At 41.6% G+C, this 103,387-nt stretch overlaps 1 protein-coding gene across 2 annotated transcripts; it reads left to right on the top strand.

Annotated features, from left to right (window-relative positions):
* The first annotated feature begins 4,254 nt into the window (after positions 1 to 4,254).
* Positions 4,255 to 102,850, top strand: ptprk (protein tyrosine phosphatase receptor type K). 2 transcript variants are annotated; one of them, XM_084030720.1, is made up of 41 exons: positions 4,255 to 4,557; positions 10,700 to 10,723; positions 44,154 to 44,276; positions 51,051 to 51,211; positions 52,633 to 52,684; positions 52,778 to 52,836; positions 56,441 to 56,522; positions 58,091 to 58,206; positions 59,198 to 59,372; positions 66,991 to 67,103; positions 67,891 to 68,071; positions 74,672 to 74,854; positions 75,193 to 75,312; positions 76,352 to 76,461; positions 76,559 to 76,760; positions 76,842 to 76,947; positions 77,410 to 77,482; positions 77,657 to 77,779; positions 78,110 to 78,184; positions 78,474 to 78,510; positions 83,263 to 83,398; positions 86,656 to 86,685; positions 89,187 to 89,347; positions 89,706 to 89,741; positions 91,763 to 91,774; positions 92,133 to 92,320; positions 92,845 to 92,932; positions 93,141 to 93,217; positions 94,583 to 94,600; positions 95,178 to 95,214; positions 95,301 to 95,398; positions 95,810 to 95,926; positions 96,048 to 96,202; positions 96,361 to 96,496; positions 97,298 to 97,447; positions 98,197 to 98,370; positions 100,007 to 100,138; positions 100,303 to 100,428; positions 100,538 to 100,701; positions 101,029 to 101,164; positions 101,306 to 102,850. In XM_084030720.1, exons 1-41 carry the CDS (start codon positions 4,476 to 4,478, stop codon positions 101,357 to 101,359), a joined length of 4,422 nt encoding a protein of 1,473 aa, XP_083886846.1. In that variant the 5' UTR covers positions 4,255 to 4,475; the 3' UTR covers positions 101,360 to 102,850. The 2 variants fall into 2 exon arrangements, with proteins under 2 accessions (XP_083886846.1, XP_083886847.1); XM_084030721.1 differs by lacking the exons at positions 10,700 to 10,723; positions 89,706 to 89,741; positions 91,763 to 91,774; positions 94,583 to 94,600 and having other exon boundaries at positions 4,258 to 4,557.
* The last annotated feature ends 537 nt before the right edge of the window (positions 102,851 to 103,387 follow it).

The raw sequence follows: 103,387 nt of genomic DNA, 5'->3' as shown, positions 1-103,387 counted from the left end.
ATTATGCAGTGGTTCACATATTGAAATATTTTTTTCAACCTCATATTCATCACAACTGAGTGAAGGTTGCACCTTTAAAAAATAAAAAGTAAAAATCAAATTGCCATTCCTATTCAGGCGGTGAATGGATTGAAGCCAAAAATGAAAAGAGACGACCTTGAGTTCTTCCTGGTCCTCCTCTTTTCTTTTCTTTACTGGTCACTTCATAGTAGCCAAGATCAGAGACAACACCACTCTGTCTTTATTTATGTGATCAAATGGCTCTCCTGGCTGTGCCTGCTACCTTGGACTACTACTATAAATATTACTACTAGTAATACTACTACCAACAGCAAATGCAGATGGAACCCAAGAGCCTGGTCTGCTTGAGAGTTCTGTTAAGTCTGATGTTGGGACTTTGAAGATGTATTGACTCATAATCATGTTCTAGTCCTGTTCTATGTATAAAGTGTCCGGAGATAACATTTGTTTTGATATGACACTATAAATAAAATAAAATTGAATTGAAAATTGTTCTCACATTAAAACACATTTACCTTTTTTTTAATATTCAATTAATATCTATGACATATTTTCAAAGATCTCTTGCTTTCCTTTGAACTTCTCTGACTTAAATGTGTCCACATTTACTGTAAAATCACAGAATCAAATGATCTTTTATCATAAACTTGATGTTTTTCTGATAAGTTCGCCTTTTTCAAGTCTGGATATCAGCTTCAAAGCCATTTCATATACAGTACTTTATAGTGATGTGACAATTTGAGGCTTTATCCAAAACAGAAAAGGAGAGCCTGAAGTATGAGGTTCAGCCTGATGGATTTTCCTTTTCCATTTTCTACCTATTATAAAAAAATTCAGCTTTCCAAAAGTACCTGAAGAAAGAGGACAAAGTCAGTATCTTCTGTGTGTCTATCTTCAAATAAAGCACATGGCAGACAGACAGTGGAGGAGGAGAAGTTGTCCTGCCTTAAAAGTTGGACATAAAATAACAGGAGAGGCAGATAGAGCTGTACAATATGTGGTATCACTTTGACCTGATCAAGGGATCTTTAAAAATCCTTGAGGTTCATCATCTGGGAAACACGAATATCAAACATTCAGGCAATCCATTTCACTAATAAACAAAAATATCAATCATGTGGCACCACAGAGGAAAGCTCATGTAAGCATCAGAGCTTTATGGAACAAGGGAACGTAAAAAAGTTAATGGCATCCAGCCGTTAAGATATTTCAGTCTGCATCAAAGTGGTGGACCATCCAACATGTTCTTCCCTCGAGCCACAAGTGTGGCATTTAAATAAAAACAGACACTCTCTCACTGAACATAATATGAGGTTTTTCCACAATCATCCAACATTTACATTCTTGTCCGGTGATAGGCTTTGGTCTAAAAACACAGGAGCTTTCCTTTCAATCCATCATAGACAAGACACTGGAGGGTACATTTAGTCTCAAAATTGCATTGAGCCACTGGTGAGCCCAGTGACCGCTGTGACAGGTTAGATTGCTGGAAATTGCCTGCACAGGGAAAACGTACCTGCATTGGGGTCGAACGGGGTCCTTCACCGGTTTCAAATAAAAGATCCATTTCTGCTTGTTTTCCGTTTCCAGCATGGGGATTGTTTTTCCCCCCGTGAAGACTAACTTTCTGTCTTCGGGATCCGCTATCACGCAGCAGTGACTGCCTGCCGTCCCTTACTCTGCTTTCGCCACCCGACGTCAGATAAGTGTTGCGGCGTGATAGCTTTGTTCGTAGGAGGAAGGAAAAGCAAAGGCGGGAGAGATACAAACATCTTCTAAATCATTGCAAACCAGGATCCACGCTGGGAAAGACAATATTTCATCCAAAGGCTTCTGAAAAAGAATACACCAAATACAGACGACGTTTTCGTGGCGTCCAAGGAACAAAATCAACTTTGAAATTGACTTCAACACATGTCTTTCATAAGTTGTCCTCAATAGAAGATTTGTGCTTACCCCCCCCCCTCAAAAAAGAAGAAAGTTTTATCTTTGAAATGTGTACTTCAGATGCAAACGACAGCTGTTGAACACACTTTGATATTTTTAAGACATTCACAACTACAGATAGAGTTGTATCCACTATATGTAGGCATGCAAAACCATTTCTGAGCTGAAAGTACAGTCAGGTACACTCAGATGATTTCAGCTCACTGTACACAAACCTGCAAACGAAAATAAGCAGCCTGCATCTATGCATACAAAAGTATGGTGTGATAGCAGTGTGTGTGTGTGCGTGTGGGAAAATAACTGCAAATAAGAACCTGAAACCAACAACTTCAGCAAATACGAGAGCCGGGATACACTGCTGTCTATAATGACAGGGCACCAACAGCAAAGTAACAGCATCAGACTGGTATTTGGTGACACCCGGGTTCATTTGAAGGAGACTTAAAATGTCCAGGCCAAAATGTCCAGAATTATAGCAGCACACCAACAATCCAGCAATCCATACCTTTTATGTAGGAAAGGTGGCACTAAGAGAGACAAAACCACGCTAAGAGGATACACGGCAATCCCCCGCATGCACATTTCCATCCACGCCACGTATTTTTAGTGCAGCCTTACCAAATCAAAATTTGTCAAATTGTCTTTTTGGCAGGCGCCTGTCACGGTGACGGTGATGCCATCCAGCCTCGACATGCATGTCTGTCGTCGCTGTAGATGGTGAACCGTTGTCAAAAAGATTTGTCCCTTAATTCTATCAGGAACATGCAGAAGCAAACACAGGCAAGTTAGCTAGCGTACGCTGCAACACACTAGCTGATCGTATACATTCAGAGAATGAATCAGAAATGTGTAAAATGTGCCAAATGCAGTTTGCCAGTGATGCATTTTATGGACTGATAAGAAGAATATTAAGGTCATCCTTCATCCAAATCCTGCAGTAATTTAAATCACTTTTTTTGACAGAAAAGGTTCTGAGCACAAATAAAATATTCAATTATGTTCACAGTCCACCAAGTGTCCACAAGGTCTCCTCTAAATCATAAAGGGCCACATCCTGCTCTATATCTCGATGACGTTGCAGATCCAAGCCCTGCTACTCTGGTTGGTGTCTTTGAAATATGATCGTTGTCTTACACAATTCTTTTATGTCTCTTTCTGTACTGCGAATTAGCTCAATTTACAGGCATTAAACACAAACATTGTCATATGATATAACTTTTAATAAGGTTCTGTTTCGATAGGATACTATGTCCTTTCTGTTCTATTCTATTTGAATAAACAGCAGATATTTCTGTCCACTTGGGGGCACAATTTTGACATTTCATTACCTTTTAAGTTGACATATTAAAATAGGTTTCTTTGCAATCAGATCCTCGGCTAAAGGTGCCAACTTCGAGATCGGGAGCATTTGGATTAACTCAACAACCCTCAAGGCAACGGCTGAGCCGGTGACTCGCAGCTAACGTTGCTGACAGCAAAAACAACAGCAACAGTGTCAGTGTTGACCTGAGGGGGCGCTGCAACCACCACGGCAGTGAGCTAGCCAGTGGGCCATGTTGAAATGCAGAAACATGCACTTAATGCTTGAATGGCCTCTTTCAGAATGTTTTATTGTTGTATAAATGTGATTAGATCATTATTATTGATGTGTTAACATTTTAATTCATTCATTTTTACTGATACAACAAACACATACCATATAAACTGATATGTTATGTATACAAAACCGTTGTCCGGAGAGTAATATAAGTGTAAAATAAATGTGGTGTAGAAAAAGCACAACATGGAGGAATGTGTTAAACGTGTAATGCATGACGTATAAGGGAATGGAATACTTGAAATAGTCAAGTTAAGTGCAAGTTCCTCAAGTTCAAGTACTTATAGGTACATTCCACCACCGAGTCTACATGAAAATAGGAGATATCGATTAGTAATCGAACGTAATGGTGATGTGAGAACAATAGAAAAAATACCTGCAGCATAAAATGTAAATGTACTGTTAAAAGTTAAGTAGTGGCTGCGATGGTTATGAAAGATTTACGACATATAATTAATAATGTGACACTTTGATAAAAAAAAATACTAAAAGCATTAAAACACTATAATAAAACAAGATGTTGCCACATTGTTTCTTTTAATTCGCCCCCCCCCCCCCCCCCCCCCCCCCTTCAATCAACTCCTGCCTCGTGACGTCACGCACTCCGCTGCGCTCGCTCTCCCTCCCTCTCCCTGTCTCTCTCTCTCTCGCGCTCCCTCACTCCGCGTGAAACAAAGTGTGGTGTCCGCGCGAGCCCGTAGGAAGCGAAAAGAGAGAAACCGGAGAAAGGAGAGAATGGGGCGGCTGAATCTTCCGACAACAGCAGGAATAATAACCCACTGAAGAGAGAAAATAAAGAAGACGGAGGAGCGGACGGAGGAAAAGTCGCAGGAGAAACTTTTTTTCCCGGGGAGAGAGAAAGAGGGTCGGAAACTGTTACGGACTCAAAACACGGCCACGTTTTAAAAACATGGATACACTTTTCTCGGGATTCCTGGGACTCCTGTTTGTCTTCTCGGCAGTTGGTAACGTCTCCGGTCAGATACCGACAGGTAAGGACCAACACGGGGAAACGGGTTAAAGAAGTGTTTCTGCTCGGAAAGTTTGGACTATTTCGTGTGTCTTTTCCTCGTTTTCTCCATCCGTGTAAGCGTATGAATCCCAGGCAGGTGTGTTTAGGTGCCGGAGGGAAAAAAAGTTGAAAGGTACCGTCTTGTGGCCGTTTTCTTACACCCTTGGAGGCGAGACTTGCAGGTTTCGTGAAGGAGTGAAGGTGCTTTTATGTTCTTTATTTATTTTATTATTTTTTTTGTGCTAAAAATCTGAAATGTTTCATACGTTGAGACCGAGTCGTCGGCTTTTCAAAAAGCCCGTCGCCTTCTTGTTTTAAATTCGGTCTCGCTTTGCGCAAATGACGGAACACTTGGGTTGTGAACTCTTGTTGTAAAGGTTTTTAAAAACTAAGTTGTGCTGGTGTTGAGTCTGTTCTCGTGTGTGTCAAAGTGTTAAAAAGCAGCTTGTACAGTGCAGGGCAGCGTCGCCTCGCGAGCGTGAATGGAGAGAAAAAAGTTAGTGCGCGCGCGGAGATCACCCCGTAATAACGTAACTTGTCTGTTTGTGACAGTGGACTCGCAGCGATCCTTTCTACCGTATTAACGCGCTGAAGGTGTCGTTCTCTGTAGTCCGTGGTGCGTTTGAAGTCTCCAAAGAGGACAGTGGCTCTCTTGTGCGAGGCGGTGGCAGGTTAGCTCCGCTCTTCGCTCTTTGCAGACCAAACGATCGCAACTTTATTGCAATAAAGCCAAATGTTGGGGGTGAAATACGGTCTGTACGGCGACCGCCTGATTTTGTGTCTGCGCCCCGAAGATTTATGACGTTAGATGTGATGTTACGGGCTGTCTGCAATTGTATGTTCTCTCTCTCTCTGTTTAAAACAGTAAACTGCACTGCAAAGTGCGCCTCTGCAGAAACACGTATGCACTCCCGAGAGGGGGGGGGGGGGGGGGGGCTGTTAGATGAGCTCCGGGACCAAACGCAAAAGTCCTTTTTAAATGAACTCGAGGAGGGAGTTGTTCTGCAGAGAACACCGAAAGTCCGTGTACGTGTTCCGCAGCTCTCAGTGTCCGCGCAGGCGAACTCTCCGTGTGTGTGTGTGCGCGTGTGTGTGTGTGTGTGTGTGTGTGTGTGTGTGAGAGAGACTCACACCGCTGCTAGAAAGCTGACCTCCCAAGTATCACACCGAAAGCACGGGCGGCTGTAATAAAGGACGCATCACGCTCCATTGAAGTGCCGGCAATAACCAGAAATAGTATAAGTCGGTGTTCGCTTAGTCTTGTTAATGCTTTGCATAGAAATCACCCATGAATTACCACTTCGTCTGTGGACGTTTTATTATTGCCCTACTCTCCCCCCTCCCCGTGCCCCCCTATAACTACCCCCCTTCCCTCCCCTGTGGCCATTTGGCCCTCCGGGTAACAAATGTGTGGAATTTCTTTGAGGCCTCTCTGGGAATTTGAGTGCTGTTAATTTGCAAGTAAATACGAGTGACTTGATGCTGCTGAGCGGAGGTGGGCCATCATTAGTGTGGGAAGGGCGCCGAAAAGGAGAAGTTGCAATTGGTTTAATTATACATGCATATTTAAATAAAATCAAACAGCAGGATCAATTGAAGTAAATCAAATGCAGGGGACGTGATTGTTTGTTCGCAATGAAAGGAGCAAATTCCTCGGCGATAAATGCGTCATTGCTATCCCATTCTCTGTATACGCTGTGGGAAAATTAATGAGAAAAAAAAGCGAGTGAAAGAAGACAACTTGCCATTAATCACGACGAAAACTTATGCCAGATTTTTTTAATAGTCGTTTCCCCTCACTGATGGCACTTTTATTTGCTCACTTAAGTAAAATGTTAAAACGGATGAGGCTGCAGTCAGTGGGAGCTGTCTGAGAAAAACAGCGATTATCAGATCCAAGCCAATAATGAAGTAAAGCCACAGTAAAGACGCGTGTTGCAGTGCAGCGTCAGTCGCTCCCCAAATGAACAGGCAATACAAATCAGTGGCAAGCATTTAAAACCGTCCCTCGCATTTTAACGCAGTCACTTTGACTTTGTGTTGAGGATATATAAAATCATCATCTCGTTTCCTCCTCTGTCCCATAGTTTCTCATTTAGAAAGTCAAACTATAAATCATGGCATTTATACAAATCTGTCTCCCCTTATCCGGCTGTTTTGCGGACGTTTTGTTTTGACCTACAAAGTCAGTGCAATAAATGCGAATGAGTGTAACTTGAGTTTATGTTAATTTGACAACTTTCTAAATCTGTCTCCTCTCTGATCGAGCTATGACACAGATTCCAGGCGTCTTTAATCTTAATGAAGTGAAATAATTGTTTTCCATTAGTGTCTCCAGTCGAATTAGGAGGCTGCCTCTGCCACTGAACACCACATCTGAGCTGGTTTAATTATAATTGTAAATTATTTTAGCATTTTCAACATTAGAACCAAGTTGGTTTAATTATAATTACTTTTCGGCTCCATTTGGAAGATGAAATAAAATGTGTGTGATTCCCCCCAGACAGGCGAGAGAGAGAAAGGGAGTGATGGTGAAAAGAGGAGTGGAGAGGAGGAGGGGGAAAAAAAACAAGAAATGCAACCATTGGTTTTTGGCCGTGGGCATCTTCTCCACTCAAGAGACTGTGAAAACGGCAGGAGGGGAGTGTGTGTGTTTGAGTGTTTCTCTGTCATGTCCTGTGTGTGTGTGTGGAGCAAATGCGTGTGTCGACTCATGTGTGTTGCTGTCACTTAAAGAGAAAGAGGGAGGCCGATGCTTTTAAGCCCTCCGGAGTACAGTGGTATAAGGATGAGCATGTGAAATGTTTGCCTCTCATTCAGATTCATGTGGAAAAAGCCTTCTCATTTTACTCACGCCATGTAAAATGGCACCAAATCAAAGGCTGTTTTATTTATTTTCTCTTTAAATGTAATGCTTCAGTCCGCTGTCCTTCAGATCCATCTTAATGTCTTCTTCTTTCGAATCAAATGCCACTTTGCCCAGAGCCAATCTGTTTCTGCGGATTTCAATTTAGTGATAGATTTAGGAAACGCATCTCTTTGAAAGTACTGGCACATATCTTCAGTCGTTTCGGGAAGAAGTCTGTGCGCACACAAGCGTGAGTGTGTGTGTAAATGTAATTAATCTGTTGAGAGAATTCATTAGCTAATCCCTCATTAGGCGTGTGTGTGTCTGCGTGTGTGTGTGTGTGTGTGTGGATGAATGAATTTGAGGGTTTTGTTGAAAAATGGATTAGCGACACATAGCGACGGCGCAGCCTTTAGCTTCTTGTTGTCACCAGAGAGTTCAGAATGAGGGACAGGGAGAGCATGACAGGATTGACACATGATTCAGATTCCACACACCGTGCACATGCACACACGATAAGAGGGCGCCTTTGTAGTAGCAGGAAACATTTACGTTAAAAATGGCGTGTCATCGCTGCTTCCCACCAAAGGATTTAGACCGCAACTAATGATTATTTTCATGATTGTTTACGTGCCTTGGTGGACCTTAATTGATAGCTGACTAGTTCGGTTCGCAGAATATCATCGAACCTTTTTTTGAACCAATTGATTGCATCAGACATTGTTCAAGCAAAAAATGCCAAACATTCACTTGCTCTTCTGTTGCACTTATTTTCTGTTTTACACGATTGTAAACTAAATATTTCAAGGTAATGAACTGTTGGTTGCAAGCAATTTTCAGACTTTTTTTTTTTTCGTTTTGAAATTTTTTGCATTAAAAGATTGCTGCAATGTTTGAGCCAAAGCTGATGATGCCTCACACATAAAAGAATGATCCCAGCCACTGACACATAGCGGGGCATACAGCTCATTAATTAAACACTGGTATCTGATTGGTACCTGCCATCGGTCACCCAAAGTCCAGGCATCACTATCAGTATCGGGACTAAAAAGTGGGATCAGTGCATCCCTGCTTAAAAGCGATAAATCAGAAGAATAGGGAAATAGATTACATTTCTACGGACTGACTAATTGTTTAATCAACAACTTCTTGCAGCACTTTGTCTCTTCTGATCCACATGCAGCCTGTGCTGTTTAGCAGCCACTATGGTGGTAGAAATGAGGCAACAAGGGCCTCCATCTGTACTCGGACCGGGGAAGTTGTGGTCATGTAAAACCACTCTCCCTTTAGTCTCTATTTGTTTGGGCTTTCTGGTGGAGTGGAGGCTTGTCATGGATGATTTGTCTTAAGTGGAAGAAGCAAGTACATCAAGGATGTTCTCGAAAAAACAGTTTCAAATGTTTCAACATGTCGTCATGAGTTGTTTCCATTCAGGCATTTTGTGCACAATTTGAACATGTCCGTTAAAAAAACAGGCAGATGGAAATGTTATGTTCCCCGTTAGCCTTTAGATGCCGTTATGTGATGGGTGTATATCATCAGTCAGTGGGCAGGAAGTGAAAACCAAGAGAGCGTTAAAGTCTCATTGGAAATGAAGGGAGGCAGCACGTCCAAAACAAATCCCAATCCCTGAAATATCACATCCCTGATGAATGGTGGTATTTAGTCCGGTATCATCAATCTCTGCTCTGCCCTGTTTGGCTCTGGTCACAGCTGTCGGTACAAGGGGGCCTAGAAACACCCTGCTGCCTCACACACACACACACACACACACACACACACACACACACACACACACACACACACACACACACACACACATGGCTGGCTAATGACAGATTAAGTAATCAACACTCTCAGTTGATTAATTACATTACAGTGCGCGCACACACACACACACACACACACGCACACACACTCACACAGATGTGAGCAGCCTCAGTACCAGTTGTGTAGTCCAGTGTGGTGTTAATGATGTATAAAAGGTAGCTGTGTGCAAGGGAGAAAGAGATTGAGAGAGAAGTGGCGGCAGGTGATGACAGTCTTGGGAAAATGATTATTTTTAGGGTTGCCATGAGTTGAAGGGTAAAGGTTGACGTTGGGCATCTGTTGGCTAAAGTTTAGAGTTTGCGCAAGTAATTATGTAGAATGCAAAGTTGTGTTTTCATTATGTTTTCTGAAGCTGCGGGTGCATCTGCTTACTGCTGCTGAGCAAAATGTGTACATTAAAGGTATATTATTCATTCTCGACACAATGGGTCCATCCTTATTTTTTAGTCTTTCTTCAAATTCCTTCATGTTGTCTTCACTATCAACAAGCTCAGTTCTTTTGGTCCCTGCATGAGGTCTGTGTAGCCAATGTCATCCTAATCTGTAGTTAGCTACAGTCTTGATAGCTATGAGGTCAGTAAGCTCCATCGCTACACTGTTACACATTTTCAGGCTGGATGTTTTCTACATGCATTGTTACAAGACCTTTTTGCATATTCAATAGACCAAACACAAGCAGCTGGTACGATGCCTGAAAGAAGGTCTATGGTGAAGAGATTTTCAAGTTTTATATGATATAAAATATGGTCGGAATATCCCCCTCTTGTGAACTTTGAGCTTAATACTTGGTGATTGAATTCACATTTCAAATCCTAAAAGTGGTGAAGATTATCTTGCTGAACAAAACAAGATGGTATCAAAATCAGTGTAAAATGCAAGCTTTTGGGGGTTGGCCTACAGAAATACATCATCCCTGCTGCACACTCTCCCTGTATACAAAATTGGCAAATGATGATTCAGATCTAAAATTGTTCAGAATAAGTGTAAGGATAAGAAAGTGCTTGTTGTCAGGTTTCGACACTGAATAGCTTTTGATTCTTGCTGCTGTGGAGACACTAAGGTTGGTAAAAATATTGATGTTCAATAGCCTCCCTATATAAAAGCAAAACAGATGAGCATATTGTTGGAACTGAGTAATCGATAAGTCAGTCAGCAGAAAAATAATTCAATTCATAATATGTCATTTTTCAAGGGAAATGCCAAACCTTCTCCAGCTCCAGCTTCACAATTGTGAGGATTTACCTCCATTGGTCTCTTTCATGTGATTTGAAACTGATTCTTTTTTGGTCTTGATAGAGAAAATGAGGGGGTACAGTCCTTTGTGGATCCACAGATATTTGCTGAATCTCACCGCTTTTCCTCTTGTGTATGTGACTACACACCTGTGCATGCTATCCAATCTAATTCTGTCTTGTTATTCTCTGCTTTGCTTCTGTTGGACCAGCTCACATGGGACGCGCTGAGAAGGGTGAGTTAACGAGTGGCCGGCCGAGAGCTGAGCTTCATCTGTCATAGTCGTCACCGTCGTCTCTGTCATAGTCCTTGGTGTCGCCATCATACGTCCACAGTCTTCACTTTAACCGCCACGTAAAGGCTTCAATGTGTAGACCTCCAGCTGTTTTCTCATCTCGTCTTTTATCTGATTGTCTCCACTAACATCCCATTTGGACCTAATGCTCACAGTGCATGCCTTTTTGGAATATTACTAACCTTATTAATGTGCAGTGATATTTAGACTGGATGAAAATGTTATGTAGACCATGAAGTATTTGATTCTTGCTACAACTATTTCTTTATACGTCGTAATGGTTTCACAGAAGTTTGTCTACAGTTATTTGCTTCCTGGGAATCATTTCTCCAACGACTAGAAGAATATTTGAAGTGCTCTTTTTGTGGGTCTGCAGTCGTCTGTGTTTGCGAGCCTGCCAACCCGTCGCTCTGTTAATCTACATGCCATTTGTCTGTGTCTCCCCTGCTGTGTTTCGTCTGTTTCTGTCTGTCTCTGCGTATGTAGTCAGACAGCTGCCGGGCGGTTTGAAGTTTCCAGGTGCTGTTTGTGTAGTAGAGCCCGGTCTTTAATAAAGGAGCTCTGATTAACTTTGTTCCTGCGGTAGCCGTCACACAACTCCTCCCGTAACCGTCCACTTCAGCGAGAGGCAGGTCCTCTCATTCCGTCTCCCTCGCCGTCTTCCCTTCCCCCCCCCCTCCCAACTCCATCCTTCTCACTTTCACACACAAACACGCACAGCGGATGGTTGTTAATGAGGGAGTCGCTTTTTGTTGTGAAAGTGACAGGTTAGTAAAATACACAGCAGCCACTTCACACTGCAGAGATTTGCAGTTTGGTATCCCACAAGGCTTTGCTGCGACACAATCAAAGGGAATGTGATGTTTGTGTGTTTATTTATAAAACTCAAAGGCAATAAAAATCCACACTTGAGGTCACGTTCTGGTTAATCCTTAAAAAATTGAAAAAGAAGCTTTGATTTCCTTTTTTATATTTTTGTTTGGTATGAATGTGGGAGTCAAACATCGCATTTGGACTTCTGCTACGCTCCAAAAGACAAATTATTTAATAAAAAAATAATAGAGACCTAATGAAAGCCCAGCGAGGCAGAAACGATGTCGGTTCATATTAAGCAGGACAGGTTCTTGAGAGTGTTTTTTTGCAGGTTCTACATGTGCTCTCACTAATCTGAGTAGATCACACTCGACTCAGTCCCTTAGACAGGAGGTCTGGGCCACTGCTCTCACTGCTCTCTGTGTTTTTACCTGATAGTTTGCAGGTAGACATTAATAAAGGTGCAGTGTTTTAAAGAATTGCTATAGTTTATTTCACTGTCATTTCAACGTGATCTGTTTTGCTACATGTTCACTATCAGGTTTATAGGCGCACAATTCAATATGAAGCCAGTTCTGTAATTTTCTTATTCTTCTAAACTGCAAATAGTTAACATACTCCATATCTAATCAAGTTTTAAAGGGATTCTTTGGAAATAGCCAACTTTCTCTGGTCTTTTATGCCATGAAATTCATACACTATAAGGTCAAATCACATTAGTAGTTAGCAGTTATCTATTATAAGCTGCTTGTGTCTAAAACTTAAGGTTAGCAAGATTACATTTGAACACATTGTGATAACATTATAATTTAACTTTGTTTACTGAGAAAGAGCTTGAACGCACCTTAATGCAAGCCGATGCGACCTCCATTAATGTGAGCCTTCAGCTCACTACGATTACTCTGAGCAGTACAGACATGGGAGTGAATCACAATAGAATGTGTGCGATTGAGTTATTTGTCGCAAATGTTTCAAGGTTGTTACTCCATGGCTTATTTTTATACTTGCAGTTGAAGACACGTGTTTTCTATACTTGAGCTGAAGAACATCTACAGCGAGGGCATCTCTTCAAATGAACTATTAATACTGTAATATGGTTACATCGACATACTATAGTGAAGGTTACGCTCAATGAAGTGGTTTCCATTAGTCCAGTAAAGACGACATCTGCTATCAGAGCTGCAAACACATACACACACACATGCACACGCACACACACGTACACACACACACGCACACACGGCCATAAGCAATCTCTGCACATCCTAACATCCTAATATCTAAAAGGACGCTATATTTACGGTTCTTACATTCCTTTCCAATAACTCTCTCCTCCACTCTCTAAGCTGATTTCAGTTCAAGAGCAGAAAGCTTTCGAGATATATAAACCCCCCTCTACTTGTGTGTGTGTGTGTTTGAATCAGGGGCTCAACAGATGACCAGTCCATTAAGATTATCATCTCCATCCCCCGGCCATGTATCTTCACATCACCACGATGCTGGTCTTCTGTCTGTCTGTGTAGGCAGAGATTTAAATCTTCTAGCAGATATTTCAGAGCTATCTTTCCCCCTCTAAATGATGTTACACATTTTTTTTTATCTGCCATCCTATCTGTCGTTTGGTTTGTCTGCCTGCCAGCCAGCCTGTGTGTGTGTGTGTGTGTGTGCACACGTGTGTGTGTGTGTGTGTGCCTCCTGTCTGCAGATGACTGGATGACTGCAGACACATGGTCAGCCTGACAGCATTTGCGAACACGTATACGCACCTACAGTCGATCACTCCAACAGAGTGGCTGTGTGGGAGTTTTGCAGACATTTCAATGTTGAACATCTGTCTGTCAGTCCACTGGTTGGTCCTCCGCAGCCTTGATTTCTGAAACGCTGTCTGTGATTAAGTCACATATCGGTAGTCCTGCATGGATAACGCAGACAAGTAGAGCATCTCAAATGTATAGATTAATGACGTCACCTCCAAAAACAACCCTTATTTGTACGAGTCAAGTATGAGAATATCTGGCTAATATGCAAGGATCATTAATTAACTGATTCATAAACTTGATTTAGACATGTTTAATTTTCCACTTTACTGGTATGGATATTTCAAAGAGAGTTGAACTCAAGGACTCACAAACAAATTCAAATGAAAGTGATGAAACATTTAATTAACCAAGTGATTGAAAAGACAACAAATTTGATTATCAAGTGTTTCAATTATTTTATCAATATAACTTGACGATTAGCCAATCAGGTCATGGTGGGAAAGGACTAGTTTTCTTCAGGTCTGAGTTGACGATTCTGTCTGATATCAGGAATAAGATAAGATAGTCCTTCATTAGTCCCATTAGTAAATAACATTAAATCCATAGTTAAAGCCTTACAAAACAGTGTTACTACCTGGTAGTCCCGAGTGGACCTTTGCAACTGAAGTGCATGCTTCTCAGTATGTTACTGGCTTACATCAAAAGTAAAATATGCAGCACCACCAACAGCTTCAACCGACAGAGGGGAGAGAGCAGCTTCGTACCTTCAAACAGTCAGCGGTTCAGATTTATGCCCATGCTTTCTTGGAATTAAACAATAGATTTTTTCCCCCACGGTTTCCATAGATTTTAGAATCTGGACACCCACTGAGACCGTATTTCCCCAAATCACCTCTGTTTTTAAGAGCACTGAATACATGGTTTTGAACGGTGTGTCCTTTCGTCTGGAAGTGATAAGAAGGCGGTGCAGTGAAATTCCCAACGGACAGTCAGCTGCAGAGCAACACGAGAATGGAGAAAAACACCTAAATAGGACATGTGAGGTTTTTCGTTGGGAGGTAACGGTGAGATTTGTGTTGTAAAAGTATGTCATTTTTTTTTTCTCCAAATGTTGATACACACTAGTTCAACACACACACATAAACACACACTCCCCAGCGATGTTGATACTGTACAGACTCCACCGTGTCTGGTGGAGTCGAGGGAAGTCAGTCAGTTCAGTTAGCTCTCCTCCCTTTTTTCTAAACATATCCAAGTAGGTCTCAACCCTCCAAGCTTCTCCTCACAGTGATTTCACCTCTTCCAGTCCTCCTCCCTCCTGTTTCTTGGAATTTATGGCCCGCTAGCCTAAACAAAGCAACACGTTTATCAAACCCTCCCCCCTTTTCTCATGTTCTCCTTCTTCCCCCCTCTCTCTCCTCTTGTCCTCACCCTTCCACTCCCCCACATCCAGTGCCCCCCCCCCCTCCCTTCATCCCACCTCCTCTCTCCCTCGTTTCTCCTGTTTCAGTGTTTCCCCCTCCAAAGACCCACAACAAAATCAAGGGTGGGATTTCAAATTCCCAAACCAAGACTGGTGTTGTATTACAGGGATTACATGTTTAAGGTGATTGTGTGTGTTGTAAAGTGAATTTCACACAGGACAGCATAGACATGGTAACATGGGAACATAAGAACAATACAGTACTTTGGGAAAAAAAGTTAAGTGAGACACTTATTATGGCTGTACAATAAACATCATTTATTGACTTACAGACATTATGAATAGCTTATTCTGACCTAAATTTACTACTACTATTTCAGTCATTTTCCATAGTGCTGGCAATAGCTCCAAAAACCACTGATAACCACTCAACGAAGTAGCCGACAGCCCAGCGAGCTGGCCTCGTCTGACAAATATTTCAGAAGAAACCAATGTAGAAATGTAGGCCTTCATCTTCTGATAGTTTCCAGCTTTTATAAAGCTTCTATTTTAACCTTTATCATTATAGATAAATCTCCTCGTTATTTTCTTGATGAATCGATACGTTGTTTTAATAAACTGTCACAAAATAGTAAAAAACCCATCCATGACAATTTATGATACAGAAAGGATAAAAGCGGCAGCTCCTAAGAAGCTGGAACCAGTAAATGTTTTGCTTGAAAAACAATATTTATTAATTTATCAAAGTAGATAATTAATTCAGCATGTGCAACACTTAAAGGGAAACTCCTTCAATGATGGGAACAGAAGTTAGTGCAATTTACTTGAACCATTGGGAGTTAGTCAGTTAATAAATCTGCCAAACGACACGATGGTGTTCCTGTAAGTGTTTTTATCTAGTAGCTCAAAAACTGAAAAACAAATTCTTCTCCGCAGTGTCATGCTGGCACACAACATTCTCACCCCTTTAGTCTCTACCTCACCCCCTCCTGTATTACGTCAAGGTCTCTCCCTCGCTCTCTCTCTCCTCCTTCTTCTCTGTCTTGCTTCCTGGAATGCTTTTGTCAGGGTTTTTCTCTCCGCTCTGTTTTCAGTTCAGCCAGATTTACTGAATATAAGTCTTTGGAGAAGAAACTGTCTCTTTGTATTAAGTGGCAAGGTTAACTGTCACTATGTCTATATCGGGCTAAAGGTAAATTAAGTGTGTGTGTGTGTGTGTGTGTGTGTGTGTGTGTGTGTGTGTGTGTGTGTGTGTGTGTGTGTGTGTGTGTGTGTGTGTGTGTGTGTGTGTGTGTGTGTGTGTGTGTGTGTGTGTGTGTGTGTGTGTGTGTGTGTGTGTGTGTGTGTGTGTGTGTGCGCGCGCGCCAAGGGAACTGTCTTGTTGGAGTAACGGTTAGCAGATACAACTCTACCTCCACATGACACAACCTGTCTCTTGCACTCATCCTCACGCACGCAGAGACACACACACAAACACATGCACACCACGCCACCTTAACACACAGCGCCGCTCTGTCTCGGAGGGTTAGGCCCTTACGACAAAGTGAGTATAAGAAGTTAAACCCAGGTCTGAAACAGAACTGCCGCGGTCGACTTGTGCGCGTTGAGCTCTCAAAAGGGGGGATTCTCGAGTTGAAAACCTCCAATGAAATCTATAGAATACATTGGGGCGGTGTGCAGACGTTCCCTTTTTCTCTAATGATGCTGTACCAATGTGATGTGAGTGTAATTATTCTCTCTCTAAATCTTGTCTAGTAGACGAGAACTTCTCGTCACTTTTGAATTTCCATGTGATCACAAGCTGGTGGGTTTCCCCCCCTGAAGTACACCCCCATGCAATGACAGCCAGTCTACTTTTAATCTAGTTCTGCTGCAGTCATGCTACCCAGGGGCCTGTTTCACAAAAGCCATTTGCAAGCCAATTGCAGATGAATTTAAAAGTCCCACGGGGCTCCTGCATGATCGCACGTGGGTCGGCGAACACGGTGGTCATTTTGATCGGTGAAACGTGTCAAAACTAGTGGGAAGCATGAATTTGTTGCGACCTATATTCAGAATGGCAACAATTATGAGAATATAACCAAGGGGTGAAAAATACTGTCTATGTGTCCTACCTGTTCTGATCTCTGGCCATCTCCGTCAGACACAGGTCAGGTTGCAAGGTCAGAAGATGGAAAAACCAATGCATTGTGTTTGAAAACGTCTTTATGTACATCTGAACTGTTAAAAAAGTTTGGGACAATCTGGTCAATACTTGTTAACCACCCACGTCGGAATCTGGATGTCACATCCTCTTTCAGGAAGTGCTGAGCAACTGTTGGTTAAAAATATATAAATATACAACATGTTAATAGTGACAGCCTTTATTTTGTTGGTTGCTGAATCTTAAGGAGGAAACAGAAGACTTTTTTGTAATCATCAGTGATTCTGATGCATGCCGTGGCTTCATTAGGCACTTCTTTGCACTTGTTGTAACTTTGCCCTTGAGCAAAGCACTTAACGTACAACCGACCCAGTGGCGCTGCTGCAGTGGCCGCCAGTAGAAAGCTGTAGTTACAGTGGGACATCCCCCAAGCGCGTAACCTTGTGAGCGGATAGCATCACAGCTACGAACCGCAGGTCTGCTCCGCGCAACAGCTCCCCAGATAAATAAAGGTTAAAGTCAAGCCATGGGCTAGCTCGGCCTCTCCTTCTGCAGTTTGTTATCACACCTCCCTCTCCACACACACACACACACACACACACAAACTAGAGGCTCACATACCTCTGGATGGAGTGAGAGAAAGTCAGCCACATGTGGTTTCGGTTAGCCACACTTTCCCCTCACACTGGCCCCAAACGAACCACCTCTACTTTGCCGTGGTCAAGTACAAGTGTACGTCTCCCATTCAGCGCTCTGCTTATGCTGCTGTTTTTGCTTGTAAATCTGTCTGTACTGGTGTCTGCGCCTGTTCTGTGTGTGTGTGTGTGTGTGTGTGTGTGTGTGTGTGTGTGTGTGTGTGTGTGTGTGTGTGTGTGTGTGTGTGTGTGTGTGCGTGTGCGTGTGCGTCCCAGCCCCGAGGCAGAGTCGAGTAGAACAGTGAATCAGGGTTAGTGGTCCAAAGAGAGCGAGAGAGATTGAAGGAGGCAGAGAGGGGGGGGGGGGGGGGGGGGTGACTTTAATCGAGGCAGCAGAAGTGGGAGCGGGACTGAATGAGGTGAAGGAGAGCGACTGCAGACGATGTTTTGAGTGAATTCCAGCTTTGCGTATGACGAAACATAATTATTTCATCATTACCGGTGATTATGTTGAGCTGGTGATGTTAGAGCTTATCAATGCCGACTTCATAAAACAGGACACTTAACATGGCAGGGATTTTACTTCATGTAGGCTTATAGCGAAGTAATCTGCTGTTACAGGATCTCCAGTTGCTAATAATAGAATATAGTCTACTCTACATAACTTTTTTCCCTTCTCGTATAGATCCAAGTGGATTCTCCTGCGCTTGCATCGGACAACTGCAAGCGGTGGTTAGAAACATTGATACATGTTTAAGTGTTATCATAGTTTACATACCGACACTAAGCCAGCCTTAATGCACTGCTGTCAGCATCCTTTAGATTTACTCCAAATGTACTAGGGGTCCCTGAAATTATTTGTCCTATATAAGTCCATAATATTTAATAAACAAAATATTATGTTGAGAAATTTTGATGTAGAAAAATAGAATTAAAATTTGAATCTATCAACAATTAGAATTGTAACGCCTTAGCATTGTATACATACGTCATTACAAAGTAGTGTTATACATGACACTAGAGGCAGCACTACACATTATTATTGGCCCGGTGTAAAGAACATCATTTTATGTAATAGGGGTCCCTCCATGGGTCACTATAAGCCTTGGGGGTCCTTGGCCTGAAAACGTTGAAGACCTCTGTTCTAGCTAACTTCACAACCTAAAGCTACTTAAGCGAAACAAAATGTAAAGGGTTTAACTGGATCTTCAACTTTTGTCAATGTAAAACCAATACTTCGGTCTATATTTAAGTTTTTGTATGATGAGTTTGTTATGTAGAAAGCTACTCAACATGTAGCTCTCTCTTCTGGGATTCCTCAAGAACATGAGTCATCGTCTGGTTTTTCTTAGAATAAGAGAAAAATCTACAGACTGAGGAGCAAAACCTCCACCTACTCGTGAGAACAAATTAGAAAGCCGTGCTGTGATATCAATTTAGCACGTTATTATTGGAGTTTATAGCATGGTTTAACAAACGTAATGGTGTAAGTGTGTCTTGGGACTGTGATACCATTTTTTCTTTACTGGCTTTTTCAACGAGCTCATTTAAGGTGTTTTTCTGTGTGCTCGATTTGTAAAAAAAACGCTGCATGAAAATTGTTTTAAAGCAGAGTTGTTGCCTATTTTGAATATTGTGTACGATATGAGCGTGACAGGAGAGAAATTGATTTATTCTAGCTTTGGACCGTGACCAGTGGCAGCGTTTTCTAGTCGCCACGTACTGAATCAGATCACCTTAAATTCATGAGCCCTGTAAATGGAAATTGAATCCAGTGATGATGAGGTCTCTGCTGAACCTCATCGCTAACAACCAGGGTGGGATTGCTACCAGTCTGTTTTCATGGCTGTTAGCTTCGCAAAGTTGCAATTTCTTCCCATTTTCTAATTTTTTTTGAGAAGAAACAAAGACTTAAAACATGGCTTTGCTAGCAAATATACGGATAAGCACTTTTGGATTTGGATCTACAAATACGGTCTTCTACTGTTTCCATCCATCTGTGTGTTCTTGGCACCCCGACCCTTACGCGACTTGGACTGTAATCCTTTACAAAAATGGAGGAGAATGAATTGGGAGTAACTTATACGGAATGGAAGCGAGGCAGATAAAAGTCTGTGGGAACAAGACGGAGCGAGATCTGTTTGAAGTGCGATAAGGAACTACGCAAGAAGGGGGCCGACCGGAGCAGACTGACACAACAAACACTTGCAGCTGCACTCACTCATTCCTCACCTCCTCCATGTTTGCTGATAACAACAGAGCAGCGAGACGGACGGAGGGAGGGAGGGAAAGTTGTGCCGGTTCGATGGGATGCAGAGCTTGTCTCGTCTTCTTCCTCCTCAGAAATGTGCGTCCCGTTTTGGGTTAAATGCTCAAACGCACCGCCTCGCTCTCTCGTTTGATGATTTGCAGCTAGGTTACTCTTTGACCAGCTGCAAGAGCACCGATACAAGCTGTTAACCCGTATTCGCAGACAGAGGCAGACTTACGGGATGGACTTTGTTCCTTGTTCCCGTGCATGCTCGTGTGTTGACATTGCTAACTGGCGGTGCAGGGACTGATAGGTTTCTGCAAATCGCTCTGTTTGTCTTTCAGGGGCCTGTTTCTGTTTCACATTCTTCAGCTTTTGGCCGGTACTGTTTGGATTCAAAAACCAGGGAGACGAAGTAGAGGGGACGTCAGTCAGTTGGCCTACTTTTCACATGTGGCACAAATCTTTATTTACTTTATGTGAAGCTGTTCAAGTCTAAAGTATGTCACGCGGGATCGAGATTGGGGTTTGTTTGTAAAGGTAACAACGAGCTAGTTTCACACTTTAGCTAGAAGCAATTTATTTCTCTGTAAATCAGTAGCAAGGAAACGTATGTGGCAGCGTCCAATCAAAAGCATGTAAACAAGAAATTCTCTACCATATGTAGCTATGGTTTTGCATTATGAGCATACATGGAGAAATATATGTTTCGGACAGTGTTTAAAAGCAGAAAAGATAACATCACTCAAATGAACCAATGTTATTCGGTCATTTGTTGTGATGCATCACAATCATTTACTGGACATTAGTGTTACAGGAGTCGTGAAAGTGAAATTTTAGACAGACTGACAACTGCCTGGAAAAACGACTTTCCTTCACAAGCATTCATTCTTTGGTCTGTCCCATCAGACATATCCAGCAGCATGAAAAACAACCGGCAGAGACCCACGCTGGCTTTAGATGTGTAATCAATCGCTGAAGAAGAAGATATTAATACATCCTCTGTACATTTCCTGTCTTTCTTCTTCTCCTGTCTGCTCTCTCTCTCCCTCCATGTTTAGTTGCTCATTACGCCGATCACTCAACTTTCACTGACGCACACTAGTCACACATCATTACTGACTGTCCACACACACACACACACACACACACACACACACACACACACACACACGCACGCATCATTGCTTGATGTGGTTAAGATGGATGTGGATGCTCACTAGTGGTGTGTGCGAGAGAGACAGAGAGCAATTGGCTGAAACACAATTTAATGTTGTATATTAATCACTTGTTTTGAGACGGAGTGAAAGTGACAGACAAACGTAGCAATCTAAAAAAATTAAAATACCCACAGTAATGTTGGAAACTAACTAAGTACTTTATTGTAAATGATTGTAATTGTAAATTCTTTCAACCGTCCAGTTTAAAGCAGCAGTCAGTAAATGTTTGGCTAAAACCTGCCTTCAATAATACTTTTAAAGGGTTCTTACGCACGAATCAGCATCACTAATAATCTAATAGTTATAAGATGTAGCAAGCTATATGAGTACTTTTACTTTGGATACTTAAAGTACATTTTGCTGATAATATTAATGTAACTTTTACTTACATAAGTCACATCTTCAATGCAGATCTTTCACCAGCATGCACATTAACATTGAACTATTGTTACTTTTACTTGAGTAAAATATCTAAATTCTTCTTGCTTCACACTAAAGCATTGTGTTTAACTGTCATGTGTAGAAAAAACTTACATCATACAACTGCCAGTACTTAAGAAGGAAAGAAAATCCACCTAGAATAGGGTTTAAGTTTGTGTGTAAAGTGGATTTGGGTGGGACTAATGACTGGTGAGTAACACTGTTCTGATGCATTCTGGCAGACAAGTATGTGTGTGTGCGTGTGTGTGTGTGTGTTTATGACAGGTAGCTAATTATACGAATGTGTTTGTCCAGTCGTATATTTTTCCACACACGCACACTGACCACAGGCCTGACAGGCAGGTCTTAATTAGTTGCCACGGCTACCGATGATGCGTCCTGACAGAAACTGTGGTGATGACAGAATCCCCTGCCTCGGAGCAGAGAGGCATGCTGGGATTGACACAGGGTCCGCGCAGTCATCATGCTGTGTGTGTGTGTGTGTGTGTGTGTGTGAGACAGAGTGAGTAAAATTTCAAATTGAAGAAAGCGAGTCAGTTTGTCAGTCAACCAGTTACTTCCTTGTTAGTCGGTCAGTGAGTGAGTCAGTGGGGGGGGGTTAATGGAAGCACACACACACACACACACGCACACACACACACACACAAACACACACACACACACGCACACACACACACTTTGTGGTTAACGTAATGAAAAAAGGAAATTGCTGTGTGATTTCTAATCTGTAGGTGTGAAGATGGGACGACTTCAGCCACCACTTTGTTCTTCCATGTCTTCGTCACCTCTATCTGTAACCCTCCCGCCCTCATCCATCTTTTCCTTAATTCACCATCATTCATTTCGGCAGGCAGCAGGAGGGCAGGAAGGGTGAATGTTATGAAACGTGTGGATGGCGTGTGACAACAGATCCACAGAGATGCGGTCAGCTCAGCTGTGTGGAAAAAAAAAAGTGATTTATGCAGGAATTACAAAACATGAAAACGCTCGCCTCTCTCCAGAATCACTGAACAAAACAAGAGCTCCAAGCCAAAAAGGGAGAAGCAACAAAATGGGTAGCTTGTTGTGATCTCAGTTTGTTTTTTTTATTTCTTCTCACCACTGCATTAGTGCTGCAATTACCGCATTCATTATGCATTCAGTGATTTGAATCGGCCTAAATGGCATGCGAGAGACAAACACACAAGGGGAGCGACAATTGGTGACGGAGGCCGCCCTCGTCCCATCCTGCCTGTGTGAGTGGGTGGGTGTTTGGCTGGCTGGTAGTGAACTAAGAGATGAATCTTAATGGCCATCATTTAATCTTTCACCTCGGCTTCTATAACACACACACACACACACACACACACACACACACACACACACACACACACACACACACACACACACACACACACACACACACACAGAAAGAGCTAGTTTACTGGATGAGAAATGGAGTGGCAGGTGGAGTGGTGAGGATATTAAGAGGAGTGTGTTTGTGTGTGGTGGAGCGAGAGTGTGTGTGTGTTTTGTGTGTGTGTGTGTGTGTGTGGAGAGTGAGTGAGAGGTTGATTGGGGTCAATAGACAGAATTTGTCTCTCAGAGCTTTGCAGGATCCACTTCTTAGGCAGGATGATTCTGTTCAGAGCTGACGATTAGAAGAATTGTTTTATATTTCTACTAGAAAGACTCAATTTAGGAAGCTTTTGCATATTGTACAGAGTTGAGCTGCAACAGTTTGGGCGTTTGACCAATTGGTTGAACAACAGAAAATGAACGAGCAACAATTTTGAAAATCCATGAATCATTTAAATCTTTTTCTTAAGCCACAACGTCTAACATTCACCGGTTTCAGTTTTAGGTCTTCTATTAAAGTAAATTGTACTTTAGAGTTTTGGACTGTTGTTTGGACTTTATAAGCAGTATGAAGATGACCTCTTTAGCCAGAAGAAAAGAATCCGTGGTGAATTGTGAGCTAGTGAAGTAGAGAAGTAGAAATGCTTGTTAGATTAGCTGCACGTTGCACATCTGGCCACATCCTAGTCAGTGATAGTAGTCAGGTGTTTCCCTTCTGCAGTTAAAGGAGGGAACACCTGATGTACAGGTAGATGTCTCTTGTAAATTAGTATTGAAATCAGCACCACAGCTGACCCATTTCATTCAAACAACTTTGCTAATTTTTGTATTTTAATTTTGTAGAATTTGGACAGAAAATCTCACCTGGGTTTCCCTTCGCCAAAGCAACTCCTGCTCGTATGTTGCAGCTTCCAAAGTGAGAATCCTGCGTGTAGCATACAATAGGGAGAACTGCTGAATTATGGTCACATGATGCTTGTGGGTGGAATCTGTCATTTGTGTGTGTCCATCTGGTATGACCCCCTGTTCAACTCCTCCAGCACTAATGCACATATGGACCATACACACACACACACATGCACACACACGCACACACAGGCACCCATATGAGGGAACAGCTGAAAGTAACTGCCCCCCCCTTCTACCCTGCTCCCCCCTCCTTAATTTCTCCCCTCCTCCCTGCAGAGCCTCAGGACTCATCCAGGTGTCCACTTTCCTCCTCATCCTCTCTTTTCGTCTTTCTCTCGGCTCCCTCTAGTATCCACGAATAAAGATCATAATCTCACGTCTTCTGTGTGATAACTGGTCAGGGCAGAGACTAGTAACGCAAGGCAAAGCAAAGAATAAAATCACCTTCAACTGTAGTTAACGGAAAGGCATGAAATGTCCAGTGATTACTCTCCTGTGGGATTTGATTATTTAAAGATACTCATCACTGTCATCAACCTCCCGTTGCTGAGTTTGAAGTCTACTATCCATTTAAATATTCAAATACTGTCCATGAATATGAGTTGCTTGTGTATTTAAGGCAAAAAAACAGCAATTAGTGGCATGAAACCTTTTTGAATTGGACCCTACAATCATGCTAGTTTCGTTCGATTATGTTCTGGTGCTTTTTTATTCTGTTTTTCTGATTTAGTGTCCATTTCAACTCAAATTCTCAAGTATGTTGCACATACAAGGAAGTTGACTTCATGATCTGAGCCTTACAATAACCAGCACAGTATTATAAAGACATGTTTCAAAATATATATTATCAATTACATTCTAATATGAAAAGATATCATATGGTTTAAATATTTTTGTAGAAGACACCTAGTGGCTTCAAGTTGCTCTGTTGAATGATGGAGGACAGATTGAGGGTCAAGAAAAGAAATGAATCGGGGAATAAGGAAAGAAAAGAAATAAAAACAGACCTGCGGTTCAAGTAGACAGAATGAACGAAATATTAAAAGAAGGAAGCAGCAAAAGAAAGATGACCGGAATAGGCAGAAGGAAGGGCACGAAGAAAAGAAAAATGAAGAAAAGACCAAAGGAAGGATAGAAAGAAAGAAGTGTAGTTTTGTGCAGGAGTGCAGTTTCAGCTTCTATAAACCCAGGAGCTCTGAATACTGCTTATTAAGCAGGGACTGTGTGTGTGTGTGTGTGTGTATGTGTGTGTGTGTGTGACAGGGTGATATATTGAAACACACCTCTGTGGAACAGCTGCAATGATGAGACAGAGAGTAGGGAGTAAGAGGTGTCGTCTACCTTCCACACACAGACGAACAGAGCTGAGCCAAGTTCTTTATTGTATTACTGTGGCCAGCTTGTCAGAGGCCGGGCGAGAGAGGGAACCAAAGAATGGAGAGAGAGAGAGATGAATTTGTTGTGACTGCTCTGGTGGACTCAGCTTTTTAACACAGAACTTCTTTTTTTCTGTTCTCTTTCCCCCGCTGGTTTCTCTCCACCATCCACTTTTTATTCCTCTACCCTCTTTCCTCCTCACCCCCCCCCCCCCCCCCCCAACTCATCTGTGTGCATACTTATTATGCTTATTATATTACACAGATAACGAGACCAATGACAGAAATCGAAAAAGACAGACAGAGTTAAAAAGAAAAAGAAAAAAGCAAGGCTTTAAAGTGAAAGTCGGAGGGAGGTAGAATTGACAGAAAGAAACACATAGAGAGGACGAAAGCGAGAGGGATGGAAAGAGCGAGATTTAATAGATGAATCTGATTTATCTATAATGAAATCAGCTTCAGTCTATATGGAGGAGTGTGCTCCATTCAGTCATTCTGCTGTTACAGACAGATTCACCCGTTTAATATTCTAAAGATCAGTGCGAGGAGATACGTGTCGAAACATCCGGGTGCTTAGGAGAAGCGGCCCGGCTGGTCCTGCTTTAAATGCAAAGTTAACACCCTGAACCGTTTTAGACTCTGCTGACGGCAGAGAATCAACTACATACGAGTCAGCGCGGACGCCGTAATTATGGCTTACCACAAATGCACAAAACACTTTTTAAGATGTTGTTATCTGTCGGCGTTTTCCCCACACGGTCCCACCTCCCTCCGTCCGTCTGAACAAGGACATGAACACATCCTTCTGGTTCCGGTGGCTCCAAAAGTTACATTGTCCTATAAATTCCCCCCAAACGAGGGGAAAGTCTTAAATCCCTACAGAGAGAGTGGAGAGATGTAATTTAGTGCTGATAATTTTTCATAAAATGTCTGTCCCTCTCCCTCTTTCTTTGTTTAATAGCGCTAAAACAATTAGTCTATTAATCAGCTAGACCATCTACATGCATTAATATATCCTAATCTCTTTAATTGGCTCATTATTTCTTTTTAAAAGCCATCTATCCTGTAAAAAATATGAGACCTTCCTCGGTTCCAATCTTTTAACATGTGAAGATTTCCTGCTTTTCTCTCCTTTTCCATCATTGTAAATTGAATATCTTAGTGTTGTTTGGTCGGACAGAACCAATCTTAACATGTCTCCTTGGGCATTGGGAACGTGTGAACGCCTTGTTATTACATTTTTCTCACATTTTTATAGGCGAAAAGATTCAATTCAAAAATATTCTCCAGATGAATTTATAATAAAATAATCAATAGTTGCAGGCTTTTTTCCAATAATTGGCATCGTTGCTGAATGAATACACAGTGGAGCAATGGGTTAATATCATGAATGAGGGCAAAACACCATCATATAACTTATAATATATATAATATTGCTCATCTTTTGTATCTGACCTCCCTCGACTATTGAAGAACTCTCTGCTCCACTACTCACAATGATCATGTGTGTTTGTGCGTCTGTGTCTTTTGGGCTCATGGTGAAAGGAGATGAGTGCATTCAATTGTCTGTTTGTTCACGCATTCATACATGAGGACGATGGCAATGGGCTTTTCCTGTGTGTGTGTGTGTGTGGGCATGGGCATGCTCTCCCTCTCTTTCCACCTTTCATGTCCATCCAGGCATGAAGCAATCCCCTCCTTACAGACACACGCTGCCTCAGGCCAACACACACACACACACACACACACACACACACACACACAGACACACACACTTTGCCCATGGCTACATATTCGGTCCAAGGAAGCTGTTTTTTACTCTTCAAGTTGTTTGTTTGAGTGGATTTTACACAACGCCCTTGGCATAACATCACAACCAACACACACACACACACACACACACACACACACACACACACACACACACATGTACGCATGCAGAGAGTGTGGAAACGCATGCACATTTTAAGGCACGATTGTACAGACTTCTACTCCTGTGGGCATGGCAATAACACACACATACACACACACACACACACACACACACTCATATACATTTTCTGGTTGCATGTATTCCTTTTGAAGCAGCAGCCACGGTAAGAGGTGGCATCCAAAAATCAGGAGCCAGATCAGTCTAGCTCACCTGCCAGGAACCCCGTGCAGTCCCATTATTATTCTGAACAATGTGTGTTTTCTCAAATTGCATCTATTTTTATGGCAGAAGTTTTCCCTTTTTTTTTCACAGCAGCTTCTGTATGTTTTGCTGATGGATGTAGATTTGTGGTAAATCAAAGGACGGGGCTGCAGCAGACTGCTAGTTGATGCTTTTTGCTGTAATATCCTGCAGTGATTTGGGAAAATGACAGTCCATCTCATGGGCGTTATGGAGTGAATGCTCAGTAATGGTCCACAATGGTCCACAATGGTCCACATTGTGCGTCGCCAGAGGATTTGTGTATTGCTTATGCTTGTTAATTCTGGCAAAGTGGTTTGACGGGTTTGATCTTCTCTTTCATCACGTCTGTGTTTCCTCCCTTTTCTCCGCCTGTGTCTCTTATCAGTTTCTCTCGTCTCCCTTCCTCCCCCCCCCCTCTCCCTCCCCCCCTCGCCTGTAGGACAGGAGGCAGAGAGGACTGGCAAGTTAAAGTAGATGATCCCTCTCTCTCCCCCTCTCTCTCTCTCTCAGCATTACAAAGCCCCTTGTCCACTTTGATTACTTACATTAACGTGAGCAAGAAAAGAGTGCGCTCTGGATGTGCGCTATAGAGAAAGAGAGTGACGGGGTGTGTGTGTGTGTGTGTTCGGCCCAGACACAAGTCAACAACCAAACAGAGCAGTGATTGTTTGGGTTGTTGTATAACAACCAATGGTTTCCTTGTGCGACAAACCAGAGAGGAACCAGCATTTTCTGCCTGGCTGCCGTGAGCGATGGTGCTGACACGGAGGCAGGGAGGCAGGGAGGCAGAAAGGGAGGAGAAGTAAAACGATAGAGTGTGTGTTTTTGTGTCTTGTGTTTAGTGGTCATGGTGGGAGGGATGAGTGATCCAGAGGAGGACGGAAGGATCGAAAGATGGACATTATATAGATGGATGGATGGATGGGATAAATGGAAAATTGGACCAGTCTGTACTTGTTTTCCATTATCAAGGTTCCAAACTGTCACAGAACAAACACAAACAGCGTTAATTACTTGGCACGCATTGTGGCGTACGTGCCGCAAATGGGAGTAAGAGCTTGTGAATGTCCGTGCATTTACATACAACAAAAGGAGAAGGGAGACGGGGATTGAAAGGACAATACTGTGGGAATGTTTGAAGGATGTGGGGCGACGCATGGGTGGTCTTTTTGGGATCATCTATCATTTTGGAGTAATGGTATTTATTTTATAGAAGGAAAAAAAAACATTTAGCAATACAAATATGTTACAGAAAGCACCACAGTGCTGATTTCTCTCCAAGTCATCAGACTTGGATTTGTTTTTCCCATCACTATTCCACCAATGTGGATATGAACATGAATGAAACATGTCAAACAATTGCAGGCATCAAACCAAACATTCAAGCAGGTTGTGACCTGATGTTTGTGATCAAAGCCAATCCATAGCATTTTTTTTTGGGGGGGGGGGGGGTTACAAATCCAACATAACGCCTGTTAGAACACCAACTTTGCAGTTTAAATTGTAATTGTAGTTTACTGCCACCCTTAATGAGCTGCATTCCACTGTTCAACACATCCATGTCCTGTTAGTGTACCAAGTGGACTAGCTTGACCTTAGAAAGAGATTTCTTCATTCAGATATGAAGATACTGTGCAGTGACGTGCAGAAATGTCCTTGTAAAATAGTTATTCTCTCTACCAGCTTCGGGCATCTGGCACTGCATCTGATCTTGACCTCCGATCTCTCCAGTGGGGCGCATGCAAAAGAAGATTTGCCCACAAGGGTCAATAAATAAAGTATCATATTAAATTGCCGTCCAAATATCACAGTTAAAGACCATGTTTACAAGAAAGAAACTCTCCATAGAATTGTATTTTTCCTCTTAGTTTTCTCTAGGAAGAGGATTGTATGTAGCACACAACTGGCAACAGGAGTCTTGTATGAGCACCGTTGACTTCCCGTGCTACATAAATACAAAATCATGGAGCTTAGTGATCTACGCGATTATGAAAAGTACATTGAGAGCTGACTTGCAGGGCTCGCTTTGTGTGGCGTTCGTGTCTGGGTCTTAGGTCAGGGGACGGGTCATGTGTATGCCTCAGCGATGCCCTCGTCCACATCTCCTCCCATGACATTAAAGGCGTCTTAGTGGGAGTCCACGCCTCACAAAACAGGGTCTGATGCCCTCGAGCAATAGGCCACACAGCCCCTCAAAATGTGCACACACCCTCCCCATCGAATGGGCATTTCATGGTCAGCTACATGGCCAACAACCTTGGGGAAATGTTGACTCTTTCTTGCCATTTCTTGCCATTTCAGTATATCTACTAACGGACCTCTGCGGTGACTATCAATGGGACACTTAAATTGGGTTTTGCATTCATGCAGTTCACAAATGCTCAAAGATTGTTACATTACATGTATTGTTGCTGTCAAGGCCAGGCAGAATCCTTGTATTTCTGTGTTTAGTGTTTTTTTTTACTTGCCAAGTAAAAAAAAAAAACCCACTTCAGTCTTTGTATTTGTGACATTTTACATTACCGTTTCCAGAAAGCAGTCAGAGACTCGTCCATGCACTGCTGTCCCCAAATCAATGGTCAGGATTTCTGTCAAGGTCGGGAAACATTTTCTGCTTACAGGAGATAGTGTTTGCTGTCAGTTGGAGTAAAAGCGATGGTGATATCAGTAAAGCACTGACAAGGTACAAGTACATCTACTATCTGTGCAGGACTATCTTCTTTTTGAATACTGTAAATTAGGCTAGAGGTAATTGTAATTCTTTGCCATTTTATTGAAAATTATAAACAGATCAATTGATAATGAGAATAATTAAAACTTCTTAGTTGCTGCCTTTTATTTATTTCAACATCCAATGGTGATTTCTCTCTGCAGCAAGCCTAATAATAAAATAAGATATGGTGGTTCGGTCTAATAACTACTCTCACAAACCTGGAATAGCATATTTGTATTTATTTCCAACGCACTGTTTCATTTTTTGCATTTTTTGCAGTTGCAGGGTGACAAGTTTAATGTTGTCTCCAACAGATGTATTGCAAATTTTCACTTCTGAGCTGGCTTGCGCAAGAATTTTCACTTATGTCAACAAAAAAAGAAAAAGTAAATCCAGTCTGACATCGTCCAAGGTTATATTTCCTCAAGAAAAGCTGACAAGTGACAACACTACGGACAAGTGCTCAGTACTTGAACTGAAAGACAGGCCACTGGTTATTGTCTGGTGCTGAGTGTGTGAGTGTGTGAGTGTGTGAGTGTGTGAGTGTGTGAGTGTGTGAGTGTGTGAGTGTGTGGGTGTGTGGGTGTGTGTGTGCAGGGATTCAAACCAGCAACCCTCCAGTCATCAGACAATTAAGCCTCAAACCAGCCCATGTATTTGTCTATTGACCTCATTATGTGCAGACAGAGATAAAGAAACAAAGAGAAGGGACACATTTAACAATGGTGACTGGTGTCTAATAGTGTGTGCGTGCGTGCGTGCGTGCGTGCGTGCGTGCGTGTGTGTGTGTGTGTGTGTGTGTGTGTGTGTGTGTGTGTGTGTGTGTGTGTGTGTGTGTGTGAGAGAGAGAGTGTGAGCCTCAGGCAGTGCTGTGTAACCTGAATGTGAGTCAGAAACCGGTTCGACTCATTTCCTGCTCAGAGCTTTGTCATGTAACAGTGGACACACACACACACACACACACAGACACACACAGACACACACCTATTAAAAGACCACTCCCCTTACCTCTCCAAGACACACACACACACACACACACACACACACACACACACACACACACACATATAACTAGACTTGGGTGAGTTATTGAATCAATGTAAATCAATAGAATTTGCTTAAACTTGTTTTTCCAAATGAGCTCCATCCAAAAAAAATCCTTATAATTGCACAAGGACACACGCGCCATGTACATGACCATAATGTTACTCTGTAAACTCCGCTCAGCCACACACTTTGTCTCTCTCACATGCACCATTTCCCTGTTGTAAAGTGTAATAACAGCTGTCCTCGGGCCAGTTACAGCTATCGTAAAGAGACGACAACTCCCAAAACTCATTTAGCACACACACACACACACACACACACACACACAAAAACCTGGAGGGAGTTTGCCCTCTCTCTCTCTCTCTCTCTCTCTCTCTCTCTCTCTCCGTTGCTGTCTCCCTCCCTTTTCCTTTCTTGTTTCAGCCCGTAAGTGACGTTTGACCACATTTTGCAGTTGAAGGTGACAACGTACACACTCGCATCCGTGCACACTCTGCAGCATGAGCGCTCTCCCGTGTCTCCAGGCTAGTGTGTCCGACTGTGACAGTGGGAGGGGAAAACAGACCGACGGGAAAGTAGTGGCGCGTTCGCATTCCTTCAGTTTCTCTTTCGTTACCCTTTGAACAAGCTGTTGTAATTAAAAAAAAAATATATATATTGTTAGAACTAGTGGTTAAAGACAAAAAACTTAGGTTAATTACAACTGGGGTGGACTGAGGAAGGCTGGTTTGAACTGCAAAACACAAAAAAGTTAGACACTCATTCCCGTCCGACTCTAAACTTGTAAGATTTTAAAGTGAATAGTGTGTCTTTAATGATTCCACAGTTCACCTTTGTATTCAGAATACGTTTGGCTAATGCCTGCATTTGCTTCAAACCTGTCTGATCACTTCATGTTCCTCTCCCCATCTGACTTCTCTCCGCAATGTTGACATTTCCACAGATGTCCGCTGTTCATTCCCTGATAGGAATGATGGCCAAAATCAGGTTCCGTTAAACAGAATGCGCCCTTTTAATACACAACCGCCTTCGGTAGTAAATGCACCGGCCGCGGTGCAAACAAAGCTGTAAATATGACGTGATGTTGTTTTACATTTGTGTACACGGACTTGGCACCCGTAACATACAGCCAAGGCCTTTATTTATGCCTGTTGTCATTGCAGACATCGTTTTCCCCCCTCGGCACCAGCAGCGCTATGACAGGCCAACAGAAATGTATAATGTATGTTTAGCTGTGCAGGCAGTCTCGGGAGTTGGTGCTTTGGTAGCCGTCTGGCCTGCTAGCATGTTATTCCCACTCGCGTGTTATTCCCTTTGTTTGGTTTCCACCGCTGTGTAAAGTGCTCTTTCTCCGTGCTGGCAGTGAAAAGTAAACTTCCTCCAGGACAGTAAATGCTGTCGTTAGGTATCTTTTGTTGTTCGACAGAACTGTGTCACAACCACAGATAAAAGAGCTCCTTTGACAACTTTTTTTTTTTCATATTTGAGATTTCATATTTGACTTTTATTGGTTTTAGAAGTCCCAGAAACATTTTCCAATTGCTATTTTAGGCATTTTTTCCTCCTCTTTGAAGCAGGATGATTTAGAGATGTTTTTTTTTTTTTTATGTGTGTTTATTTGTTTGTGTTTTTTCTCTCTTCGTCTCTGTCGGCCTTGCCAGGATAAGTGCTGTTTCAGGTTGTTCTTTGTGAGTCGTGTGTGGAGGACCGCTTTTTTGTCCAACCGGCTGAACAACAGAAGTGCTTCTGCTGCACAAACACAGGATAGACTAAATCCAACCCGCCAGTCGGCCAGTCAGTATATCAGCCAGCCAGCCTTTGAACCAGCTTGCTGGACAATTGGAGGAGTCAGCCAGGCAGTTCAGTGTGTCACCAGCCTCTCTGCTGACTTGCTAAGCTAGCTGCTTCAGATTTAACCTTCTTATAGCTCCTGGGCGGGATTTTTTTCCTCTCAGCTGGCACTGAAGTTTCCTCCTTTTCTCACTCTTCTCCCTCTTTGGTGTTTTTTCGCCCCTCCCCTTTTGTTTTCTGTAAATGTTCCTCTCTCCTTTTCCATCTGGCCTTACTTACCGTGTGTGTGCGTATGTGTGTGTGTTTGCGTGCATATATATGGGGGTTGGTGTTTAATGTGTGTTTGTTCTGCTCTTATCTCATCCACACCAGACCTGCTTCTCGGTCCAAAACCTCAGCCGTGCCCCGATTGGCTCGGAAACAAACTGCATCCTGTCTGCTCTGTGATTGGCCCGTTCAAATCCTCTACAGTGGCTAAAAGCGTTGTTTGATCGTATTCTCCCAGTAATTTATCAGTTAGTTATCAGGAGAACATGATGAATGGTTTAATGTCGCAGTGTAAAGAAGCTTGCTGGCTCCGGTGGCATGTGGGTACATACAGGTGTGGGACTCGCCGCTCCGCCCAAATGCAGCCAACCCGCCGCTAGCGATCATTCTGACCCCATTCTGTCCCCTATTGATCCCTTTACAGTCCAGGGCCCTTCTGCATAACTCAACGGGGACTCCATCCAGCCTCGTTCACATTTTGCATGTCTACATCGTCGTACTCCGAAACCTGGATGTGTTTACCGTCTAATGGCTTTCAGATCACTCGCACGGTGTTCAGATGCTTGGCGAGGAGGTTTGTGATAAAAATGTTAACCCCCCCCCCAAACACACACACACACACTTTGAGTCATATGGTTAAAGTTTATACAGGCGGTAGTGAGCAAGCCAATCAGCATTTTTGAGGTCAAGTGTGCGATGAAGGGTGGAGAGAAGCAGCCAGTTGAGACTTGTTGTTTGGGGATTTTTACTTAAAAGAAAAATACCAGCTGTTCTTCTCCGTTCTAAGCCGGGCTGAGTGCCGTCTAAGGGGCTCGATAATTACTCCCCTCTGACTCATTCAGAATGACACGCACTGACACGGGATCTGATCGCGTGGATGGTTTATGGGTTCGTCTTTCGGTGACGTTGTGCGCTACCAATGTCTAGAGTCGTCTTAAGACTTAATTGAGCTATATAACTTTTTCTGTTTGTGTCGTTGGATACGGAAAAGCAAAGGAAAGCTGACCTGCCATGTTTGAAAGGGGAACAAATGAAGTTTGTCAGGAACTGTGTTTTATCGTCAATTGTTTAATGGGGACCTCAGGTACCAGAGTGTAACTCGCACTGAGAGACAGAACGAAAGGGGCGGGCAGGGAGACGGTAAACAGAGAAGTGGGTGTGGGGAGGTGACTGGGTGAACAAACACACAAGAAGAGGAGGGGATGGTTCAGCTTTCCTGAGAACGAGGGAAATCTGACTCCCACCAGGGGGGTTACGGGTGAACTCATTCATAGTTGGAGGGGGGTGGGGGTACAGGCGGGGCGAGAAGGATTTCCCAATTTTCTCTGTGAACGACAAGCTTGCCCCTCCGTCTCTCTATCATCCTCACCTCCCCTCCGGTCCTCCCTCCTCCTAACCTTATCTGCCAGCCAGTCAGTGAGTCGGTCTGCATGTGAAGTCGCTTTTAAATGTCAGCATTTGAATAGTAATAGAGATTAACGATGGAGAGATAGACACGGGAGCGGAAGAGGGGGGAGAAAGCAGAGGAGAGGTGAATGTCATAAAGATAGTGTCTATGAAAGGTTTCGACCCCTGCTGACAGTGCTAACAGCTATCTGTGGACACACACACACACACACACACACATAATAAACTGATTATAGTGGTCAGACAAAGATAGAAATAAAGAAAGATATGGAGAAAAGAGATATTCCCATAAGCTCCTTTGCCTCTGAAGGAACTTTCCCCACTAGGATTAGGGAACTTTCTGAGGAACCCGTTGCAGACAAAACTATTGATATCGTGATGTGAGACTTGATGTTGTCTTAGATTTTGAATATCGTCATGAGGCATGAGAGCTGTCCTTTCCTGGTTTTCAAGGCCTAATTACAGTAAAGTGATTTTGTGAATTTACTAGACTCTTCTAGATGTTCTATTATATGCCTTCACCCACTTAGTCATTATATTCACAGCACTGTTGGTTATTTATTGTATTTGTAAATATTTTGCAATCTAATCTTCACAGGTGACGGTAGAGAAAAATGTGCTGAAAGAAATGTTGATGTTCTTGAAAAGTAGCCCTGGACTAAAATGACCAGGTATTTCTTGGCTGTAGAGGTGAAGTGTATTTAGAGTTTAGGTGTCATATTGACTGTCAACAGGTCATCTAGGTGGTTTTATTATGGCATTGGCATGAGGAATTTAGAGCTATGTACAGTATTCTGATAGCAAAAATACCTGAACATATATCCTGGTTCCAGCTACCTGAAATGCAGCTTTTCTCTATTTTATTACGTGTAAACTGCATATCTTTTGGTTGGTCGGACAAAACAAGCAATAGGAAGTCATCGCATTGGACTTTGTAATGAACATTTTCATTGTTACTGATCTATTAGAATAAAAAAATCAACACACTAACTAGAGATGCACCGATCGATGATCTGCCAGACTAATCTGCTTGTTTTCAGCAAATTTTTTTTGCCGGACACATTCATTTATGATGAAATACTGTTGTAAAAAAGTTAGTGCGGAGCCTTGCTGTCAATTATAGTAAGAAAATCAGCATTGGCAAAAATCAGAGTACATCTGAATCAGCCCAGAAAATTGCAATCGGTGCTTATGTCAGACATAATTAGTTGCCTGACCACTGCTGGATCTTTGAGGTTGAAATTGATATTGACATTACAACATATTTTCCAGACTACAGTTGATGCAGCATCGCTGGAATGAGTGAGAGAGGCTATTTTTCTTCGATAATATTTCCATGTAAGAACCAAATGCTCAGCATAAAAATAAAAAAATGGTTCCTTTCTGCTCGGTTCCCATCCCCGTTGTGTGACGGTGACTCTGCGATGGAAGGTCCTTAGTAAGTAGCTCAGTGCTTCTGTTCCTGGTTGTCCAAGCAGAGATGTGTTTTCAGGTACTACATTTGGTTTTCTTTGTCTTAGAACAAAGCAATGAGAGTCTCATTCAACAGCAAACGTCTACAATTTAATGGAGAAAGCCCTCTAAATAAAGGTGTGCTATTCAAGCTTTATTTGTCGTCCATGAATCAGCCAGTAAGGAACATTTTAATGCAAAAAAACACATCATTTCCAGACTTGTTGGCCAATGAAATGCCAACGTGCAGTGAATGAGGTCATGGGTGCTCTCTTACCAGAGAGCCTGTACGACCAAATCATCAGTTTGTGGGGAAAAATAACGAAAAAACTGCTTGAGTTTGAATTTGAATTGAAAAGCGGCATTAACCCCAAGAGAGGAGCAGGGTGAGGGGGAGAAGATAGTCAGGGATGGAAGGACAGAAAGGCTCCTCACAGGAAGAAAAACACACATTTCTGTTTTAATGTTACTGTCAATGGAAACTCCTGAATCAGCTGAACACACACACACACACACACACACACACACACACACACACACACACACACACACACACACACACACACACACACACACACACACACACGTACGTCTCAGATTCAATTACAGCATTGTGAGATGAAGGAGAAATTCTTCAGCCTTCAGCACTTCCAATTAAACTAACGCTCCGAGTCTGTGTGTGTGTGTGTGTGTGTGTGTGTGTGTTTGCGCAAGCATGAGTGTCACTGTATGTGTGTGTGACAAGTCGTGTGTTTTGGGGTGTGTGATTGCGCGTGCCCGTGTGTATGTTTAACAGGCGAGGTGTGTGTATATGGGTCCTGGCTTTGATGGCGTCGCGCTGCGCTGCAAGGGCCACTGAAGCGTGACGAGTGAGAGTTTGTGTGTGTGTGTGTGTGTGTGTGTGTGTGTGTGTGTGTGTGTGTGTGTGTGTGTGTGTGGGGGGGGGTGTGTGTGCGTCAGCCTCTCTGATGTCACCTTGTATCATTTCAGGCTAATTTCACCTATTCTCAGAGAGGGAGAGAGAGAACAAAAAAGTAGACGACACAGAGGAAGTAAATGATAAGGTACAACTTTATTAGTGTCCTTGAGGTGGTCAGGGCCACTCAGACACACACACACACACACACACATACACACACACACACAGTTTAATAGCAACAAACACAAGCAGCAGAGAGTACATAGTGTAAAACACCACAGTACAGACAATACAGGGCATAATAAAAAGATAGTGTATAATAATACAACACAGATTGAGTAAAGTGATGCTATTCCATCGTCCCTGCATGAATTCATCACCTCCATTTCTTCTGCTTTCCCTTTTTTTATGCCAACTTCATGCGTTTCAGCCCAAAACTAAAACTCTAAGCGAGTCACTGGTATGAAATGCCCAACAAAGCCTCGTATTATTAGAAATCCGGGTCAGCAAATGCAATTATTAACCGGACTCAGACAAATTTTTAATGATTTGGAGGGAAACATTATGACTGGTTGCTGGAATTGGATTTTAATGACGTGAATGTAATTATTGACCTTGAATATTATTTCCGTTTGCAAAAGGGAGCTTCTCTTCTGTACCCTTCATGTGGTAAAATTGTGATGCCACCAAACTAAATAGATTTTTGATCCTCATTGAATGTATTATTAACGCAGGAAAAGATAGACGGGAATAAAAACAAAAGATGACTGAAACAAAAGAAAAACATGTTCCACATGTTTACAGCAGTAGTAGTAGTAGTAGTAGTAGTAGTAGTAGTAGTAGTAGTAGTATAAAGTTAAAGTTAGAGTCAGACTTAGAGTCTGTTTTCCCTTTCCTTCACTCCCTCTGTTTTTGTTTGCACTCTTTGCTTTTGTTCGGGCCTCTTTCACTCATCCTGTCTTATCTGATCTCTGGTGATAATATCTCTGCCTGCAGACTGCAACAGAGCTCTCGTGATAAATTCTAGACACAGTCAGAAATGGGGATAGATAGCAATAGTAAGTACAGTAAGTACATTAGATGTCTGAGCAGGTGAACAGAGCTTGTGATCAGGGCGTGATGATGTCACACTCATGTAATTAGCTATACAGTGTAAAACAGGAATTTAAATGTAAACATATTCAGTTCACCACTTCAGAACATTACAAAGGTGTAAACAGCTATTTGCTGTGTAACAATGTAATGGATGTCTACCTGAGCCGAGAATGAAGTTGCTATCCCTCTGTGTGTGTGGTTATCGGAGCTTCTCCTTGCTTTGTTGACATAGTTGGGCCAGCCACGCATGCTCTTAGCGCATGTTTGTGCATGTTAAGGGTGCACCACTAGTTAGCTCGCAGCGCTGAAATGCTCCAAGTCTCATGTATTGCACCTTCAGCATGAGTTCCTCTAACTTTGTCGCCTGAAGAAAATATATACAATGAAAAGAAGTGTGTCTTTAATACATTAAAAACAGTCATGGTTGTTTCTTTCATGAAAACGGTGTTAATCATGATGTCCGATGGAATACAGTCCCTACCCCATAAACCTTTTTCAAGTTCAGTTGAATCGACTCATGCTGTTTACTCACATTTGTAAAAACGTTTGTTGTCATGAATGTTATGCTGACATGGACTCGATCCCATGACCTTGCATATCTTTTTATACCTCGTATCTGGATATCTTACATGCAACTGTATGACTTTATATCTGGTTTAGCTGTTTTCCTTACATTGACTCATCATCTGATCTCTAAATATACACAGGTTTGTGAAAATTCAAAATAACAACTAACTCCTTGGAGGAAATCACCTGAATTCTCACATTTATGCTACTGAATCTAATGATACTGTAGTCTAATATTCAGTATGTTCAAACAGTGCTATGGAGTAGAAAGCCAGTCACCGACCTCATTCTTACACTTCATAATCATCTTTTAAGCAGAGCTCACGCTGACCTTGTGGTAGATCTGTTGTACTGTTCACAAGACTTGCTGTCTTGTAATCAGGAGTCTTCATCTGGAATCCCTGACGAGTTCTCCAAGAAGGTTTCTGTCAAAAACACACACACAAGAAGCACGTTTTCAAGTAACATCCTGTTTCCACACGTCTTAACCATTTCCATGTAGATCAGTCACCGTGTTAATGGTGGTGTTTATCCATGCAAGCATCCGACGCCCTAGGTGTGACAACAAGTGCAAACACACAGGCGAGGCGACCCCTCCGCCAGTTTTCACCTGAAGCAATCTTGCGCTCTCATTGGCTCACAGATGTACGAGAGCCAAGTGCCATCGTGGATTTGTCTCTGATCTGGGGGCTTTTGTCTGTGAGCTACGAAAAACTGTCGGCGAGCGGAATATCAGGGTTAAAGTTGCGTGGTGTGAACTAGGCATTAGTCAGAAATTGAGTGCAGTTTCTTTGTCATAATGGATTTTCCGGAATTGTCTTGAGAATGAGGGAAGGGGGGGGAAAGCACCTCGGACCTTCATTTGATTTAAATGTGTCCCAGGAACTATTATCTGAGCAGACGATTTAATACTGCCTATTCTGCAGATAGGTTAGTTCACATTGGAGAAAAGGAAAACTAATGAAATTAGCTATTACGCATTCCACGTTGCCAACTCATAATTTTGATCTAAGCTGATAAGAGAGGAATGACCGTGGCGACTCCCCGGGGGTCCGTCTGCATGTTTCCAAACGCTTTGAGTCAATGCACTTTTCTTTGACTCGTCTCCTGGAGGTGGAGGTCAATGCAAATCACCACAAAGATGAGTCTGAGTGACGGTGGCAGATGTTGCGTCTGATGCCATTCGACAATCTTATAGTGAAGACTGTGTGTGTGTGTGTGTGTGTGTGGCGCTCCTCTCTCTGCCCTTGAGCCTTTATCAAGTCCTTCTAATTATTTTATAATGCAAATGAGTCGCCATTATTTCATTAGCGAGGCAGCCAATCACAGGAGCTGATTAGGAAGTGATTAGCATGCAGTCGGTTCCTCTCTCTCCCAGTGTCCTTGTGAATGGAAGGGAGGGGGACAATAATATCCCATCTGGACACATACTCATGCATAGAGTTGGAAAACCGTTTATTAAAGGGATTTGTTATACAATGCAATACAGTTAACACATGCAGACTTAGTACAAATACACACTGTATTTCTGGGACAAAGTGGTTTAATAGATATGTTTAGATTATTCTGTGTAATGTGAAAGAGTTTGGTCTTAATGACAAACCCACAGATGACTACTCCAACCTACCAAACGTTTTAGTCTCTCAGCTTATTGTTTTAGTGTCACAGCCTTTAATGTCACTACTTTGCTTCACTCTGGCCGAGGTCCGAGTGTTGATTTCAGCCAAAAAGCTCTAAAAACCCATAGTATGCCACTGACTCAGCACCGAACAGCTGTGAACATAAAGCTGGTTTCCACTGCATGCTACAGCTCTGCTCAACTCGACTCACATTCGGTACCAGGGCCTTTTTTCCCCACGCTGTGTTTCCACTGCGGATAGCATCCCCTCGGTGTAGGTAGGATTATTAGCTGATCACGATTATTAGCTGATACAGCTGAGCGACGGTGCATGAAACTGCTGCTGTCTGCATACATCATCTTCAACAAAACAATCACTGAAACATTTCAACGGTAAACAGACAGACTAGGCTATGTAACGTGTCCAGTGAACAGACATTTTTTCTAATGACGGTAGCTTGTGCAGGTTGTCCCATGTCATACTGACCAATCAATGGTCTGCAGTGTTTTAAGTCCACCTTCTATCGGCTCAGCACCCTTGTCGACCGAGAATGTAGTGGTTTTATTGGTACCACTACCATCCCAAATGTTGGTGAAAAAATAACAGTTCCAATGTGTAAGTAACTGAACTGACATGAACTGGACTGCTTGGTGGAAATGCGGCTATAATGGATTATCTAACAGCTACAGAGCCAGACTCTTCCCAGGGCTAAAAGAAGATTCCAAATAAATACCAGTTTTGCCTCCAGTTGTTTAAACAGGCAACTGTTGTCATATTAACTAAGAAACTGAATTGTATCAGTGGTGAAATTAATGGTGGTTTCTGCTGCCTATAATAAAAAATATATATATTACAGTTTGTACCAGTAACAGAGTGTACCAATTTCTAAATAGTCACTGATTGTTCAAATTTGATTATTTATTTATTATTAAAACTGTTTGAGAAATTCTTAATCCATCAATAGATAGATGGATATATTTTAACTTCGTACAACATTTGGAAAATACATGGTTTGCATTCTTTTTCCAGCAGAGTTAAATTATAGTTCAAGGTCTACTCTTTTTTTTTATCATTGGCAAGAATGATTAGCTGTCAGTCAGATGCATATATCAGTGTGTGTGTGTGTGTGTGTGTTGGTTTAAGTTGGCAGGACAGTGAGAAAAGGGAGAAGTGTTAACTGAGAACGTGGGCGAGCTAGCATGAGGTTTGTGTGTGTGTGTGTGTGTGTGTGTGTGTGTGTGTGTGTGTGTGTGTGTGTGTGTGTGTGTGTGTGTAAGTGTGTGTGTGTAAGTGTGTGTGTGTAAGTGTGTGTGTGTAAGTGTGTGTGTGTGTGTGTGTGTGTGTGTGTGTGTGTGTGTGTGTGTGTGTGTGTGTGTGTGTGTGTGTGTGTGTGTGTGTGTGTGTGTGGAGGCAGTTTCACACGTATTTGGTTTCTGCAGACATACACATAGCTGAAGGCAGCAAGAACGTCTATCGGAGGTGTGCAGACGACAAAAAGAGGAATGTTTTAGGATTGAGAAATGTTCTTTTAAACCAGGCAGTATAGCAGAAATTTAGAACACGGACATGTTTTCTTAACTGCTAAACCAAGGCAAAATGCCTCGTCTGTATCAGAGCTGAGTGCAACTCAGTGCCCACAGCACGCATTTTAAACACAGTGGGTTTAAATCCAATTTCACCGTACACTGTATACAGCTCTCAGCAGCAGTGAAACTGAATGGAGCTTCTGCATGTATTCTGCAGTTTGGCGCAGTTAAACAGGCCAAACTAATGCTGTAGCATATAAACCAAGGATAAGTGTCTCGACAATACCAACACGATGGCCTCACAGTTTGGCACTTAAAGAAAACACACCAAACTTCTGAGGCTTTAAACGAAACGAACACGCAACGCATCACAGTCGTTAAGCAATAAATAAATAATGAGTCATCTCTTACCTTTTTATTATAAATAACTCACGTGTGACATTATCATGCATTTCCCTTAACTATGGTTATTTTACACCTTCCCTTTCGTGGGTTTATATTTTGATTTGTCTGACAATTTTGCTTTAAACGCTCGCCGCCAATTCAGGAACCAGCTTCACAGTAAAGTGCAGTGTTGAGCTGACAATACATTGTGCCATCGTTCATGTTGGCAATCAAATCTCATATTGGATAGTGATGTATGACAAGACAAATGGCCGCCTTGTCTCATAGATTGCAAGCTAATCACAGATGATATTAATTAAACAAGCATAGCTGGTATTTTAAATATCCCCCCCATGCTAATTAAACCCTAACATCATATTTAGTGAGCCTGTGAATGATCCGGCCTGTTGGGGGTCGTTTGGGAGCAAAGATACGCAGTTTAATTTAAGCAAAGCTAAAGATATTATTTTCCACCATACCTGCATAACATGCACAAGGTGGCTTTTTCTGCATGCAGGCGCAAAACATGCCTACCACATGCAAACGCACACTTTTTATTTATCTTTTGCTACCAACACACGCAGAGAGAGCTGCATCTGACTGCAAGATGTAAACTGACACGCACACTGTGGGAGACAGGAAGTCATGGAGCTTTGCAAACACACACACACAGCAGCAGCATGTTGGACATCAGTTAAATTAGATGAGCTGAGTTTATGGTAGAATAGTTTGGAGTGGAGTTGTCATGCTTTACTTCTTGCCCTCTACATGTCCCAGTATTTCTCCGCATTATGACCGGAGGTAACTTGTGACAAAGACTTAATTGAATTCAATGGGAGTTGCACGGAGCAAGGCTGGTTTAAAGTGTGATGCCTAGAGGACTGTGATCCACTGCATCTCTGAGGCTGTGAGTCACAGCCGACCTGCAGCCGCCAGCCGAAAAACTGTTGCTTAGTTTGATGTCGACTTGTTTCTCCTCCGGCGGGCGGCTGTCACCTCTTGGTATCCCTCCGCAGCGGGTGCTCAGATCAGAGGGGTATCTGAGGGCCTGTCGCTCTGCTCTCCATCACAGCCGCCGCAGCTCGCTCTAGGACACAGGTAGCGAAGCTGCAGCGCAAACTCAACGCAAGGAGATTTATGTTGCTGGCAGCGCTGGTTGCTGATAGTGCTTCATGGTGGTCTGCACTCGTATGCCGATGGTCCTTTAGTGGTTGTGGATAAAGTATAAACATGCCGTCTGTGTATCGTGGCGTATCCAACATGCCTGCAAAACAAAAGAAAAGTAAATATTTAACCCGTCTTTTCCTTTGCAAATGTTATGTGGCCACAAGTTATTTAGTTAAATGTGCTTTCAACTATGCAATCGTATATGTTTGTTTTTAACAAACATAAGATTTTTGATTTTTTAACTTAAAGATACCACCAAGAAACAAAAAGTGGATTATGATTTTACACGTTTTTTTAAATGTGCCATAAAAGTACATATGGAGGATTTGATCTTCTCCTGGCCAAAGTCAAGAAGGGCATGGAGGACACACATACATATGTGACCACTAACTTCCAGTGACTTGAGTCAGATGCCATTGTGGGGTTTTTCTCAGCCGTATCTCTCCGAGCCATTTTATTAACACAAGACACGCGTCACTCGTGGGTCAATGAATCAGATGGCTCGCGGTAGCCGGCATGTTATTTCTATCAGGAACACTGCCAGCACAAGCCGTATATCATTGCAAGTCGATTGTTTCAGCTAGCCGCCAGGGACCGGTGGCGTCTCTCTGTATTAGAGCGACTTCCCTGTTCAGGGCGGGCCGCGGGCGACCAGCTCACACATGGTCGTCCCCAGGCCGTGGTGATGGGCTCAGATGATCCGCTGAAGGCCCTGTTGAGTCAGAGGTGATCCTGACTGGCCTTGAGTGATGACTGTTAGAGCTCAGACTCCTGGTGGTTTGTTAATGAGCGGAGACAGCGACACGCACAGAAATAAAGCAACGCACAGGAACGAATGGAAAAAGTTTTCCAGAAGACAAATCATTTAGCAGATGATTTAGTTCATCCAGTCCACCGATCCAACTGAATCTTGTTGTGTTTCTCTTTGCAGGGAGCTGCACGTTCGATGACGGCTTCACCCAGTGTGATTACCAGCAAGATCCCTATGATGACTTTGACTGGACGCATATCAACACCCAGGAAGTGCCATACGTATCGCCAGACCTGCCACAAGGTGAGACTTGACTCCCTCTCTCCTGTCATCCACTTGTTCAACAGCCTGAAAGTAACTAAAAGTACTGTCCCTATGTACATTTTACATTTTTTATTATTTAATTCACATATCAGTCACGGGTTTATACATTCTGAAAATACATGTATACTTTTACTTTAGTGGGACTGTGAATGCAGGATTTTTACTTAAGTATTTTTTGTATTTCATCCTCCCTCCACTTTCCCTAGACATCTTCTCCTACCCTCTTCTCTTTAATCAGTTGGGTCTTTTTTTCTCCGTGGTGATGATGAAGGGGAAATTAAATCTTTCTGCCTCAGGGCTGAGGGTCTAATTAACAGAATATGAGGTCATTAATCAACGGCAGGGAACAGGGAAGGTTGCCTACTTTACAATCTTAAAAGCAAAATGCTGTAACAATAACCGGCTATGCAACACTGAGATAGAAACCGCCATTACAACAATAACACCCCAGAGTAAGAATGTTGACTGGCGTGTGAACAATGCCGTTGACCACATCGAAGAAACCATGTTAAGATGTAACAACTGCAAACATACTTGAGTTCTGTTCATATCTTTTATCCCGGCCTTCTCTCCTCTCTGTTCCCTTCCTTTCCTCTAGTCTCCTCTTGTCTCCTCTTCTTTCCTTTTCTTTCATCTCCTTCCCTCTTGTCTGCACTTGTCTCATCTTGTCTTCTCTTGTCTCCTCTCCTTTCCTGTCCTCTAGTCTTCTTTTTATCCCCCTCCTCGCCTTTGGTATATTCCCCTTTCCTTTCCTTTCCTTTCCTTTCCTTTCCTTTCCTTTCCTTTCCTTTCCTTTCCTTTCCTTGCCTTGCCTTTCCTTTCCTTTCCTTTCCTTCCCTGTCCTTTCCTGTCCACTTATCTCATCTCCTTTCCTGTCCTCTGGTCTCCTTTTGTCTCCTTTCCTCCCCTATCTCCTCTCTTCTCCTCTGCTCCTCTGTTGTGGGAGATTATGACTCTGTTACCATGACAATGCAATGCCGTTATTTATCTCTCATGCTTATCTTCATGACAACCCAGCCTCGCTGACATTTGGAGAAAGGTTCGGTTCAACACCAGCTCTTTTGCCATTTTCACACAAACCTCCCAAAATGGTGGCGTGCGTACTCCCCTGCTGTCTGGTGCATTTGGGCCACACGATTGTGGTGCCTTGCCCAGTGGTTTAGTGCCAAAGTGTAACATTTAGCGACATTAATACCAAGTGGTGTCACTACGTAGAGAGGGGTGAGTTGGCAGTTTGAAGAGGTTAAATACCTCGCACAAGAGCGCAAAAATAATGCCTGGAATTTGCATAGCATTAACTCCAGTAGAGGCTAGTGGGATGTGCAGGGGCACGAGCATGGGAGGCCAGGTTAATGGTTTGGAGATGTTGGATGTGTGAGGGGCGGGGGTTCAGAGCGTCGCCTAAAGGTACGGGAGCAGGAACTGACATTTGATGTGTTAATAATGCCAGCAGGGTTTGGTACAACGGTGCTGTGGGTGGGAAATGAGGTTGCCGGAGGGGATTACAGATGCAGCACTTGGCTAGGTTTTTGTGTTTGGAAGAAGTAGCAGGGAACGGGTGAGGGGTTGAGTTGGTAGCTTAAATACCTTCCCCAGGGACACATGGGTAATGCCTGTTATTAGAATTGTTGTAGCAGTCCTCGCCACCAGTAATTTAGCAGTACCCTGGTCCGGCTGCAGGCTCCCAGAAGACATAGTGTGATTTAGAGCATAGGCTGTAAACCTTTTTGGCTTTTGACCCTTTAAGACAAAGAGATGCCCCACTCCCTTTATTAAGGGCCGTTAAGAGCCTTTGGCACCTCAAAGACCTTTGGGAGGGAGTTTATTTTGCTGATCAGTAATGCCGGATGTTCTCAAAGGTATTGGCAGAAGAAAAGGAGTCATTTTAGGACTTTTCGTTTTAGAATCATTGGTTAGTTCAGCCAACAATTAGAGTTTTGTTCCTTATAAACCCACATTTGTTTGTCCCAGTTGTTAATCACTGTTTGTGCTTAAGGCGGTATTGAGCACGGAGGGATGGTTTGGCAGTTTTTGTAATAGAGCTAAAACTATTCTGTGTAATCTCTTTGGGGGTTGATGTTGGCACAAGCCACCGCGGCGGGGTCTCGATGCTACGTTGGCAACGTGTCTTGTGCCAGTTGAACATTCATGGGCTGGGGCTCTGTGGCTCAGTGGACTAAAGCAGCTACTCTTGACTCATAATGTTGTCAGCCAGTACCACTCTAAACCTATTTGGCATGCCATTCTCTCCGTGTCTCTCTCTATCCACTTGTTTTTCCACAGTGTGCTGTGGAATAAGGGAGGAGAAAAAAAGGCATTTAACTGCAGTAGAGAGCTCATCTCTGGTCCACTGGATGTTTTAATAATGATTGAATAATGATGCATACAGCAACCGTTAAATCAAACCTGTCTGACATTCACAAAAGTAGTATTTGTTGCTTTCATTTGCATTGGATTTTAAAATTGTATTTAGTCTGAAATAAAATTGTGAATTTATTTGTTGATTGTTAAGGTAAGTCAGTTTTTTTTGTAAAGGACCTGAACTGAAAGGATTATTTGATTGATCAAGTAGATTCAAAAATACACTTGACAATCAATTTGTCAAGAAAAAATGCCCAAAATTACAACTTCTCAAAATGGCAGATTTACTGCCTTTCCTTTATCTCATATGGTAGTGAATTGAATGGGTTTTGGCCTGTTGGTTGGATAAAACAAGACATTTGAAGACATCACTTTGGACATTGAAAAGACCAAGCACAGCATCTATTAATCAAGAGCATAATCTGAAGATGATACTGAAAACCTACAGTAAAAAAAGATTGTGAAAGGACTGGAAAGCTTGAGTAGTTATGGAAAACGATTCCATCGTCTGGAAGCGACGATGGAAAACGCTTGATCGCCCATTGATTTGTAACTGGGGACATGTGACGAAGGGAAGGAGAACATGGAATATGAGTTGAAGGGAACAAGCTGTTGTTGATGCAGTTCTTTCGAAACCAATTAAATCATCGTAAAATGAGTCCCATATTTGACATTGAAATGTGCGGAGGGTTGTTTTTCTTTATTGTGGATGAGCTGCTCCCCCGTTAGCTCGTATCCCAACAGCAGGCCATTGCTGTTTTGCTGAAGAATACTTTCCTCCATCTACGAGGCTGCTGCTGCTGCTGTTGTTGTTATGTGACATATCTAGGTCTTAAGGCTGTCACCGGGGTATTTTTAGCCTATTCGTTATATTGTGTTGTCATTCTATTAGCGGCCATTTTAGACTTTTAAGACATCTGCCATTTTAGAAAACTGGCAGACTTCAGGTGTTAGATGTTCTCGGCATCACAATGTTTGCTTTTTCTTTTAGAAATGTCATTTTCTCTCAGACTTTTATTGCTCATGTTTTTTTTTCCGGCATGATTTTCTTCTCAGATTCTGTGTTGTTGTTGTTCTGTCTGTCTAGGCTGAAGGATTTGAATGATTTCTAATATTTTTGTTCAATATTATTTCAGTGCAGGGTTGAACATGTTGGACATTCCATTTTTACCAAATATTCAGCTATTCTAACTATGCCTCATCCATTTGTTATGATTTTGTTATGATTAGCTGAAGTTCTGAAGGTTATATTTTTGCCATGTTGTGACATATCTGGGTCTCTGACTGTCTCTGTATTTTTAGCTGGCGCGCCACCTTGGCAGCCATCTTAAAGGTACTTTCCTCATGTCACTATCATTGTCGTGGCGCCAGAAATGAAGGAATAGGAGTGACATCCATCGTGTGTTCATTTTGGATGAGCGTTGGAGAGAGAGGGAACGGTGCTGGCCTACTATTGTTTCTGGTCTGATTGGCCGGCGTCAAGTTTGGACGATCTCATTTTGTGCCTTGTTGGTGACGTTCAGAACCAGGAAGTAGGATTATTATAATTCTGCTATGGCAGCAAAAGAAGTGTGCGTGTGCGTGTGTGTGTGTGTGTGTGTGTGCGTGTGCGTGTGCGGATGGTGGGGAAAGGAGAGATCAAGAGAAAGAGATGAAGAGCCAATCCAATATCCAGGATACAGTGTTTGGTTTTGAAAAGCTTGTGTGTGTGTGTGTGTGTGTGTGTGTGTGTGTGTGTGTGTGCGCATGGCCTTGCTCATGTTTGTGTGCACCAGTTGAAAGCCTATTATGTTCTGCTGTATTCTGCAGAGAAAAGTGTTTTCTCCCAGTCGATTAGCTAAACAATAAGTGATAATCATGATTGTTCTCCGGCTCATTGTATAGAAAGCATATTGTGTGTGGTTCAATATGCAAATAGGTTTCACGAGTTAGGATGGACCGCTGTGTGTGTGTGTGTCTAAATGTAGCACAGATATTGTGTTGTTTTCTATTCTATTCCATTCTATTCTATTCGGTTAAGTTCTACTCTCTTCTGTTTTGCTCTGTTCTATCCTGATCGCATGTAGTGTATTAAATTCTATTTAGGGATGCAGCTAACAATTATCTCATTAATAGCGCAATCACTGGATTAATCCCTTAGCCTATGTTTGTGTTTTTTTTTTTTTCATTTTTACATTTTACATTAAAGACATCATTACAGAAAACCAAAAAGCAAAACCATTACACAACATTAAAAAAATATATAAAAAAACCCCCCCAAAAAACAGGAGCAATAAAACATAAATGCAGCTAATAACTCACCCTCCTCCCCGCAGCCAATTAATTCTCACTCAAAGTAATTTATATACATACAGGTACAGCTAAGTCCCATCCACTGGTACTGCCCACCTCCTTTCAGGGTTTGACTCCATAATATAAGTCAGAAAATATTTCCTTCTTTGGCCAGTTTTACTTGGAATATCTTTTACCTTGGCAATCATATTTTCATAGGCAGCCGTCTCTGTCACGAGTTTGGGCCACTCTGTGAGCTCAGGGATGTGTGGGCTCTTCCAATTTCTCAGAATAAGCCTTGCTGCTTTCCAAGCATATAAAACAGAGAAAATCAGCAAATCCTCACATTTTGAGATGCTGAAACTAGCCTGTTTAGGTTTTTTTGCTTGAGAAATGGCTTCTTTCAAAGATTGACTAACCCCAAAAAAATCAATGTATTGTTTCTGTGCTAGTTCTGTTCAACTCTTTTCTGTTCTGTCCGACACATGGAATTAAACACTATCATGGCTACTTGTGATGAGCTCATGTGAGATTGTGAGATTAGATGTCAGGCAGGGAAGGCTCTCATTTCATCATATTTCACTGGAACAACATCTGGTTGAGGTCTGAGCTGATTACTGGAACATCTGGACGGGCTGACCGACCGTCCTGTCAGCACACCCAGATTATGAATTATTTCGAGCTCCATTTCATTTCATGCAGTCAGCCATTATAGGTACAAGGTAACAGAGTTGTGATAGCAGACGTACTATTTATATTACGTATTTCTAGTCTGTCTCGCCAGCAGTGACCCGAAACTTCCTCGAGAATTACATCATGTTAGAATAACAAAAATGGTGGTTTTACATTTGAAATCAGAAGGAACATACAGCCAAAAAACTAGAATGCCAGAATAATACAGCCCACGGGATAACTATGAAACATGCAGTCAATCATGTTACACTTCAGACCCGGTGCAGGTAAATGATATGTTGCAGGCTGTGGAAAAATATTACTCATGTGTTTGGTGGACGATGTTGTTGACGTGTACCTTTGCTTTAATGCTAACATGTATTATTACATGAAGGCTGCACAAAACAAACAATCTCGTAGGAGCGCACTATTAAGAATACAAAAGAAAGAAAGACGTCTCTCTTTCCCCCTCCTCTTCTCTGCTGTTTCTCTTCAGTTTCCAACTTCCTGTTTATTTGTTGGCGGCTTGATGAGAAACAGCCTCAGTATCACAAAGGAGAAACAAATGGCACAGTCATAGTTACGGGGGTTTGTTTTATGTGTCTGGCGGGGCTGATTCTCGTCCTGTAAGCTCAGAAGGAGTGAGAGGGGAGAGAAACAGAAGTGAGTAAAAGCATGCAGACATGAAGAGAAAGAATAAAAGGCTCTTTGGGTTTTTTTTGTTCTCATGACAAGAAACTCACTGCTTCAAAGTGTCAAAGAGGGAAGAGCATGGGGAATGGGGGACGTTTACATTGGTTTCCAATTCTTTGTGCCTTTGATAAGATTAAAATCATAAGATGCGGTTTAGTGTGACTCAAACACACAGACATGGACATATAGTAATACTAACAGAGAGATACAGGAAGGGGGAGGGCTGATTCAGATTTGAGATTGTATTAATCACGAGTACACCACAGCATTGTAGAGTGAATAAAAAAAAGTATTCAAACCAGAATGTGCAGTGTACTATAGATGGCAGGGTGTTACCTTGCATTTACTGATCTTACAGGGGGCCTGACATACCACCAAAGAGGAGGAGTTAAAGATAAATACATACTAAGGAGTGTATCCTTTGTTGTTTTTTTACTGCTGCTGTACATGTCTTCAACACGGATTATTTTCAAGCTACACAGTAGAAGAGAGTGAGTTTGCGCTTGTAGCAACATGTAACACAGACAGAGGGCATGCAGCCTATCTCTTTGGCAAGTCCAGTCATACACGCTAACTATCTCCTCAGAGGGCACTGCTGCTGCTCTGTTCAAACGGTGGATTTCAGCAGGTATGCCGCGTACACGCCCAAACAGCTGCAATCACAAACAAACTGATCCATTAAAGGCTTGATTGACAAAACCCTGTGCTCCACTGCAAATCCGTGTTTTTTAACGCTGTCTGTGTCTCTGTCTCCAGGTTCTTACATGTATGTGGACGTCTCACAGTGGGACGTTGGGGAGAAGGCCAGGTTCCAGCTGCCGGTCATGAAGGAGAACGACACCCATTGTATCGACTTCAACTATCTCCTCACCAGCCCCGACGGCTCCAGCCCCGGCACCCTCAACATCCTAGTGAAGGTAACGAGAACAGGCTCAATTTATTCATGTAGCATCAAATCATAAAAGGAGTCATCTTGAGACTCTTTTTCAAATAGAAACTCTACCGTACTCTATAATTTACAGACCCAACATTGCCCTTTGAAGAAGCACTGGGACGACAGTGGCAACAACAATAATAGCATACCGGCGATGATAATAATAATAGGAATAGAACTAATAATAATAATAGTAGCAGTGGATATAATAGAATAATAATACAGATACCATAAATCATGATATAAGTATGACTTGTATTAAGAATGAGCCAGAGCAGATATACCCTCCATCCCTTTAGAGTCTTAAGAGACTGACTGAGGCAGCCTGATAATAATGAATTGCAACCTACCTGAGAAGTAACATTTGCATACAGGGGCAGAATATAAAAGAGCTACAGTCGTTTATTGGACTGAGACTGAGTGTATTGGCTCAATTTATATTGTATTTCCTGCACAGTAAACAACCTGCTTCTAACTTTTTGATTTGGAGACATCATTAATACCGTTAACAAACAAGATCATCTGAATGCCTTTACTGGCCTCTATGCAGCAATTTACACGGCGTGAGGCGAGGTTTGATTTCATGAGACACGAGCTGGATCGCAGTTATTTCTTTCTGAGAAAACATAAGGTTCTTTTTACTCCATAAAACAACTCTACAAGAGTTCAAGTGGTGAGTTAAAGCTTTCTGTTTGTCACAATGGCAGATGGTGAGCAGACCCTCAGTTAAAACAAAACAGGACTTATGGGTAATGTGGTCTGGATTTTGTGAAATAGAACTGCAAGTTACCGAACATGCGATAGAGTGCAATTCATTTTACAACACATGGGCTTTTAAAATCAGCAAACTTTGAGATCATCTTTGTGTTTAGATTAAGATATTTGTTTGTTGGACATCTATCAAAGTATCAAGTGATGGATAGAGAAGAATGAGTTGGCCGTACCATGCAGTGGAAATGCGGAATATCACACACATTTTATGATGCAATGATTCCAATCTTTTCCTCCGCTGTGGTTGTTTTCACGACACTCCCGTCTCCTCTTTCCTCTCTCCTCCTCCTCCTTCCAATCGGTAGAAGTGGTGAGGAAACACATTAAGTGAAGATTGACATTTTACTGGTTCTGCTATTTCCTGGTTCTGGGCAGCAGGGGAGCAGTATGAGTTGGAAGACTGATGATATAAAGTCAAACCCACATTGCTACAAACATCTTCCCTGCTGAATTTCATACCATGTCAGAGGTGGTGCTGTAGCTGACCTCCAAAAAACGTCTTGTATTCTTATCAATTATTAATATGCTTTCAGGAATTAAATACATATGGAAAGGAGACCTCTGTGAAGGCATCGGGAAATGTAAATGACTGTCGTTTTGTATGTTTTATGTTATGTTCTGTGTTGTTTCTAGGTAAACAAAGGTCCCTTGGCCAACCCTATATGGAACGTGACATCCTACACTGGTAAAGACCAGATCCGAGCATCACTAAAACATTTAATTTCTTATTCTCACAAGGTTTTTTCCCCCTTGTGTTGACTGCAATCTTGTCTTTCAGGTAAAGACTGGCTGAGAGCCGAACTCGCCGTCTCCACCTTTTGGCCCAATGAATATCAGGTAACTCCCTAAAATAACAACCAACGGCTGTGTAAATGCATGCATGATTCCATATCACGTAAATGCCTCCTTATTTCCGCTTGTGCTCATGTGAATACAAAATCACCACACACACACACACACACACACACACACACACACACACACACAAAGACATAATCATGCCGGAGGTTAGGCAGCTGATTTATTTGTGTTGACTGAGGCTCAGGAGGTGACAGTGAGGCTAGAAAGACACTGAAAAAACATGCTGGACATTGACATTGTTGTCCAATGTTGTAGCATCCTTTTTATGTTTTTAATTGTCTGAAATTAATAAATCCAAAGGGTCAGAAATGATTGTAGTGCTGCGAAAGTTTCTTCTTCTTTAGTTATGGTCATCAGTCAGCACGATGATCTGTGTGTTGGCTGGTGTCTCGTAATGTCCTCGCAGGCATGCACACACAGACACGCACACACACACTGATCATGTTAACACACACAGCCTGGGGGACGATACTATTACTGCAAGGCGAAGTGTGAAAGCATCCTCCAAATGGCCCATCTGGAGCCCAGTCCCCCTCAGTGACTACTGGAGGAGATCACCAGCATGAAACTCGTGTGTCAACATGTTTTAATTGAACGTAATCATCCCGGTTTGCCGAGGCTTATGTATGTTTTTCAGGCTATGAAACAGGTTATTGGATTGGAGGTTATGAAGCAATTTTTTTTCCCCCCATCGTGTCGGAACATGTTTCTGTGTTAGCACTTTAGCTGGAGTTGTAATGAGACTCGTTTCACCAGGGGAAGCGTAGACACGCGCAGTAGTCACGCACACACACCCGCAGCCACACAGCACGATTTGGACATCGTAATTACAGTTTTGTCTTTATTTTAAGTTTATCTTGAATGAAAAGTGACTTTCAGATGATGTTTGCAACTATTTTAATAATCGTTTAATAGTTAGAATCAAGTCAAGCTGGTTTCAGCTTCTCAAATTTGAATATTTTAAGGTTTTCTTTTGTCATGTAAAACTAAAATGGAATGAGTCTCCGTCTCTATACAGTTTGTTGGTCCTTCTAGTTCCTCCACCCAAGGAAGTGCAGTATCGAGTGTGAAATTGTTTGAATGAGTAGATCTCTGAAGAAGCCTTCATTTTATTTTCTTATGATGTTTTTGTTTTCATCACGAACAGAAATCTCATTCTGCCACTTCTAACATTCATTACCTTGAGCTTCGTCATTTAAGTGTTCGCATGGATATAAAAATGATGATGTTTAATTACGATGTGTTTAGAAGAAGACGTTGCCCTAAACCCGGATGACTCATAACTGAGATGATTCAAACGGTAACTTGCAGTAAAAAACACTCCTTTGCCTGCAGATTTGAATGTTGTTGATTCAGTGCCCATACACGCATGCATCAGAATGATGTATGCCATTACTTGATAAGAGGATGCTCGCTATCATTCCATCCTGCTCTGGAGTGATGATCCGTCAGTCCGCAGCCTTCAACGTATCGGGGTTGTTTTGCCCATGTGAGAACTTGTAAACCCGAGCTATCAGTAATCCTTCCTCACGCTGATCAGACCAGTCAGGCAGTGAGTGCTTGACACCCGCATGATGGAAATACTATCTCCTCAGAGGTGACCATCCATCGGACTCATGAATCTCAGAATGCAAAGGGCAGCGAGGAAATAAAATGAGCCATGCATCGTGGAAAGCATTTAAAATCAAGTTTTTTTTAAATACATGATCATTAACAGGACAAAAGTCTTGAGTCATAAAGGTTAGGCTCAAGTCTTGGACTTCACTGCTGTGAAACACGATTCAGAGACCTGAATGAATTGCAAGCCCTCAAGAAGTTGAGACATGATTTCTCACAAATCATGGGATTGTTGCTGGACTCGTAAGAAAGATTGGAAAGATTTAATTTATACATGTGCAAACAAAGGAGAATAAGTCACGAGGTCATGTTATGGCTACCGAGACGAACGTGGCTGTAATAACAAGCAGCGACTTAACGGCAGTCAGAGATGAAGGTATTAAAAGTCAACTGATGTCTTTCTGCTGTGCTCCACAGCGTGCTATGAGTGAAAGATGATAGGGGGGGGAGACAAGAAAGATTGGTCGGGGAGGGAGACAGAGAGAGAGGGGGGAGTGTGACAAGCCGGGGATGATAAGCTATGGGTAAACAGTTCACGGCAGATTTCCTTCTACAGGTGATGAATGACAACAACTGCTCACCCCCTCACTCTCTTTCTCCCTCTGCCTCCATCTTTGATAGCGACCTCCTCTCCTCGCCTCTGTTCATTACAGCACACCTCTCTGAGTAAACACTGTTAGAAAGCAGAGACGGCGAGAAGGAGACCGACATGGGGGGGGGGGGGTATTACTGTACCGAAATATAGAATTTAGAGAAGCACGTCAGAACACCACAAAGCAGTATTAAATCCTAACTATGGCCCATAATTTGTCTCATTCCACATGTTGCTGCTTATCTCTTTCTTTTTTGTCTTTCATTTAAGTGATCCACTAGGCCCTCTTTGGTTTTTGTGTGTTGATAGACAGAAAATGACGGGAAAGAAATACAAATAACTCCGACTCCTCATTCTCTACTTTGACTGCTTTCGACTTCTTTTTTTTATTTTTTTTTATCATTATGGGTTAGTCCTTTTAGCCACTGTATGCGATTACTGAGATACAACAGGAAGTATCTCATCTATCCTTCCTGGCTTGTTGGCCTGAATGTGTAAATCCAGCAGCAGTCAGGATGGCAGATTTTGTATTTATTCAGTTTAGTGCACATCCCCGGCGGCTGTCACTGACTTTTCTATCTTTCCTGTGGCAACTTGGATTGAATCCATCACTTTGCAAATTTGAACAGCAATAGTCTTCCTCTGCAGCCTCCAGTGCACCCAGACTGCATCTAAAACTTCAGAGGCACAGCTTCTGATTTGGTAACAATACTTAAGAGGGTTGATGATTTGGCTTCTGCAGAGTGTTTGTTGGTTATGTAATTTTCCTTTAACTCCCAGTAACAGCATTTCCAAATTATGTTGTTATACTTTGTCTTTTGTACATTTTGCATGTGCTCCAAGCTGTTCTATTTACGGGCCTATGGAGGGTCAGAAATTACTTGAACTATTATTATTTATTACTTTTCTATGTTTTAATTCAATAACACTTATTTTCATAAATACATTATGTATGTTCGGGGCTCCACGGTGGTGTAGTGGGTAGCACTGTGGCCTCACAGGGAGAGGGTCCCGGGTTCAATTCCCGGGTCGGGATCAGGAGTTTGCATGTTCTCCCTGTGTTAGCGTGGGTTCTCTCCGGGTTCTCCGGCTCCCACAGTCCTGGCGACCTGTCCAGGGTGTACTTTGCCATCGCTCAATATCAGCTGTGATCGGCTCCAGCCCCCCCACGACCCTGAATACAGGATAAGCTGTAGACGATGGATGGACTATGTATGTTCATTTTTGTGCACAGGTCTCTCTTGGAAAAACCCATTTTGATCTCAATTACCTGTTTAAATAACACATTAAATTCCTAAATAATGTAGCACACAATCGATAGCAATGAAAACTGTAATAGCAAAATGTTTCTCTCTCCCTCTCTTTTCCCAGGTCATATTTGAAGCCGAGGTTTCGGACAGCAAAACCGGCTTCATCGCCATCGACGACATTCAGGTGCTCAGCTACCCGTGCGGTGAGTCATTAGCATGCCAGTAATTAGTCCTAGTCCGCTGAATAGGCGCTGATAGCTTTGGCCGCTAATTAGACCGTACCTGGGATGGTTTCCGTTGCACTTGAATGGACAGATAAGTGGGAAGGTGACACAGGAGCAGAGGAATGCTGCGAGAGGAGAAAGACGAGTTGCAGGAAAAGATGAGGAAAAAAAGTAGAGAGAGGTTGGGAGAGGGAGAGACGGAGAGAAAGAGGGAACGGGAGAGAGTGAAGCGGGAAATGAGACAGTATTAGGGCAATCATAGAGAGAGAAGATTCTGACCACTCAGCACTTTCTCCCTCTCTCTTTAACCCACCCTCACAGACACACACACACACACACACACACACACACACACACACACACACACACACACACACACAGTGAACAGTAGCTGTCTTGTCTCATACTGACAGGAAAGAGACGAGGGCTGCGATCCATTTTAAATTCTCGCTACGTCTCAAGTCGTCTTCTCTCCTTCGCTTGTGTGTTTCCTTACTTCCAGAGGCCAGAAAGAGAGTTGCAGGTGACAAACTACTACTGTTATCAGAAGGGTCTGTTAATCTAGAGCCATAGGCGGGTTCCCAGAGGGTCCCCCCTGTGTTGGAAGGGAAACAATTACAACTCATTTTGGTCATCTGTCTTGTAGCGGTGCTAGGAATCTCCGGGGACAGTTTTGTTTCTTAATGGATTTTATCGATTAAAAGTCATAATGATAAACCGTCTCACGCCATCCTCTTGTATAGTTTGTGAGGTCCTAGTATCCCTGTTGCCCCTGTCCCTGTCGGAGGTTAGTGATATGTCTCTGACAGAAATTCCCTGGACATTCATTTTGTCAATAAAGTGACCAGGAGTCTGAGAAAAGTATTAAACGAAGAGCCCCAGTCTTTTAAAGGCAGAGGAGCAGGGCTCCTATTAGGCAGGAGAAATTAGTACTTAGACTCCACAGTGGAAGCATTCATTCTCACAGCTGCATTTCTGGACACACAGGTTTTTGTGTGTGTGTGTGTGTGTGTGTGTGTGTGTGTGTGTGTGTGTGTGTGTGTGTGTGTGTGTGTGTGTGTGTGTGTGTGTGTGTGTGTGTGTGTGTGTGTGTGTGTGTGTGTTTCATTCACTATAGAAGCCGCTATCTATGATTGCAATCACCTCCCCAGAATAAGAATATCATAGCCGAACTGCATCTTCAGGGCGCGAAAGCCGTATTTCATGTCTTCGCATTGTCGTTAAGAATCGGGAGCTCCGTGAATCATGTATACTGGATGTGACATTGATGCTACCTCCAAGCACTGTGCTACATCCGACTCCAGTAAAAATGTAATCGCAGTAATAATGAACATATTGCTTTAGGGTTGGAAAATACCCTGAAATGTACACAGTGTGTTTGTGATAAGCTGACCTGTTTGAGTCTATAACTCCCTCTGGCTCCGTCACCTCACTTTAACAGACAAATAAGATGAAACAACATTTTCAACAACAAAAAAATGAAAATGCATACTGTATAACCTTGGTGCATACTCAATCCAATGTGTTTGACCTTGTTTGCTCCGCAGATAAATCCCCTCATTTCCTGCGTCTTGGGGATGTGGAGGTGAACGCTGGACAAAACGCCACATTTCAGTGTATCGCTACAGGACGAGACACATCGAACAATAAACTCTGGCTACAGGTACAGCTATAAAACATGCATGTACACACACACACACACACACACACACACACACACACACACACACACACACACACACACACACACACACACAAACCTTAACACAAACTCTGTTTTAGTCTTCTGCTTTTGGTTTTATTTTCCCACATTTGAAAATATCTGAATAATCTTTCCTCCCAAATAAAATTGGAGGGGAATGGATTTTAATTTGTGTTGCTCACAGCACTGAAACATGTCGAAATTTAACAGCATCTCCTCATTCCAGAAATAGTAAAGAGCCAAACTTGAAATCAAACTGTCAACACTTTTCATTGGAACTTCCTTCAACCAGAAAACAATTGTTCAAATATTCATTGGCTGAGCACCACACGCTGAAATGTGCTGAAATCACAAAGACAGCTATCTCACAAAGCAGTGCAAATAAAACCAACACCTACAAGGCTGGATGCCACCAGAGTGAGAAAGTAAATACAAAATAAATGTATTTGCATGCCCCCCAATATGATGGTGTAGACATAGGCAAACACAAAGAAATGAAACATGGTAGTCAGTGTGATGCCCTCTGGACTGATACATCAATAATAAAGTGTCATCCACACACACACACACACACGGAGCGACCCCAGGCCTTAGCAGCTAACATGATTAAGAGTTTAATAGCTGCTGATTTCATTATGGCTCTATTGTAGCCATGACCTTCAAACCTGCTGTCAGTGAGGCAGAGGAGAGGTGTGTGTGTGTGTGTGTGTGTGTGTGTGTGTGTGTGTGTGTGTGTGTGTGTGTGTGTGTGTGTGTGTGTGTGTGTGTGTGTGTGTGTGTGTGTGTGTGTGTGTGTGCGTGTGCGCGCGTGTGTGTGCTCGTGTGTGTGTGCTCGCGTGTGTGTGTGTGTGCACGTGCGCATGTGGGCTCCAGTGCTTCTTTGTGACCTTGAGCAAGGCAGTTAACCCGTGCATCACCTGATTGCTTGTCTGTGTGTTTGCCTGTGCATCAGAGGAGAAACGGAGAAGATATCCCCGTGGCTCTGACCAAAAACATCAACCACAGACGCTTCGCCGCCTCCTTCCACCTCAAAGAAGTCACCAGTCAGGATCAAGATCTGTACCGCTGCGTCACCCAGTCGGAGCGCGGCTCCGGCGTGTCCAACTTTGCCGGGCTCATTGTCAGAGGTGAGGATTTTTGCCTGATTCTCTTGGTACCTCCGAAACACTGTATTGCAGAGCTAGTAGCGTTTTAAGTTATAAAATATAAGATGAGTCTCATATTCATCAACACGTTTTGACTTCTTTGCTTAAATTATGACAACCAGGACGCAGGTTATATGCTCGGTCATATATTTTGTTTGTATATATATATATCTAAATATTAACATTACAAGAGAAAGGGCTTTGCAGATGAGGAAACAATTATTAATTATTGCATATTTTACTGAGTTTGCCTCCCTGATATTAAACTTTCGTAAAGGAAAATAAGACCTATTCTGCTTGTAAGCCAACTGTAAATATTATAAATTTTGTGTGGCATCTCAATACTCTATTAGGCAGTAACATCATTGGCCTTATAGTTTTGAAACAGCTGTGCTAATTACAGTTAAATGTGATAACAACAAATCTGCTAATGGAAAGCATTACCTCATGTCTCGATTGTTCGGACATAACGTGAACGCAAGTCACCACAAATCTGCACACCAAGACAAATGGAGGATGAATTTCCATCAGGTTATTACCAAATAGAAAAATAAAGACATTGATTTGGCGAGCAGTTTATCTGGTTATCGGACGATTTGGACAAACACTTTTTTTTTGCCATAATTCTTATGCATCTCACCCCGTACATGATGACATAGTTTAGTAATTAATATTATTAACACATGTAATCGCATTGCTCCCCCTTGCCCATGCCTGGAACTAGAGGAACATCTTCTCAAAATTCACAAATAAACATGACAAAAAATTATAGAAGCTGTAAATATGTGTTATGCCACTATCGGTGTTCTGTGGCGAGCTAGTAGGCAGACATGCTAACGTTTGCAGCTGACTTTAGAGCAAGAAGCACATTTGTTTTTCACAAATCCAAAGCCTTACAGACCCGTTGTGCTTGGTTACAGTTGCTAGGCTAATATTGAACAATCGCTGTTAGGCAGATTGGTTTGGCGTTGAGTTGATTTGAATCTTTCCACGACCCTATCATCGACCAAAGTCATTTTCTTGACCCAGTTGTATGTGTTTTGTCTTATGGGTAGCTTTTTATTGTCTTGAACTTTAGGAATGTCAAATGTCTTTCCAGTCATATGTGCATTCACTGTGTCTGACTGATGAAATTTAAGTTACTAACACAATATGGACTAATGAGGAGAGTTTCTGTATGAATATATGCAGATGTGTGTATGCTAGCGCTGTGTGTGTGTGTGTGTGTGTGTGTGTGTGTGTGTGTGTGTGTGTGTGTGTGTGTGTGTGTGTGTGTGTGTGTGTGTGTGTGTGCGCATGTGTGTGCATGTGTGTGTGTGAATGGAAACTGGGTGTGCTCCAGCTGTCATGTGCAGCTGACATGTGGTTAATAAGGTGTCACCAATGTGTGTTTGAGATGGGATGCTTTATTCATTCACATCCAATAGCTTACATATTCAATTCATCTCCCAGAGAGAGAGACAGGGGAGGAGGGCAGAGAGAGGGTGGAGGCGAAAGAGATTCCGAAAGAATGATAAGGGAGTGACAGAAGGGAGGGGGAGGGGGGGGGGGATAAGCAAAGAGAGAAGTGGAGATGGTGAAGAAAAGTTAAATGTAAATAGTCTGCTCATTATCTCAAGAATATCCATATCAGAAACAGGAATATGTCTGAATATGTAAACAGTTGAGCAGAGTTATGTTTATTATTCTGCATAAGAGACAGCGGAGGAGAAAGAAATGAGAAATCAAAGCAGAAGCGAACACCATGAATATTAATTTGAGCTGGCGTGGCTCAGATAATGGAGCTCTCACACTGTCCAGTTTAGGGGGTCAAAACAGCAAAACACTAACACCGCCATGGTTATGGTTACAATCCCCACTGGGATTTTTTGTTTTTGTTTGTAAGAAAAAATGGCAGTTTTGGAGGCACTTTTCTGCAGGACCTTCAGCTGATCTAGTAGGAATATGTAAGTGGCTGATGTTTATTTATCCATGAACATCTTTGTGGGAAGGCGAGGAGGAAAGAGACGAGGGATCCGCTCAGCGGGAGACATGTGTCTAAACACAGCAGCACTGCTATATACATATATGAAAATAGAATCAGGTTCAATGAGCGACGTGGGTTACATAGCGAGGCGTCGGCTTGAAAACCGGCCACCTTCTCTGTCTGGGAAAACATGCTTTTGGAGCTCTGAGGGATATTGCCAATTATGAATATTGATCCATATTCTGGTTGCGAGAAAGACATCACAATTAAAGAATGAGGACTGCGTGAATGAATGTGGAAGGAGAGGAGCCTCATGTTTATTTATCAGAAATATCAGATTGGAGATGAGAGCCAGAGAAAAATCTCAAGAAACGGGGGAATATGTTTATTTCCCTTCTTGAAAAAGTATGCGTGTTGGAGATTTGAGTTTCCTGCAGGACATTGACGACCATGAATATGGAGTTAAGCTGCATTATTAATATTTTTTCACTCTGAATATTTTACTGTGATATTTATTTATCGTGAAATTGAAGAGAGAAAGAGAGATGAGGGATGATTACTGGAGGAATCATGTATCTGGTACAAATCTGATCAACGGAGAGATGGAAGAAAGCGTCATAGGGAAATGCCGAAATATGACTTGTATGTATAAAACATGTTTGGCAGTGGGACAGTAATGCAGGTTTCATTTTCAAAGCCTGGAAAGTGGTCTGCTGGGTGGGATTGCCTCAGTGCAGGTACGCACAGGACTAGTCTATTGATATTTATAATATGTAGATGACAGAGATGTGGCATTACGGTCCCCCTCTGCGTGTGTCGGAGCTGCTAAGATCAGAGAAAAGAAGCAGAGGTGCATCATGGGAGCATGAGAGGTGCAATAGTTCTTATTATTTCTTGATTCCTTGAGCAGAAATCCGACAATTTCTTTGTTAATTAAACTGCCGCTTATTTCTCCAATTATTTAATTATCGGCTTAATAAATGACAGATAAATGCCCGGAGTCACAAGGGGACATCTTCAAATTGCTTATTTTGTCAAAAGTAAAAAGATCTTCAGTTCACAGTGAGCTCCTACTCAATTAAATTGTATTTATAGTGTCATATTATAACAAAGGTTGTGTCAGGACACCTTTCACAGGACCAGAGCACCCTCATGTTTGAGTAAATATCTCCTTAATTAATGAGATGTTTCGAAACAAGTTTGTGTTTTTTACACTAAACAAGCCAAACTTCCCAGATATTAAAATACTATCACCACAAACAAACACAATCAGCCCCAGAAGGACTTTGAATAAATACAATAGTTTTGAATTAGAAAAAATTGAGTTCAGATTGACTGTATTGTGAGGTTTCCATCAGGGAGCAGTCATCCTCCCTCATCATCTGATGGATTCGTAGGGTTCACCAAAAAACACACACAAAAAAACAGTGAATCGACCCTGGACCTTTTCAAGAACGTCCTGTTTGACGTACAAGTTGTACTGTCCATGAACAGTTTCTAATCATTGTGTGAGAGAGACGAAGACGTCTGAGAGAGTCTGGGTGTGTATTAGGAGTGTGTACGTGTTGTGTATGTGTTTGTGTGTGTGTCACTCGTGGTGCGGTCACAGCCGAACTCTAATAAAGCCTTGCCCTCTGGTTCCTACTGTGACAGAGCGCATCATCACGCCACCTCGTATCACACTCACACACGCACGCACACACACATGCATGCACACACACACACACACACACACACACACACACACACACACACACACACACACACACACACACACAATGCCAGCTTGCATTACACACAACCCATGGCCTAAAAAGCTCCTGCAATATTATTGTCACAGACATGCACACACACGCACACACACACACACACATATCGGACTTAAGAGGACAAACAACTGACTTGAATTCATACAACTGTCTTGAATCTGTAATGGTCCACTTCTAACAATGTTCTCCTTTTTAACCTACCACACACACACACACACACACACACACAGGCTCACCCTAAGTAACAGTGACGGGTGAAGCTTCAGGCATTATGGAACTATAGAAAACCTACTACCACTGTCGGCTGTCGATATGACTGAATCACACACAAACACTCTCATGCACACGCTCCACTCGTGTTCTGGAGGTCAGATGTCCTCCAGTGAGCTCCATGGTGATGTCACCAGCAGTTTGTGAATTGTAAACTTTATTGGCAAGGTTGCTGACTATGGACAAATAAGAAGAACAGTGAGTGCCAGTCACAAACAAAATCCTCCTTCTTTCTTGCTATTTCTTCACTACATCATAAATCTTAAATGGGAGAATCTACCAACCCCTTTTTACTCGTGCCTCTGGTGTTTTTCTTTGTTTTTTGTTGTTATCTCAGTAAAGAAAGTGAGTGACAGTAAAAACAAATTAATCACCCCCACGGGTTAGGTCAGAAAGCAACACACACATTTGATGTGTTTCCCGATGTTGATTTGTTTTGTTATTATCATTTACATTTGACCCATAAAAATGAGAAATGATGAGAGGGTTCACAAAATGTGATTAATAATAAAAAAGATGGTGACAACAAACCCGTCGCAAAACAACACTATTGATGATTTGTTAGATTTTTTTTTAGGTCAACTGTACAAATGACAAGTGATGGAACAAAAAGAAAATAAAGAGAAAATCAAAAGCATGAACACTTTCCAGCTCGTTTTCTCTGGAGTCACATAATGACCCACTTACATTCCTTCCTGTTTCATGTTATGTGTATTATTTATCTTTTAGATATTCAGTAGGTTTTTAACTAAAACACAAACATGTATTCACAGGCTGCAAGCAGACAAACAGACAAACTTCATTTCTTTGTTTGTTTGTTAATCATCAAGTTGTTTACTTTTTTTTTATTTGAATGTGTTACAAGCTGACATGTTGTTGACGTTGTCGGTTTGCTGAAGTCACTTCAACATTCATTATCTGGATATCTGGATTCAACTCTCTCTGTGTGTGTGTGTGTGTGTGTGTTTGTGTGTGTGTGTCTGTGTGAGCGTGTGTCTGTGTGCGTCAGCGTTAGTATTTGCTGTCAAACTACAGTGTTTCATCTGTTGCTAAAAAGACACATCCCAGCCTGCACCTCTCTGACAGCCATACTCAACACACACACACACACACACACACACACACACACACACACACACACACACACACACACACACACACACACACACACACACACACACACACACACACACACACACAAATGCATAACAAACATACACAAAGAGAGAGAGAGTGCAATGCAAAATATAGATATTAAAGGAACAACATGCACACACATAATTTAGATGATACTTACTTTGATATGATTGAAGCGGGATTGAAAAAAAAAAAAAGAGAATCACATTTTTCCTATCTTCTTACCGATAGCCTGGTGGTGCATTTGAGAATGTGGCTGGGAGAGATAAAAATCGGTGTGATTTACTGTATGTGAGATAGACACAGTGCGTGGATGTGTCTGTGGAGAGTGTCAGTGATTAATTCATGTGTTGATCTGTGTTTGTGTGTGTGTGTGTGTGTGTGTGTCAACGAGACTAATCTTTGATGCAGCGTGTTTTTAAGGTTGTGTGATTTCGGCTCGTCAATCACAGACGCAAGATAGTTTGCTCTGATTCGACTGGCTGGCCGTCAAACATCCATCACAATTTACAAGACGTATGTAATGAAAAACTATATGCAATCAAATGATATAATTATAAAAAAACCTCATTGGTCATTCGCTATATTCGAATGGCACCTTTTATGAAGTGAGAGTCGTAGGTAGGTCCAAGTAGGTGAGTGTGTGTCCCTAGCTAAATCTGTAGCAATCAAAAAGAAGGCGTGGTGCATGTAGTTAAAGAAAAGCAGACCATAAGAGACAGATTCAGAAAGCTTGTTGTTAAATTGACTTTACAATGGGACATGCCAAGAAAATGTGCAAATCAAGATGAATACATATTTATATTGCAGTTTAGAAAAGGCTAATCAATGCCCCCTTTAGCCATAAAAACAGCCCGTTAGATTAAAGAGTGACTTCGGTATAAGGACCCTAGTACCTCAAAATGTTGTCTTTACCTTCCGATTTCTGTTTGTTATTGTGTCACTCATTGTGAAGAAGTCTTCTCCTTGAATGAGACACACGATACAAACAGACCGGATCAAGCAAAAGGTAAAGAAAAATGTGGTATTTCTGTGTAGGGTCCTTTCCATAATATTGTCAGACACAACGGTCTGAGCATGTCAGTGGAAAATACAAGCACTTTGAGCCGAATTGCCCGGAAGAATTACTTCGCTTATGTGCCTCAACACTGGACCATCCGTCACAAGAACATAAAATAGGGCCCCCACTCAATGTTACCCTTTTAACCGACGCCAATTTAACACGTAGGTTTCACGTCTGAATAAGCACCCAAATAACTTGTGCATAGAAATCAAAACAGAAGTGTGACAAGGTCGGACGTAGTAGCGATTGCCACTTTTGACATGGCACACAAGTCAATAATGAATGCCGTTAGATTAACGTAAAGGCTGCAGCAGGATAGCAAATGTGTTCAATAAAGCACAACACATCGTGAAAAGCCAATTTTTACTTTTCATATCACTGATACATTTCTGAACATGACTTGGGGCAAAAGAGTTTCACCTATCACTCTCCACTGACGGACTTCATAAAATAAGCAGCACTCTTTAACAACATTGCATCAGAGGATTCACTTCAATGGCAAAATACGTTTTAAAATCCATCACTCCTGCAGCTCGCAAGAGAAAAACACTCTTCTCCCGTCATGTCATTACTTTTTAAACTCGTGCAGTCCTCTCGTAACCAGCTGCAGTAATCACGCTAACGTTGCGGCTCCTCCCATAAATGTCTGAATGAAGCTGCAAGGGACAATTACATAACAGACACCTTTGTCTTCAAGACAGAGAAGACGTTACTTTAACAGATAGACGAAATGGGAACATTTACATATTCCATGATTGCAAGAGAGGCTCAGAGTATATCGTCCACTACTGTAGACACTTTCTGATGCTGCTTCCCTAATAAAAGCCCCCAGTTTCTTGTTTTGAAGGTGGACGATATGAAGCAGCTGCATTAATAATAACAGGATTATAACTGAAACTATACAGCAAAGGAGAGTCAGTGCATGAAGCAACATAGTAGTGTTAGATATAAGTAACTCTCTAGAAATGTTGCTATGGGAAGAGTGTTTGAGTTTCTAGAAAACAACTCCATAATAAAAATGTAGTATTAAGTTATTGGTGTTAGTTGGAAGGTAGGAACAGGGATATAGGATTGAAACACAACTCCAGACATTCTCCAAACGGTGCCTAATCTCTGCTCCCCATGCGTGACCACAACATGTTTGGCCAATTAGTTCACCATGACATTCACACGGCCTGGTTCTCACAATACGTCCAGTCCTGTGTCACAATTTGTGCCATTAATACAATTATAGTGATTGTTTGCAGCTCACAGATATCACATCTAACAACAGCGACTACAATATGTTGTTCCTTGTGTTGCCTCCCTCTTCTGTTCTGCTGTGACCTTGTTTAAGTGTGTTTCATTCATCTCCCGAGGCCCTTTTAAACCTTCTTCTTTTATGATCTCACACAGAGCCTCCGCACCCCATCGCCCCACCCCAGCTCCTAGGCGTCGGCCCAACGTATCTGCTGATTCAGCTGAATGCAAACTCCATATTTGGGGACGGACCTATTATACTGAAAGAGGTATGTTCAGGAGGGGACCTTTTGTATGGTTTGTTTTAAGCAAAAAAGGCCGTAACAATCACCATTTATCCTCTCACTGGAGAGCAGGGGGGACAGATGACTTCTGAGTGACATTCATCCAGAAAATAGTTCAACATTTTGGGAAATACTCTAATTCTCTTTCGTGTGTTGGTAGTAGGATGAGAAGATTGATACCACTCTGGTGTCTATTTGCTTAATATTAAGCTAGAGCTAGCAGGTGTGTTATTAGCTTAGCATAAACACTCAAAGTAGGGGGAACAGCTAGCCTGGCTCTGTCCAAAGTTAATGTATGTGCCGATTATACAGATAAAAATGCAAATTAGTGTGTACTTATTGGGTGTTTTTTTTATGACAACTAAAGGAATTGTTGGACACATTTTGGTTAGTTGAGAAATTACTATGTAGCTACTAGTTAGCTGAGCTTAGCTTAGCACAAAGGCTGGAAACAGGGTGAAACAGTTGTCATAGAGTTTGTTTAATCTCCACAAAAGTGAAAGTACAAAAATGACAATTAGCTGATTTATGGGGGGATAGTGCTGGACTTTCTCTTGGCTGGGACCAGAAACTTCCTGGAGTCCCCAGTGGTTGCCCTGCAACCATTCAGAGGCACAGGAAATAGTCAGGAACTATTTAACTAAATATCAAATGGCCTTGAAGATGGATGAGTAGTTATATTTCCCCCCTGATGCATATGTGAATTTTTCTATGCTATTTATGTTTTCAATTCATACTTTGACATTTATATTAACTGACTCTTCTCCTTTAGGTCGAGTACCGCATGACATCAGGCAGCTGGACGGAGACTCATGCCGTGAACTCCCCAAACTATAAGTTATGGCATCTCGACCCAGACACAGAGTACGAGATCAGAGTGTTACTAACCAGACCAGGAGAGGGGGGGACCGGCAAAGCTGGACCACCGCTCATAACCCGGACCAAATGTGCAGGTAAGACACACACATACGTAACTCCACTTTAGGCGGGTCTGCTTCTGCTCTCAGCTTTCACTTTCTGTCTGGTTATCTATCGATCTGTCTGTCTACTTTTGTTCTGTTTTGTCTTGGTATCTATATTTTAGTTGGTGGAGTGATATTTATACTTTGAGCAGGCAGTGAGAGGGGCGGAGAGGTGTAGCGAGGGATAGAATTGGAGAAAAAGGAGGGGAGAGCCTTAGTCAGTCTGTGGGTTGCTCAGTGATCTGAGAGAAAGAGTAATTAAAGTACTGGAGGCTCTCTCCACCTTTTTCACTTTTTATCCTGCTTTTTCTTTCATTCTCTCACTTCATCCCTCCTTTCTCTCATATCTCCCTTTTTTCCTTCGCTGTATCTCTCTATCTACTTCTTTCCTTGTGGCTGCCTTTGCCCCTTTCTCATCGCCTCTCTCTTTTCCCATCTCGTTCCCACTCTCTCTCTCTCTGTGGATCAATAGACGGAGGGCAGAAACACTGTCTGACATTTGTAGAAATAAACGACTGAAATATAAACACAGCTAGCCTGAGGGAGGGAGACGGGGCGAGCGAGAGAGGGTTGATGTGCGAGAGTAAGAGACAGAAAGAAAAGCAAAAGGCGAGCTTGAATGAGAAGCGGAATCGAGGAGTGATGAAGAGATGATGAAAAACAATAAGGCTGGAAGAGGAAGAGAAGAGAGAATAGCAGCGCGAGAGGATGATGAAACTGGAGAATGGAAATGAAAGAGAGAAGAAAACTCATAACCAAGGGGCCTGACTGATGCCTGCCAACCTGTGTGTGTGTGTGCATGTGTGTGTGCATGTGTGTGTGTGTGTGTGTGCATGTGTGTGTGCGTGTGTGTGTGTGTGTGCGTGTGTGCGTGTGTGCGTGTGTGTGTGCGTGTGTGAACGATGTTGTACGTATGTTTATTGACAGGAAGGAAGTCATAGGCTTGTTCACGTGAGTCATGTATTGAACAGTTTCCTGTTAGACAGGAAAAATAAATCCTCCTCCCTTCACTCACACGGGGTCACATTAAAGAACATCACTCACTGTAACTCATATAATGTGTTGATATCAGGCAGGGAAAGTTGATAATGAATTTAGAGAATTTCAGCGAATAATTCTGCATATCTGAATCATTTGTTTCTATTGTTTAGAAAGTAATCTTCAGTCTTTCACGATCTTAAGAGGGATTTCTATTCTAGTCCATTTCAGATACGAGCGCCGCAGTATATGTTCAAATAAAGAAGATATCTAGTTTTAAAAATCAATTAGCAAAGCGTCTGCAAAAATACTGCTTGTAGGGCTACATTATTTCACAGAATATGTATAGAAACAGTGCAGGAAAGTAAAGATCTCCCCTCATGTACTAAGAACATTCATCTCCTGAAAACAAGCAGAACTAGAAGGGCGCTCAGAGAGAACTGATCTCCACTAGGACCAGTCCGTCCAAAATGGAATGGGTTCTTCATGCTTCACCCTTTCATGTTTCATGAAGCCGTTTTTCCGTAATCCTGTTGACGGACAAGCCCGCTGAAATGAAAACATAACGTAATCATTTCCTCGCAGTGACGATAACCAGCCGGCAGCTCAAGAAACCATTTTAACTCAATGAATTTCTATTTATATTGTCATATCATAACAAAATTGATCTCAAGACACTTTTCACATAGAGCAGGACTACAACATGCTCAACCACACTTAAGCTTTTATATAGATCAATGAAACAATATGGAACATGTTTATAAGTGAGCGTTAGAGGTGCTGGTAGTCAGATATCATAAATGCATAAACACACACAATGGCGAACTGTCATAAATACCTATTTTTAGTAAGGTATGTCACTATTCTGTCACACAATGAATTAATTTGTGTACATACTAAATGCAGTATGATGTCAATTCCTTATAGTACTTCCTGATTATTATTATTGTAGTTTAAAAATCTTACCTGTTTTGTTTTCACTGTGATTAAGGACGTTCAAACGCTCAGACACACACATACACTTGGAGGTAGACTTGTATGTGTGTTTGTTGAGACACAAACACACGCACACACACACACACACACACACACACACGGTAGAAATGTTATTTAAATGGTAATGATTCCTTTGCTTTTTCTGTTTGGTTAGGTTTGTCTGATCCCACCACCTGTAGTTTACTGAATATTTAGTTCAATGCAAAACAATGAAGACATGCATGCGCACACTCACAGGGGGGAACGTGTGCTCAAACCCCCGGCCATAAACCCGAGCATATCACCACACAAAACACTGTTTAATTAAACAACAATAAAGTTAATAAGATACCGAGCGGGACTCGCGCACACTGCACGGCAATTGATATGATAACATGGAGGATTTCATCTCATCCTCTCCTTTCTTCTTTTCCCTTTTCATCTCTCTTCCACACTTTTTTTTTTTAATATCTCCTCTATCTCTACTTGTTTTTCATGCTCCCTCTGTCTCTGCCTCTCTCTCCCACTGCTCTCGATTTTTCTTCTGTGGTGATTCATTGCTCTTGTCAGAAGGGTGAAAAATAATCAACTTGAAGTGAAGAGTTAGTGGGTGTGCGCGCGCACGTGTGTGTGTGTGTGTGTGTGAGTGTGTGTCCGAGTGTGTGCTGTGTCCACTTGTGTGTCTGTGTGTGACAGAAGAAGGTGATGAAGTAGCTTTTAATCCAAATCCGGAATTTTCTGCTGAAAACCTCTTGGTCATGGCAGGTTTTTCACACACACACACACACACACACACACACACACACACTAATACACAAACACACAGTTCAGAGAGCCACGGTCTTTCTCCTATGTTGCACAAACTCAGCATCACTTGGATTAATGGAAGAATGGGAATCAAAAAACACACATTTCCAGACACACAAGCACAGATGTTGTAGGAATCACACACAATATATCACATGTACTCCTTTATATATGTGGAAACGCACACACGGTCAGCAATACAATGTGTGTGGGTGTTTAAGAGTCCGTTTGACATCCATGTTGTTCTGAATGTGGTGGTTTGGTGCAAATTTTAATGATTTGAATGGATCATTTTCTGTTTTTAATAGGAAAATATCTATTAATAAAAAATGACCAAAATATTTTACCAATAAAAAAAGACCACAGGATTCGGAGTTGTGTCTGTGAACTAAACTGAGACGCTAACGTTCTCAGCAAGAGAACTGTCGTGAAAGTAACATACAGACTAACACAATAGACGTTATCTAAAAAAGTGAACCTGCATCACATTTCAGTGTGATGCACTTTTAAGCCTGATTTATATTCAACCCAAAGGGTTAGCTGGAGTCTTTTGAATCGTTTTTTGAGGCAGCACACCTCGGCTAATTAAATTTCTCCTCATATCCGTTGAAGCTTGTTTAATGACTCTCACCTCATTGCTTTTACCGACTTGTTTTGTTTGTGATTGCAAATGTTTTTGAATGCTTTTACATCATTCATTACTTTTTCTGACAAATCCCACCACTTAACAGTACCTATATCATTTTTAAATTGTAGCAGACCGTCCTGGTCGCAGATTTCTGCATAGGCAAATCACAATCAAGCGTCGCATGGCCTACATGCGCAAATTGAATGAATGTTGCAGCGCAAATTTGGACGTTTCATGTGCTTAAGTCCCAGGGAGAGAGAGATCAAGACATGCAGAGAGAAAATGAGAGTTAGAGAGACGGAATGAATAACTGGAGTTTCATTTGTCTTCCTCATGACAGTGGAAGGATTACCAGGAACTAATTTGACAGATTAACTTGGATTTAGCTGCAACTCCTGTCAACCTTTTCTGCCCCCCCCCCCCCCCATCCTCCTCCCTTTCCTTACTTCTTTTATTCTCTGCTTTTCTTCAAGCTTCTTTCTCCTGCTCTGTGGTCTTTTTACTCTTTAATTATTGTCTCCTGCTAATGCTTCATGTTTTTTTGTGTATTTGTTTTGCCTTTAGCATAGTCCTTTTTCATTTAGTTTCATTTCCTTTGCCTTTGTTTTCCGTTCTTTAATTCCAACCTCTGGATTCAGCTGATATGAAGCTTGCCGTCCTCGGTGTTATTGTTGGTGTTTATTGGTATTGTTGTTGTTTTCAAAGCTCCATCTGTGGAGAACAAAGCCTTTTAGTTCCAACATGAATCCAGCCGTTTGTATGTCTACCGGAGGAGGGGAAAGGGACAAGGCAGCCTCTGTGGTTTAACGTTGGACCTGGTCCCGCTCGACTCTGGCCCCGTTCCAAACTAGTTATCATCTCTCCCCGTTCCTCCTCTCGGCCTCTTTCTTTCCCTCTCTCATCTTTCTCTCCCTTTTCTATCTCTGCTCTTTTTATCTGTCCCTCGCTCCCTCCAGCCCCAGTTTCATTTTTCCACACATTGCTTTGTCTGCACACTCTTCATTGCTCATTTTCTATGCTACTCTCTTTGCCCTCTTGTCATTTTTCTTCATTTCTTTTCTGCTTTCTTCCTTTCCTCTCTATGCGTTCACATTCTCTCATTGTCCCTTTGCTCTCCACCCATTTCCACGGCCTACAGTAAATAGAAACAGATAAGCAGCAATGCATTGTGGGTCAGGAAGGGAATGGGGTTCTGGAATGCAAGTGTGTGTGTGTGTGCGTGCGCGTGATGTTTGTGTGTGACAGGCAGCTAGTCATATATTTTGTTTTAATTCCATGTTGAAGACACTCTGAAGCAGTGCTTGCATCAAGAAACCCTAAAATCAATACAATTTATTACAGTGCCCCCCTCTCTCTCCCTCCCTGTGTGTGCGTGTGTGCGTGTGTGTGTGTGTGTGTGTGTGTGTGTGTGTGTGTGTGTCCTAATAGCCAGGTTTATGGTGAGCATCACCGCGTCACATATTGATTTAAACGGGGAAGACAGACAGGCAGAGAGGGAGAGAGACCAAGACAAGTGAGGGAGAGCTGGGGAGAGGAAGCAATAGGTCTTCCTCTCGCTCTATTTAAATGTCAACCATCCAATAACAGGTTGAAGCAAAAATGAAATGCTCTGACCCCCCAGCTATTAACACACACACAAACAACCAGTTGAGCAATAACATTTGCTCAGCGGACAATTACCTGCCCGGCTGTCTTCACCACCTTTCTTTCTCTCTCATTTTCTCTCATACTTGTGTACGTCTCTTTTATTAGTGAGCTATTTACATCCAAATTACTTAGCAAACCTCAACATGATTTTGCTTTGCTTACAGCCCTGTGTGCGTGTGCACGCGTGCGTGTGTGTGTGTGTGTGTGTGTGTGTGTATGAGTTGTTTGTCCTTGACAAACGCATTCTTATTATGAGAAGTTTTAGTGAGACTTGCACACACACACACACACAAACACACAAACACCCACTTATATGTGCTCTGCCCAGATTTAATCTAGATTCTGTCACAACCTGAAGTAAGTGTGTGTGTGTGTGTGTGTGTTTAGGTAATATTTGAGTGTGAGATTGTTCAGGTCTGTGCATTTTTGTGCATGCCTGTGTGTGTGTGTGTGTGTGTGTGTGAGTGAATGACAGGCAGATAATGGGTTGTCAGAAGAAGCGACAAGTTTGTGTCCTTGTGTAGTCTCCTCTGAGATAGAGAGACCCAGAGAGAAACAGAGAGCGAGACAAGGAGGTGTTGGGGGGAGACTCGCCTCTCTGTTTAAGATGAGCTGTTTTTATTAAAAAATCCTTGGAGGACAGGAGGAAGCGGATGGGTTACGGAGCGAGAGGAGGAGGGAACGTCAACAGGTGACAGAATGACGATCACGGTGAATGAAGTCGGTTTATGAACAATAAACAAGACTTTTAATTAAATTTGTTCTGGTTGCCTAGTAATAGATTCCACTACTGTCTGGGGATGTCCAGATCAGTATCAGTGTCAATGAAGGCGTATTTGTTATAACCTATTGCGCTCTCAGCTTTGTGAAGCTGTGATGAAATGATCTAGTGTTAACTGGAAATTAAAAAAAAAACACTTTACCAACACAAAACTGTTTCATCTTTAATACAGTGAGGGAATGAAACTAAGTATATTCAAAGTAAACATTTTACGTACTCTTACTTACATTATCTAAGTATTTCACTTTTATGTTGCTTTTTCCATTTTTAAAGATATATCTGCAGTAGTTAGAGGCCTGCTTCCCTTACCCTGGGAGAAAGAGAGAGAGAGAGAGGTTATTGATCCAGTTAAATGAGCCAGTTAAGGTAATTAAAGCCCTGGGCAGGCTGGAGAGAAGGTAGATTATATTGACAATAACAGTTCTTAATTCACATAAAAGATGGAAACCAAAGATGGGCCCTGTGGAAGTAATTTAATTTGAGAAATGGTTGTATGACGGGGAAGAGCAGAAATAGATATTGAAAGCATGAAAAAGCATCTTGTTTTATCTTGAGGTACATGCTGACTTGCTCCTTTTGTTTCTTTGTGGCAACACAAAGTTCATTTGCAAAGTGATTATTTTTGCATATTACTGTGAGCCATCAGAGAATGCAGATTATTTTCCCCTGATAGCACATTCTTGATCAGCATGCTACAGTCTAACATATCGTAACTCTTTTGAATGACTGAGAAAACTCTTGACATTCCTTCCCTGTGTTCTCTGTTTCTCCATAGAACCGATGCGGACTCCAAAGAGGCTAAAGATCGCTGAGACCAGGTCTCGTCTGATAGCTGTGGACTGGGAGTCGCTGGGTTACAACATCACTCGCTGTCACACTTTTAACGTCACCATCTGCTACCATTACATGACTGCCAACAATCGCAGCAAAGCTGACTGCTTGGACATGGACCCTAAAGGTAATACCCAGTTTTGAATTTCAATACAGGCTTTGTTATCATAAACCAAAACTTTACACCAGGCGCCAACCTACTGTTCTCAAAAGTGAAGCCAAATCTGAAGTGCCTTGAACTTCTCTCTGCTGGCCATCAGGGGGCGACTCCTCTGGTTGCAAAAAGATGAGAAGAGTATTGCATCAATGATTTGATTCCGAACAAAACAAGACATTTTACAAGACATTAGACAAACAACTAATCAATTAATATGACTAAAAATAAAAAATATCATTAGCTGCAGCCCTTAATGCATCATTCGTCTAATAAAGTTATGTTGTTTTTCCGTCTCTTTTTGTCCTCAGCACCACGCCACCTGGTGGGAAACCTGCCACCTTACACCAACGTCAGTCTGAAGATGATTCTGACCAATCCAGAGGGAAGGAAAGAGAGCGACGAGACCGTCATACAAACTGATGAAGATGGTGCGAAAAACATAGCACACTTTTTCTTTGTATTTTTCTTTTAATCAACATGTCTATATTCATATATTGTATAAATGTCAGCCTCCAAAATTAGAGTTAAGCCGTATAGTATTTGCATAGCAAAGGCACACATTCTCTGGAGGCCCTGGGTCTCCACTTTGTTATTGTAAAGTTTCATGAGGCTGTTATTTTCCCTAGAGGTCACAACAGGTCATTTGATACAGTGACTTCAAGTTTTAAAAAATGGTGTCACTGTGCAGAATGGTTATCATGGGGACCGACATCATCGCACATGGATACAATTGAGCTCCTTGGAGCCACAAGAGACTCAGCTTTCCAGTAATAACCAATTTATGCAATTGCAAGACAGTTTTGGGACCCCCAGTATGCAGAAATATTCAAATAAACCTTTTTAGAAGAGGCTAAAATAACACATTCATACTGCATGCACAAAAACGTCATGGTGCCCCAAACTGCATGAGATTAGCATAGCTGTCTGGGGAAACTTGTGACAGAACCCATACACACATCCTGAGGTCAGAGGTCAAAGGAGCCCTCTGAAAATCAACATGCTTTTCTTACAAGCCAGCGTGACATATTTGGTACCAAGTGATTCTTGTATAATGATTTTTAATCATTATACATTTCAATAAATTAAATGTATAAATATATATATGTATATGAAAAATACAGACTAAGTGCACAAAGGTCTTTTGAGTAAATAGTAAATGCATCTAATGATGTAATGCTTAAATTTACATATACTTTAGGTGATGCATAAGGCCACTGTTGGGAAGTAGAACAAATGAAAAATCACAGAAATATGCTAGGGGATACCATAGCTGCTGATATTTTTATGAACGCCACATTAAAATTACAAGTATTGAACTTTAACTTGGGATGCATATCATTGTGTTTCAGGAAAAGTGTGTATTCTTGTTGTGCATTTAAGAAACTCCTTCATTTGGAGGCCAGCATTTGACATATTTGAGATATTTTTCACAGCATTTTATAATCTTGTCCGTGTTTGTGTTAACAGTTCCAGGCCTGGTTCCTGGTCAGTCACTGAGAGCTACTCCATTTGAAGACAGAATTCTCCTTTACTGGAAGGAGCCGACTGAACCCAATGGAGTTATCATACAATATGAGGTACTATAAGCAGAAGCAATTATGGTTGTGGGAGCTGAACTACCACCTAGTTGGAATAATGTGTAACACGGGATTCTGTCCCTCTGCCCCGTCTCAGATCAGCTACAGCGGCATACGTTCATTTGACCCTTCGGTGCCGCTCCAGCGGCCGGGACTCACGGTGTCTCTGCCCTCCAACGCCACCCATCACCTGTTTTCCCAGCTCCACCCAGGTGTCACGTACCAGCTCGCTATACGCGCATCCACCTCCAAAGGGTTCGGCCCTCCAACCACGCTCAATGTGACCACTAATATTTCAGGTATAAAATGTTGTATCATCACTGTATCTTATTTAGACTGTGGTACACAGACATTCATGCGGACTCACCCTCTTCCTTTAGCCCCAACAATAGACGAGTACGACGGGTCAGAGGCCTTTCTGAATGAAACGGCAACAACCATCACTGTTCTGCTCAAACCCGCCCAGGCCAAGGGAGCACCTATAAGGTACCTCATACATACACAGTACATATCTATCTGGGATGAACTGGTCAGATTTTGGTGCTCAAAGGTTAAAGGTCAAGGTAACCTCACGTCTGTCCTATTCTCGCGATATCTTGGGAACACCGTGAGAACATTTCTTCAAATTTGGCACATCTAGAATCTACTCGGACCCGTGGATGACCTGATTTTATTTTGGTGTTTAAAGGTCAAAGGTCAAGGTCACTGTAACCTCACTTCTGTCCTATTGTTGGGAACGTTCATGAGCAAATTTCTTCAAATTGCACTCAAGGCTGAAGTGATTAGAATAATGATGTGATGAAGTGATGACATTTCGGGCATACACGGATGTAAACTGCAACATGAATGGTTGGCAAGGGAAACCAACATTTGTCGTCATCATGGGTGTGTTGGTGAATAAACAAGAACTGATTTGATAATGTAGTAACGCTATCTTCCTGTCTACAGCGCGTACCAGATTGTGGTCGAGGAAGTGAATCCTCAGCGGACACGTCGTCAAGCTTCCTCTGACTGTTATGAGGTGATCCTTAAACTCTTCACAGCCTGATATATCTAATATACATATATTTATTTGCTTACTTGTACATACAAAAACAAACAACAAATACCAGCTCTTATAAAGCAAGCCTGACTTACATTGTATTTGTAAGGCAGATTTATAGACATTTTAATGTGAACATATCTGCTTTCCCAGGTCCCAGTTTCCTACCACAGTGCGTCAAGCGGTGGATCTCCATATTATTATGCCGCCCAGTTGTCCCCCAGCAACCTGCCTGAGCCGCTCCCCTTCACTGTTGGAGACAACAAGACATATCAGGCAAGTCCCGTTTTTATCTGAGCAACATATTCTGTACGGAGTGCAGCGCAAATCTCAGGTGAAAAGATAAATCGAGTAGAAGTCATTGTAAACTTTTAGCCTTAAAATGCCAAAGAATTGGGATGTGGAATGGACTCACGGGGAAAAAGTTGTATCCTCGATCAACTCCTAAAGAACAACGAAAACTTTTTCATTTCATCTTTCCATCAGATTGAATTGAAATTTGGAAAATACATCCTCTTAGCAGAGACAATAATTGGAATCAGCGGCTGACAATCTACGTATGTTTGGCCGCATTTAAAGTTGACGACGCTTTCTTTTTATCTCCAGGGTTTCTTGAATCCTCCGCTGGCGCCGAGAAAAAACTACAACATCTACCTTCAAGCTGTTAGCAGCACGGAGAGGGTAAATACATATTTATTCATGTGAAGACGCAGGGAACTCACAATGCTCACCTGCTAGCTGCTGTGAATAAATATACTGTGTACACATTCAAAGAAACAATGTAATTGCACTTGAACGAAATCACAGCTTCTACCTGCAAACAATTAGGCTTTCTGAGACGACTTAATAACTGAATGTTTATTGTTATGTAAATATACATGTACGGTATTTACCATACAGTCACATTCTCTTTGTTACTGCTATAATGTGTGTAATGTGTATTCCTCTTATTGTGCCTTTCTTTCTTCAGGAAACTAAGACACAGTGTCTGAGGCTGGCTACTAAAGGTAAGAACTACTTTATAGCAAAGACGTCTCAGTGTTAACTTGACAATCAGCAACATTCATACATTTTAGGATATCACTGATGATATTAAAGTGAATATATTCCATGTATTTTTTATGCCATTTCTGTGCTTGTCTTCTGTTGTTAAGTTGTTTACCATCCCTTAATGATTGTCGTTAATCTGTTATTTATTATTAGACTGATGTAACGATTGTTTTGATTGCTGTTTTCCGAGTATGACTGGGGACGATATATTATAACATAATACAAGCTCACGTTTTGCGTGTTGGAGAGAAATGTTAAGTACTTGTGTGCACATTTAGCCCCTGTATGAGTCTAAGTGTAGTGTTTTTATGAGCAGCCATATGTTGATAGATTATCAGAGTGGTTTAATCCGCCGGGGAAACCACACACAGACACAAAAACACACACAAGTGTGCACACAATGTTTTCAGGAAAGATTTTCAGAAATGCGGCTGATGGACCAGAGTTTAGCTGCGTGGAGTAAGAACGAGGATAAACAGAAAAACACATTAACATGTGTTCAATGAAATGTACAATCCTGGAGGCTGGTAGGGTTGAGCTTCAAAGAACAGTGAGGTCATTTAAAGTCTTCATTTGGCCAGTAACGCAAAACTAGAAAGCAAATGGCTGAAACCGTCGTGAACCTGTGAATGTGTTATATTTCTGCTTGGAAAAAGATTAATTGATCTTCAAGCATTTAAATCCTTTCAGCTCCACAATCAACAGTCATAGACAGTAATTATTAATGATATAACAGGAGACTGATTTATGTTAATGTAAGCATGATGTCATATTTGCAGAAGCTGTTATATTACATGAATTCTGTATTTGCAAGCTTTTTTTAGTCCTTTTTGGGTGTTTTTGTGGGTTTAAAAACAAAGTTGCAGTCACTTTCTGCACTCAGCTGATGGTCCTTGCTTTGACCTTCTCGTGCCAAAGGAGCATAAAATCCAGACAGTAAAAGTGACATAATTTGCAGCACAATCAGCCATATTTATAGAATGAGTCATTATGGCTGATTCATTTGTGTATTTTTTTTTTTTAGAAAGACCCATCAAGGGACAGACAGTGTAAAGTAGCTTAGACGATAAATACTGTGGTGTGTGACATTGTTCCACGCTGTGTCCTTGTCCCTTCATAAAAATGAAACAATGAATGAGTACAAATATAATAAGGACAAAGTTGAAAAGAAATGGAATTGTTGAAATGTTTCCTCTTTCGGTCGCAGAGTTCAGTGTGACGTGTCAGCCAGTAGGTTCTTAGGAAACTGATCCCATGGGGATGGATCAAAGGTGTGGTCCAACCCCCCCAGTGCCTGTAAGGTGTCATGTTCCTCTCAAATAAGAGAACATGAGAGACGTGGCTGTGTTTCCAGGGCCATCACAGTTCAAGAATTGCTGGGGGTTGTAGATACAAGAACAGGTTGGTTACTTTGCCAAAGGGTTGCTAGGAAGAGATGACACTCTGCCTTTTCTAGCCTGAGGAGGTCTCAGTGAAGCTGAACTTATTTTATCTCTTTTTCTAATAAGGCAGAAAGACATACTAATGGACAGAGAGGTCAGACTAGAGTCCCTTCCTTTCTCTGCATGTGTGTGCGCTCAACCATGCATCCGGGAGGGAGGATTAAGTGATGGTGGTCCTATTAGGTCATCTGGGGTATTGTGTGTTGTCATTGCTGCCTAAGGGTGTGTGTGTGGCTGTGTGTGGCTGTTTGGGTAACTCTTGAATGTTAGTGTACTGACCTGGATAATTTTTTACAGACATTAAGCGCTACATCCCACATAATAAGGTCAGGACTTAGGACATTTTAAAGATTTTTTTAATTTTTTTTTATACATCTTCTTTTGATATCCTTTACCCATTAGTTTGAAAAAAGTAGGATAAACCTGTTAGTGTGGTGTGGTCACAAGTGTGCGGAATGATTTGGAGTTGTTGGTGTCGGGTTAACCATTGGTGCTTTAATACAAATGAGATGATGAATAATCATCGATAATGTGGAAGTAATTACTAAGTGGGTTAGGGCGAATAATAGAACAACTTCAAATTAATCAGGAAAATCTAACACTTGTGCTTTCTCCTTCATAGTATTTTGTTTAAAATTTTATGTCTGCAGTACACAAGAAGGTCCCCAGAAATACTGCCCTACACTAAATGTGTATAAATCCACTACTGAAAATAGTTCCTCACAAATGCACTATTTTTTCTGTTTGAGTGACGTTTGCTACGAACTACAGTCCCTTTCTGTTCTGAAATATTATTTAGGTTTTTATTAAAAAAAAATTAAACTGTAGATTTGTTTAAAGATTTACTGATTGACGCAGACATTGTTGGTTCTGGTCTTTCTGTGGAATTTCCTTTCAATAAGGAACGTATCAAATAATTTCTACTTCATCCTTTCAAAGCATTTGGGCTGACACATCACTGCGAATGCTTCATCCATCATTCCGAGTCCCATGTTTTAGTGTAATATTGTTACATAATGACACGGGGCCCGATGGGGGCATTTCAAGGATTTCAGTGGTAGAGACATTTTATAACATAATAATATGATAAGGTCACAAATACTGAGGGAGCTAAAGAGAGAGAGAGAGAGATTATGTTTGTTTTGTTGATATCCAGCATTGGAAGTGGATTATTGTTTGACGTATTGCATTATATTGAGGTTTTTGCGCATATGTCTTTGTGTTGGATTATTTGGATTATCATAATGCATGATTATGTTCTTACGTCGGAGTTTGAACTACTCTGGCGTTACGGGATCAGATCACCGAGCTTAGGGGCATGAGAACAGATGCTGGCTCTCTTTCTGTTGACTTTCTGTGCATGATCAACACGGTCGAAACCTCCGCCGCGGCGCGCGCACACCGCGCACTCGTGCACATCATTTGTGAATTATATTCCAAGCAGACGAAATCGGGGGAGTTCAGACAATTCTCCAAAGTCATCAGGAACGGAAATGAGTTTGAGAACAAGTAATACACTGTGACATTGGTGCAGAAACATTGGACAGCTACAGTCAAATTGCATTTCAGAAAGCATTTCCCAATGAGAGCATGACTCAAATGATGACCGCAATACAATGAACAAGTGCAACAAGGTCAATTGAAGGTTTCTTTTATTTGTGTATATGTATTCAATGTCTAGCTATGTTTGCAGCTGGGAGTAGCAGTAGTGCTGGGACTTCACAGGTTCAGTGCATTTACCGTCAGGCGGTGAAACATAATTAATGAGAAGCTGAAATCTGTGAAAGCTGAGTGATTGTTACTTAAATTTGGCCCAGCTCCGGAAGATGATACAGGCCAGGGATGAACATAGTTACCATTTAATGCTGCTTTGTTAACTGTCTTTATGCAGGATTTTATCTTCATAATGTCCAAGAAAATGGTTAGATTGACTCCTTTCTACTGGATAGTCTTTAGCCATGTCAGTCAGATGGTCAACCACTTTGATCCAGACAGAAACATCTCAACTACTAGATGGATTACCATGAAATGTTGTGCAAACTATACCAGCTTTTATGCCCAGGTTTCCACTGTAAAACGAATACTCTGAATGTGCAGATAGGAGGCAACTGTCGTGGGTAGAAGCAATCTTGTTCATTATGTCACAGCATTTATATTATATTATATTAATTAATTAGCTGTTAATTTCGACCTTTGAGCCAAATAAGCTGATTATACAACGTTTGGCTATATTTGGGTCCTGAATGACAGTTGCCATGGCATTTGCGCTGGCAGTTGTGTGATTTTTCAGGGAATCGAGTCTTGATATTTACCTGATCTTTAGCAGAGGAATGATTAAACCTTCCTGTTTAAATGGCTCATTGGGATTTGTCTCCTTATCACACTCACTTTCCTGATGCGAGGGCATTTTGTAAAGACATCTCGAGAGAGAGAAAACAAATTCCTGAGGCTGTAAGGTGGAATACTTTTCCAGTGGCGTACTGTTCCAGCATGGGTGACATGGGGTTGGATAAATACTTCAAATAGTGCCAAGAATCTATTATTTGTATAACAAGTCTTATACTCGGTGCACGAGAGCAACATTTCAGGAATGTGGAGGTCTACACAGCTGAAGATTCGGGATGCTTGGAAACCTTAGTTCACTTGTTTTATATGACTAGTTCACGGCCCAGAAAAGATTGTTTCACAAAGAGAGTTGGAAGGCTGGAAACATTATCACTTTTTTACCTTTTCTTTGACCGATATCATACAGCTCTTCACAAAAAAACAAACAAACAAAAAAAAATATATGCATTTGAAGACCATTTCAACCGTTTGATTTTCATTTTTTTTTTTTTTTTTTTTCTATTTCTAACTGTTAGAAAAAAATCACTGTTGGAACTTTCTGACATTACCAAAACAGAATTTCCATGTCTTGTCTTACATGAGATGTTTTGAAAGCTAGAAAAGATTAGAAAGAAATACACATATTTATTAGATGCCTAAAGGTTAACTTGCACCTGAGCCGCCCTAATCTTGGATTTTGTGCTGTCCCTTTAATATCATTCAACAGCTTTCTACTGAAGTGAACATTCTTAATGTGATTTTCATGTTTTCATCTTATAAATTCACAATTTTTTTAACGATTCGGGACGTCATATTTATCGTCGTTTTGTCCATATTAATACAAAAAAAGAATCAGTAACTGTTGTTTTGTGGTCGTTTGAGCTGATATTATGCTATGTCCACAGTACTGATGTTGATTGGTTGTCGTTTTAAATGCTGTAGGTGCTACAGAGGAGCCAGAAGTCATCCCTGACCCCGCTAAACAGACAGATCGGGTGGTGAAGATCGCCGGGATCAGTGCTGGCGTTCTCGTCTTTATACTGCTGGTGCTGGTAGCCATCCTATTGGTCAAGAAGAGGTGAGTGACAGCGCCCGGCCACGCCCACTAGAACAGCTTTAATGGAGAACATCATAAAGAGGGAAAACACTACACAACCGTACCGCAGTATTCACCAACACACATCTAGATGCGAGAACTCACAGACACTAATGTGCACCTAAATCCATTTCCCTGTCGTGTGTTGGTCCGGTATTTGCCGTAGTAACACCATCTTCCATCCATCCACCATAAACGTTGATCTCCCTTCACAACCGCAGTCATCACTTGCTGAAGTTTGTTCTGTAGTTTTCACTAAATAGCTCATGGCTTGTTTCCCTGAGATTCAATGCGAAAATATGGTCTTTTTTCTGAAATTAGAAACTCCTGCCTCACAGTTATGTGATTTACTTTAGGGGAGATCTGAGGCTTTCTTCTTCTTTCTTTTTTTTTCTTTTTTTTTGTCTTGTGCTGTGCAGCTGTTGAATCAAACCAGACAAACACAACAATCACTCAGGACAGAGAGCAAGAAAGAGAAACACAATGTAAGAGGCAGAAGATGGCGACTAACTTCTCAAGATTAAAATGAGACAAATCCAATAAACATGGATTATATAAACACATCAAGGACAAAATATCAAATAGAGGCCATGAATGTGGTATTTTAGAGATGAAGGTCCGTGGTGCATAGTTGATTGATTTTAATCAACTGGAGCACACACACATATTGCCCCATACACTTTATTCATTAAGAGTCACACTTAAAATAATTACACTGAACACAGGTTTGTTCGTCTGTCTTAGAATAGAGGAGAAAAGAAAGAAACGTGTGAACATACACTGGAATACCGACTGTCCAAGTTGGTGTCATAACGTTTTGGCCTGTAATGTGATCATTTGGTGAAGGGCTCCCCCATGTGGTGGCTGCACACAGCTACAACATCAGAATGCAGCTGCAGCGCTCAACAGGAGCAAACAATGACCTCTTAGAGTACATAGTAATTAAAATGCATTGTTCTAACATTATAATTATAATATTATGATACAATGATTTCAAAAATCTTTCAAAAACAAATGTGAATGTGGGGTAAATTAACACGACAGCAGCATTATTCACGGTCATCATTCCAGCTACGACACACTGCAAGGCGGCTCACGGGGAGTCGCATGAATTGTGTAATATTATCACGTCAAAGGTCTATAAAGCTGTTAAAAGAGTCATCTTCATGCTTTAAACGCAGCCCCCCCTCCCCACCTCGAGTCTAGACCGTTTTTGTTTTGCATATCACCTGCTCTCTATTCATCAATCCTGAGCAACTGAGGTTACACCAGGTTGAATTATGTCTTTGTACTTCCCAGAGCGTGCGTGTGCATCTGCGTGCAGGCGAATCAAGTACATGCGCGTAATAATGAACCATTACTAAACACGCCGTTCTCCCTGTGACCTTTCAATTAAAAGCTGGTGTTCAGGGAACCTGAGTGCCTCATTGAAAAGAGAAAAATTAGGTATTTGATTTGCATATTTGCGACAGATACATTCATGTCGAGAGCCTCGCGTCACATCTTTTCTTACTTTAATAGAACGTATCGACATAAATAGGTTGACTTGCTCATTGACCAGCATGTGTCTTGAATCCATTACAAGAAATTTGAGATGAATTATAATCAACAGTCACTTCCAGGAGAGACGTAGAAGTATGAGGTGCTGCGTCTTGCCAAAGGCTTTAGAAAGCATCCAAGAAACCTTTCCATTACAACCAATCATGATCTCAGCAAATCAAAACTATTAGAGTCTTAAAGTACAGTCAGTAATGAACTCCCGTAACCGAAGAGCTCTGTGCTTGCAGCCCCTGACCTCCATATTTTTTATGATAATTCTCTTAATAAATTCATACAATCCAGGCGCTGACCGATTTAGTGCCAAAGTGTAAATTGATATCTGAAGGCGAGGCAAGTTTATTTATATAGCAACATTCAAAGGACGTGAACTTAAAGTGGAGGGGTAGAAATGTATTATTATTTATTGCAGAAACTTGACGGTGTCTGATCCACAGTTTGCACTCAGTGGCCTGGTTACTGTAACAAGTATTACCTGTCCCTTTAAAGGATTAAGGCCTTTTGATAATAGGAAAATGCTCCAAACTGAAAGATTTTCCGAGGCTGTGTAAATTGCACGCACAGCTGAGAGGAACTGAACTCAGTGTGTCTATTGTTGTTTTGAACTTTTAACAAGCTGCACATAAGCACTAGATCACTAAGCCTTCCAGGACTGTCAGACGAGGACAGCGTTCCTGGAAAGTAAAAACATTTTTTAAACAAGTCATGTTATATTTGACAGGTTGAAGAATCAACTGATTAATGGTATTTTTGAAAATAGGATATTTTCAAGCATTATGTTTTATTATGTTTCTTGGAATATACTATGTGTGGTGCTTTTAAGTTACTTTTTTTTAAATAAATTAATTTGATTTATGAGAACCTATGAGACCAACATTGATCAACTCCTGACAGCAGTTTCTGGTTGAGAAAACGTATTTGCATATCAGCGCACGGGATAGAAAATTGCCTCTGAGCTACTTAAAGTGAATCCTATAAACTTGGTGAACTAAGTTACGATATGTCTTTGTGTTTCGCTATGAAAACAAATCTGATTCCTCGTTCGATCGATGTGTGACTTAAAGTTTCAACTGACTTTCAAATGATTTGAATACTTTGCAATGTGTGACCCTCATGAGTGTGACGTTCTGTTGACAGCATTTAGTTTCCATCAAGGTTTCTGGGGAGATCAATCTTCATTGCCATTAAACCTTTACAACTTTGAACAATACTGCATCTTTAAAATGGTGGAACATGATGACATTGCAGTGACATCATGCTTGCTTTGCAGGAAGCAAGCTGTGTGGTGTTGCAGATCGGATAGCGTTGTGTCAGTTTTGATTAAATTATTTACCTTCCATAGGAGTAAGTAAAGGTTATTGGCTGATTAGGACTAAAAGTCAAATCAGTAAATTCAGCCTAAAAACTAATGCATGCTTATTTAAATACAAAAGAATAGGACTGCATGTTGATAGATTAATATTGATAGTTTGTTGTTGTTTAAGCAATAGTTTTATGCGTCTCTAGCTTTTTTTCTAGCAGTTATTTAGCATTAAACTTGATGACAGTCAAGTTGTAGCAATCCAAAGGTGTTTTCTTCTGTTTCTGTTGTTGCTGGTTGGGACAGGACAGTATTGTCCTAATTTGCATATTCATGACCTTTGTGTCTCATTCTTTGCTTTCTGATTGGCACACAACCCCAGGAGGACCTACTATTCATACTCTTATTACCTGTAAGTAAACAACCAATCAACAATCAGCTCACCCAGCTGCTGTTATCTTATTGGGCGAAATATTATAGTGGCTAGTTGTTGTTATTTTTAAAGATGCAGTATACTTTTTTCAAGACAAAACACATTTTCAGCTCTGACCAACCAGCCAAAGCCATCCTCATTGACGCCGTGCCAGGGTGGGGGTCAATTCACTTTCATGTCAGTCAGGCCAGGAGCTTCCTTATTTGCAATCATTCCTCTAAATAGTTTTAAATGCTCAGACATTAAAAACATTTTGTTTGCAAGAGAATGTTGATGGTTTCCTGTCTAAACATAACAAGAAATGAATGGATACAATTTGAACGGGACTGAACCGACAACTGAACTGAATTGACCTCAGCCCCGGTGTCCTCTACATGCTCCAAAGTTGCTCTGAAGCAGGCGCATGAAGGCCAAAGTGGGCCATGAACCAGAACCAAGCGTGCCAGAGTGGGACGACACAGGCCTAAGCGTGTTATTTGAAAAAAGAATGCTGCACTTGTGATTTGTAGCTCTTTGTGTGCATGTAGTCATGTGATCATCCATCCGCCCATCAAGTCACAGGTATCATGGTAACTCTGCTACACATGTCGGCTTCCTGTGTGGAGTACTTGGCGCTTTTGGTAGTTGTTGGTGGGTTTTCTCTTGTTGTGGGTCCTCTTTGCTTCTCTACTGTTTTTTTTATCGTCTCTCGCCAGCTGTGATCAAAATGGATCCCCCTCTCGCCTCATTGCACTTCTTTCAAAAATAGTTTAGAGCCCTATTTAGCGATAACAAAAATAGATAAATAAATCCCTTTATTCATCACCAGCTTGTGTCTGCATTCACCTGACAAACAAGATGCAGCCTGCCATGTAAGCATACATCTTAGCTGAGGGGTGAATGACATGAAATGCTGTCAGACCAATGTGTTATTAGTTATGGAGAGAAGAGGCGATAGGATGAGCACAGAAATGCGAGTTTTGTGAATACGTATCATGCTCAAAATCAATTAACAATTTAATTTTACTATTCAGACCTGAGCAACAGTATAAAGTGGTCGTGCACACCTCAAACCCTTTTAGGCAGATGCCGGACCAAGAGAAGGCGGCAATGCAAATATAAATAACAATTTGCACACTGCAGCTCCCGTTAAGTGCAACTTATTAGCACATCCACAAGTGATGTTTTGAACTAATGCTCCTCTGTCTCCAACAATTGAAGAGGCCTATTGTCTAAAAAAAAAAAAGGTAAAAAAGACAATTAAACAAAGCATGCTCTCTGTCTGTTTACTGGGAAGAAGTCAGAGCCATACATTGTATCAGTTATGCAACAATCAAACATTTACTTCTTCATCAAAACTCTGAGAGGATTTTTTTTGCACTCAAGCTGCTGTACAAGTGAGGAACTACCTAATTTAAAGCAGCTCATGTAAACATAATAATTGTTTGCTCTGCTGTACAGACGTTGTCCTAACTGATGCACATATATGGCTCTGGGTACAAAGTGTTCCTGCATGCTCTGTCATGCTCGAAGTATTAAGCACTTAACAGTTATTTTTTCCTGGGATTTTATGGATGGCACACACTGAGAGAGAGATAAACCTGCAAATCACACCTTGATGTTTAGATATTACATTATTATTATTGTTGTTTAAAAAAAAAAAAAAAAAAAATATGTTGCTTGCAAAGAAAAAAAAGAGCATTTAATTTTGCAACAAAACAAAAGCCTGCGAAGAACAATAGGAGATTGAAATTAAAAACCCAAGAAAAGACAGTGTACCATTCTCTTATCATCCTGGACTGACTGTTTATGATGTGACCTCGAGTCCTGCTACTCATATGATGAACACTGTGGGACTTTGGTTGGTAAATGGTTCTTCCTGAGCTTCTTTCATTCCCTTAGTGCTGTTTTAATGGGTTTTTCCTATCTTCGCTGTCGGATGAAAACCAAATATTTAATGCTTTATGTGAATTTTTTTTTTCTTCTTTTATCCTTCGGATAATACAGAAAGCTCATGCACTTATAAAAACAAGAACAGTTTGACAAGCTAGAAATAGGTTTGAGACTAAGAGTGAGGTTTTTCCCAGGCTTTCATCTGACAGCTCATCTATTGTCCTGAGGTTGATTACAGGTCATTAGGCCATTTCCCCCGGTCTGTATTAGATGCTGTTCTCCCTCTGCTCCTACAGCTGAGCCTGTTACATCCTGCCATTTACAAACAAACCGTTCCTCTACCTCCCTTGCCTGTCCTCTCCTCCTTTCTTCCTCTCTTATTCTCTCCTCCCCACCTTTCTTCTTCTCTCTTGTTGGATTGAAACTCTGCACCTTGAATCGGCAGCCTGCAGCCTCCAGCCGTGCATTTATTGCCAAAAAAAGACGTGATACCGCCTACAAAATTGCACTATACCTAAAAATTTTAGATTATCCCTAACGAGGCGGTGGTTTGCAGGCTATTATTTGTTTATTCGATGACTGACTGTATCTGTCTCTGCCCCTGACAGGAAACTGGCTAAAAAACGTAAGGACGCCATCGGAACGACGCGGCAGGAAATGACTCACATGGTGAACGCCATGGATCGCAGCTATGCTGACCAGAGTACTCTGCATGGAGAGGATCCTATGGCTGTGACGTTCATGGACTCTCACAACTACAACAACAGATGTAGGTTCATATACAAGACGATTAATATTCATCCATAAGCCGAAGTATTAACTGTGGACTATCCACAGAATACAACTCAGTTTGATCCTTCTACATTCTACGTATTTTCAGCTTTCCTCTCTTCTATCCTCACTGATCGGACTTTAGGTTACAGTTCTCATGCTCAGTTCTGAAGGTGCAAAACAAGAAGAAGAAAAAAACTCACATTTTGGGATGTTTCTGCCAAGATAGTAGCAATAGCCATGTGCATAACCTCTTTGAATCTTCCTGATTCTCACTGCTCACTTTTTAGGTCCTCAAGTGCATTTTGAGTAATGCTGAAATGTAGAATATGTCCTCACCGTGTTTCCTCTCACAGTGCCCAACGACCCTCTGGTTCCAACTGCTGTGCTAGGTGAGGCTTCCAGCATGGTTGGATACATCACAGTCACCGCCAGCTCCCTTTAGTGATCACCCATCTTCATTTAAAGCCTTGTAGCCCCATCTCTGTGCGTCAGTACGTTGTGTCCAAATGCCCAGTTAAAATGGTCAAAGTTCCCATTACTTCCTGCCTGCATCCTGTGTTATGTTTTTTGTCAAGTACTGTATGTTTTGTGGGTGAATAGTTTGGCTCGATCGAGGTTTCAGTACTACATCTCTCATCTACATAGCTCTCTAGTATTAACACACATAGGGATATATACATACAGTGCATACAGGCAGTGAACTAAAATGAACAAGTAAAGAGAAACATGATGTTAGAGGTGTTTGGATTCGGTTCAAAGGCAGTCTAGTGATGTGTAATGAACTAGACTATATGAGGACGGCAAAACCGTGTCTTCATCTTTTATCTCCTTTTGCCACCTAGAGCCAATTCTCTGTGTAAAACATGGCCGGTACTAAAAACTCCAACAGCCAAGCACTTCATCTGTCATACTATGTTTTCCCAAGGTTCAATCACTCCCAGTCCCAGCTACGGTTTCTGTTTCATACCGAGAGTTATTGATATTCACAGTAATTACCATCATTTACCCTTAGAGACCTCATTATTTCCACACTTTTGAGTTGTTTTAAGGCATTCCATTTCCCGTGCCAAAAATGACAGGAACGATTCTTAAAAGGAATACGACAATTTGTCACATAGCCGCGGCAAAAACGACTGCAGATTAAATCTGTGTCAACAAGTGACAGTGAATAACTTAGTGCCTACAGGCCTCTGTGCTTGGCAGGGCTTTTTCTACGCACTGGATCTCGAAGTCTGCTTGAGTATCTACCATCTGTGATATTCCCTAGGCTGAATAGTGAAATCTGTAGTTTTTTGCCAAGTTGGATGTTCCTCCAGCTCCTGTGTTGCACTGCAATGTGTTTATCTTTAGTTCTAGTCTAGTGGTGACACTGCAGCATGATGCCAAGTTCCAACTCCCCCTTAAGGGCTCCACAATCCGCGGCGCCACCAACCTGTGTTAATGAACTGATCCATAGCCTCTAATTTGGAGTGAAGGCTGCAGTTATAGTCTGTCCCGGCCAATCACATCACACGCTGGGAGGAAGTAGCACGAAGTAGCAAATTAAGAGGCAGTTGTCGGGTCAAGTTTACTGTTAATTGGCCTGACGAGGGCTTCGCAAACCTTTAACAATCAGTAATGAGCTAACATGTCCTCGGAGCAGATAGAAGCATCAGTCGGATAAAATAAACAGTGTCAGATAATAAACAGTGGTGAAGATGAAATCAGTCGGTTGTTCCCGCAACCCCCGAGCTACTCCATTATACAACCCGTCAGTCTGTACATTAGTACTGTCGACTCGCATCATCCCCCACATCACGGGAACACTCACCTGGAAGCTCCGCAACAATTTGACCCCATAATTAACTGCAACCGGAATGCTGTTTCAATGCACAAGCTTCGAAAATGCAAACGTTAATTAGATCATGTTTACGCTCACAAGTGATGATTAAACACGCTATGAGTATAGAGCGGATTAATGCTGGTCTGGCGGTTTAAATGCATTGCTTTGTTCCACATATAATAAACATATCAAATGCTGAAACATATGAATTAAGACCAACTGCTTTTACAATCACAGTGGGTAGAGGAAGTGTAGGAAGTAGAGTGAAATATGCAGTATGTTTGAAGCAGCAGTTACTGAATGAGGTAGCGTAGGTGTAAATAACACTGGATGAGTCTCCCTGGCTCATTTTAAGTTATTGTGTCCTGCTTCTTGGTGTCTTTCATGTTGCTAAAGATGTGTGTTAGTGTCAAACCTTTTTTTTCTCCATCATTTTGTGAGATCATGGACTATTGTTTTTCATCATTACGTCTTTGGGGTCCACGCACATTGGTCAAAGTTGTCAAAGTAACCTTTACAAATCCTCCTACCCTTCCATCTGACTGAACCTTTTTGCTCTTCTCTTTTTTCTGCTGCTTTAACGTGTAGTTCCAATCACAGGTGAGTTTAGACAGAAAATAAAGCCATGAATCACTTTGATTGATTTGTGTGGTTTGAGGAAAACGCAGTAGTTTCTTATGACAACAGTTCAAACATCAGAGAGCACTAGTATTTTGGAAGACAGTAAACTCATAGTTTTGTTGCTTTTATAAGATAAAAGTATATCAGTGAATATTTTATCCAACTAACCGTAAGTTACAAAGCATGATTCATCCCTCAGACCTGAAGAAAAAAATAAAGAGATATATTTAATTCATGTTTTTTTGTTACTGTGGTTAGTATAAAATAGTGAAGTCACCGACCCATGTTTTGGTTAATTTATAATCGAGCTGACCAGTATTTTCCTTTCTCGTTGTAGATGAGAACCACAGTGCCTCTGCAGCGGAGAACAGCAGGCTCCTGGATGTTCCTCGTTATCACTGTGAAGGAACCGAATCTCCGTATCAGACGGGACAGCTCCACCCCGCCATCCGAGTGGCCGACCTCCTGCAGCACATCAACCTAATGAAAACGTCGGACAGCTACGGCTTTAAGGAGGAGTATGAAGTAAGATTATTATAAACAGTACTTCATTACTAGTAGTAGTAGTTTTTTTTTACAAAAGCTGGAAACATATTGCAGAAGCTGTCACGTTAATGTTGTCGTTAGAAGAAGTGTTATAATAAGTGTTAAAAGGACATTTGTGTATTCTAAATCAGAGGATTTGACAGATATCTGAAATACATTGTGCACACATTTTTAAAGTAGAGAACAACAAAAAGCTTGTAAAGAAAATCAATGATGCTTTATTCAATGTTTTGGCTTTTCATTAAAATGACAAAATTACTATTAGGTTTAAATTGCCTCTTAATTTGAGAGTATATTCTTCCTTATCGACAAAACAGTCAAAGCTACAAACCATTTTTTATTTCCCTTTTTTATGTATCTAATAAGCATTATGTCACCACTGGTGTACCCATGGAATAAAGTCAGTCAAGTACTTCTTTCTGCTCATCCGCTGGGAAGGATGTTTTTTAGGATCCATGACGTGTAATTTCGATTGTATTTTTTGTCTGTTGTTGGTGATACAGAGCTTCTTCGAGGGCCAGTCGGCCTCCTGGGACGTCGCCAAGAAGGAGCAGAACCGCACCAAGAACCGCTATGGGAATATTATAGCATGTAAGCATAAAGCCTTATTCAATGTGTGTTACAATGTGCTTTACAGGAAGAAAGGGAGAAAGATGTCTATATGCTCTTAAACGATCTAATTATATTTATATTCTGATCTAATCTTTCTCCTTTTCTCTCTATCTCACTGTCTCTGTTTCTTTTTTTATCTCCTTCTGTTTGCTCTCTCCAACCCTCTACTCTTTCGTCTTTACTTTAGATGACCATTCAAGGGTTATTCTCCAGCCAATCGAAGACGATCCCTCCTCCGACTACATCAACGCCAACTACATCGATGTAAGTGGAAACGCATCGAATGCTACTATTGGCTCCCAACGAAACCAACGAAACCACACTCCCTCGCTCGTATGTCAGGCCTCTATACCTTTATTGCGTCTACTAGTCATCCATCGCACCATTTTACGCATCCAGCCACCCTGAAAACACCATCATGCATTACGGTACATGTGTCTTCCTCAGGTGTCAGTTTTTTTTCTCCTGTCCCTCCATGTGTTCGTGTGCATCCATTCTGAATTCATCACAGTATCCTGATGCAGCCAAAGTCACCATTTGGATGTAGTTGGACTCAGTTTAACAGAGAAAAAAAACACTAATTTCTATATAGAGAGAAATATGTTGAGAGTCCAGGAGGCCACTACGCTGGCCCTCTAAAATCAGAACTGCTCATTTTTGCACTTTGGTTTTTATACAGATTCAACAAATGAGCTACAACATGCTAATTAGTAGTGGGTTTTGTTACCTTCTTGCTAGCTGCCTCCTCATCCCCCCCCCCCCCCCTGTATGCTAAGCTAAGCTAACCAGATGTTGGTGCTAGCTTCATATTTATCACACGGACATGAGAGCGGTGTCAATCTTAAAGCATAAACTCAAAGACCATCAACTTAAAGCCTCTATAGAGCTGTAGTTTCCCCCACAAATGTAATGTCTCTTTTCCATATGAGAGAAGTTTTTTGAAACTTAAGGCCCATCCATTGCTGTCAATTTGATCTATAGTTTGTCTTTTAAACTATCACTGCATAACTCCATCTGAATACACATCCATCCGTTTATCTTTTCAATCATCTCCACCTCCTTGCTGTCATCTTTACACCAATCATCTGCATGTTAGTCTCTGACACTTTTTTAAATGCTAATACTGCTCTTTTATTATGTCATTACATGCATGCTACCACCCACATTAAGCTAGAATTAGGATGAGTAGAGTGGACATGCCCTGGTGTATCCAGTTTTATCTGGTACAACTATGGTTAGAAAGCTGTCACATCATTTGGATTGTACTTGAAAATGAGACTTTAAACCATCGGCTTTTTGCTCCGAGGAGGTCAAATCATCATCAGGAAGTGTCCCTTCTATTCAGTCTAATTCAAAGTTTTAGATCATTTGTTTTTTTCTGCATGTACTGTTCAAACTTCCATTTTATCAATACAACTTTTCTTTTTCTGGTTGACACTCACTGACATTGTTGTGCTTTCTTTCTTTCTTTCTTTCTTTCTTTCTTTCTTTCTTTCTTTCTTTCTTTCTTTCTTACATTCTTTCTTTCTTACTTTCTTTCTTTCTTACTTTCTTTCTTTCTTTCTCTCTTTCTTTCTTTCTCTCTTTCTTCCTTCCACTTGTTCTTTCTGCCTGTGGCTTGGGCTATAGATTTGGCTGTACAGGGATGTAAGTATCACAGTGGATTCTTCCATTTGAGCCGCTCAACCGTTACACATATACGTCCATTCTTATACTCAACATCGCGTACGTCAAGTCACATTTTGATTTGCTGGGGCCTCCGCTGCATGAAAGATTTCACTCCGTCTTGCCCTCCCACTAGTCCTCCTTACATCCCAATATGTGCTATAAACTTGCTTATGTGTAGTACCTATATTTTTTATTTTTATTGCCATCGTAATTGACAGTTTTTGAGAGATTTTGAGAGGAATTTTGCAGCTTTGTTTTGATCATTCAGAAATGCCAGGTGGGCGTGTTGAGAGGAAAATGTCTTCCACCTGGATGAGACGACTGACTTTTCTTATTCTTGAAAACAAATATGCAGTGCACCAGTCATCATTTCATCAAAATATTTCGGTTAACTTGACTATAAACAGCTGCATAATGTTTCTATCACCACAGGTGACAACAAGCTGAGAGACTAGTTCGGACGGTTATAATTTTGCACTGTGATCATCTCCAACTGTGATCAAGAGTTTCACTTCTTTATGGATATTAATTATTATGATGGTGTTTTTGTTTTCAGGGCTACCAGAGACCAAGTCACTACATTGCTACTCAGGGTAAGACGCATACAGGATTTTACAATTGTCTCCACACATAGTCATCACACAACGTACTGACTATGTCTTTGTGTATCTGTTTGTAGGTCCAGTTCATGAGACGGTGTATGACTTCTGGAGGATGGTGTGGCAGGAACAGTCAGCCTGCATTGTCATGGTAACCAATCTGGTCGAGGTCGGAAGGGTGAGTTTGCTCTTTTCCTCACTTCTTTACTCGATTGAATTTGATTGTGTAAGACTTTTTTCCCACCTGCTGCTATAGTAAAAGGTTATTTTTACATGCATTTTGCCTCACAGAGGTTATTCGGGGCCTTTTGACAATTGCATTGCCGGATAAAAGGAAATTCAGACTGAGAAATCGTGAATCATAATATTTTTCAATGAGTTTTATTAAAGATGAAATTTGAATCTGTGCTAATTGATAAAAAAAATGTGCAAAGAAATGAGGGGCTCTGTTGTCCTACTGTTTTATTGGTGCAATGTTTAGGGCATTCTATTATATGCATTTTTTGTATTAAAAAAAATAATATATGCTATGTTGTATTATACTCATTATTCTGTGTTTAATCAAATCATAAATGTTATTTTTGAACAGGTCAAGTGCTATAAGTATTGGCCAGATGATGCAGAGGTGTACGGAGACTTCAAGGTGACTTTCGTGGAGGTGGAACCTCTTGCTGAATATGTGGTTCGCACATTTACACTGGAGAGGGTGAGTGAAATACAGCAAAACATTATTCCAAAATACAAAATGTTTAAATGCTTGAGTCAGATTCAATGAAGGAAATTTTAAATTAAATGTAACATAAAGATGCCTTTTGTCTCTAAATCAGCGTGGTTTCAACGAGGTGCGAGAAGTCAAGCAGTTCCACTTCACAGGCTGGCCTGATCACGGAGTTCCATATCACGCCACGGGTCTACTTTCCTTCATCCGCAGAGTTAAAATCTCCAATCCACCCTCTGCTGGGCCAATTGTGGTCCACTGCAGGTATATAAAAACACACACTGCTGTTCTGCACTTTGACACACATGATTAATATGCACCCTTACACCTGAAGTATGCATTCTATGTCATAAATAAATCAGCTTTTCTCGCTCCATTCTAGACGTCCAGAACAATGTCTCTGTCTGTGTTTCTGTCTGTAGTGCTGGAGCCGGGCGGACGGGCTGTTTCATCGTCATTGACATCATGTTGGACATGGCGGAGAGAGAAGGAGTGGTTGACATCTACAACTGTGTGAAGGCTCTCCGCTCTAGGAGGATCAACATGGTACAGACTGAGGTGACTGCATTACCCATCCTCCATCTGCATTCACATCTTAGAATATATGGATACAAGTGTAAGGGTCAGCCGTCAGCATGGTGCAGGCCGAAGTGACGACGTCTACCTGCCTCCCATTCATAAACATGTCATTACACAAACACAGCAAACACACCATTTAATATAATATATATTTACTATTATTTTTATTTATTATATTATTATAACATATTATTGTCGCCTGGATAGAGGTGAAATTCAATCCTCTTTATTTAACGCCACCATATCTTGGATTGGAAAGTAAATTACTTTGGCACCATCCAGTGGAGAGATGAAGAATTACACTGTGGCAGACTGATGCATGTGGCACCTTGAATGAAGCACCACCTCCCCTCGATGTTTGAATTATTATGATCATTTAACACAATCAGTGCGCATTGTGAAACGTACGTAATAATAGAACGTAGTGTAATAAAAAAAAAAATGTAATAAAGACATTCACAATAGAGCAGCTTGCTCCCAGTCTGTTCATTGTACTGAAGCTGCAGTCATTTGACTTGAAGAGAATACAATTCCCCGTGTGGAATGACTCACACGTGAAGTAAAGCAAAACTCGACAGTCATCCTCTCCTCTCATTCACAGCTCCACGTCCCATCTGTCATCAGCCACTCAAAGTGTCGGCATGCTCGCTTTCATTTTGGCATCACAGCTGCTCGTGTTGTCCGTGTGACGCGTGTGGGGTTTTTATTGTTTGCCGATGTTGTTGTCTAGGAGTGAACGAAGCGTTTGTATGTAATCATATGCATATTTCACGTCCTCAGGAGCAGTATATATTCATCCACGATGCCATTCTGGAGGCTTGTCTATGTGGAGAAACGGCCATCCCAGTCTGCGAGTTCAAAGCTGCTTTTTACGAGCTGATCCGCATCGACTCGCAGACCAACTCATCACACCTGAAGGATGAGTTCCAGGTAAACCCGACTGTAGTCTGTTTTAAAATGCCTTTAGAAGATGGGTTTTTTTCAACATCCAACAATATCAAAAAAAGGCCAAAAGAATGTCTCACGGCAGAATAATCCACTCCTCAGATGGGTTTTTGAGCCTCTGATTTTGGTGAAGTGATCTGCTTCTGATTCCACTCCTGACCTTTCTTAAATTCTCAACTCTAAAATGTTGCTTTGTTTTTTTTTTAACTTGAAACCAGAAGGAACTGTATCAGTGCATTTTTTCACATTTACAATGGATATTCAATCTGTATTTTTTTCTCACATTTTTGTTGAGTTTTGACAGATGTGAAATACATACAAATAATTTGATATATGAAATACAATTGAACATACACACATCCATACAATTACAAAAAAGGATTTGGGGATGAAGAGTGGTATAGATTGAAAAAGATGTAAACATTTAGGGAGGATGTTCATTTTGATGGAATTAATTCAGCCCACCAGGGATGTCGACAGAGGTGTTTAACGTACGTTAAAAGATCAAGGACATTTTCCTTAAAAAGTCACGTAACTCAGACAGAAACAGGTCCCACTCTTTACAGGATTTTTTTCATATGCTCTGGTCCCAAATGTATCCTCAATGTATAGACTGATACAGAAATGAATCCCTCTCATCATGAAATGAGATCGGATCTCACGTCTTAAAACTCTGCTTGTGCACAAACTTACATATCGTGTTTGTCTCTCTCTCTCCCTCCCTCTCTGTACAGACGTTAAACTCTGTGACTCCTCAACCTCAGCCTGAAGACTGCAGCATCGCGTTGTTGCCTAGAAACCAGGATAAGAACCGCTTCATGGATGGCCTTCCTCCTGATAGATGCCTTCCCTTCCTCATTACAATAGACGGAGAAAGTAGCAACTACATCAATGCTGCTCTGATGGATGTAAGTGTATATAACACGCACGCAAGCACACAATGCACACAGAGGAAGGTTGTGTTATTTTCAACACATCAAGCAAGCGAGTGGTTTGGGACATTTCACAATGTGTGTGTTCTTTTTTTGGTGAGAACATGTGGAAGCAGCCTTTTAGATGGATATGTTGCTTTCAACACAATTTGAAAAAATGTCAAAAAGAGAAAAAAGACTGTTTGTCCCAAACTGCAACCACATAATTGTTGAAAAATGATGCATACTTTTTAAGAGGTTACACATATGACGATAAAGAGAAACACACGTACATTCAGATATTTATGCACATATGCTTATACAGACAAAACACGCACACAGACTCCCCTCCCTGTTTGTGTGATGCTGTGTTTGTGGTTTTAGCAGCAGAAGGCTAGAGACAAATCCAGGTTCTGGAAAGACCACTAGCTTCTCTGGCCACCACCCGGTCTTTAACAGCCTCATTGTTGCATTGTTTACATGGGCAACCGTTGACAACATGTTGCCCATGTACCATGACTTGAAAAAACAAGTCATTAAGTAAGATGGCAATATCTGGTTATTGTCTGACGTAGTTACAATTTAATGTTGATTAGCAGATCTTTTTTCATAGAAATTATACCACGGATAGAGAGGAAGTCAGTTGGGGGTGGGCAGTAGATACGGACTGTGAGTTTATGGTAACGGTTGAAACACAAAATGTAATATATGCATGGTGTGGAAAGAATCCTGGCTTCTCTCCGACAAAGCTGTTGGAGGACAAAAATACTGCAATTGCTGTAAAACTTTCCAATTTTCAAAGTTTATATTTAAAGTTTAGTCACTTATTTTTGGCCCCTCTCTAACCAAGCTCTCAGAGGAGTTCCAGGTAATGGGATTTCACTTCAAATCTCCAATACTGGATTTGTTTCATGGCTTCAGTGTCGTTCTGCCACCAGGTTCATGTTTAGCAAAGCCATTTACACCCAAAATCCTAAATCCTGATCCCCCCCCCTCCCCCCCAAACCCTCATAGTAGATTCTCCTTAAGTCACCAGAGTCATTCACACCCATGTCACACATTTGGCTGCACATCTTCATTCAGGAGGAGTCGGGGCTCAGTTCACTTTCAGTTCAGTACGTCAATAGAGACTCTTCAGTCTTTTGGTTGCTTTTATTTTGTGACTGACAACTTCACCGTTAGACATTTTGATGTGACGTTCAACTGAACGCAAACTGACCCTGTTAGATATAGATGTAGATGTACTGTTTGTGTATTTGTATATGCATGCTCCTCACCCTCACGTGTGATAGACTCACTGCATGATCATCTGACCAAACATCTCCTACGTCGCTCGCCGTCCCACAAACTGTCCCACTCTACTCCATTGTTTGTGTTTTGATGTGTGTGTGTGTGTGTGTGTGTGTGTGTGTGTGTGTGTCTTTGTGTGTATGTGTATGAGAAATATAGATGTAATAGAAACAACAATAACGATATTTAGGTAACAAAAAATGGGCTGGAAGTGAAGGATGATTATGAAAAGCAAAACTTTCTGCTTCAAATTGCTGGATTTGGAAGAAGTTTGTGGACCGAATGACACCACGCCGCCTATGAAAGATCTGACTTGATTATATCTGTTGTCCGTTCCCCGCAGAGCTACAGGCAGCCCGCTGCATTCATCGTTACCCAGCATCCTCTGCCTAACACCGTCAAAGACTTTTGGCGTCTGGTTTACGACTACGGCTGTACCAGTTTGGTGATGCTGAATGAGATCGACCTGGCTCAGGTAATTCACTTTTCTGTCACCTAATATCATAACTTTGTAACTTGTATTTCATAATCTGTTTTTCTGCTTTCACTCTGTTACATCTGTAAATATAGTCTAACTTTTAATAACTTATTCTATTTTAAACATGTTCTTATCTAAATGCTGCCACTCTTCCTCATCAGGGTTGTCCTCAGTACTGGCCCGAGGAGGGCATGCTGCGTTACGGTCCGGTCCAGGTGGAATGTATGTCCTGCTCAATGGACTGTGATGTCATCAGCAGACTCTTCAGAGTCTGCAACCTCACCAGGGTTAGTGGATTCATATTGTGCTGTCATGTGGTAACTCATCTCTTCTCAACGGTCTGCCGTACAGAAGAAACCATTCCTCTTCATGTGTGTGTGTGGTTTGGTCTTTCAGCCCCAGGAAGGCTACCTGATGGTTCGTCAGTTCCAGTACCTGGGCTGGGCGGGGCACAGAGACGTCCCCGCCTCCAAACGCTCCTTCCTCAAACTGATCCTGCAGGTCGACCAATGGCAGCGCGAGGGGGAGGAGGGAGAGGGAAGAACCATCGTGCACTGCCTGTGAGTCGCACACTTATTTTTCAGCAAGAGTCTGTTTGTGAAAAGCAAATCAAAATGGAAAGAATGAAATACAAACCTGTACCTGTGCAGCAGTGGTCTTGTAAGGACGGGTTAATACCAGTTATCTTGCCACCTTGTGGTGATTATTATAGAAATTGTTGTGAAACTTGTTTCCTTGAAATTGTCTTTTTGCACAAACATTTATTGACGAGCAGGAGGATTTGTCCCCCGTGTGCCAAAATCATGAACGAATGCTGCGAGCGGTGGCAAAGCTGCAAATCAAATATGAAATTGGGCATTTTGTCCTGTTATTTTCTGTGTTTGCAGTAATGGAGGCGGGCGTAGCGGCGTTTTCTGTGCCAGCAGCATTGTGTGTGAGATGGCCAAGAGACAGAGTGTGGTTGACGTCTTCCACGCTGTGAAGACCTTGAGGAACAGCAAACCCAACATGGTGGATACTCCGGTGAGTTACAGAGAAGGGGAGACGAAGAGAGGAACAGGGGGGGAGAAGAACCCTTGTTTGCTTTGGTTTAATAAAAAACAAACGACACTATAATGACCACCTAGGTATTAACTTCGTTTGTCTGTCTGTGTTTGTCTACAGGAACAGTACCGGTTCTGTTACGATCTGTCACTGGAGTTCATTGAGTCCTCCTAAACAAAGGAGGAGGAGGAGGAGGAGGTGGTGAAGAAGAGAAGAGCATCTTTTCACCTCCAATGTGTTTGATTGATGTTTTGATTGGCTTGGTCCCAACTCCCCTCTGTGGTGGCCGTCCCACGGCGCCCGCTTTGCGTCCCTTCAAATGGCACGAGGGAAATCGGCACCTTGTACAGTGTTGTAAAGTATCGAAACAAAGGGAAACGTTCAGACTTTTGACAGAAGGGGCTGCTGGGAGTTCAACAGGGGGGGGACATGTTACTCCTTTTAAATCCTTTATGCTTATTGTACAGCTTTTTGAGTGCCAGTGGGCCCCCTGTATGTTTTGGGTCCCGTTTAAGTGTTTCGCCTCTCACCACAGCGCCCTCCGATGGACTGGATGCCTCATGTTGTTTCAGCTGCAGTACTCCATGTGCACTGTCCCTTCACCCCCCCTTGCAAACTGCAACCACAGCTTTTGAATAACTGCAAGTTTTCAGCGGGCCTACATCCACGCTAGTTTCTGAGTAACTTGATCGTGTCGGGCATCTTATCATGGTGATGTTTGAATATCTGCAGTCAGTACTTTTGTATAAGAAGAAGAAATTTAATGTTACAGCCTGGCCAAACTCTGTGAATGCTTCTTTTTTTTTTCTACTCCATACATCAGCAGCATCTTCATGTTACCTTCCTGAGTCAGGTCATTATTATGTATTTGAGTACATAATAGCCACTTTGAATCATATTTTCGTTGGTTACATACTATAGATTGTCAGATAACAAAATGCACAGACATAGAAAATACCCTAAATGTGTAAGAATTAGATGAAGTAGCATCTTAGAATCAAGACTGGCAATGAAACACAGGAAGTGTACACAGTGAGTATTAGGCTTTTAATTCTTTTTTTTACAATATCATGAAGTGGCAACTTGAAAAATGTTAAATGTAGGATTTTCACAAAAATCTATACGTTCAAAAAAGTGTGATTTGTATCGTTTGTTTTGATTTGTTGCATCATTTATTGATCTACTGGATAGACGTATTGAAGTCTTTTTTGCACCCTAAATTGTAAAAAAAAAAAAAAAAAAAACAACCCAAAAAACACATTTAAGATTTTGTTCAAACATATTACATTAGCATAATCATGTTTGTTTCGGGGCTGGGCCCAATGCACTTTCAATTCAGCCAATTCACAAATGGGATGGTTTATTTCAATACTCTAATACCGGTATGAACAGAGTTTGGGTACGAGGGGAGTCTGTTTGTTTACTCTGAGAAAAGACTGAGAACAAATGCTCCTTCACAAACGGGAGAATTACAGCTTCCATTTATGCTTTGAATGGAATTGGAAGTGAACTGACCCCAGGCCTCGTTTGTTTTGTGCACTGGTGGCCAACACGTTTTATTATTATTATTATTATTATTATTACTATTATTTTGTAGCTGATGTTTATTCATAAGCCAAAGACTTTGTGTAAATATGTCTATATGGATAAAGCACATTGTTTGTATTTATTGTGTGTTTACTTGCATTGCTTGTAAGAACAATCATTCTTCATTCTGTGTTTACTCTACCACCAGCGTTTCTCAAACTGTGGCTCAGGATGCAAAATGGGCAGCATGTCTTTTCCCCCCTCTGTGATCCCGTAAATGGTCCTGAGGTAATCTGCATCTGCTCCGTTTGGGTCCATGAAGAAAAGTTTGAGAATCCCTGATCGAAGCTGTATATTAAAGCATTAGAGGTAGCTTTTCAGTATTTAGGTGGAACTCAGTAGTATTGTCTTGTTTTCACTTAATGAAACTCTCTGTGATGTTACAGTGGTTTATTTGTGTAAAAAAAAAAAAAAAGCCCATTGCTCTGTCTGTGGTCAGTAGAACATCAGTGCATTTATATGCACACAGTGTTTTGGATAATAACTCCTATCCCTCTTAACGTCTTAGTCGGGGATAAGCTGTTTATCTTCATCCTCATATCCTGCTCACCATTATCCCTGAGCACACACGGACTTAGCGAGGCAAACAGGCTTAGGGAGTGAAACATGCAGGAA

Source organism: Eutrigla gurnardus (assembly GCF_963514095.1).
Source record: "Eutrigla gurnardus genome assembly, chromosome: 16".
Classification (NCBI taxonomy): Eukaryota; Metazoa; Chordata; class Actinopteri; order Perciformes; family Triglidae; genus Eutrigla; species Eutrigla gurnardus.
The sequence above is the reverse complement of the archived record's forward strand: the minus strand, read 5'-3'. Positions and strand labels throughout refer to the sequence as shown.

What these genes read in the sequence shown, in the direction of transcription:
- ptprk (XM_084030720.1), top strand. Translation starts at nt 4,476, where the DNA reads ATGGATACACTTTTCTCGGGATTCCTGGGACTCCTGTTTGTCTTCTCG. An exon ending in GACCTATTATACTGAAAGAG is followed by an intron (nt 67,104 to 67,890) that starts GTATGTTCAGGA and finishes CTTCTCCTTTAG; the next exon opens with GTCGAGTACCGCATGACATC. An exon ending in CCAACATGGTGGATACTCCG is followed by an intron (nt 101,165 to 101,305) that starts GTGAGTTACAGA and finishes GTTTGTCTACAG; the next exon opens with GAACAGTACCGGTTCTGTTA.